Source organism: Amblyomma maculatum, chromosome 7 (assembly GCF_055883805.1).
Source record: "Amblyomma maculatum isolate TAMU_Amacu chromosome 7, ASM5588380v1, whole genome shotgun sequence".
Taxonomy (NCBI): domain Eukaryota; kingdom Metazoa; phylum Arthropoda; class Arachnida; order Ixodida; family Ixodidae; genus Amblyomma; species Amblyomma maculatum.
The window spans coordinates 33362836-33507014 of record NC_139350.1 but is presented as its reverse complement, the minus strand read 5'-3'; the positions used below and the strand labels follow the sequence as shown (position 1 = coordinate 33507014).

General features: G+C 46.8%; 1 protein-coding gene across 1 annotated transcript; it reads right to left on the bottom strand.

Moving 5' to 3' along the window:
• Positions 1–52535: 52535 nt before the first annotated feature.
• LOC146182940 (uncharacterized) lies at positions 52536–135198 on the bottom strand. The gene is made up of 4 exons (XM_084608302.1): positions 135151–135198; positions 130546–130659; positions 100397–101252; positions 52536–52735 (listed from the first exon to the last, which is right to left on the bottom strand). Exons 1-4 carry the CDS (start codon positions 135196–135198, stop codon positions 52536–52538), a joined length of 1218 nt encoding a protein of 405 aa, XP_084464428.1.
• Positions 135199–144179: the final 8981 nt, after the last annotated feature.

The window sequence follows — 144179 nt, the reverse complement described above, 5'->3', positions numbered from 1 at the left end:
TCTACGTGACGCTGGCGGTAACATAAGGACGTCCCACGTCCGCCGCTATGGTTGAGGGTGGCGCTGGTGAACAGTCTCAAGGTTCGTATACAGACAACATAAATACCCAAGCAAGTAGCAGGGGGGACAGCGGCCGATGTAGCTCGGTTGGAAGAGCACCGGACGCGATATTCGGAGGTCGTGGGTTCGGTTCCCACCATCGGTACGTTGTTTTTACTTCTGCTTTGTGTTTAATTATCTTTCCCCTCTACAGATTACATTACTAATTTCTGTGATTATTCAAGTAAACATTAAAAAAAGACAAAGTGCCATCCCCAATGCTTTCCTTGGCCTCGCCGACTGTTGGCTTCTTTCCGTCATGTATTATAACGAGCACCTTCATTTCCCCTTAATTGATCTGCTTATATATATATATATATATATATATATATATACCGGGTGTCCCAGCTTCCTTGAACCAAGGGTTACAAAATAATATAATTGAGGTAGGTTCATGAAACCAGTTGCATACAACTGCCAGTCTCCTCGTGCACCACAGGTAATTTTTTTGCAATTACTTCATTAGCTTAATATGTTAATTTTTCTAACTTCCTAAATATTCAACTTAGGCCAAAAATGTAAATTTGAAAGTTGTAGAGAACCTTCAGAAACCCCATTTCCATGAATTGCGATAAAGAAAGTCTGACGTGTATATTTTTTTTCGAGGCTCAAAAGAAATCCCGCGAAATACAAATAATACCACGGAACCAGAGCATTTGAGCGCCACGATTGTGGTGCTCTCAGTCGTGGTTTGAGCGAACGAAATCAGCTGGGGCCGTTACCCGATGAACCCGTTGCAGCGGCAGGCTGAAATGTTAGCGATGGTTGGAGCTAGCTCGACCTCGCCCGTCGCAACCGATATCTTGTCAAGGCCTGCGCACCCCAGCAGCCTACGGTACGACAGGCAGATGGCGATAAATTACCAGCAAATGAAGGTGCGAGCGCGAATCTGAGTCGGGTCACATGATGCCATTTCGCCCCTTTACCCAAGCCTGTACGCGCAGATTCAGTGGCTGATACCTTATGGCTCATCCGCTTGTCGTGACGTTCGCTGATGGGAGAAAAGGTGATGCTAAGGCCTTGCCGCGCTCGCTGCTACTTGCACCATGACGTGGGTCGTCTTGACGCGGGCGAAGAAGCCATCGCAGGCATATCGGCCTGCCGCTTTAACAGGGCCGAGGAGGCACAGCCGAAGCTGATTTGTTCGCTTAAACCACGCCTGAGAGCACTTCAATCGTGGCGCGCGAATTGGCTAGTCACGTGGTTTTATTTGTATTTCGTGGACTTTCTTTTGAGCACGGGAAAAAGAGATATGCGTGATGCTTTCGTTATCGCAATTACAGGAATGGAGGTTTCTGAAGGCGCTCTCCAACTTTCCCATTCACATTTGTGGTCTAAAGTCGATATTTATTAAATTGGGAAAATTACCATAATTAGCTAATTGAGTAATTGCAAAACAAAAATGCCTGTAGTGCGCAAGGAGACTGGCACTTGTATGCAACTGGTTTCACTAACCTACTTCAAATATATTATTTTGTATTCCTTGGTTCAAGTTAAAAAAAAGAAGAACCGAACAAGGGTAAATAGGGTACGCCTCAGGTCGCAGATGAGCCAACGTTTCGACAAGTGGACTTGTCTTCGTCATGCCCAGACGAAGACAAGTCCACTTGTAGAAACGTTGGCTCATCTGCGACCTGAGGCATACCCTATTTACCCTTGTTCGGATCTTCTTCTTTTTACTGTGCAAACCATCTTCTCCTTTCGTTCTACTTGATTAAAGTTAGCTATATATATATATATATATATATATATATATATATATATATATATATATATATATATTGAGATTAACAGGGGTATGATGCTCATCTTCCTATAGACATTTTGCGCAACGTAACGCGCCTTTGTAAAAGCCCCGCAACGTATACAAGTCCTCAAGTCCTCCAATCTCAACTGTGCTGACGGACTTTAAATATATTATTTTGTAACCCTTGGTACAAGCTAAATATATATATATATATATATATATATATATATATATATATATATATATATATATATATATATTGTAACGTAACGTTACGCAGAAGGCGCTCTGGCACCGAATAACACCAACAACCAGTCAGGTCAGCACGAAAGCGGAGCCCCGTCTTTGATTCGTCGTCTTCTCCGAATCGCCCGTTCAAATCTTCGTCGTCTATGAATGGCATGTGTCATTGCCCCCCTTCTTAGCAGCATAGCCTCGATGCTACAAGTGCTGCTTGATGCGATGAGCTGACAGATAGTATGCTAGGTTGGTATGGTATACCACAACACAAAACGGGGCACCATCAGTCTCAAGAATAGTCAGCAGGGCGATCGCGGTAGGGTTTCACCTGGACGACGTGTACAATATCAGTGAACTTGCGTCATCTGCGGCTTGAGGAATCTTGGGTCGCGGATTCAACTTCGTAAGTAACGTCGCTGAGGCGGCGGAAGACACGATATGGGCCGAAGTACCAGCGCAGCAATTTTTCAGAGAGCCCACGATGACGAACGGGCATCCAAATCCAGACATACTATCCAGGCTCGTAGGCAGCGAAGCGCCGTCCCTTGTTGTAACGGTCAGCGTCTAGTTGCTGTTGTAGGTATATGCGCTGCCTTGCCAGCTGCCGCGCTTCTTCCGCACGCTGGGCAAAACTAGTGATGTCCAGGTCAAGCTCATCTTCGTCGTCGGTGTATACGGGCAGCATTGTATCCAGTGGAGCGGTCACTCGACGGCCGAAGACAAGCTTGAAGGGTGTGAGCCGCGTCGTCTCCTGAAGTGCCGTATTATATGCGAACGTGGCATATGGGAGGATTTCAACCCAGGTCTTATGCTCTACATATATCCACGTACATAGACACCATGTCGGCCAGAGTTCTGTTTAGCCGTTCCACCAAGCCATTAGTTTGCGGGTGGTATGCCGTGGCCCGTCTATGGCTAGTGTGTGTAAGGTTCAGTACAGCCTTAGTCAGGCGGGCCGTAAAAGCTGCCCCGCGATCGGTAATGATAACAGCCGGAGCGCCATTACGCAATGAGATGTGGACAAAAAACTCTGCGACTTCGGTGGCAGTTCCATTTGTGAGCGACGCGGTCTGAGCATATCGGGTCAAGTAGTCTGTCTCGACAACAAACCAACGCTTTCCATAAATTGACTTCGGGAAAGGACCAAGAAAATCTATTCCCACTTGTTGGAAAGGAGTTTTCGGTGGAGCGATCGGCTGAAGAAATCCAGCTGGTTTCACGGGTGGAGTCTTTCGGCGTTGACAATCACGGCAGGTTTTAACGTAAGATCGCACTGAAGGTAATAATTTCGGCCAATAGTATTTCTCCCGAATTCTTGCAAGCGTACGACTAACTCCTAAGTGGCCGGAGGACGGTTCGTTGTGACAAGCGCTTAAGATGTCAGGCCGTAGGTGCGTAGGTACTACGAGTAGAAATGTCTCTTTTGATCTTTCAAAATTGCGCTTGTAGCGAACTCCACTTCGTAAAGCGTATGACTGCAAGCCACGACGAAAAACAAGCGGTACTCTACCACCGCGTCCTTCCAGATAATCGATGAGCGGCGCCAGCTCCGGGTCCTTGCATTGAAGGTCAGTCATATGGGATTGGGTAATGGCCCCAATAAAGGGAAACTCGTCGGCGTTTTCCACGACAGTGGAGTCCAATGGCGCGCGTGACAAGCAATCCGCATCTTGGTGTTTATGTCCCGACTTATAGACAACAGTGACGTCATACTCTTGAAGACGGAGGCTCCAACGAGCTAAGCGTCCAGACGGGTCTTTAAGGCTTGCCGCCAGCACAAGGAATGATGGTCGCTGACAATACGGAAGGGTCGTCCGTACAAATATGGTCGAAACTTGCTGATGGCCCAGATTACCGCAAGACACTCCTTCTCCGTTGTCGAATAGTTCGCCTCCGATCGTAAGAGTGTTCGGCTCGCGTAGGCGATAACCCGTTCTACTCCGCCTTGCCACTGAATGAGTACCGCGCTGAGGCCAACGTTGCTGGCATCAGTATGTACCTCGGTTGCGGCGTCTTCATCGAAATGGGCGAGTATTGGGGGTCTGTGTAGGCGGCTTCTAAGCTCCTGGAAGGCTTGTTTTTGATCGTCTCCCAACAGGAAGGGTATGTCTTCTCTGGTTAGTGCTGTCAGTGGTTCAGCTATCTTAGAGAAATCCTGAACGAAGCGTCGGTAGTATGAACAAAGACCTAAAAATCGTCGAAGTGCCTTTTTGTCGGTGGGGCGTGGAAAATTTGACACTGCGGTAGTCTTCTCGGGATCAGGGAGGACGCCCTGTGCACTGACAACATGGCCGAGAAAGCGTAGTTCCTTGAAAGCAAAGTGGCATTTCTCAGGCTTGATCGTTAGTTGCGCGCCTTTGAGTGCTTGAAGCACGATGCGCAACCGGTCCAAGTGTTGCTCTAAAGTAGGCGAGAAAGTAACGACATAATCTAACTACACCAAGCACGACTGCCACTTCAGACCTGATAAAACAGTGTCCATCATACGTTGAAACGTGACCGGTGCAGAGGAAACACCAAACGGAAGCACCTTAAACTCGTATAGGCCGTCGGGCGTCACAAATGCAGTCTTCTCTCGGTCTTTCTGATCCACCTCGATTTGCCAGTATCCGATTTTGAGGTCTAATGAGGAGAAGTACCTGGCGTCGCGTAGTCGGTCGAGGGCATCATCAATCCTGGGCAGCGGATAGACGTCCTTTTTAGTCACGTTATTTAACTTTCGGTAATCGACACAGAATCTCAAGGTGCCATCTTTCTTTTTGACAAGGACCGCTGGCGACGCCCATGAGCTCGTCGAAGGCTGGATCACGTCGTCCGTAAGCATTTCATCAACTTGCGTTTTAATGTCGTCACGTTCCTTAGGAGAAACCCGGTACGGGCGCTGGCATACCGGTAACGTGGTCTCATCGGTGATGATGCGGTGCACGGCGACAGGAGTACGACTGACCTTAGAGCCTGTGGCGAAGCAGTCTGGAAATCGCTCAGAGGAGCCGAGAGAAGAATTCTCTGATCGAGCCTCAAATTGGGGTTAATTTTAACAATTTGCAGAGCATGACAAGGTGCGGCCTCTTCTTTAGGGTTCGCTCCGGCGGTGCATAAATGAGGCAAGGCAGTAACATCGTGAAGGACGGCAACAGCCGTGTCCTTGGCGAGATGCCGCATCTCCTTAGCAAAATTTGTCAGGAGGACAGTAGCACAACTGTTCTGGAGTTTTACGAGTCCTCGAGCAACGGCTAATTCCTTCTCAAGTAGTAGCGGAAGATGCCCATCCGCGATGCCCTCGTAATCGTGGAATAAGTCATGCTTTACAAGAACCAACACACTAGAACGTGCCGGAACCCTCACGTCATCGTCGACTATGCGCAAAACATTCAGACCCGGATCTTCGTTTTCAATGCGCGCCACGGCTCGTTTCGTCGAAAAGGAAACACGCGCTTCTTTCAGGTCAATGACAATGCCGTTGGTCTGCAGGAAGTCTAGACCAAGGATCAAGTCTTTCGAACACTCAGGAAGCACTATAAATTCTCCGACATACACAAAACCACGGATGCCGACCCGCGCTGTGCACTTGTCTGCAGGTTCGATCAAGTGACTTCCCGCCGTGCGAATTTTCGGGCCGGACCAATGTGTCAACTTTCTTCAATTCTCGGGCGAGACCACGGCTCATTACTAATAATCGGCACCAGTGTCGAGTAACGCGGTGACATCTACTTCATCAATCGTTACACATAAATCGGAGGTAGTATGCCGGATGCTGTCGCTACCTGACACAAGCGAAATCTCGTCGGGTCGGCCTTACCATTACGAAGGATCTTCACATTTCCCGACATCAGCGACCCTGCCTCCGAAGGCCGCTGGTATTAGTTTTCCCGGCTAGGGCTGGGAGAGGAGCGGCGTCGGGAAGAGTGGGGACTTGTCGAACGGTGGCTCGTCGGGGACGTAGACCGACGCTCTTGGTAACCGGACGTGACGGGATACTGTCGCGCTGCAAGGTCGCTCGCAATCTTAGTAGGCCGTTCGTCATTCCGAGGGTAGAAGTCCTGCGAGGCGAAACCCCGCATGTTGACGCGGCGGTACGGGCACGCCCGGTAAAGGTTACTGGCTTCCCCGCAATGATAGCACAGGGGCCGACGGTCCCGGGGCCGCCATACTTGACTTTTACGGGGTCGCTGGTAGATTGGCGGAGGGGAGTAGTGAGGCTCCATGCGGCTCCATGCTAGGCCCTCCATGCGAGGACTCTGCGGCTCCATTGCTGGAGCTGCGGCGTTGATACTATGGTCCGGCGGGGGAGCCTTACGTAAGACGGACGCGTAGGTGGGCCTCGCGTCGAACGTCTGGTGGGGAACGCGCTGCTGTGGAACGTCAGCAACTTGCTGAGCTGCCATACGCACCTCGTCCCGGACGACTTCAGCCAGTGAAGGAAAAGATGTATTGCAAGGCATCCGGAGCGCTTGCAGTTCCTCCCGCACGACAGAACGGATGAGATTGCGTAGTGCGTCCATGTCGCTGCCTACGTGCACAGGGGGTGCGTCGGACCCAATGATGTTCACGTCACGATTGTACCGACGGGCTCGGTGTTGCAGCGTTGTCTCCATGGTCGCTGCCTCGCTGAGAAACTCCGCCACAGTGCGCGGTGGACTGCGCACCAGTCCCGCGAAAAGTTCTTGTTTAACTCCCCGCATCAGGGACGCAGCTTCTTATCCTCTGGCATTTGTGGGTCTGCACGCTTGAAAAGGCGTGTCATGTCCTCAAAGAACATACGCACGCTCTCGTTCTGGCGCTGATTGCGCAAGTGTAGCGCAGCCTCTGCTCGCTCCCGGCGGTCGGCGCTAGGAGAAGTGACTTTCAAATCACGACAGAAGGCTGCCCAGGATGGAAAGGAAGCCTCATGATTTTCAAATCTTGTCCGTGCAGACTGTTCGAGAGCGAAGTGCACGTTGTGGAGCATGCGCTCATCAGTCCACCCGTTGTAACGAGCGACTCGCTCGTAGGTCTCAAGCCAGTCCTCGGCGTCCTCGAACACGTCTCCATGAAAAGAGGGGGGTGTTCGCGGCTGATGACACAGGATGTGGGTGGGAAGCCTGCTTTCAGATGTCATTGCAGCAGGTTCTACAGCCGCCTAAGGATGTGTCGTCCTGCTAGCAGCCGCAAGGGGTCCGATTTTAGGAGGCTCTCCACGTAGGCGGCGGCCGAGGCGTTGATGTACGGGGGAAGCTCCGTAGTGACAGGTTGATTAAGCAGGACTGGATCGATACCCGCCAATTCCTCCACCAGATTTGTAACGTAACGTTACATAGAAGGCGCTCTGGCACCAAATAACACCAACAACCAGTCAGGTCAGCGCGAAAGCGGAGCACCGTTTTTGCTTCGTCGTCATCTCCGAATCGCCGGTTCAAATCTTCGTCTTCTATGAATGGCATGTGTCAATATTGAGAATAACAGGGGTATGATGCCATTTTCCTGTAGACGTTTTGCGCAATGTAACAATACAAGTCCCCCAATCTCAACTGTACAGCAACTGGGCAGGTGTCACTAGATTGTAGTCCGTGGCACACCCGCCGTTAGCTTGCCACATGTAATCCACACGCAAGTTGATGACAGACGCGCGTGCCATGTCTGGTGGGAACACTAGCTCTCTGCGTGAGGGCTGCCACTGGGAAGCAGGTAACATACGGCAGTAGCCAGTTTGAAGGCCTTATATATAGCTGCCTCTAACGCCGAAGTGACCGGACACTTACTGCGCGCATATGGCGCATCCACGTTGAGCGAAGCTCCCAATGCGCTACATGTATACATGTCCTTACGTGTGACGCATCGCTATCTTCTCGTGGAACACTAATGTTACGGCGCTCAACTACTGTTCCCAAGGACGCGGGATCGAATCTCGGCCTCGGCGGCAGCTTTTCCATGGCGGCGAAAAGCAAGGCGCCCGTGTGCTGCGCGATGTCAGTGCACGTTAAAGAACTCCAGGTGGTCGAAATTTCTTGAGTCCTCCACTACGGCGTTTCTCATAGCCTGAGTTGCTTTGGGACGTTAAACCCCACAAACCAAACCAAACTAATGTTAACACAGTATGAGGGTGGCATTCCTAGGCATTTTTTATTTGCATGTAGTTGTGAATAACGTAATTAGTGTCTATTGTTTTCCTTTGCCCTTCATCTCTGTTTTTCTTTGCAATATATTTCAGTTTCTTTTTGAATTCGTCCTTATGTGCAATAAATAGATAACTACCTCAAATATGCACATGCTCTCTTGGAGGCTTTCATTGCTGTGAGTCAATGAGTGCATGGTGGTGGTGGTAGCGGTTTATATAAATAATCAAAAAGGAAGGAAAAAATTGTTGTGGGCTGTGGCAGCTGTTATTTAAAATCTGAACCACCCGAGCTGAGGCCAGCGGAAAAGAAAAGGGGATAGGGAGAGGGTAGCGGGGGAAGCACAGGGGGAGCGATATCAAGAAAGGACAAGGAAGGGAAGGAGCTTTGTACATGAGGGTGCATGACTGCTAGTCTCACAATTAAGCTCGCATTCAAAACAAAGCTTTACTGGAACGTGTTTTCTGAAAACATCCTCTGTGCTTACCGCTCTCGGGCCGCTCCCTTCACTCCTCAGGAGTGTTGCGACAGCTACTGTAGGAACTAACAGATTCTTGCCGCCCTCTCTAAACCATCTTTGCCCTATTCTGTCACTTCTGCTTGACTAGGGTTTCACTCAAACAACCGCTCGTTGGTTTTGTGGGATCGCAGCCGCTCGCTCTGTGTGAATAGAGGAAGGGGTGGGGGAAGGTGGCAAGAAAAAAAAAGAATAGGGAAACTTTTCTCTGCGTGCATTTTGTTTGTGCGCTCATTTGCCTTTGTGGGGCCTCACTTTCGCCACTCTCCCCTTCCCGCCTAATGCCTGTGAGATTGTTCGCACCCCGCACGCTCTCAGCTGCCCTTGATCTTATCTCGCTTTCTATGCTCTTCTCTCCTTTGGCGCCTCATTTCTTCTGTTCCCCCCTCTGGCCGTTGTTTTGTGTAACAGCCTTGTTCGGGGCCTGGAGCTGATAGTGAAGCTGAAAGTAGGAAGGTTGCAGTTATTCATTCTATAAACGTAGGAAATAAGATGTACTTAAAACACTGATCTCCCTTTCAAATGACCTGCAATCGTCCTCAAAACGTGTCAAGTGGTGCCTTCCACAGCATCAGACACCTCGGTACCGCGCTCTGCTAATAAAGCGGTCAAAATAGGGCTTCCTGTTTCGCTTATTGTTCTTGCCATGCACGTATACCCAAATCTTTTCTGTCTCATTCTTTCGCCCGCTGTTACACCTCCGCGAATTTAAAAAAAAGAGAAAATAATATTATTTTGCTACTATTATTATTTATAATAATATTATTTTGGGGATACGCCAAAGCCTCAAATGGTATTCTAGGCGGTGCAACAAAAGCCTATTACTACTAAACGTAGATTTTTATTCGTGTTGTTCGTGTACAGCATGAATTCCCAATTTTTCAAGCTTACCTGTGTCACCATATATATATGTGACCTGGAGTGCTTATGTTAAATTCATCGCCGGGCGGATCATTAAATCTATATGACATGTATAGTAGGGCTTTTTGAATTCACTAAAATGGGTTCGCACTCCTGAGACAGCGTTGCAAGAACTTTTTCATAATTAACAAATTTTTTCCCAAGTATAGTCACATTTAGGAGGTGACGTAGCACATTAATTGTTTGAATATGATGTCAATTAAAGAAGGCAAACATGACGAGAGGAACACTGTCGTGCTCGCTGTACTGGCGAAACGAACGGTTGGCTATTTGTGCGTGTGTCTAGCCAAATACATCCTCAGAGCAACGGAAGCGGAGCGACGGAGTGGTCCAGAAGACCGCCGCATGGAAAGCGGCAAGGAGAGACGCCGGCTCGAGAGCACGGGGCCGAGAAGAGGGGGAAGAAGGAGGGGGGGGGGGCACTATACTTGTTGCAGCCGCCGCTTCGGGGCGCCTGCGCAAGCCTGCAACAAAAGCCCCTTCCTGCAATGGCCGCTGGGTTCCACGAACGCGCCGCGATTCTTGCCTTCGGAAATTTGGATAAAGAAAACGACAGAACAGGGATCAGCCAAATGCCTTGGGAGGAGGACCTTGGAGAAGAGGACGTCTTCGAATGGAGCTCATCGATGCAAGAAGAGACTGAACTTTGACACAGAGATGAGAAGCCGCACTCTGAGTGAAAATAGGTGTTCGCAATTACGGAAATAAATTCTTGTAAGCTGGAATTGTCAACTGTGTCTGGTCGGTCTTCGTCGGATAATGGTACAGGGGCCGAGCAAGGGATATGCCTAACACACTTTGTGGATTATTGGGTGCGGAATTAATAAAACATTGAGCCATTTTCTTAAAAGTATGGTTTATCCTGCTTTTCCACACAGCAGAACATTTAAAGAAATGACGTGTGACAGGATATTTTATTCTAGCATTCTAGTATATTCTAAAGACTGGGCAATTAAACAATGAGTGGTAAACGGAAGGTATGCGATTTCGGAGCATACAACAAGCATTCGACGCATTTAAGTTTATTGTTCAGGTAAACATGTGTGTATTCCACGATAGTTCGCCGTCCGTATGTATTCCGACAATTAATGGGTAACATGGTCGTGAGGGGCGTTTGGCGGTGTGAAAAATAATGACAGCAAACAAACAAAAAACAGGTTCACTATACGCGACCAGTTTGTGTGAACTTCTAAAGCATACAAGCTGCGCTTCCAATGAGTTAACGACGACGAAGATAGATTTAAACTAGTGCTTAGTAGCAACCTTTTGCACCTCTCTAGGCACGCGCAAAAAATAATCTGTATTAGTTGAGATGAGCAAAGTGAAATCTAAATATTCATGAATCTCTTATGATCTTATCACTTGGAAGGTAAAAAACATAAATATTGAATGAGAACACCACGATGTAAACGTCTAAATCTGCTTTGCAGAAATCCGATTCCCCCATTTTGAGATCGCGCAAACAAATGGTTTAACACAAGAAAAGGACCACGAAAGAAATGATGAGACAGTTTTCCACATGGAATATTGTTATGCATTGTTATAAACGCCTTTTTAATACCAAACATAAGACTAAATGATGCTTCATTTGTATGCAAACTCAAATGTAGGCAATCCATGATCTTTTCTAATCATATTTCTGTACCCGAACCAGCATAAGATCCATAATCTTGCACGTGAAGAAGAGGCAACCTAATACAGACATTACAGATAAAATATGGGATCCAAATATGTAACCTCTGCGTCTTTTTTGTTCTTTTAATTTGCGAGTCAGCTTAGCGCTTGTGCTGTAGAAAGACTGCGATGCGATACATAGATGGCGAAAACGGCCGTCTGTGCCAGCTGATTCGGATGCATGGCAGTGGTCATAAGAAGTCAAAAAAGAACTAAGAACTACCCAGCGCCGTCGTTGCGGCCGCTGTGCACAAAAAACATTACAAAAAAAAACAAGAACAAAAAACACGCTTGCTGATAAGCCACAGAGCAGAGTGCAGCGTCCGAGCAGAGACTCCTCACCCCCTCCCCCACATAGGCTACCACCCGAACATGCCGTGCTGTCCGTGCCCCGGTTGCCCCACGGGCCAGCGCTCGCACGCTGAAGCGCCAAGCTGGGCCGCAAAGCAACTCCTCCCTTCAACTCGCGCCCCCCATCGCGCTGTGCCTCGGCCGTGTGGGAGGATGAAGCTCCGCCCCTAGAGGAGAGAAGTAAGAGAGCGAGGAGGGCTTCAAGGTGGTCAGCCACGTGGTGTTCGTTTCGAGAACTAAAGAGCCATGATCGGGAATCCTGGCCTCGATGTATAGTCCCAATGCATTACCAACCTGTACAACAAATGTATTACATTGGCAATCAAGGATGGCCCTTCATTTCATATTGGGCAGAATGTATGTTGTGCAGTAAATTTCTAGAGATAGCTCTTGAATCCATGTAACAGCAGTGACAAATGCAACATGCATTCTTCACATCACAGCAGAGGCATATTGAACAAAATTCTAAATAGTAATGTTGATGAAGCAAATTTTATAGGCCTCTCTAGAGTGCGAGCAGGCGCCGGGAGCAAAGCTTCTGTCAAAGATGAAAAGGCTGCTGAATTTCTGCTAGTTTGTTCACGAGAACATTGTTACATGTTGTATATGCTTCCAATGTGCAATATGACCAAAGTGGACATCTGTTTTCCTTGCATAGCAACCTTAAATCTACACCTCAAGTAAATATTACCTGGCCGAGCATGGCACGGTCCATGACATGCAGAACATGTTATATAATATGTTCCGAGTAATCAATTTTTTGCATATAATTTTGGTGGCAGCCCCAAGGTTTGGCTCTAGGGGGAGAAAAAAGGCTTCCTTTTAACCAAAAAACAATAGAAATGATTTCCTTGTTTACTTTTTATTTGTCAAATAATACCATGTGCTTTGTTTTTGAGCAATAAATGGCAAACAATCTAAATGTTTTAACTTATCTTGTGCTTTGCATACAACCGTTCTGTGAGAAATATTCATATATAATCATTTTATATTTAGCTCACAATAATAAAGCTTGAATAAGAGTGTTCTGCTTCCAAGGCCTTTATATCTCAATTTGAAAAACGACCAGTGGAAAATTTTACTAGCTAGAAGGCTTCAGGGGGGGAGCGGCAGCTCATTCAGCTTCCATCATATCAGTTAAGACCCCAGCTGCGTCACGACCATTTCACTTGAAGCTGACTCCAAGAGGAAAGCTTACCGTCTTTATGCCAGCAAACCGTGCATACCAAGTATCCCGGCTGAATTTAATCAAACTTTAAATTAGGTACAGTGATCTGGGCTAGTGAAACCAACAGAGAACTATTCAGAGATGATTTCCCTAGTCTCCAGTCACTTTTCATTTGCCCTGGTTTTTCTGCAGTTAGCAAAAACTAATTAGTGACTTCTTTATTTGTTGGCCCCAGAACAAAGCATCAGTTCTAAAGTTGTAGATAGTGTTGAAAAACAGCTATGTTTGCATCACGGTATGATTTCCATAGATTTATTCACTGGCTTCCAAATCGAACTATCATATGACTAGCTGCTCACACACATCTCTCACCCCACATCATGTAAAGCCACTCCATGGAGACCACTTGTGACAAAAGCCAATTTTGTTCTCTGGACCACGCTTTGGGACATTGAAGTGGAAATGTTGTCATGCAGACACTTTCTTTATTGGGCTTGTTGCTTTTAAGGTCGTCAAAAACAATTATGCAAAATTGAAGGCACCTTGGAGCAAACATTTCTGTCAGCTATTTTGGAAGACAGTTTACCATTTCCTTATTGATACTTATTGTTCTTGAAGCCAATAATTGAAGTGTTAGCTATATAGTCTTAATCATTTCAAGGCTCAATAATGAAAGCCAGACTAGGCCCGGTAACTCTCAGCAACCTGCAGCTGGATTAATCCACCGGGCTAGGGCCCATTGACTTTTTGAAAGCTAGGACGCCTGGTATATAACACACTCCATTGTCTTTCTCTCTTTCTTTTTAGTTGTTTTATTGTCAGAGCTATCCTCTTTTTAAGGTCATCACAGAATATTGTCACGTCTCGATAGAACGCCAAGGAGGGCCGAAAGTAAGGCGGCTTTAATAGTCGACTGGAACGAGTCGCGCTCAAGCTTCCTCTTTCTTCTTCCAGGCTCGCGCTTGTGGGGCCAGTCATCATCTTTGGCGTCGTCTTCTATGCGACATTTGCCCCCCTCCTCAGAAAGCATCGTTCCGATGTGAACAGGACGTAGGAGGTTAAGGTCAGCCCGAGTGGTACAGCTTCATACGTACAACGTGGACGACGTCGGCTTGCTGCTGGCGTCGCTTTGAGGTCGACACCCCGTCTGGCACCACCTCATAAGTGACGTCGGTTAAACGTCGCTGAACAACATAGGGCCCGAAGTATCGCCGCCATAGTTTCTCGGAGAATCCCTGGCGGCGAATAGGCATCCAGACCCACACTTTGTCGCCAGGTTCGTACATGATATGTCAGTGTCTATGATTGTAGTGTCGTGCGTCATGCTCTTGCTGATTTTTGATCTGCACACGTGCTAGTTGGCGAGCTTCCTCTGCACGCTGAGCGAATTCCTCGGCGTCCTGATCGAGATCATCGGTGTCGGCATTCGGGAGCAACATTGCATCCAGCATAGTTGTGTCTGGTTGCCCGTGAAGGAGGCTGATTGGTGTCATACGAGTGGTGTCTTGGCGTGCTGTATTGTAGGCGAACGTGACGTAGCGAAGACTTTCATCCCAATTTTTGTGGTTCACGTCGACGTACATGCAAAGCATGTCTGCGATGGTTGTATTGAGGCGTTCCGTCAACCCATTGGTTTGGGGATGATAGGCCGTAGTTTTACGGTGATTGGTACCACTGAGGCGGAGAACGGTCTCCAAAAGTTTGGCCGTAAATGCAGTTCCTCGGTCAGTTATAATGAGTGCCGGAGCGCCATGCCTCAGGACCATGTTCTCAATGAAGAACCGGGCTGCTTCGGCGGCTTACCCCTTGGCAGAGCCTTGGTCTCCGCGTAGCGGGTTAGATAATCGTTGGCGACAATTATCCATTTATTCCCGACTGTGGACGTCGGAAATTGTCCCAGGAGGTCCATGCCGATTTGCTTAAAAGGTGTCGTTGGCACTTGAAGAGGGTGGAGTAGGCCAGCTGATTTTACAGGGGGTGATTTACGGCGCTGGCAGTCTATGCACGTACGTACCCTAGTAGCACAATATGTTTCTGTAACATTGTAGCAACATTGTCAATGTTGTACAATGTTGCGATAACATTGGACTACATTTATCCAACATAATGCGAAAACTTTCAACATTCGATAACGTTGCTGCAATGTTAACAAGTAACATGCTGGCAATGTTGCTCTAAAGTGGTCTTCCCACATTGCAGCAATATTGTCAAATGATGTATAAATGTTGAACCACATATGATGACATTGCTATAACATTTACTTTATTGGCTAACTGTCGTTCTTTCAGACTATTTCTGCAGCCCAAACAGAAAAGCCGGTATTAGGTCACTCAATTGACCTTGTCACTTCCCCGCATGACAATGTTTATTTATTTTTTACTTTGAGTGCAACCTTGCATGTCATGTGCATGCGATGAACAGTACAAGTGTACTGAACTTTGTTACACTGAGATAGAAATATATATATATTGCCTCGAAACCTACAAAACAGTATTTGTTGTTTTTTAACAGCCGCCGGCATACAGGCTTATCACTCTGATTCTGGACCGCGTATCAGTTCCGTAATCTTTGTTTGTTACTGCTCGATGTCGCGAGTCACACCTTTATCAGTTTTGTTGTAGCGCAAGACGCACCGAGATCTGTCTCGAAGGTTCCGGCCACTCGGGTGTCTTTCCACAATGTTCCAGCCCGTGCTACGTTTGCGACGTTATCTAGATTGTTCTGTGCAGCCTTTAAATTGAGCGTCGCCGAGTGTGACGGGCATTCTTTGTTCGACGATCGACGAGCACGTTTGTTTTCTATCGCCGCCGCCGAGTTGCCTAGTTCTTTTGCGGGCGCAAGTCAGCCCAAATAAAGAGTTTCTTTAGTGCAATCATCGACCTTTCATTTGTGTCGTCGACCTCGTCACCACTACGTGACAATATATTTATATGCAATATATTTGACTGCTGAGATGCATTACATTTCAATTAAACATGCGGACTAAAATTATAACTGCTGAAGAAATTTAGTTTTTTTTCACTAATGCCCCGCAGCCTAATGGTCATGAAGATCGTCGCGAATCCAAATCAAGTCGAAATCGCGGCCGCGCCGAGAGCCATTCCTGCCAAACCGCGTGTAAGCGGCGATCGCGGCAAATTCTTCACGTGCATTGAGCATTTTCCTTCCACCATGGCTCACGTGTGTTTCCCTTATTCTAGCATAGTTTTCTTGTGGTCGCCGTGTTCTTGCTGCTGTGTTGCATTGCGGGTTCATAAGAATTCAGCTGAAATGACGGAGGCCTGCACAGAGAACATCAGTGGTGATTGATTTCTAACCTACGCTGTTGAGCTGTGACACGTGTTGCCTGGCACCAAGCCAATAGTACATAATAGTACATATATGCATGTGTTACCCATGCCCTTCGTGATAGTTTGGTAAAGTGTTACATTCATTGTATCATGAAGAGAGTGAAGTGTTCGCTAAGCGAAGTGTCGATCCGGCAACGACGAAGAATAGCAGAGGCTGTTAACGACGAACTAGAAAATTGTTCGGCAGATGTCAATCCTGATAATGGTCGTGACAGCAGATAATGGTCGTGACAGCTGTCCATGTCTGTGTTCATAGAGCAGCGTAAAAATTGTGTAATTAAAGATGTGCCCACCAAGATGCTTAGCTTAGCAATTCGATTTTTTTTTTCAGGGATGCCGCTTCACTTGTGACAACATCATGATTTGGAAGAGACCCTCATCGTCACCAGCTGGAGGCTACCAGGGCACAAGCATTTTTAGACATGCTAAATTGTTCAGTCAAATGCTGACAATACTTGTTTGTAGTTTTCCAGTGCAATGGCGCATGTCCAAAGAAGGAAGGATTAAACTAGTCGTAATGACTCTACTGTTCATAATCCGTCTGCTTGTTTCTGAATACCGAATTAGGTTGTACTCCTACTTTGTATATTTGTGTCAAGTTTCTGCACAAAATAGTGCTACACTGTGCTATAGTGTTTGCGTAAATAGTTTACTGAAGTGTTTTATATTTGTAAATGCAAGTTGAGGGGTGGTGGGTGCATTTTCATGCTATGCTATTGTGCCCAGTAACTGTTCAAAACATTATCTCTGGTTCTTGTTCCTGAGTAGCCTGTGTGTTGTTTTGTAGCTTTGTTGCAAGTTACTTTATAAAGTAATTAAATAAAACAAATCTTGTCTGTGAAATGTAGGCCCATGTGGCACATTTTTCAATCTATGCCAATGTGCCTGTGTAAATGTGCAGCATTTTAGGTATTCGTACTCCTCTGCACCGCACTGCCGTGTGGCAACGAGTAATGTTCAGTTGCTCATTCTTGCGACCTTAAGCTACCATAACCATTGTGGTACGACGATACCATTGCACATGGTTTAGCCTTTCACAAGATAAATTTATTGAACAGCAAGCATCGATAGCTAGTGGCCATCAATGCGGCAGAATATTTCAGTAGCTTGGAATGCTGCCTGAATGTTTCTGAAACATTACAATAGCTTTGCAGCAATATTGCACTAATGTTGTCATGGGAATGTTGCATGTACGCAAATAAAAAGTTGTACCAATATTAAGAAAATGTTGCATTAATATCGTCTTCAGAAGTGGCTTAAACATTGACTAAAGGTTATTGTAACATTGGTGCAATGTTGCTTCAATGTTGTCTTATGTATGTTGCATCAACGTGGCAAAAAGAGGACACTAGCCACGTTAAGGCAATGTTGAAAGCAAACATTGCGGCCACATTGAGGCAACAAAGTGTGCTACTTGGGTACATATATTGTTTCAATGTGGGACAGGCTTTTCCGCCTGCTTCTGCTCGCCACCGCTTCGACGCTGACACTGCCCAAACCGAGGACGGCCTTCTGGTCAGCAGAGAAACCGAATCCCCGGGCTTCCGCCGCCGCTCCTTCCCATCGCCACAGCGTTATTCTTCGCTGATGCGTCGTGGCATTGCTGACGTTAGCGGACGGCAGTCCCCTAGCCCTCGCCGGGGAAACTAACAGTCGCAACCAGTCGAAAAGTGTCAATACCCTCACCACCTCCGCAACCGTCGACAACCCGTGTTTCTGACGCTACCGTTAGTAACATTGCCGCACTACCGCCGAAAATGCCGCCTTCATTACCGCCGAAAATGCCGCACCAGATGAGCAGCCCTGACGACGAAGCTGACACCGCCTACCTTGCCTCACTTCCGCCGCAAATGCCGAAAGAGACAACCAACCCAGATAACATTGTCAGCGCTGACCTCGCCGTTTCCACTGATGGGCTGGAGGTACATGCTTTTGTGGATACCGGGGCGGATGTTTCAATTATTAGCCAGAAACTGGCTGACACGCTGCGCAAAGTAAAGCCCGAATGGACCGGGCCAGTAATAAGAAGGTGCTGGGGGTCAGCTACTGGCACCGACAGGGAAGTGCACTGCCCGGATAGGAATAGGAAACGCGATGTTTGTTGGCAGATTCGTTATTCTCCCTGACTGTTGCAAAGACCTCATCCTGGGCATGGACTTTCTGCGTCTTCATGGGGCTGTAATCAGCATTCGTGACAGCGTCGTTGCCTTCACCAAAAATCATGAAGACCTTGCTTATGCGGAAGTGCCACTGATGCCCTTATGCGTCGGCAGAGACGGTGACGTTCCCAGCACACCATATCATATTCAATGGACATTCAATGAACATCCACCAATAGATATCTGATGTCCATATGATGTTTACAAAAGTTGATATGTTGACATAACATCCATGGAATGTCCATTTTGACACTTGTGGACCCCCATATAATGCCCACAGCATGTCCACACACAATATTGATGAGACATTAAATGATGTTGAGTGGATATTAACAAATATATTTTTCGGTGGTGTGAGTTGTGCATTAGGAGTACCCTACTTTATAATAAGCGAGTAATTGTTCAATAATGTCCTACCAAGCACCATATGGCTCCACATGGGTGGATATTATTGAGCAATCACTCGCTTAATAGAAAGTAGGGTGGGTGGACGTTACTGTGAAGCTACTACCATCCTGTAAATATACTTCTCCTTGGGGAATATGCCCTAAATACATTTAGAGTGCACTAAGCCTAATTAATTTCATACTTTGCAGCGACTGCTGAAAATCGCAAAGAAAAATTATTGTTGTTGTACAGTCATGTTTATTTGGTCATTTATGTTTTATTTTGCCTCTGTGATATCAGGTCCGGGGGGCCCATTGATGACCTGTAAATATACAGATGCACATATATAAATACATGCTCAATAGTAACGGCAACAGATTAACACAAACATGAAAAAAGTAGAATGGTGGGTATGATGCGAATGAAGCACGTTTATTGATGCAATCTGAGTTTGGAAAAATGAACTCGGCAGCAGTCGTAATGCACTGGCAGTATATCCTAAACAAGCACACCTGTGGAGACAGCACTCCATTCTTCACAAAATATCTTGTAAACACACTGCAAGAAGTTGTAACGACAGTCCTTTTAATATAAACCGGAAACAAAAGTGAAATGGTGGGTATCCTGGAAGGAAACTGTTCATTTGTGTAATTACACCAACAATATACACATACATACAACATAAACATAAGGATTTTAGTTGCAATCTTCCATTGTTCCCAGGGAAACATTCAGCTTAAATTAAAAAGCAACATGTGTAAGAAAAACATACAAGACCACTAGGATCTCAATAAGTGTGACACGACTTACATGAAAGGAAATTTCAAGGAATGAACACCAGAAAAATTTAGACGACGTTAAAATCCCAAGCAAGAGTAAAAGCATAGCAAATTTAAACATAACTTTAACAGTTATCAAAACCCAAGCCCTTGAATGCCTGCCATATTCGAGAGTAGCAATGAATGAGCGGCTCTTGGCAGTTTTTCACCATCACAAGACAAGGCCGGAACTACATCTAGAGCTGCGCTTGGAAGCTGTCCACTTTACTAATAAGAGGTAATGTATATGGTAGGCGGAGGGACTTCCCTACGAAGCATTTTATTCGAGTTCAGGCTGTTCTAGACACCCAAAATCGCATCTGATTGCCGCTAGCTTGGCTGCCCTCCCTATTGAACAACAAGTCCCACACGCATGTTGCTTTCTAGAGGCAAAGAAGCGTCACTGAGTATTTTGCCCACATGGACGGTTCAATCATCCTAGCTTGAACTAAACGTCGTGTATTTTTAGCGATGTATGCCCCTAACCGAAATGATAACCGAATGGTAAAATCACCGCCACTAAAATTGCACAATACCAGAAGCGAACCCTAACACTTTGTTTCCCAAACAGTAACATCAACACTCACCATTTTAGCTGTTCTCCCGCACAGTCGCCTGGTGCTTGGCCGAATTTGGGCGCGGGACTACGTCAAGCACACAACAAAAAGGCCGCCGTTTCGAAGAAAACACAAACACGCGGAGGAAAAAAAACACAAGCGAACGAACCACCAAAACAACGCAGCAAGCTGACGCGGCTGCCACGGCAGTGCTGGAGGCGGCGCTAGCGGCGCGGTCGGTGGCGATGACCGTGTCTACTAGGCTGCCAGCTGATAGAGTTTTGTTGTTGGTTCTCGTTTCGCAACTCTGGCGTTCGTGACAGTGACCACAACGTGAGGAGTCTCTACAAAGTTTAGTCTTCCACACAGGTTGGCATGCATGAAAAAAAAAATAAATGTACCAGTCAATAGCTTAAATAATTCCTTCAGAAACAAAAACAGGACAAAAAATTAAGTAAACATATCTCCCCTGTATGAGACGACACATGCGCAATATGTTTGCATTTATAACTTTTATAAGTTAAATATACATTTGCTAAAACATTTAGGCAGTTTACCCAGATCTCTATACACTGAAAAAACATCCACGAAATAATATCTTCAGAATATCCACTAAATGATTATCTTCATCGAATAATCCTCTGAATATCCACACATTATCCACACAATATCGACAAATGGCATTGGACATAAGGACCATTTGTGGACATCCTCTGAATATTCATGGTTTTCTGGGTTACCTTCGCGGTCATGCTCTCTTGTTGAAGTGAAGTGCGACATGGGCGCATACCGGAGATGATATCGCCGAAAGGGTAGTCACCCTGGTACTAAGTCGAGGTGTTTCTATAGCTCGAGGGCTAGTGAACTTGACCAATGGACAGACTAAAGTGCTGCTGACAAACTTCAGCGAGAGCGTTAGCAAATTCCGAAAGGCACAACCGTGGCCTTTTCGACAGCCTCCTAAATGAGCAGCAATATTTCTCACTGCAACAGGAAGGATCAATGTGCAATACGCCCGTAACCACCGTTGATGTGAGTTCAAATTTGTCTTCTTCAGAACGGGACCACCTTTTGAATCTCATAGATAAATTTCGAGACTGCTTTGCTTCCGAATCGCGGATCGGCCAAACGCCTTTGACAAAGCATCGAATCATCACAGATGACTCCATTAGCCCGATTCGACAAAATCCTTACCATGTAGCTCCAAAAGAATGTGAAGCCATTCAGCGCCAGGTGGCCGAAATGCTTAGAGACGATGTTATCCAGCCCTCACAGAGCCCCTGGGCTTCCCCTGTGGTACTTGTTAAAAAGAAGGCTGTGGCTAAAGGTACGTCGGACGGACCCGATCAATGGTCTTAAAGGTACGTCCGACGGACCCGGTGCGCTTTTCTTCGGGATACGTCGCACGGATCCGGGAAATATTTTTAAGAGCTACGGCGGACGGACCCGATCAGATGTTTACGTCGTCAGGAAAGCCGGACGGATCCGAGAGGGGTACGGCGGACGGACCCGATCGATGGGGTTCGTCCGACGGACCCAACGCACTTTTCTGCGATAAGGGCCTCGGGATCCGTCGGGAAAGCCGGGCGGACGGACGGATCCGAGATACCCAGATTATGGTGCGGTTGTAGCAACAACTTGGTAGCCATATGTAGCCAAATCGAAGTTGGTACGAGGTGTGCGAGACGCAAGTAGTAACGTTAGCAAGAAGTATGTACTACATACTGCATGCGTGAAATGTGAAATTACAAAGAATAGTACAGTGGCAAGAATAGTGCCTAGAATGGGTGATAGACTATGTGATGGCATGATGATAGCTAGGTTTACTTGAGTTGGACCGCGGCAGGGTGGCAAGCACGACCTGAGCGCAAGCGTATGTAATCGCGGTGTTGACGGCCAGCCCGCAGCCCGCACGCCTGCTCATTTAATTGGTCCTCGTTATCATGTGGATTAACATCTACAACGGTTCTTATGTAGTTATGATTCTTCTAAGTTTCCTCACTTCCATCTTTGATGAGATGCGTCAAGTAACGCATCGCTTTCTGCTCGCATTGAGGTTTAGTGCTGCAAGTTCATGCATATACAAGCGGCGCTGAAAAAGTTGGGTACCGCCGGCTTGTCTCTATAGCCCAATCATCGCGTCATTGGTGTTTGTTGTACAACTGGAGGTGTTGTTTGTGCTTACCATGAGATGCTGTGATGTCCGGGTTACGTTCCACGAGAGTGCTGTATGAGACTACGAGAGTGCTGTGATGAGTGCGTCGATGTCCGGACGGACATCAGTGTGTCATCCGTTTATGATCGACGATGTTCTATGTGCATTTCAGTGTTTATTAGGTGCAGTAGTAAGTCCAAAAACATCGCATAAAGAGACCGTCGTGGACATTTATTCACACGCGTTGTGCAACAGTCAAACGAAAATAAGTCATCAACAATTTGTTATCAGACTGCACTACAGAGCCCAAAACTCGGAAAATGGGAATGCACGTGATACAGTTTTTGCATGTTGGAATGGACAGAAAAATAAGTGCCCAGCCTACACCGTCAAGATGCGCATTATGCAGGCGAAATGGTTCAGGTTTCTGTAAAATAGCTGGCTGGCACAGCACCTCCCTAAATGTTCAGGCTTTGTGCTATTGTTGAAGGCCACTTTATCATTAATAAAGGAACGAATATGCTTTATGTGTTAATAACTAGTGCTTTTTCAATATAATGTTTTTTTTTTCGTTTTTCCTTAGTTTTCTTTGTTTTTCGTGCTAGACAAACACAAATGGTACACTTTTAAACTTGACAGTTCAAAGTTGAATATGAATATCTGCCATGCATGTGACAGCTTTAATGCTAGAAAGGTTGACGTGTATAGGTGGGTTGCAAAAACCTAGAAGTCAGCTTCTCTGCAGAGCAAAAACCCCTTCACCATGGCGGCCAAACCTGTTTTGGGGGCAGAAGTTAGGTGCAGTGAAGGAGACATCTATTGTGGCAATAATGGCCACGACCATTTCCTGCACCCCTCTTCTTGTTGTCGCAATTATGGGATTAAGAACACCTCCGTTTGTGAGTGCCATTCATAACGACTCCCCCGCCCCTACCTCCTCCAGGCTCTCAATAGTGAAGGAATTCTGCTCAACAGGTTTGCGCATGACATCAGGCTGGAGATAGAAGTATTCTGCGCTGCACCCAACTTCTACCCACAAAACAGGTTTGGCGGCCATGGTGAAGGGGATTTTGCTCTGCAGAGAAGCTGACTTCTAGATTTCTGCAACCCACCTATAGCATGTACGTACACGCTGCGACATCTCAACGCCAAGTTCGGCACTTGCCCCAAGGTCGTGATGTTTAATGCTAGTGATGGCAGTCGCACTTTGGTGCAGGTGAAATGCAAGTGCATCTGTTTCCTGCAAGATGTCAACACAAAGTACAACGTCCGGGCAGTCAAATTAGTCTGGAGCTCTCCACTACAGTATTCTTCATAGCTACATATGTCACTTCAGGATGTGAAACCCAACATGCCACAGGTAGGATGGGTTGTTTTTTAGATTTTATGACCTCTCATCTATGTTTTGCTAAATTTGGCTAATTTTAGTTCTCAAACCGTTGTTAAAGATGAAACCGAAGCAGTTTTTGGCATGGTTTCCTACTTGGCAAAGGTGTTCTCTGGCCGCGACCTCAGTGCACAATAGATCTGCAACCGGACACCAAGGCCAGTGCACAATGCAAGAACAGGCACAAGGGACTTTGAAGTAGCAGTCAACGGTTATTGCCTTGTTACTGCGCTAGTAGATACGGAAGCAGGCCCAAGGGCCGCGTACCTCGACGAATTAGTAGATATCCGTGATGTGTTCACCCTCCCCGACAAACCGGCAGAAGACAAATGTTATCAAGGCCACCTGCCCGAGTTCGATACTAATCGAGCACTACCCCGAAGCAGACAAGATCATCTGCTGGATATTCTTCAAAGCTACAGAGAGCGTTTTTTGTCAGCATCGAAAGTGCGACAAGCTTCTTTGGCCATGCACCGCATTATCAAAGCCAAAGACCCCCGCCCTCTGCGCCAATGTCCCGACCGCGCATTACCGCGAAAACATCAAGCCATTCCGGATAAAGTGGAAAAAATGCTTCGTGATCCCATCATTCAGCAATTCCACAGCCCCAGGGTGGTGCCAGTCATCCTAGTGACGAAGAACGATGGCACATGTCACTTCTGCGTCGATTACTGCATCTTGAACTATGTAACGAAGAAGGATCTCTACCGCTCACTCGCATTGACGAAACTCTAGATTGACTTTGCAGTACTAAGTACTTCTCGTCCATGGGCCTGAATAGCGAGTGCTGGCAAAAGAGACCGTGAGAAGACTACGTTCAACACAGCAGACAGCCTCTTCGAGTTAATGATACCTAGCTCCATTCGATCTCTGCTCCTCACCAGCAGCGTTCCAGGGAGCGGGTATTTATATCATACTTGCTTGCCTGAAGTTGCAAATTGATATACCTAGGCTATGTGGCTGTCGTCTCTTCGAACTTTGAAAACAAACTTTAAAGGCTCTATACAGTGGTCAGCATAATCAAGCGTTGAAAGTGGAGAAGTGCCACTTCGCCCACGAGGAAGTGTCTTTCTGGGTCGTATAATGCCCTAGGCAGTTCTCACATATCCTATCACACAGGTTCCACAGACTGGTGACAAAAAAGCTGCGCGACGATTCCTTGTACTGTGCGCGTATTACAGACGATTTATCCAGTTCGCGCATCACTAAAACGTTTCCGCCGCTTACAAATGCAGGTATGGTATTTGAATGAGAGCACCGCAGGGTAGCCTTCGAGGAAATTAAGCGAATATGTCTGCTTAGGACAGGTAGTAACCGCAGATCCGGACCATGAAAAGAAAATAACAAGAATAAGATTTTGATAGAGCGCATTTGGCAAGCACTCGCAGATTATGACTAGCAGCTTACCGGTATCGCTCAAGAGAAAAGTATGCAACAGTTGTATCTTACCTGTTCTCACCTATGGGGCTGAAACGTGGAGGCTAATCAAGAGGGTTCTACTTAAGTCGAGAACAACTCAGAAGGCTATGGAACAAAAAATGGTAGGGGTAACATTAAGAGATAGGAAGCGTGCAGAGTGGGTCAGAGAAATAACTCAAGTTACCGAGATTCAAGCGGAAATTAAAAATAAATGGACATGGGCAGGACATGTAGTGCGAAGAGAGCATAACGGATGGTCGCTTAGGGTAACAAACTGGATTCCAAGGAAAGGAAAGCGTAGCAGGGGGCGGCAGAAAGTTAGGTGGGTGGATGAGGTCAAGTTCGCAGGGATCACGAGGATGCAGCTAGCACAAAACCGGGTTAAGTGGAGAAATATGGGAGAGGCCTTTGCCCTGCAGTGGGTATGGTCAGGCTGATGATGATGATTATGATGATACCCTCCTCAACGCCTTTATCTTTCCTATCTTCTGTCTCCCACCAACCCTTTCATCTCGCCTCTTCCACGGCGACTTCAACGGCGGAACCGTTACGCAGGGCTTTGGCTTTGGCGTAACAGGTCATGTAATCAGTAGCCACGATAATACACTTGTTTCCCGTCGATGAAGTTGGGAAGAGTCCGAGGAGGTCCATTCCTATTTGTTGAAAAGGCTTAGTTGGGGGCGGTGTCGGGTTCAGTAGACCAGCAGGTCTCGTCTGAGGTGTCTTGCGTCGCTGACACTCACGGCTCGTTTTGACGTAATGGGTGACATCGGCAGCTAATTGCGGCCAATAATACTTCTCTAGGCTTGGCGGGCGGGAGCCAAGGGGCGACTTTCAGGAATAGGACGGTAGCGGCGAGGGCTTGGAACGTCATCACGTCGGAGCGCAGGGCGCCGTAATGCAGCTGCGTAGTTCACTGCTGCTGCCTCTTGTGTTGGAACTGTCCCAGCCGTCGCTTGAGGAATGCCCAGCGCCTGCTGGACTTCTTCACGGACGACGTCCGCGAGCGTCGCAACCTGGGGTAGTTGGAATGGTGGCAGTTAGCGACGAAGTTCCTCTGGGACGATCTCACGGATGAGGTCGCGAAGGCTTTCTCCGCTTGCAGATACGCTGGGGTAGTGGCTTGAGTAGTCCGGTTGAACTGGTCGCTCGTAGGGGCGCATCCGGGTGTCCAACGTCTTCTCGATGGTCGATGCTTCACTTTCAAATTCGTCCACAGTTTTCGGTGGGTTCCGAACAAGTCCTGTAAAAAGCGACTTTTTAACGCCTCGTAAAAAAAATTTCACTCTCTCACCTTCGGCCATGTCAGGGTCGGCGCGGCGAAAGAGGCGCTTTATCTCCTCTATGTAGACCCGGACGGGTTCGTTTGGGAGTTGAAGTCTTGAAGTCTTGAAGTCGTTTGGGAGTTGAAGTTCGTTTGGGAGTTGAAGGATGACTTTGGCTCTTTCCTTCAGAACGAAAGTTGCAAAGGCGGTCAAAAACGCTTTCTTGAACATCTTCCAATCCATCAAAGCTGCCTCGTGATTTTCGAACCATATACGGGCAGATCCTTGAAGAGAAAAATAGACTTGCCTGAGTTTCGCAGCATCTTCCAGACGTTGAATTCTGCCACACGGTCGAAAAAGTCCATCCAGTCTTCCGTATCCTCACTGGGCAGTCCATGAAAGATTGGGGGCTCCCGAGTCTGCCCGAAGACGACTGGGGCTGTTGGCTAGGCCATTTCCAAAGTTAATGCCTTCCGGAGTTGAACGGGGTCAGGCAGCAGACCGTGTTCGGGTTGTAGGCCTTGGAGTCGGCGCTGGCTCGGGGACCTGTAGGCTGGTCCTCCAGGGCGACAGGAACAAGGCTGAGGTCGTCGCTTGAAGGATAGAAGGCAGCACCTCCACCAGATGTCACGTGGTGGTGACAATGTCGATGACACAAATGAAGAGTCGGTGATTGCACTGAAAAAACTCTTTATTGGGCTGACATGCGCCCTCAAAAGAACTAAGCAACTTGGCAGCGGCGACAGTAACAAGCGTGCTCGTCGATCGTCGAACAAAGAACGCCCATCGCACTCGTCAACGCTCAATTTAAAGGCTGCTAAGAACAATCTAGATAACGTCGCAAACTGCTACTAGCACAACCTGGAGCATTCTAGAAACATGCGCGAGTGATCGGAATCTTCGCGACAGATCTCGGCGCATCTTGCGCGACAGCGAAACTGATAAAGGCACATCTCGTAACATCTAGCGTTAAGAAACTAAGAATACAGAACTGATACGCGATCCAGAATTACAGTGATAAGGCCGCATGCCGGAGGCTGCCAAAACACAACAAATACAGTTTTGTAGTTTTCGCGGCAATATACACTGCAGAAATGGAAAAGCCTGAGCGTTGCTGGTACCCACGATTCATTATGTTTGTTTCATTACCATTATCAACTAAATGCATCGTCATTATCATTTCTAATGTCATCATTGTCATTATCACTAATTGAAGCGTCATTGCCATCGCTAGCATAATCCTCACTACAGACACGGCAGAGTATGATACATTTTTCACGACCCCGGCCATGGCGCCGTTGGTTAAAGCGCTCGCCTAGAGATATGCGAGGGATAGAGGTTGGATTCCCAGTGGAGACAGGATGTGTTTATTTTTAACTATCTTCCTCACGGTAGACAAGAAGAATTATGACGTACCGTCTTTGCCAAAAGTAACCAGGCTGCATGTTTTGCTTCTCGCTTGTATTCTAAAGCAAACATGGATTCCCAGAGGATTACAACTTGTTGATAAGTGAGGACAAGTCTCGCCTTCACTTACAGGAATTTAGAGCTTCAGAAGTGGTACGAATTCTCTGCTACCCGACTCAGAAGTGGAACACACAGCCTGGTTACTTTTGGCAAAGACGGTACTTTTCGCTATACCAGGCTTGGCGCAGATGGTTAAAGGGACAGAACACTGCAGTTAAGGTCTCAATTTATTTTTGGCTGAATGGAAAGATGTATTTCTAAAATGTTCGATTCCATAACGGATTTGGTGGAAATGCTGTACAACTTTTTACCGACAATTTTTCAATAAGTGCAAGAGCCCGTTTTTATAGTCTCATACTGGAAGCCCTGAGAAGCGACAATGACGACTGATGGTCGACAAAAAAAGATGATAATAAAATTATTTTCACTCGCCAAGCACTAATTAGACATATTTTGCTTAGAGTAATAGCCCGTTTTTGTGTAGTTCTATGCTGGAAGTCATGAGCAGCGACCGCGATGACGACAGGTTGCCGACAAAAAACGATGAAAACAAAATTATTTTCACTCGGCAAGCGCTAATTAGACATATTTTGTTTAGAGTAATAGCCTGTTTTTATTTAGTCCTATGCTGGAAGCCATGAGCAGTGACCGCGATGACGTCTGGTTGCCGACAAAAAACATGAAAACATTATTATTTTCATTCGGAAAGCGGTCATTCGACATATTTTGCTTAGAGTAATAGCTCGTGTTTATGTAGTCCTATGCTGGAAGCCATTAGCATCGACCGCGATGACGACTGGTTGCCAACAAAGAAGATTAAAACAAAATTTGTTTTCACTCGCCAAGCAGTTTTAGACATTGTTACATACTCAGTACGTAACGGGGGTGTTTATTGGTAGTCTAAAACGCTGCGAGTCACGCAAGGAACACCAGCACACACCACTGTGTCTTCCATTTCTTCGTCTTCTCTCTAGCCTCTTCTTCCTTTCCTGACGCCCCGAAGCACGTGACACTTCCCCCCTCGCAGACGAGGCCCCAGAACAAGCAGTTTAAGAAAGGTGCCGGGGATGGAACCTTTTTAGTCGAGTGACATGCACCACCTGGGTCCGGCGTGAGCATCGGCCACTTTCGGTGCGGCGTGAAATTACATAATTCACGTCACTCAGGCGCTCCAAAACGACACAAGGGCCGCTATAACGAAACAGCAGCTTCTGGGCTAAACCACGCTTGCGCAGCGGCGTCCACAGCAATGCTAAATCACCGGGCACATAAGAGACATGTGGGCGTCGGTTGTCATAACGCTCCTTCGAACGTTCCTGTGAGTCCAGGATGCGGAGGCGGGCAACGCGGCGAGCTTCTTCGGCTCGACATAAAGTAGTGGCGATAGAAGGCTCGTTGTGGAGGGAGAAAGGAAGGATGGTATCAAGACAACTGCGGGGAACTCGAGCATACAGGAGGTAAAACGGACTGTAGCCAGTCGTCTCATGCTGTGCAGTGTTATAAGCGAATGTAATAAAAGGGAGGGTTTCATCCCAGTTCTTGTGCTCAGAGTCCACGTACATCGCCAACATAGTGGTCAGAGTGCGGTTGGTCCGTTCAACAAGTCCATTCGACTGCGGGTGATACGGCGTTGTATGACGGTAATCGCAGGTGCATAGACGAAGGAGTTCTTCAATAACTTCAGCAGTAAATTGGCGCCCACGGTCACTGATCAGAACTCGAGGAGGGCCATGGCGCAGGACGAGAAATCGCAGAAGAAATAGGGATACTTCGTAAGCAGTGGCTGAGGGTATTGCGGCTGTTTCTGAATATCGAGTGAGATGGTCAACACATACCACTATCCACCGGTTACCGTTAGAATATCGCGGAAAAGGACCCAAGAGGTCGATGCCCACCTGCTCAAAGGGTGTGGTCGGAGGCGCAATAGGGTGCAGCGGTCCAGGTGGACGGGAAGTTGGGAGCTTGTACTGCTGGCACTTGGCACAACTGGCTGCATAGCGCTGAATGACTTGACGCATTTTCGGCCAGTAAAAGCGTTCCTGTGTGCGATGAAGGGTCCGGGCGACACCCAAGTGGCCCGACGCGGTATCGTCGTGCATCATTTCAAGAACGAGAATGCGGAGGTTTTCCGGCACGACGAGGAGAAAACGTGCACCTCCGGGGTTGAAATTCTTCTTGTAAAGTAGGCCGGCACGAACGCAGAAACGCGCATCTCTTGAATCATGAGCGGCAGAGAAGAGCGGTGCCAAAGTCTGATCGTTGCGTTGTTCTGTCTGGAACAGTTGAGGGTCAGGAAACGGTGCCGAGATAGGCGCCAGGTAGTCATAAAAGTTGTCATCATCACTACCAGTTGATGGAAGCGGCAAGCGTGACAGACAGTCAGCGTAAGCATGTTGGCGGCCGCTTTTGTATGCCACAGTTAAACTCTTGCAACCGCAATGCCCATCGAGCGAGCCGGCCGCAAGGGTCACAAAGATTTACGAGCCAACAGAGCGAATGGTGGTCAGTGACGATGGTAAAAACATTGCCATATAGGTAGGAACGGAATCGTTGCACCGCAAAAACCACTGCGAGGCACTCTTGTTCAGTAACGGTGTAGTTGCGCTCCGCCTTGCTCAACGAACGACTAGCATAAGCTATCACGTGCTGATCGGTGCCATGACGCTGGATGAGCACAGCACCAACGCCTACGCCACTAGCGTCGGCGTGAATCTCGATGGGGGCAGAAGGACAGAAGTGACGTAGGATAGGTCCTGATGTCAGAAGGAATTTGAGGTGGCGGAAGGCAGAGTCGCAGTCAGCAGTCCAATTGAACGGTGCATCTTTGTGCAAAAGGCACGTGAGCGGGTATGCGATGTCAGCGAATCTGGGCACAAAACGACGAAAATAGGAACACAGTCCTAAAAAGCTGCGAAGCTGCTTCACTGATTTCGGTGCTGTAAAGCTGGTTACAGCCGCAATCGTCTGAGGATCCGGCCGAACACCATCCTTATCGACCAAGTAACCAAGAACAATTGTTTGGCGTTCGCCAAAGTGGCACTTCTTAGAGTTGAGGACGAGGCCTGCTCTCTCAATGCAATCGAGGACGATGGCGAGGCGGCTATTGTGTTCCTGAAAGGTCTTGCCGAAGATCACAACATCGTCAAAATAGCACAAACAAATTTTCCACTTGAGTCCGCGCAGAATGGTGTCCATGAATCGTTCGAACGTGGCAGGCACATTGCACAATACAAAGGGCATTACGTTGAACTCATACAGACCATTGGGGGTCACAAATGCCGTCTTTTCTTTGTCACTTGGGTTCATCGGTATCTGCCAGTACCCCGATCTCAAGTCTACCGAGGAGAAGTATATGACGCCGAATGAAGACAGTCGATTGCATCGTCAATACGTGGAAGTGGAGATACATCTTTTTTGGTGACGGCGTTAAGGCGACGATAGTCCACACAGAAACGCCATGTGTTGTCTTTCTTTTTAACGAGAATAACTGGAGCCGCCCAAGGACTTGAAGATTCCTGGATAACGCCACGTTGGAGCATGTCATGAACTTGATCGTCAATAAGCTGACGTTCGGCCGGAGACACACGATAGGGCTTCTGTCTGATCGGGCGAAAAATTCCAGTATCAATCGAATGATGGATGCGAGAATTTGGAATCGGTGGCTGATGATCTCTGGTGAAGTCGAAAACCGAAACATGCTTGGAGAGCAGGTCTGTAAAAATTCGGCGCTCCTGTGCTCCCAACGCTGTGTTTATCATTGCCTGGATTCGAGACTCTGCAAAATGAGATGTTTTCTCTTCAGGAGCATGGTTACTTAGTACCGCCACGTAATTCGACACACCTTCCTCGTAATGAGCGAGCCTCATGCCACGAGGCAAGACGGCTGGCTCGTCTGAACAGTTTACAGTCCACAGCAAGGTGTGGCCTCTGGTGACTGAAACTATGCAACGAGGCACCAAGACACTCTTCTTTGCGCAGGCCAGCGTTGTAGGTTCCACTACGGCGTCGAAATTCTCGCTCAAATTCGTAGATGAAATAACTTGAATGAATTCTCCGGACATCGCAGGTACAACTGTATCTTCAGACACAGAAAACGCTCCTAAATCGAGCGACCAGGTTTCTACAAGGGCCGACATCAACGCATCATTAAGCAAGATCTGTTCACTACGGCAGTCTAACGTTGCACCACACTGTTGCAAAAAGTCTATACCTAGAATTACTTCATGCGTGGAACGAGGCAGCACTGTGAATTCGGTTCGAAACGCTTGGCCACCAATCACAACTTTCGCATAGCACACACCCAAAGGCACCAATGATTCACCGCCAACACCACGGAATACCACAGCTTGATTCACGCTAAACATCACTTTATGTCCTAATCGATTCTTGAATCCTAAACTCATAACAGAGACTGTTGCGCCAGTGTCAATTAGTGCCATGGTGGGGATGCCGTCAATGGATACTTCGAGTTTGTTCTTTAACATAAACACAGGCAGAGGTATTGGGAACGTTGATTTTCTGGCGACCTCACCCCCATCGGCCGCGTCTTCTAGTTTCCCGAAGGGGAAGAACGGCGCCGAGGAGACGGAGATTGACGCTGTCTTTGGGTTGGCGGCGTCAAGCTGCGGTTCGAAGCAGGCGATCCGTTCCGCATCTGTGCCGTGCGGTATGTATCCAGAGTCTGTGTCGGATGAAATTCAGTGTCGTAATGATTAGAAACGTTGGGCAGCGGTCGATGATCTTGTGGTAGTAGGCCCCGCCGACGGCAATGCCGGGAGATGTGTCCGGTCATGCCACACCTATAACACACGGGTTGCTGGCGCCACCGGTCCGAGTAAATGCGGGCGGAAACTGGTTCTGGTTGGCGGTAGTAATCGGGACGGTATTGCTGACGAACCACCTGGCGTGTGTAGGTGGTTCTTCGGCCCATCTGTGGCTGAGAAGTGCTTAAATCGTTCTGTTGTCTGCCCCCGCCAAAGAGTGATTCATTTAAAGCCGGAATCCAGGAAGTTGATGGGGTCGCGGGTTCTGCTTGCAGCGCGCAACCGTCATACTGGTGTTCGTCCCGGCACGCAGAGTCTGTCACGCAACAATTCTTCCCGCACAATCCGGCGTATCAGATCAGCCATGGACTCCGGAGCACTGACATCAACGCTCGCAACAGATGTGACGTTGGCCAGTTGCCCAAATTTAGGAGTGATACAAAGTTTCGAAAGTGCTGCAGTGCCTGATGAAGTCAGCTGTACAGTTCAAATTGTCTTTGCTGATAAGAAAATTATAGACATCTACAGCGATACCTTTAAGCAAGTGCCCCACTTTATCTTCCTCGGACATCCGAGGGTTTACCACCTTGCACAATTTCACAATATCCTCGATATATGCGGTGCATGTCTCGCCAGGCACCTGGGCCCGCTGCATCAACGTTTGTTCTGCGCGTTTCTTCTTCGCGGATCCGTCGCCAAAGCAGTCTTTTATCTCTTCTGTGAAACAATCCCAGCTGATAAGCGAGTCTTCATGATTATCAAACCAAACTAGGGCAGTGCCTTCCAAGAAGAACACTACGTTCGCTAGTTTAACGGTCGCGTCGCAACGATTGTACCGGCTCACCCGCTCGTAGTTGGTTAGCCACTCGTCGACGTCCTCGTCAGGTTTTCCACCAAATGTGCGCGGCTCGCGGTAGTGCTGCCAGATGCTCACCGCAGGTGTTGTTCGGTCAGCGTCGCCGTCTTGAGCCATGTTAGATGGTAGGGGTGGCAAACCAGCGAGCCGGCGGCTTCGTCGAAGACAACGGGGATCCGTGTTGATCTACACCGCAAACTCCACCACAACTGTTACGTACTCAGTACGTAACGGGGGTGTTTATTGGTAGTCTAAAACGCTGCGAGTCACGCAAGGAACACCAGCACACACCACTGTGTCTTCCGTTTCTTGGTCTTCTCTCTAGCCTCTTCTTCCTTTCCTGACGCCCCGAAGCACGTGACAATATTTTGCTTAGAGTAATAGCCCGTTTTTATGTAGTCCTTTGCTGGAAGCCATGAGCCGCGACCGTGATGACGACTGGTTGCCGACAAAAAAGAAAACAAAATTATTTTCACTCGCCAAGGACTAATTAGACATATGTTGCTTAGAGTAATAGTCCGCTTTTATGTTGTTCTATGCTGGAAGCCATGAGCAGTGATCGCGATAACGACTGGTTGCCGACAAAAGAGAGGAAAACAAAATTATTTTCACTCGCCAAGCACTAATTAGACATATTCTGCCCAGAGTAATAGCCCGTTTTTATGTAGTCCTATGCTGGCAGCCATGAGAAGCGATCGCGATGACGACCGGTTGCCTACAAAAGAAGTGAAAACCAAATTATTTTCACTCGCCAAGCACTATTTAGACATATTTTGCTTAGACTAATAGCCCGTTTATATGTAGTCCTATGGTGGAAGCCATGAGCAGCGACCGGTATGACGGCTGGCTGGCGACAAAAAAGATGAAAACAAAATTATGTTCACTTGCCAAGCGGTAATAAGACATATTATACTTAAAGTATAGCCCGTTTTTATGTAGTCCTATGCTGGAAGCCACGAGCAGCGACCGCGATGACGCTGGTAGCCGACAAAAAAGATGAAAACACTTTTTTTTTTCACCCGCCAAGCACTAATTAGACATATTTTGCTAAGAGTAATAGCCCGTTATTAAGTAGTCTTATGCTGGAAGCCATGAGCAGCGACCGCGATGACGACTGGTTGCCGGCAAAAAAGATAAAAACAAAATTATTTTCACTCGCCAAGGACTAATTAGACATATGTTGCTTAGAGTAATAGTCCGCTTTTATGTAGTTCTATGCTGGAAGCCATGAGCAGCGACCGCGATAACGACTGGTTGCCGACAAAAAAGCGGAAAACAAAATTATTTTCACTCGCCAAGCACTAATTAGACATATTTTGCTCAGAGTAATAGCCCGTTTTTATGTAGTCCTATGCTGGAAGCCATGAGCATTGATCGCGATGACGATTGGTTGCCTACAAAAAAAGTGAAAACAAAATTATTTTCACTCGCCAAGCACAATTTAGACTTATTTTGCTTAGAGTAACAGCCCGTTTTTATGTAGTCCTATGCTGGAAGCCATTAACAGTGACCACGATGACGACTGGTGTGCTGCAGACTTAAGGACGCAGCGAAGAGAACGCAAAATGTAATGCATTATGACAAACACTCCCGCGAGAAAAAGAAGATTGCGCAATTATGAAAATCAGCGATACTTTGCTGACATGTCACGTCGGGTATTACAGTGAAATTGATAGGGTTTCTACGCTTATAGCGCCTCAGCTGTTTTTATGCAACGTAAAAAATTAAAATTGTAGAACCCCTTTTCTTTGACATTGTATGCTCGATCTGTACCATAGGAGGCAAGGTCTTTTTATCTCCATCGTAATCTCGTGGCACATTCTGTCCAGAGTTCTGGCCCTTTAAAGCGCTCGGCTGGGTATCGAAGGGATGGAAGTTCGCTTCCCGGTAGAGGCAGGATTTCTTTCTAATGAGATCATCGGATGTCGTTCGATTGACAGCTATAGTATGGCCAGACGAACGAACGCCGACAGTATCAGCGATTAAAGGCTTTCGCCTTAACATGCGAGTAGAAACTGCTGCGAAGCACAGACGCATGTTGAAGAATTTGCGGAGAAAGGAGTCATAGCAGCCCGCAAGATCGAGATAAAGAAGAACAATGCTGTAATTAGGATTAGCCACAATGTCCTGACGTTTAAAAACACCGAAACCCATCGATGCAGCATACATGCACTGCAATGTGCTCCCGCGGGGCTTCAAATGCCAGAGTTTTCAGCAAGGATTGCTGGCATGCCGCGGTAAACCTACATGCGCCATTTGCGGTGAAGAACAACACACAGAAGGTTCGACTTCACACAGAAATGTATTAAAGAGACAGAACACTGGAATTTAGGCACCGAATGTGTTGCGGCGAATGCAAAGATTGTTGTTTAAAATTTTCATTTCCATTGTGCTATTGGAAGATACGCTGTAGAAACATTTTACCGAGCATTTTTCGGTCTGTGCATGCCTCCGTTTTTATGTAGTCCAAATCTGGAAACCTGTGAGCAGTGACCGCGATGACGACTTAGTTCAGTTCAGTCGTTCAGTCGTGTCCGACTCTTCGTGACCCTATGGACCATGTCACGCTAGGGTTTCCGGTCTCTCACTATCTTCCTAACATCACATAACTTCACCTGCAGTGCCTCGAGGATATAATCTAACCATCGCGTTCGCTGCCTACCCCTTCTCCGGCGACCCTCAACCTTTCTCAACATCAAATCTTTCTCCAGCGACTCCTCTCTTCTGATCAGATGACCAAAGTAGATGAGCTTCAACTTTAGAATTTGACCCTCCAATGAGCAGTCAGGGTTTATGGTCGACAATATCGACTGATTTGCTCTTCTGGCAGTCCAAGGAACTCTCAAGAGTCTTCGCCAGCACCACAATTCAAATGTGTCAATTCCTCGGTGGTCAGCCTTTTTCACAGTCCAACTCTTGCATCCATACATCACAACTGGAAAGACCATAGCACGAGTTATACGGATCTTGGTTGGCGGACTAATGTCTCTGCTCTTTACTAGGCGGTCAAGGCTAACCATTGCTCTCTTTCCCAGAAGCAGGCGTCTCCTAATTTCATGGCTGCAGTCTCCTTCCGAGGTAATCTTGGAGCCCAAGAACAGAAAATCTGTCACGGCTTTCACTTCTTGTCCATTGATACTCCATGACTTGATAGGGCAAGACGCCATGATCTTTGTCTTTTTAATGCTCAGTTTAAGCCCAAACTTCTCACTCTTTTCTTGTACGCGCATCAGAAGTCTCTTGAGTTCCACTTCACATTCTGCCATTAAAGTGGTATCATCCGCATATCTAAGGTTGTTGATCCGTTTTACAGCAATCTTCACTCCAGCTGAAGACTCATCCAGACTGGCCTTCCTCATGATGCACTCTGCATATAGGTTAAATAGGCATGGCGACAGTAGGCAGCCTTGCCTCACTCCTTTCTCAATCGGAAACCAATCAGTAAGACCATGCCCAGTTCTGACTGTGGCCTCTTGTCCTTCGTACAGGTTCCTGAGGAGACAGATGAGGTGAATTGGAAATCAAATCTATTGGAGAGCTTGCCACAATCTGCTGTGATCTACGCAGTCAAACGCTTTCGCATAATCAATGAAGCAGAAGTAGTTGGGTTTCTGGAACTCTCTTGCTTTTTGCATGATCCAGCGAAGGTTGGCAATTTTGGTCTCTAGTTCCTCTGCCCTTGCGAAACCAAGCTTGCACGTCCGGAAGCTCCCGATCCACATACTGCTGCAGCCTTCCTTGGAGGATTTTAAACATCACCTTGCTAGCATGCGAAATAAGCGCGATCGTGCGGTAGTTGGAACAATCTTTGGCACTGCCTTTCTTTGGAATGGGGATGTAAACTGACCTCCTCCAATCCTGTGGCCACTGCAGGGTTGTCCAAATCTTCTGACATAATGTATGGGGAATGTTAACAGCGTTGAGGTTTTGAAGCAACTCAGCTGGAATGCCATCAATTCCGCTAGCTTTCTTCTTAGCAAGGCTGGCCCATTCAACTTCACTCTTCAGGATGCCCGGCTCGATATCAGTAATCACAACCGTCGTATGTTGGGTTTGCACATTCGGGTCCTTCTTGTACAGTGATTCTGTGTATTCCTGCCACCTCGTCTTTATCTCTGAGGCTTCAGTGAGGTCCTTGCCTCGTTTGTCCTTTATCACGCCCAGCTTAGCACAGAAGCTTCCTTTGATATCTTTGATTGTCTTATACAGAGCTCTTGTGTTCCTTAATTGGCTGTTGTCCTCAACTGCTTGGCACTGTATGTTCAGGAAGGCATTCTTATCTCTCCTTGCTATTTTTTGAAAATCCGCATTGGGAACCTTGTATCTTTATCTTTCCCCCATAACTTTTGGCATCCTCCTTTCCTCAGCTGTTTGCAAAGCCTCTTCAGATAACTAGTTTGCTTTCTTGCATTTCTTTTGCCTTGGAACTACCTTAGTAGCAACTTCTTGTATTATATCACGAACATCAGTCCACATCTCTTCGGGCTCTCTGTTTTCTAGATCTAATTCTTGAAATCGATTCCTCCCTTCCACAGCATATTCTAATGGAATTTTATCCAGATCATACCTGAAAGGCCTTCTAGTTTTCTGCGTTTTCCTCAATCGAAGCTTAGTTTGGCAACAAGAAGCTGATGATCGGTGCAACAATCGACCCCAGGCCTTGTTTTTCTGCTTGTATAGCGCTTCTCCATCTCTGCCTGGAAAGAATATATTCGATCTGATTCCTGTACAGACCGTCCGGTGAAGTCCATGTGTACAGGCGCCTCTTGTGCTGTTGAAAATGAGTATTCGCTATGGTCAGGTTGTTTTCTTGACAAAACTCTACTAGCCTCTGCCCAGCTTCATTTGGCTCGCCAAGACCGAACTTGCCTTTAATTCCAGATATTTCTTCACTCCCGACCTTAGCATTCCAGTCTCCTATGAGAAACACGACGTCTGATGATGGGGTGCGGTCTAAAAGGCATTGTAGGTCCGCATAAAATCTCTCAACGTCCGCTTCTTCAGCAGTAGTGGTCGGTGCATAGACTTGTATAACTGTTATGCTGAAAGGGTGACCTTGGATCCGAAGTGAAATCATTCGGTCGTTTTCGGGGGTTGTACCCGAGCACTGCTTTGCCCAATCTTCTGTTTACTATGAGAGCGACCCCATTGCTTCTCTTGAATTCGTGCCCCCAATAAAAGACATAATGGTCGCCGGAGTTAAATTCTCCCTTTCCGGTCCACTTGAGCTCGCTGATACCCAAGATATCATTGTTCAATCTGTCCATTTCTCGCTTGACGACATCCAGTTTACCTTGCGTCATAGATCTTACATTCCGTGTTGCTATGTGATATATCTCCTTGCAACATCGGACTTTCCGGTCGCTTCCCGACACATCCACAACTGAGCGTCCTTTTGGCTTTAGCCCAGCCGCTTCATTCGTCCTGGAGCTACTAGGAATCGCCGTTTGTTCATCCCCAGTAACATGTGGGACGCCTTCCAACCTGGGGGGCTCATCTTCCGGCGCCATATCATTAATGGTATTGTGACTGGCCATAGGGTTTTCTTGGCAGGAAATACTGGAGTGGGTTGCCATTGCCTTCTCCAGTGAATCACATTTTGTCAGAACTCTCTGCCGTGACCTGTCTATCTTGGGTGGCCCTACACAGCAGAGCTCACGACTTCATCGAGTTTCGCAAGCCCCTCCGCCACGACAAGGCAGTGATCCATGAAGGGGGCGATGACGACTAGTGGCCATCAAAAAAGACACACGAAAAATATAAATTTCACTCGCCAGACAGTAATTAGACATTTTTTAGTATAGAGTAGCGTCCTCCTCATTTTCCATACTCAAGGTGTTATGGCACAATAACGTACGCCTCATCGACGAAAGATAGTTCAGGAGAATGGAAAGTTGGGCTAGTTGAATGCTGTTCATAATGGGTAAGAGGGCGCAGACAGATCGTGGACACGGAGAAGAATACAACAAGAGAAGCGCCAAGACGGCGCTAGTCTTGTATTCTTCTCCGTGTCCACGTTCCGTCTGCGCCCTCTTATCATCGACGAAAGTTTTAGTGGGCACTCTCATCGCTTTATCCACGGAATTCAAAACGCTAAGGTGCGTATCTTGTGGCAGAAGCTGAAAGCATGCCTCTCATCATGCGAAAGGAGGGGTGATTTTCATTTAAGGACGCACTGGAGAGAGCGCAAAATATATGCACTTATGAAAATCAGCGATATTTTGCTAAGGCGTCACGTATATAGTTGTCGAGCCAACTATACGGGCAAAGCCAATTATGGCTTGACTACAAGATCATTTGGGTAGCCAATTCAATTTAAAGGTAAATTCAGTCCCCCTTTCGTCACGCGTTTATCGATCGCAGTTTTCAACATAAAAACGCGAAACAAAAATTAGGGATTGTACTTGTAGTGCTCTATATGCCCTCGGAGACACAGGATGGCACCGCGAAAATTGTTCGTAAAAGTGAAATGTGCACTGCATTAAACTTCGTTAAAGTAAAGGACTTTCGTTTTGCGTTCACGTTGCTTCAAGGGGGGAGGAGGGGATTTGAAAAATTTGTACAAATTCATAATTCATTTGACTTTCGTTCAAGTGGTATTCTCTAACTTCGTGTACCTTCGTTTTGCTCCGTGGGTACCGCCTTTCTCTTCGCGAAAATATCTGCTCGCTCAATTTGTTAGGTGCACGTGCACAGGATGCAATTGGAGCGCCTGCTCCGGCGCCGCTCCATCGTTTTACGGTTCACCGCCACTCGACCATTACAATGCTGCCATCTTGCGAGCAAACTTGAGCCCGTATTCCCCGCACCACGGAGCGAGCAACCATAATGTGTTTACTAAAACTAGCTGGTCATGTTGGCGACTTACATATGTAAACGGGCAATAACAGTAAGCTTTATCTCGTTCTCATGTTATGTTCACTGCTAAATAAAGTTCACTTGTCCATGTACGTTGTGGGTGAAGCTTCATAACACCGTTTAGCCTTACAGACGCTCTACAGCAGCGTTTTTGTGAATAAGGCGTAGAAATAATGAAAACTCCGGGTTATTGTTACGCGACAAGCCAGTGATAAAGCTTGCTTTTGGTTGTTGACCTCCAGATTTTGATCCAATGCAGCTCTTCTCAAAACTTGTCGTTTTGCTGATCGTTTAGACATTTTAGGAGAACAATGTATGCTAATTTTTGCCTTCTAAAAGTGCTAAGTCTGTCTAGTTTCTTTTTGTTGCAATGTGCGATGGTTATGGTTAAGGGTTACTGTTGTTCTAGCTATCTAATTTCGGCTGTCAAAGTGCAATAGGCCTATTTTAAAAATGGCTTCCGACACTGTATGTGAAGTCAGAAGACAGTGAGCACCACTGAACTCTATTATGTCTGGTCCCTGAGTTTGAGTAGCCCAGCAATCACAGATAAAATGCCGCCACTCTCGACACTCAAGTGGTAAGAAGCGACTAAAGGGGTGGCGTCCTTTGACCGTTTCGTGCTTTGGAACCTCCAACTCAACACTGAACCGTGGAAACAGCTCGTGCTTCCAATCGGGAGTTGCATTGATCTGCGCATTAGGTTAACTTCTTTTTATAGTCTCCTTTATTCCGTGTTTTTATGCCTATAATCACACACAAAAAAATTATCAGTCAGCTTCCTGGCCGTAAACTAGGTATGGCCTTGCATACAATGCATAATTTCTGATACTTTCAAACGCACTTCGCTGACAAAGACAGCTAGGCGAGTTAGTTTACGACGTAGGATACATTTTGTAAGCGATAAACAAACGAAAACGGAAGGTATTCATTGCATGCCTCTTTATTTTTGCTTCATGAATTAGGCTCTCGAAGAATATCTGTCCAGGTAGAATAACGATCACCAACCTCCTTTCTTATATCAACATATGAAAGACGAGGAGGTAAAATAACAACTGCTTGGAGCGTTAGGGCCCCACTTGGCCACTTAATAAAGACACGTAAGTTTGCTCAGGCCTGCGGTGAGCTTTGTCACCAATACTTGTTTCCCGGTTGCACTGGCCCACTTCCTTCAAAGCCAAACCCATCATACGCCAACAGAACGGCATCAAAACTTGAGGCTTTAGAGCAGAGTCGACTGCAGCCACATTGCAGCTGGAATATGAAGGCTTTGGCGATAGCAAAGGGCTTTTATGCGTAACAATCTACTAATTTTCGCCTAAATTATAACAAATGACAATAATCCCCGTACAGCCATTGACAGTGCTTTGACATCACAATTGACTGCGCAGTTTTCTTTAACAGTACTAGTAACATAAGGAACAGTTGGTTTCAAGATGGCCTTTTTATAAAATGAAAATTTCCATACTCCCGGGTAGTGCACTCAAGAAAGCCTAGGGATATTTAAATTAATTGATCGCAGCAAGAAATCAAAGCATAAAACGTTTTACTTGGCCATGTTTCGACTCCAAAGGGGAATCTGAAACAGTTCTCCTGTAATGTCATGTGACTTTTGTCACTTTGTGTAGCCTTTCCTTGGTTGAACCGACCTTAACTTTCATTATGGCCAGTATGTTCATCCTGTGGAGGAATGGAAAACGCGGTGACGCCCACATTACCTAAAATTATACGAAGCAGCCCACAGCATGATGCATATTCAATCAATATACAAATGTTTACCAAGGGAGGGAATTTTATTACTCATTCACCCTGTGCTGCGTTTTCCCTGGGTTTTATCAGGACGTTTCACTTCAGGCTTTTCTCGAAACAGTGCTTAGGGCTCGATAAAATGGTTTAGTACGGAATTTTGGTCGGCAATATTTTTTTTTCTGATGCAAAAATTATTTCGGAGTCAACTAGTTTTGAATTAGCAATACCAGCTGTCGTAACTGTGTCGAACTAGCCGTATGTGCCATTTCCTCTCTCTCTCTATTTTTTTTTAAAGATTGTTAACGTAGTAAGTCTCTTGTTTCATTGGTTTGATGAACACTAAACTCAACTCCATTGATATGAAAAATTACAATTTTGTTTTATCTTTATTCACTTGTCGTTCTTTATTGTACTGCTGGGACTTGGATTCAATAGTTCTTTTATGCATTTGACGACTGGAACCAACGTGGATCACAGTGCTGGGCTCTCAGGATATGCATGCACAGGTGATGTGTTAGCGTTGCGTGTAAGAGAAAAATCGAGATATATATTGGGCGCGTTGTTCCCAAGCATTGCAGGGGGTACAAATTCAACTGCCTTAGTTTTCCTCCCTACATGTTTGTTTGGCGTAATGAAGGAAGGAAAGATGGAAGTTAACAGTCTGCCACCCATGCATTAGACCGCCTTCGCAATTTTCGCCCTGGTTAATCTTATGCTAACACTAATGTATTATACAAGTCTAACCAGTCTCCCCAGAAACGCGCTCTCGAGTTGCCCTTTCGTGAAACCATGGCATTGGTGAAGACGTGTGAAGCCATATTTACTGCTCATTTCGAGTCAGGCTTGCGGTCTCTTTCCGGCTAGGTTCTTTCGGTCTGCACACCATAGGTGGGCTCTTTGTGGTCAGACACAGTTCAAGCTGCAGCTGTTTTCATTTTTTCACGGCAGTAAAGGTTTGCGATATCACGAGGGTTAGTTATGAGAAGTAAAAGAAGAAATTCACCAAGAAATATCTCGGATAAATGTCATGAATAATATCCAAACAAAACAAAATATTGACTCGACCACAACCTTGCGATTGAGATTAACGCTAGGGCTCGTTTTCGTGCCCGGTTCAGGCAGCTGATACTGAACTACTTACGCAAAATACGGCGTGAAGTTTTTTTGCCATTTGCATGGTTGTATTTGAATATTTACCATAGAAACATGGATTACCTGCGTGCAGGTCAATTGCGCAGCAAGGCGGACATTATATCTGTTAAAAATCGCAACGATCAGAAAATTATTTTAGGCTAAATGAACTAAGCAACCTTTTCATCTGTAGATTTAGGTGAAATGTTGAGAACTTGAAGATCCTCAAAAGCGATGGTGAAACAAGTTGTTGGATATTCTTTATTGCTATTGAGGTCAAAACATCGAACATCATACAAGATGGGATCCAAGGGTTATTGAGGTTGATTTCCGCGTTGCGTATCCATAAAATGCAGTTGCTGCTTTGCGTGTCGTAGCCAAAATCATGTTAACATATTTAATGTTATCAAATATACCCATGATGTCTCTCTCTGATGAATGATAAATGCGATGGACATAGTTAGGTATAAGCAATGCAGGAAAAAATACTGAACGGGCTTTCAAATGGGCATATTTACGTCCGATATTTCGAACCATTTTGCGGACAATAAGAAAATGAGAATCTGGGCTCACCGCTAGTAAAACTGCCGGGCTGCTGCCGCAGAGAATACGCCCCCCGAAGTACTCGGCTTGCTGTCACATGTTTGTAAATTTTAATTTTTTGGAACAGCTTTTCGAGCGAATGCCGTCTAGGCATCTGTCAAAAGTGCGTGTTATAGAAAAACGCAGGGAACGACGTTTTGTCAGATAACATAGGCCAGAGGCTTTGTAAGGTCACGTTCGGGCTGCAAAGCGGATATATCATAGACACTTGAAAGGAAAAGCCCGCGCGGCCTGCTAAATGCTGCGTGAAGACCTTCTATATACCAAACAGCTCTCGTCTGCCCACAATGCTCTCCATAAAGCCTCCGTCCAACGGCCCCGCCTGCGCACCTAATAAGTAACTTCATGACATAGGTATATTCTTCCACCTCCAGTATTCCATCACCCTCTACTGGGAACGACACATGTGCCCGCTTTTCCGGTAGCTGCCAATGACGTTTACTACTGCGGCAGACCGGCATCCCGTCCATCTGTTAGCCCCTCACATATTTCCTCCCCTGCTACCTTCCTGCCTGAGAATCGCGCATAGTCCATGCAAAATACAGCTTGGTCTTCGTGATGGTCGCCGAAATGGTTGATTTACCAGGCTTACGTCTCAAATCGACTCAGACAATGAGAAGCGCCGAAGTGAAGGGCTCCGGAATTTTTGACAACCTGTCGTTCTTACACGTGTACTGACATCGCACAGCACACGGACACCTTGCTTTCTGCCTCCATCAAAAAGCGACCGTCGCGGCCAAGATTGGATCCCCCATCTTTGGGAGCGTCAGCAAAGCGCCCTAACCACTGCGCAAATGCGGTGGGACCGCTCGGTGAAATGACCAGGCTACTCGCTGCAACCCACAGTTTTTTATTCAAGCCATCGCATTTCCCGATGCCTATTCTCTGAAGAACTCAGGCGCCGAAAAGTGCTTTGTATACTCTCCACACTCGTCCGATCCCGTAAACAAGACGTATGGTTCTTTCACAACCGTCCTAAACTCATCTGTCTCAAAATTTCCCCCATCGTCTACGCCGTATAGGCATTTATACCACCCAGACCTAGCCAAGGCTGTACAATTTACAGGGATTAAAATTCAGACATCAATTTCAAATCGCACTATCACACTCGGCCTTCGAGATGACTTGGACGATGCACTTTTAACGATACACTCCTCCATGTTCACTCCCTGCGGTTTTTAACCGGCCAATCAGGGACCGCTGGTAATGAACTGGCTCATCAAGGTTTCCGTGATTTCCACAACCGACGGCCGGCGATAGCCTGGCTACGCTCACCGACGACTGACGGGGCATATGAATGCTAACATGACTGGAAGGGCTGTAAGAGGCAACTTCAGGATGACCTTCCCCGTCTTCCAGCGAAGCTTACCTCCTTCGTGGTCATCGAAGTCCACATCCTCCGCTAAGTATAACAATTGCCTTCATCACTCCGCCGCGTCTATGCCTCTGCCAGATTAGTCAAGATCAGGCTTGTTGCTACTGTAGTTCCTTTTAAGCTAACTTCTAGCTTTGCCCTTTCCTTCATCCTATCTCTATTCAATCTCCTTAATAGGATGGCCCTACCTTTTCATTTTGGTGTTCTAACAAGTTGATAAAAACTACACAATCGTGTCAAAAACACGACAAAATATTCTGTATTTTGCAGGAACGTCAGAATTTTTTATACTTCTGTAGTACCTATTTTTCCTTGTGCAGTTTCTTTCAACGGCATGTTTCTGTAGCCTGTAGTATTTTTCTGCTCTGACTATAGAAAACTGTGATGTTACTACAGAAATCCCAGTCGTCACAAGAGGTTAACTGAGGTTACAAGACAAAAGTTTACATACTTTTTTTTTTTTCAATTTGTCCACCACACGGGAGGATCAACTCGCCCTGATTCGCCATGCCACCGGCTTCTTTGATTCCAAATTTTGATCTGAAAAAATATTTTTTTCACTATTGAAAGGTGCATTTTCGACAGTAATGTAAAGACACTGCCGACAGCGAAGAGCCCCAGGAAGAACTCTCTCCTCGAAAAAAACCTGCGCTTCATCTTCCGTGAGGCATTGCTCGGGCTTATTCAGTTTTCTGACACTGTTTAGTCGTCGGTCGAACAATTTCCAAGAAAGCTGCGGAACGTTGATTGTCACTGTTAAGGTCACTGGCGCAGGAATCGAAGAGAGCATTGGCGAAAGGCCGGGCTACTCGAATGCGCTTATTTATTTTTTATAGTAAAGAGATTGCGAGGCGAAAACCCCAGCGTCGTTGCCACCGTCGCTGCAGTCGGCACAGGCTAAGGCTGTAACGGTTGTGTCGTCTTGTTAGGGGTGTCACGATGCGGTGTGGGCACGTGATAAAAGGCACTCAGCAGTTGTGCCGCTGCGATCAGCCGAGAGCAGATTGACGAACTCTCCATTTACATGCAGCAGCAGCAGCAGAGCCCTCACGTGCTCAAGAAAAGACAATCCACACACAGAAGCAAGTCGTGACCTCAGACAATCGCATGAAAAGCAGGTGGCAGCGAAGAACGACGACGAAAGTTCAGTGACGCTGTCCGTACCGCTTCCATGTTTCGCTCTTAAGTCAAGGCTTAAGAGTCGTCAATTTCTTTTTCTCTGACGATTTGGATTTGTTTTCAACTTCATTGTATGCTTGAGTTAGCTTGAGTGGCGAGATTTTGACAAAAGTAATTTCTTCTGTAATTAGAAAATAGACTAAAATTATATGGTTTCCCTAAATGTGGAATAAAATTGGAGGAATTTCGTTTCCACCAATCAAGTACAAGACGGAGAGTGGGTTCCAGGCACCCATGCGAAGCGTTGCTGCCCGCCAGGGAAAATGAGCAAAGCTATTTATTTGCTGTTTTCGCTCAGCAAAGTAGTGCTTAATGCGTTGAGAATTACAAAGCTTTGAATGCTTGCAACTAATTTCAATCGAGTAAGTTGAGGGTGATTTTTGTCGCTTGTAAACAGCGCGCGCAAACCAAGTACGAAGTATTCCGCTCGAAACTTCATTGCACCTTCAGATGATTATTCACAGCGACCGACAAATGAGCGCTGTTGGTAAGCACGAAGCCCCCTCGCTAGTATGTATAAAGAATTTTAAGTAAGCATGACAACAGTAGCAAGGGCATTGCGTCTTTGCAGCACAATTATTTGCTTATCCGTGCGTCATTCACTGAAATCGGCACGCTGCGCCCCTGTTGTATCTGCTCTGTCCGTGCGCGGATGTCCGCGTTACAGTTTTATAACTGGTATTTACGCTTTTTGCTTGCATTAAAGTTACAAGCTACAGCGGCCGCGGTGGTTCCATACTGTTAGGGCGACCCAGTTCAGTCCTGGCCATCGTGCCGTGTTTAAATTCAGGATAAATTCGGAATGCGGCAGTGTGCCATGTAGCACGTATAGTTGATTTAAAGATCCTCAGAGATTCGGAATCACGAGCTTATCTGTCGCTTGGCTATGCTCAAACCCACAACTCGCATTCACACTTAGCCATTGTGAATACAACTAAAACCACTCGGTATAAAAACAATGCAGGTCCAATCGAGGAAGTCAGCGGCTGTCATCGTGCAGTGGCAATAGTCATCACGAAATAGATTAAGATAATTTACTGTTAACAAGGCGAACGTTAGCCATGCAACGTAACCACGAAGGAGTTCAACGCAGACCATTCGTGCAGCAGCTTACTACGGATACGAACAATTACGGAAATGAAACAAAAATCATTTTTGAGGAGTTGTTTACATAAGTAAACACATCTGCGCATGCTCCAGCAAAGAAACATATACTGACTGCATCGTTTACATATATGTGACGTGCGCAGTCGAACCCGCACCAAAACAGTACCAGGATGCCTTTACGTGGCGTAAAGAAGACCAAGCTCGAGTTATTCGCGACCTTTGAGCAGGTAGACCGCTCTGGCGCAAAGGTGATTAAGCTCCAGCTACCCATGACAAAGTGTTTGCCGTATATTTGATGAGCCGGCGTCAGTGTCGAGCCTTCGCGCTTCACTACGGTGGCCCGCTGTTTACGGCGACCTTCGTCGGCAAGAAATCTTTGCAAGCTTACTGAACTTCCCTTCCTGTGTGTTTTAGCACATGCCACGGCGACGCAACTAGAAGTCATGATGCTATGTTTTATTCCGCCAGCAGGGACCCACCCTGCAATCACGGTAGGCAAAAGCGACTGAAATTTTGTTTTGCCTATCTTGCGACTGCCAATGCCGACGACAGCGCCATTGCACCTTCGGGACGTAGCCTGAGTGAAAGGGCTACTTAATTTGTTTAGGGCTATTTTATTTTATTTTTAAGGGCTATTTTAATTTGTTTCTTTTCCTTCTCTATTGTTTCGTCAACGGCGACATCAGCATCTCGAGGATTCCTCTCCTCGACATGTGAGACATAACTGACTGACACGTGGCGCTACTTGGCTTTCTAATAGGGACCAGGCCTGACTAGCCGAAAGGGGAATTATGCCGACATGAGAACCTATTGCGGTGTCCTGACCGGGCAAATTATCAGGACGTCAAAACCTAATGCCACAACTGACAGACTCTTCTCTCGCAATCTAGCGGAATCTCGTGAACACATATCGAGGAATCTCACGGACGCGACGTTCTCACCACGAGCCTATAAAGACTTTTGCCTTTAAAATGAAACGTTTCTATGTGGCAAGAATATCAGTAGACTGAGAAGTCTGATAGTGTTTGCGTCGTCCCGCTGGGATGGCGCAGTGGTTAAGGCGCTTGAATACTGTGCGCAAGGATGCAGAACCAAATCCCGGCTTCGGCGGTCGCTTTTCGATAGAGGCGAAAAGCTAGCCGCCCGTGTGCTGCGCGATGTCAGTGCACGCTTAAGAACCACAGGTTGCCGAAGTTTGCGGAGTCCTCCACTACGGTGTCTCCAATTGTCTGAGTCGGTGTGGGACGTTTAACACCAGAAACTATACCAAAAGATTGTTTGCGTCGTGCGTACTCTGCCCACTGGGACTAACTAACACCGAGGCACATGGAATTCTTTGTCACCAAAACCAAGAAATTTGCTCACCTCATTTATTTTAGCTCCTATGCAATCCTTGCCCTTCACTCCCCCATTAATACTAAACTTTAACTAATAAAATATGCACCTTGGGGCGAATGCGTCTGACGTAGGGCCACAGGCATAGGTCGTTGTGCCACATGTTTTGGTAGTTGATCAACTTGCCGAAATAAGGGAGCTTTTCAGGAATACCTGTTTTCCAATTAAACGGCCTCCTTCCTCGACCATTTCTCGATGCTTGTTGAAATGAAGAAACAGCTGGCGCACATTCACAAGTCGCGGACGTTGCACGTAGGATTTAGGTGGATCTGGTTGGTTCAAGTTCGCTAAATAATCCAGACAGATAACGTAGCGAATCCCCCGTTACCAGTAGCATCTGATGAGTTAGACGCAAAGTAACTCTCCGTCCCTTTCATTTCGTATTCGTGATAATAAAGTGGTGTACCCTTTCTACACCACTCTCCAAACCAGCATGGCTAACTGACAACATTTTTTCGTGTTCGGAAGGTAGAAACTTGCTGTCTTTGTTTACACAAAGAGTGAGAGTTGCGTGAGAACAAGACCTTTCGGTTGAAAAACAAGCCTTGAATAGAGGCTGGCAGAGGATTCCTCATCATTCAGTGTATTGTGCGCTGTTTGGCAGCCCATGCCACAATAATGCAGTGAAACTTCTCTTGAAAAACTTTCCAGAGGGACCTCAGAGAAAATTTGGAACCTTCCAGTGGGACCATAAAGAAAATTGTTTGAAGTCAAAGTTCACTGAACTGAAATGGGTCGTCGACGTTTCTGAAATACCCTGTGCACAGTCTTTTTCAGGCGGGGCGGAGCTGCGCTCTTTCTGATGTGGTCGAAATTGCTTGGCGGCGGCTTTTAATCGCCGAAAGTGATAGCGCTGGGATTCCAAATACCTTTGCAATGTCGACTTCGCGCTACCCGGAATCCAGGTTACCTAAAATATCACAGTTTAATTCAAAAGTACGACTCTTTCGCTTGGCGTTCATGATTAACCACAACGCGTACGAACGCCTATCTTGGGGCTAGAACGAAGGGCTAGTAGGGCTAGAGCTCTGGCTATGGCTTGCTATGCCTGTGGAGCCAACTAAACGCGTAAAACAAGCTATAGGTTCGGTTTGCTACGAGCTCATTCAATTGAAAACCAATTCAATTTAAAGCTAAATTGAGGCCACCTTTCGTGACTCGGTAATCGAGCGCTGTTGTCAAAGTAAAGGTATGCAACAAAAAATGCAGGTTGTAGACGAAGTGCTCAAGGTTCCCTGGGAGACACAGGATGACACCGCGGAAATTGTTTGTAGAAGTGAAATTCTCCCTGCACTAAATTTCGTTAAACTGATGAACGTTTGCATGCGTTCTGTGTTGATTCGGTGGATGAATTAAAAACAAAATCACACAACCTCGCTTAAAATCATTTAAATCACGTTCGTTTAATTGGTATTCTACTACTTCGTGGCTCCGTTTTGCTTCGCCCGTACCGCCTCTGCATTGGCCAAAATACCTCTCCGCTCAGCTTGTTCGGTGCACGTGCACAAGATGCAAGTGAGCGACTGCTCCGGCGCCGCTCCAGCGTTCCACGGTTCACCACCACGCGAGAGATGCTGCGCTGCCATCTTGCGACCAAACTCGAGCATGTTTTCCCCATACCACGGAGCGAACATCCATAATGGGTTCACTAAAATTAGTCGCTCATGTCGGCGACTAACATACGCAAGTGGACGTTAACGGTAAGCTCCTTGCCACTTTTGTTCATTTGCGAAAAAAATTTCACTTGTCCATGTACGTTGTAGATGAAGTTGCGTAGAATCATTTAGCCTTTAAGACGTGCTACAGAAGCGCCCTTGGTGAGTTTGAGTAGCCAGGCACTTTCAGGTAAAACGCCAATACTCTCGACACTCAAGTGGTGAGACGTGGAAAAAATTGGCAGCGTTCTTCGACGATTTCTTGCTTTGGAATCTCCAACTCGACACTGAACCATGGAAACAGCTCGTGCTCCCAAATTGGGATTGCATCTGCGCATTAGGTGGGTTTCCTTTCAATCGTCCCCTTTATTTCTTTATTTCCATGCCTGTTATCACGCGCAGAAAAATTGTCAATCAGCTTCCTGACTGTGAACTAGGCATGGCCTTTATATATTGCATACTTTCTGATCCTTTCAAGCACACCTATGTGACAAAGATAGCTAGACAAATAGTTGACGATGTCAGGAACATTTTGTAAGCCGTAAACCGATGAGAATAGACGGCATTCATTACAAGTTTCTCTATTTTTGTTTCATGAATTAAGCTTTCGAAGAATATCTCTCTAGGTAGGGTAACGGTGACCAACCACCCTTCTTATACAACATCTGAAAGACGAAGAGGTAAATTATTAACATGTTGGAGTGTTCTGGCACCACTTGGCCACTTAATAAAGAAACGTAGGTTCGCTCAGGCCTACGGTGAGCTTTGTCAACGATGCTTGTTTCTAGGTTGCACTGGCCCAATTCCTTCAAAGGTAAACTCATTATGCGCTTATATATAAGTTTTTACCCATGGAGAGCCTTTTATTAGACATTCACCCTGTACTGTGTTTTACCAGGGTTTTATTAGGATGTTTCACTTCAAGCTTTTCTTGAATCATGCTTAATGCTCGATAAAATGATTTAGTGCAGAATTTTCGTCTCATATTTTTTTCTAAGAAGCGTTCCTGAGTCAACCAGTTTTGAATTAGCAATTGCAGGTGTCGTGACTGTGTCGAACTAGCCCGGTGTGCAATTTCCTCTCTCTTTCTCTTTCTTTTTTTTTCATGAGAGATTGTCAACGTAGTAGGTAGCCTGTTTCATTGGTTTGAGGAACACCAAACCCAACTATACAGTGAAATTAAAAAGGGTAATTTTGTTTTTCTCTTTATTAACTTTTTGTTCTTTATTCCGCTGCTGGAATTTCGTCGGGATTCAACAGTGCTGTTATGCGTTTGACGACTAGAAAGTACGTGGATCACAGTGCTGGGCTGTAATGATGTCCACGCACTGGTGACGTGTTAGCGTTGCTTGCAAGTGTAAACTCGAGATAGATATTGTGCGCAATGTTCAGAGGCATTACAGGAGGGGTAGAAATGTAACTGCGCAAGTTTTCGTTCTTACATTTTTCTGGCATAAAGAAGGAAGGACATTTGCGAAGCGAACAGTCTGCCGCCTGTGCATAAGAGCGCCTTCGCAAGTTTCGTACTGGTTAATCTTACGCTAACACTAATGTATTTAATCTTACGCTAACGCTAATGTATTATACAAGTCTAACCCGCCTTCACCGGAAACCGCATTTGAGTTTCCCTTTCGTAAAAGCACGGTATTAGTGAAAAAGTCTGAAGCAATATTTATTGCTCATTTCGAGTCAGGCTTTCCGGTATCTTTCTGGATACGTTGTTTCTGTCTGCACACCATAGGTGGGCGCGCAGTGGTAAGCCACAAACCCAGCTGCTGCTATTTTCGTTTTTGCACGGCAGTAGATGTTTCCGATATCATGAGGGTGAGTTATAAAAAGTAAAAGGCTAAATTCACCAAGAAATATCTCAGCTCAATGTCAGGAAGAATACCTAAACAAAACAAAAAATTGGCTTTACCACAACCTCATAATTGACATTCACGCTAGGGTTCGTTTTGGTGCCCGTTTGTAACGCCCATACCACTCGGTTAATTTCGGGAAAAATAAAAACTGAGTAAAAAAATGTTTTTTACTTGAAAACTTGTAAAACTTGTAAAGGATGTTTGTGATACACCACATTTTTGACTTCCCTTATTCAAGAGGACACTTCTCAAGAGTGACGCAGTTCCCCTCCCCGTTGCAGTAGAAGTCATCACCACAGAAGCAGTCGATGGCGCAGTCAAGGGTGCTGATGGGCCCAATGACGCGCTTCCAGCATTCCTTCTCGGCACAAGAGGACGACACGCACTTCTTCCACACCACGTTCGGGCCGCAGTTTCCGGTCTGCTCCGCTAAGGGGATTAAAATAACATTATGGCGAGTGAAACGAGACGTTGACTACCTTACTTTCACAACTTACTCTAATGTATTGCTTTTATCTCATTATACTAATGATAAGAGTTCGTAGTTTTGTCGCCATTGAACAAAATAACGTTTTTTAGCGATTGTCTCCTCCTTCCATAGTTACAGACCATTTTTCAAAACTTCTTACCACTGCTGTGCCAACCCTGCATTGTTCTTGTCAGTTGAGCAGCATCTGTGTGTTCACAGGTAGAGTGAAAACTGTTAAAGGCACGACAAGACTTCCACAAAGCCGGTGTGTGAAGCTTCCTCTCTAAATCTACTGTAAATTATTATTCTGCCAATCAGTGCTCAGCATTTGACTACCACTCCGTGTTCATACCCCAATTGGTCAAGTGAGATTTCTTGGCTCCAAAGCATTCATGCGCAGTAGAAAAGAAAGGTAGCGTCTAAGCATTGTGGTAAATGGTTTTGCTAAAATTCGTTTGATTAAATTCTACTACAATCTTTCTGGTTTGACATATTTGGTCTTGCCTGGCTGATAATTTTAATTGAATAGTTTTGTATTGATCGCCAACGTTTCCCGCAGCGGTGGTTGAGTGGTAACAGCGTTCGGCTGCTGGACGAAGGAGGTGAGTTAGAGCTGTGGCGACCGCTTTTCGATGGGACGAAAAGCAAGACGCCGTGTGCGGTGGGATGCTATTGTTCTTAAATGAACAAATGTTGACGGAATGTCTGCTGCCTTCCATTTCGCTTCAAACATCGGCATCTGAATGAATGAATGAATGAATGAATGAATGAAATGGAATCTCCTGCTATGGCAGCTCCTGGTTCAGACAAGCAGACAGACGCCGTTCAAATTGGCGAATGGGGCATTAGCTCTTCTGATTTTTAAAACATGCACTAGCTATTTTTTGTGCTAGTGCATCCATCCACATGGCACGTGTACTGTTGGTGACTAGTTCAGCATAGGCTTTTCAGCAGCCGGAGCACGATTAGTTAGTGTCATACTCACCGTTAAGAATTCTGCGGAAAATAAGTCACACTGCGGTGTGAGTGAATGCAAGGTCTGACAGCGGCGCACATCATTGAATGCAGTGTGATACGATGATTCAATATAGGCAAGTCTTTCCCAGGCACGTGAAAGCAGAACATTTTTTAACTTCACATCTATGGTATTTAGACAGGACCGAAGTAGGACCAGAAACGCCACTCGGACAGTGCAACGCCGTGTATTACAGGATTGCATGTGTAGTCGGCAACGTTATTAACCGCTGAATAAAAGTGCCTCACTTGTAAAGCCATGTCTAAGACTAAATATTTCAGACTCTCAAACACCTCCTTATTCGCTTAAATCTAAATAGAGTTGCACAAGAAGGAAGGCACACCAGCCGATTTAGGCTAATCTTTACTGACGTCCCAACATGGCGCTCATGGCCCCGCTTTCAGCCCCTGAGTCCGTATAAGACCACAGTCGTAATGTCATACTAATTAAACGCTGCAAGACAGTAACCTGTGCGGGTAGTGCGTAATGACTAAAGTGAAGTGCTACACCCTCATTGAAATGGCATTCATAATCGTCCTAAATTATCTGCGAGCCCTGAGCGCTCTAGAATTGAGGTGTTCATTATTTAGCGCAGGACTTCAGAAAAAGCCCGCACCTGTGCGTAATTAGAAAGGGATGTGATCCGCGCGCTGTATCCACTTGTGTAATTAAGAGTTACAGAGGACTATTTTTAAGAGACCAGAAATACAAAACAGACTAAGCTGACTGCCAATTGGCTGGCGCAAAATACGGAATACTTTACCAGGAAGCTGGGTGCATGCAACCATGCCACAATTGGGTAATTTTGTGTAAGAACAAATGGTACAAAAGGAAATGTAAAAATGAGCGTCATTAATAATTCATAACCGCTCCAAGTTCTGTATTGGGCATCCATGAATGGGCTTTCCACGAAGTACAACCTACCCATTTTACGCACTGTGAATATGTCCGGTATTTAGCGCAAGGACATTGGCGCCACCTCTGGATAGCTCCCGCATGACGAAGTAAGTCGGATTGCACACGTTGAACTGCCGGTGTGGGATGATTTCTTGTGCAGTTTAGTTGCACGTTAACATTATGTTCATCCATTTATTTAGTATACACTTTCTTCTGCGCCTGTATAAGCTTATTTTTGAGGCATGAGACCCACTCATTGGGCAAAAATCACCTCACCGAATCAGAGATATAGTAGTTAACGAGCGTTACTGCTATGAAGACGCGCACAGGCTTCAGCATTTCTGCTGTAATAAAAAAAAAAAAGAAAGGAGGCAACAACTGAAACTACCACACAACCAGTCAGATGTAAGCAGTCAGTGCACTAGTAAAGGGATTTCTCTCCAAATTCAGAGCTCTGTCAGGAGCCTGACAGATGCTGAGTGCCTTCGCATAGCACTGGGGGAAGCGGCGCCTGCTCCCTTGAACGTAGTAGAGAAAACAAGTTTACTGTAGGGATGACATGAAATAATTTTTAGAAAGTGTGAGGACGTGCGTTCTACGCACCGAATTCTCGCGCACTGACCACCGCCATCGGCACTCTAGGTTAAAGTGCATATTTGTTTTCCCCGCGCACAGTAGGTTTTTTTAGGCGTATCTCGATCAGCACATTGTAACGTACATGCAATGATCTTTCCTTCGATCTTTCGTTTATTCACGGAATCTGTCGTTTGAAATTACTACAGTACTGGAGACGCTGCCTGAGACAACTCACCATGCATACCACTGCCCGAAGCGGCAGAACAGTCTAGTTAACATTAGTGAAACTTCCGTGTCAATGCGTTCGTTTAGAACAATTTGAAACCTTCTGGCCTTCGCACGATCCCTCCTTTGTTTGGGAGGGTACTGCTCCATGAAGAAGCCAGCATCTTTTCCATCCTTCCATCAATTGAATCGTTAGCGTCACAAGTGATAAGCGCCAAATAAAACATGCGCGCCGTTTCTTCTGCCACTCACCAAAATCTTGGCGCCAACTGTGTGGACTAAATCTCGCTCGCTGAGGTGTCTGCTGCGTACATCATGAGAATGATCACTCGCTCATTTGACAATTCAAATTTTGATTAAAGAAGGTTCTGTGAGCTTATGTTTCGGGAAGCAATGGAAGCTTCGCCGGGTTCTCTCGCTTACGTCCGGGTACAGAGGAGTAACGGACAGTAGCAACAGCTTAAATAAGCTTCAGGATCCTTGGTCACGATGCAAGATCCAAAAGTGCAAGGCTGGCCCTCTATATCAACCCATACTACAGAAATAAACGCGCCTATTAGTATTTAAAACGCACACATTCAATCGAGCGTCTGCTTCAGCAGCAGTAATAGGAGACATCTAATTCTACTTGCTCCCCTAGGTGGACGCTAACGCCGTTCGCTTCAGTGGTGGCGCTTGTACCCAATGACAAAGTTAGACCGGCAGACGCCTGAAAACTACTTTTGCTGCGTTATTTAACAACCTGCAATGCTAGAAATATTTTTCAAGTTATTCGTTCCGCCCTTTTTATTCTTCACAAATGATTGCTGCACTCGGTGATATTTGCTCAGTTTTCACCAACAAACGCTTAACTAGGTTTTAAGTAATCTTAAACTGGTTAAGACGTTCAAAAACATGGTTTGGCACGGCTTCGTATGGGGGGGCGGCAAAGCACTGAGAGACTGAAACAGAGTTCACCAAAGTGCACCTTCTCTCAATAGAAAATTGGACGGTTTTCAAGAAAGGAAAGGCGAATTGTTTTTGTCAGTTCTCGGTGGGCCCCTATACTTACTATATATGGCACGCAACTGGAGATACATTATACGCCGCCGGTTAGAATACTTACACAAATTGTCCTACATATTGACTATAGCATAGAAATGCTGAATGGAAAGGAAAATGGTAGGACATTACCTTCAACGCTGCCAAAGAGCAGCTGCGTCACAGTTTTGTCATGAGGTCACCTGCATACATATTTTTTCCTATCTATACATTGCCGCGCGGGCTGTGTGGACGCACTCATGAGCCACATAATGATTGGGCCTTAAAAGTAAAAACTTAAATTCATGAAACGCTTGTCTCTTTTTGAGCTTGCAATGAATAAATTGGTTCTACTTGTCTGCATTACCCTGGGGATAAAGTTTTAAAGTTTACCGGTGCCTAATAGAGTTTGTTTGGACTTGTGTGAACCAAAATGTCAAGCCCACAAAACGAGCTATAACGTAAATCGCGCTACTTCATGACCTTGGACGTGTGCTGCTGCTTATACGGTCATGGCGCATGATTATGAAACCTTTCTAAGCACAGACGGCTTGAAATGTAACTGTCTTCGAGAAGTACTTGGACTAGCAACTACAGGGGATGCTTCACCGCCCATCCTTTAAAGCAATGTTTAGTGGCTACGGGTACGAGGAGAATGCACACGAGTGAATACAGATAACTGAAACAAATTCTATCACCACTGGCAACGACGGCTAGTGCAAGGACGGCTATCAAGAATCCCAGACTGTAAAGCTTCATAGTGGCACGTTTGTGTGAGAACTCCAGCTGAGCGCCAGTTATTTATGCACTTGCTTTAGCAGACGCCTAGCGCTGCAGGACGATAAATTGACGTTTCGCCTGAACAGCTAGTTTTTATCAAGACCTGCTGCGCGCGGCGGCTCGCTCCACAAAGCGCGACGTGCTTGACCGATGCCACTCGTCGCGAAAATTGCTCGTTGCTATATATCCTTACCTCATGAAGTGCAAAGTATTAGAGCAAGAAGAAAAACTTCATTTGAAGCAGCAGACGAAAGTGGAAAAATGCCAAACGGAAATATCCGTGAAAAATGAACAGATGCATATATCGTAATGCAACTAATTTTCCGTCCGTCAATCATCAATCATATATTATATTCATAGGCAGGGAAGATGACACCTGGACACTCTGGGTTTATTTAGACGGGACTAATCTAAGGCACAAGTGATTTGCTTTCGCTGAAGATTTTTGGGCATGTTTTTAGAGTAGCCACACGCACTGGCAAAATGTTTTTTCTTGCGCCTTCGTTCACGCTCTGCACTGACTGAATAGTTCATGTTATGCGAGTCATTCTACACAGAAACGAGAGAGTTAATATCAGCACAAAATGCGGTTCACGTCGTCTAGTTTTACTATCAAAAACGCTTCCAATGATAAAGCAAGAAGGCGCTTCAGGAAATCTACATAATTTACTGAAACAGATCAAACAAGTTCGCTCCACTTAACCATTCCATCGTAGAAGCAAACAGGGACAGAGTGCGCGCTCAGAAACCTCTTTCGTCTTTAATCAGAAAATGGCTTCGGGTATGTGACCTTCAGCTTGGGTTTGCGACCCAATATGACAAGATCGTTTTTGTTTAACATGTAAGGAGACCCGTCTATTTTGTGCACTTTTTGCAGTGCGTACATTTGGAATGCGTACATTCGGGAGGCCAGTTAGAGAGGATACCGGTAAGCTGTCTAAAAAGACGAAAGATTTGATTAAGAACCGCCAGAGAATGAAAACTTCCAATCCAACAGACCGGATCTAATTGGCCGAGATATCAAAGCTAATCAACAAGCGCAAGGTGGCCGATATAAGGAAGTATAACATGGAGAAATTGTGCACGCTGTAAAGAACGGGGGAAGCCTTAAAGCGGTAAAGAAATAATTGGTCATAGGCAAAAACCAGATGTATGCGATAGGGGACAAGGCGGGCAACGTCATGAGGAATATGGATAAGATAGTCAAAGTAGCCGAGGAGTTCTATACAAATCTCTACAGTAGCCAAAGTAGTCAGGACCGTAATGAGATTGGCGGTAGGGACAAACATTCAGACGCTCCACCAGTGACGAAGGACGAGGTCAAGAAAGCATTAGAAACTATGAAAAGGGGGAATCAGCTGGAGAGGATCAGATAACTACGGATTTGCTGAAGGACGGGGGGGGGGGGGGGATATCGTGTTAGAAAAACTGGCCACCTTTTATACGCAGTGCCTGGTGTCATCGACGGACCCGGAACCATGGAAGAATGCAAACATTATCCTCATTCACAAGAAAGGGGACTCTAAGGACCTTAAAAATTACACACCAATCAGCTTACTGTCTGTTACGCATCAGGTATTCACTAAGGTAATCGCTAATAGAATCAGGACAACCTTAGACTTCAATCAAGCAAAGGATCAAGCAGGGATTCGGAAACGGTACTCTACTATCGATCATATCCATACCATCAATCAGGTGATAGAAAAATGCTCGGAATTTAACCAGTCCTTATACATAGCATTCATTGATTACTAAAAAGCATTTGACTCCGTTGAAACCTCGGCGGTGATGCAGGCATTGCGAAATCAGGGGGTAGACGAGCCGTCCGTGAAAGTGCTGGAAGATATAGGTATATAGTGGCTGCACAGCAACCATAGTTCTGCATAAAGAAAGTTACAAAATTCCCATAAAGAAAGGTGTTAGGCAAGGAGACACAATCTCCCCAGTACTACTCACAGCTTGCTTAGAGGAAGTATTCAGAGACTTGGAATGGGAGCAGTTAGGGATAAGGGTAGATGGAGAATACCTCAATAATCTGCCATTTGCTGATGACATTGCCTTGCTAAGCAACTCGGGAGATGAACTACAAATATTGATTGATGACCTAGAGAGAAAAAGTAGAAAGGTAGGCTCGAAAATCAATATGCAGAAGACTAAGGTAATGTTGAACAGCCTCGGGAAGGAACAGCAGTTTACATTAGGTAGCGAAGTACTGGAAGTAGTAGGCGAATATGTCTACTTAGGACAAGTAGTAACCGCAGATCCGGACCATGAAAAGGAAATAATAAGGAGAATAAGATTGGGATGGAGCGCATTTGGCAAGCACTCGCAGATTATGTCTAGCAGCTTACCGGTATCGCTAAAGGGGAAAGTATATAACAGTTGCATCTTACCTGTACTCACCGATGGCGCTGAAACGTGGAGGCTAACCAAGAGAGTTCTACTTAAGTTGAGGAAAACCTAGAGGGCTATGGAACGAAAAATGGTAGGGGTAACATTAAGAGATAGGAAACGTGCATAGTGGGTCAGAGAAATAACTCAAGTTATCGACATTCTAGTGGAAATTAAGAAGAAGAAATGGGCATGGGCAGGACATGTAGTGCGAAGAGAGGATAACCGATGGTCGCTTAGGGTAACAAACTCGATTCCAAGGGAAGGAAAGCGTAGCAGGGGGCGGCAGAAAGTTAGGTGTACGGATGAGATTAAGAAGTTCGCAGGGGTCAAGTGGATGCAGCTAGCACAGAACCGGGTTAAGTGGAGAAATATGGGAGAGGCCTTCGCCCTGCAGTGGGTATAGTCAGGCTGATGATGATGATGACATTTGGAATGCCCACTTCTCCGAAATACGGCTGCTGGCTCGTCCTCGAAGAAGCAATTGTTTTCACTCTTTCAGAAAGACAAACTTAACTCTGTGTCTTCCAGTGTGTGTGTTCCTGTATACCTGTGCACTTATGAGTTTCTTCCATTGCCTGATTTCGTTTTAGTGCGCAGTTGTTCTATGCGCCCCTTCCGCAGTGGAAATATGTCGCTCTTAGTGCCATTGCTGGTGTAACCGAGCGAAATAGAGTCGCGATCCGCGATAGAGTCACGAGTCGAAGAGGATATTTCAGCAAAAGAGAAAGAAAAGCCACGAGTTCTGCGCTGCGAGGTTGTGGCTCCTCTTTCTGTTCTGAGAAATTCTCCCTGCTTCGTCAGACGAATTAGAAATGTCTTGTAACTGCACATGAAACGTACAAGCATCTCTCAAATTCTTAGCCTCAATATATCGCAAAAATACTGAAATATATGCGGTGAAATTTCGCATTAGTGGGTAGTGTAATCGTCCTTAGGATATTTTTATGTGAATTTTAAACCATTGTTTCCTTAAAATTGTTATGTATATTGGTCACGGTGGCATACAAGTCCCGGAATAATTAGATAACTAGTTAAAATGTTTTATTTCAGTATTAGTCAATAGGCCTGCTGGTTAGCACATACTATCTGTCCACTGATTCACAACAGTGCAAATTACGTCACCTAAAAAACCACTCTTAAAATTCCTAGCCTCAAAAATTCCCTCCAATCTATGGCAAAACACCGCCTGTTGTTACACTCACAGTTAACAATTGGCGCCGAGTAGAACCTGCTGCATTTTCAAACGTTATGGGAACCTTGGTCACATTAGAAGAGCTTGTGCATCCAGGATGAGCAGTGAGACGTCCCCTCTGAGTAACGCTCAGTTTACTACCAGGCACGCATATTTTCTATCGGCCAACAGAAAACCACATGAGGATGCGCTAAAGTTTTTATACTCAATAAAGTGTTTTTCAAAGCATATTATTGCTCAGACGCACCTTACTATAAAACCGAATGGGTGGCAGAAACTCCTAGGAGAATTATTAAATGACTTGCGTTCCGGTAATTCTTTTTTGAAGGCAAGAAGCAGAAGTAAAATGACACTAATTTTAATTTTTGCTGTATAGTGGCGACTTTTGCTGAGACGCATCTCAGAATACAACTTGAAACGTAACACATTGCTTTGTGTAGGAGAAACTAGAAAAGAAAGCATTTCAACTACCCTAAGGATGAGAGTCGAGCAGCAGTCCTCCTCGTCCAAAAAGAGAATGCTAATGTGCGACTGTGCCAGACAAGCATTTCTTTTTCTGAAACATAATGTTTCTTACGCTGAAACAAAATTCTAGGTATATGAACGATGAGCAGTTTATTAAGTAAACACGATCAAATCAACACGATGCGCAATAGGACACAAAGAAACAAAGCTCTATAGACAAGAGGTGATGCAGAGCCCATCAGTAAGAGTAAGTGCTATTACGGTTACATTTCTTATACTATTACAGTTCTCTTTTATGCGCATCCTTCCTAAATGGCGCATCGGTGAAGATACCCTGGTAAATGTTTTATGAGTATTATTTGGTACTATGTGGCGTGCCTTATGTTCTGCACTGTAGTTTTATTGGTCCCTATAAACGTGTTAGGCCCAGCCGAACATGTGTCCAGGCCGGAAGGGAAGACGAAGTGTCGAAGATTTCAGTGGTGTCGAAGGGCTGCATGGGTGGTTCATCTGGTAGTGGCATTTTTTATTATTAAACAAATTAATTTATTGATTTCAAAATACTGCAAGCCTTATGGCCCAAGAAGGAGGGGCTTACCAGGACAATCACACGCAAAAAAGATACCATACACACCAAAATTCGGCGAGAAGAAAGGATTCATAATAGTAATAGTAGTTATATAAAATTTTACAGCCTAACAAACCAAAGAATAGAGAATTAATACAAAACACAGCACAATTCGGCATGAACAAAGGAAACAAATGTATAATAATAATAATAAAAGTTGAACAGCCTAACCAAGAAAATATGGTGTCAATATGCTGCACAACTTTCGATTCGCTTGCGTAGGGCAAGCGAACATTCACAACCTTTGGTGTGAACATGTTCTAGATTACAAAGGCATAAGCCTCACCACTACTGTCAATATAGCGACCGAGCGGGATGCATTTCCTTCCAGGTTTGCAAAAAAAAATCAAAATGAGTTTATTGTAACAATCAACGTTTCGCGGAGAACGTTACAGAAATAGGCACAAAAATGCACGATACAATACCACTGCACGCCTTAAAACGCAAGTTTCAAGCCTTTCTCGATTGCTACCACATTGCTCTCAAAGAAATTCATCTATGAAAATCTGTGACTTGTAGTCTTTTTATAGTGGGAATATATCTGATATTTGAGGAAACGAAACTAAAGGCGGCATAGTAGTAAGGCACTCATGCCTTGATTACGATAGCACATATTGCGGAAAATGTTATGTAATATGAATCGCTTTGCAACTACAAAACTCTAGCACGGAACCGGTGCCACCGACCTTTGACAAATATATGCGTGAAACTGAGGAAAAAGAATAAGACAGCGAAACCATGTAAGGAAAGCCTGAAGCAAGCAAATCTGGCGTTTTCTTGATGGTCTCTGATTGCGATATGAAATGCTTCTGTAGCATTCAGACCGCTGGCGTAGAACTACATACACAAAATACGCCGTAATTTTTTTTTTTGCCGTCTGCATGTTTGTATTTCAACATCTACCAGAGAAACATTCATTCACTGCGTGAAGGACAATTGGGCCGCTGGCGGACATTATATGTGTGATGAATGATAGCTACTAGACAATTTTCAGTTTAAATGAATTAAGCAACCTTCTCATGTTTAGATTTAGGGAAAATGTTGAATACTTAAAGGTCCTCGAAAGCAAAGGTGAACCAAGTTTTTTTTAATTTTCTTTATTGGCACTGAGGTTAAAATGACGAACATCAAACAATATGCTCCTAAGGGGTTGTTGAGGCACATTTCTAAATTCCGTATCTATAAAATGCAATTGCTATGGCTGGTGCCGTAACCATAAATCACGTTGACATCTTTGAAATTATCAAATATACCCATCGCGTCTCACACTGATGAAGGATCAGTCCTTAGTTATAATTAATGTAGGGAAGACAACTCAACGGCTTTCAAATTTTCACATGTTACTGTTATGACCGTGCATCATCCGCACTTGCGCGCTCTATTGTTCGCCTGTGGGCATGGATAAGTGCTGTGGATATGTGCTGTTGGTACAATGGCTCTAAGTGAGCCTGTTTCCATGAATCCTTTTGTGTAAGCCTGTTTTGCTATGTTGAGACCCTGCAAATGCCAAATTGGCCCTGTCAAGGGAACGTCTAGAAAAATACAAAAAAATGTCCCCCTGCGGGAAATAGCCGGAAGTGCTTTCGTTCAATTGTTCACCCTTCCCGTCGAGAAGCGCTATCGTCCAGTGAGGAATGCCTACTGTCCAAAGGAGACGACAGAGTGACAGGTCCGCTGACGTGCAGGACAAGAAAGTAGCATGACCCATACGGCCATTAGATGATTTCCCGGGAATGCAGGAAAGATTTGAAATTGCTGGAAAGGGACAATGCTGGGAGCAGTATGCGGCGCGCACGTGCACTTGGGTTTCTGAGAAGGAAATCCACTTACCGGAACCAGCATATCGAATCTTTGCTGAAGAATAGAAATGTACCTCCTCGCCGTTCCCAAGCTCTTCCCGCCAACAAGTGACCACGCCCAACGAAACAATGCCGGACCAGTCAGTGCATCAGGCCATCAGTGCAGTGATGTGTTCGATTGGATGCCGATATCTGAGGGGCGTGCCCTGGAACTGGTTGGTCAGCATCTTCAGAGAGGGGCTGGACATAGGGGGTTTTAAGGACATTGCAGAACACGAAAAGACGCTCTGAGCCCTTGGTAAATGGCTCATTCAGTCGCTTCTCGCTATGAATTCTTAACGCTTGCCATTTTGCTGATGTACCCTTCTTTTTCATGTAAATAATCATGTAAATAAGTTTTCTCAAAGTGCCATTAAACCAGCTTGTATATATTTTACCAACTTCGAAGATTCAATCCTTCATCAACCCCGAGTCTCTGCACGCTACCAAGTGAAGGCCGGGTCAACTTAGTCCCAGCGTCACGACAACTGGTGACCAGCGTTGGGATCTGAATCTACAAGCCACAACATCTGGTGATTGGAGGTGGATCTGAATCTACAAGCTACAACATCTGATGATTGGAGGTGGATCAGAATCTACAAGCCACAACATCTGGTGATCGGAGGTGGCATCTCAAGCAACAAGCAGGAGCAACAATCGGCCAACAAGAGAGCAGCTCGGAACATCGATCGCATGTGTGGGTGAGTGCTTGGCTTTTCTTCTGATGTGGACCAGGTTCTAGAACAGGGTTAGATTTTAGAACTGGTAAAAAGTGTTGAAACGCCTTTAGCTTTGGTAGTTTGCACAGTTGTTTTGGAAGTAGCCGACACTCGGATCGATCATGGACCTACAAAAGCTGCAGAAACCGGAACTGTTGCAATTGTGTGAGGAATTGGGAATTGATACAAGTGGTTTGGCTCGAAAACCCTTGATTATAAAGGTAATCACTGATTTGGGAACCGATGATGGGGAGCTCAGTGAAGCATGGAACCTCATCGGACAAAAAGTAGGAGGAGCAGCTCAGACAGCAGAAAGAGCAGGAAAAAGAGGAAAAGAGGCGTGAGCGTGAACTTGAGAGGGAAAAAGAGGAAAAGAAGCGTGAAATTGAAAGAGAAGCAAAAAGGCTGGAGCTAGAAATTGAGCTCCGGAAATTAGAACTAGAGTTGAGCAAGAGGTCGGGCAATTGTCCCCAGCTAGCGGTACCTCTTCTCAACAAGGAGGCAGATTTCAAGATGTCAAAGTACATGCAGCCATATGTGATATCAGGGGATATCGGTATGTATCTGGCTAACTTTGAGCGAACCTGCGAAAAACTGTCCTTCCAGCGAGACACTTGGTCTCAGAGATTATTGACGGTTCTGCCCTGCGAGGCAGCGGAGGTTGTCGCGCGGCTAAGAAAGGAGGACGCGGACAACTACGAGAAGGTCAAGGCTTGCCTTCTGAGAAAGTATAGGCTTAGCGCCGAGGCGTTCAGACAACGTTTTCGGAACGCTACTAAGTCCAGGGACGAGAGTTACCCTGAATTCCTGTACAATTTAAGAGTCAATTTGGGCGAGTAGCTAAAGAGCACAGATTCCTACAGTGATAGGGACGCTGTAGTCGAGCGAATTCTTTTGGAGCAGTTTTATAACTGTCTCCCTGAAAAAGAAAGAAATTGGTTACAGGACCGAGGCGACATTAAGTCGGCAACTGAAGCTGCCGAACTCATTGAGGAGTACGCTTCGCGTCGACAATTCAGCAAACCAGCAGTGGATAGGCCCCGCAATCCCAAGTTGAGTGTTAATAACCGTCAGGAAAGGCACTTTGCTAGAGTTGGAAACGAAGAAAGGAAAGTTTCTTCAGGCAAACTCCCTAGAAAGGACGGCAGTGAGAAAAGTGGGGAAAAGTGACCAACGCGCAGAACACAAAGAATAAGCTTGAGGCTAGGAAGCCGCTCACATGCTTTAGGTGTAATGAGCAGGGTCACATTGCCGTCAACTGCCGGAAAAAAAAGATTGCTTTCTCGTATGTCAGTGACTGCGATGAAAATATGCAGCTTTTGGAACCCTACCTGCATGACCTAGTAGTCAACGGGAAGCCTTGCAAGGTACTGCGCGATTCGGCCGCAACGATGGATGTTGTCCATCCGGCGTATGTGTCGCCTTCCGACTATACAGGACAGCGTGCATGGATCCGCCAGGTAGTGGAAGAACAGAGTGTGTGCTTGCCAATCGCGAACGTGGTCATCGAGGGCCCTTTCGGCGAGTTAACAACCGAGGCTGCCGTTTCAGGAAAGCTTCCTAAGTGCTATCCGTATTTGTTTTCCAACAAATCGGACATGCTACTGCGAAAGAGGGGCATCCTTTTCGGAGACAGAGTTGTGCAAGCCTTAACACGTTCAAAGGCGCGAGAACTAGCTACACTGCTCATTCCAGAAAAATCCACAGCGGAGGAAACGGCAGTTAAAACAGTGGTCGATGCGGTCGAGAAAACTTTGAGAGCGAGGCATCTCAGATAAGTCCACTTGAAAGTGAGCTTGATGAGACGCGGAATGAGGACGTTCTTGAGAGTAACCTCTTGTCGCCAGTGTCTAGTAATCTCACGAGACTTTTAAGTGGAACCCGAGAGGACTTAGCTATGGAGCAAGCCAACGATCCCAAGACACAGGAGATAAGGGAGCGCCACCGCGCCACTAAGACAGCAAACAATATTTCTTTCGAGATGAGAAAGGGAGTGCTGTATCGCTTATTCAAGGATAAGCGCGGAGTAGAGCGGGATCAATTAGTCGTTCCCCAAAAGTACCGCGAAGACTTACTGCGACTTTCCCATGGCAGCTCGTGGTCATGTCACCTTGGAATAAGGAAAACAAAGCAGAGACTGTTGCAAGAATACTATTGACCTGGATGTTTTAAGGACACGGAAAATTTTGTACGGTCATGCGACACGTGCCAGCGGGTTGGAAAGGCGCAAGATAAGTGGAAAGCTCCGATGGTGTTAGTACCAATCATTACCGAGCCGTTTCACCGGTTAGTAATAGATGCAGTTGGGCCACTTCCTGTGACAGAGTCAGGGTACCGTTATATCCTCACTATGTTATGCCCAGCCACAAAGTTTCCAGAAGCTGTTCCGCTGCGCGAGGTGACGTCCGAGAGTGTAGTGGATTCGCTGCTGTCAGTGTTTGCACGAGTTGGATTCCCTTCCGAGGTCCAAAGTGATCAGTGTAGCGTTTTCACAAGTGTCCTCACCACCTCCTTTCTCGAGCGATGCGGCATTAAGGTAGTGCATAGCTCGATCCACCATCCGCAGAGCAACAGCGTAGAAAGATGGCATTCTGTTCTCAAACGAGTCCTGAGGGGACTGTGCTATGAAAACAAGCGCGAATGGGATACCTGCCTGCCTGCAGCACTTTTCGCTTTGCGGTCAGTGCCGCACGAATCCGCTGGATTTAGCCCAGCCGAGTTGGTGTACGGAAGGTCACTGCGCTCACCTTTGCGAATGGTGCGCGAAGCCTGGGAGGGGCGCGGAGAAGACCCAAAAGTAGTAGAATTCATTCTGAACCTCTTGAATCGCTTACATAACACTAAGGAACTCGTTGAGGCCAGCATGAAGTCAGCCCAGGCTCGTTCCAAAGTGTACTATGATAAGTCAGCCCGTCAAAGGACGTTTAGTATCGGGGACCAGGTGATGTTGCTGAGAGGTTCAAGGCAGAATAAGCTCGAAGTACAGTGGTAAGGACCTGCTGAAGTCGTTGCAAAGCTTTCTAACACTAACTACGCAGTGAAAATCCCCGGTAGGCGTAAAGAAGTGCGCATTTATCATTGCAATCTTATGAAGCCTTATGTGCAGAGGGAAGCCGTGGTAAATCTAACGTTAAACCTTCCCGAGGAGATGGGGGACAATTTGATTTGCCTCAGCGGAAAAGGAAGCAACGCTCAGGAGCTTCTCAAAAAGACGGAGCAGAGAGGAGAACTAAAGAAATCCCAGCTGTCCGGTCTGGGCGAAATAATAACAGAGTTTGAGGCCTGCTTCGTGGACAGGCCAGGCAGGACTGATTTGACTGAGCACGATATTGAGCTGACTTCAGACGTGCCAGTGCGATCAAGGTGCTACCGATTCTCTCCAAGGCAAAGAGAAATTCTGGATAGGGAATTAACTCGCATGCTGGAATTGGGAGTAATAAAACCCTCGGAAAGCGATTATGCTTCGCCTATGATCTTAGTAGAAGCTCCAGGTAAAGACCCTAGGCCTGTGGTAGACTACCGAAAGCTAAATTCTCTCACCAGGGATCAAGTACATCCTATTCCGAATATTGAGGAGAGAGTAGAACAGGTCAGTAGAGCGGCATATGTGACTACGCTGGACCTTACTCGAGAATACTGGCAAGTACCGCTCACTGAACGCGCCAGCAGATACGCGGCTTTCGTCACTCCGACGGGCAGCTACCAGCCAACAATGATGAGTTTCGGGCTCAAAAATGCTCCATTTTGTTTTTCCCGACTCATGGATAGGGTTTTAAAGGGGTGTGAAACATTCGCGGTGCCTTATTTAGATGACATTGCGGTTTTTTCCGACTCATGGGCGGACCACATGGTACATCTAAGAGCTGTACTGAGCCTTTTGCGTCAAGCTGGACTAACCGTAAAGGCCTATAAATGTTGCCTGGCAAGGGCGACCGTGGACTACTTGGGTCACAATGTAGGTAAAGGTTTCAGGAAACCCAGCGAGATTAAGATTTCTGCGGTAGCAGACTATCCGCGGCCGAGCACGAAGACGGAAATTCGGGCATTCCTGGGGCTGACGGGATACTACAATCACTACATCCCTAACTATTCAGCTTTGGCTAGCCCTCTGACCGACGCTCTCCGCAAGACAGAACCGACAAATGTAGTCTGGGACGAACAAAAGGAAGCCTCCTTCGTAAACCTGAAGGCCGTGCTGATTAGCCGTCCGGTATTGCGAGCTCCATACTATGACAGAGAATTCACGGTCCAGTGTGATGCAAGTGATCGAGGGCTAGGTGCTGTTCTCTGCCAGAGAGATGGGGACGGTTATGAGCACCCCGTGCTCTACCTGAGCAGAAAACTGAGTTCTAGAGAGAGAGCTTATTGCGCGTCAGAGAAAGAGTACGCTTGCATTGTATGGGCCATTCAAAAATTGCAGTGCTATCTTGGAGGGGCCAAATTCACCGTAGAGACGGACCATTGTCCCCTGGCTTGGCTGCAAACTGCGACATCGAACAGTCGCCTTCTTAGGTGGAGCTTGATTTTACAGCAGTACAATTTTGAAATAAGATACAAAAAGAGGAAGTTAAATGGGAATGCGGACGCGCTTAGCCGCTGTTTCTAAGCGGTCCGAGGTGTTCCTCACCATGTATCCAAATTGATAATCATGTTTTTTTTTCGTGCACTTGTATATGTGTGACTATGTAAAGCAGCACGTTTGGTTTTCTAGGAATACGTGGGTCCTGAACGTCTTGAGTGTGGGCTTTTCTCGAACAACGATGGCAGTTTTCTTTTAACCTGGTCTCTTCAGACGGGAGCCGAGTGCTTGCTTGGACATGTGGTTGAGTTTCAGACAGCTCAAGCAATTTGGCCTACGACAATCAAGACAACGCGACAAGCAGCATCGAGCTTCAAGCATTCATGTGCAGGCCATTAAGTCGTCTCTTCATGCAGCAGCTGCGACTGCTGCCCTCCGTGACTCTTCTGGCGGGGGAGGAGGCTGTAATGACCGTGCATCATCCGCACTTGCGCGCTCTATCGTTCGCCTGTGGGCATGGTTAAGTGCTGTGGATATGTGCTGTTGGTACAATGGCTCTAAGTGAGCCTGTTTCCATGAATCCTTTTGTGTAAGCCTGTTTTGCTATGTTGAGACCCTGCAAATGCCAAATTGGCCCTGTCAAGGGAACATCTAGAAAAATACAAAGAAATGTCCCCCTGCGGGAAATAGCCGGAAGTGCTTTCGTTCAATTGTTCACCCTTCCCGTCGAGAAGCGCTATCGTCCAGTGAGGAATGTCTACTGTCCAAAGGAGACGACAGAGTGACACGTCCGCTGACGTGCAGGACAAGAAAGGAGCATGACCCATACGGCCATTAGATGATTTCCCGGGAATGCAGGAAAGATTTGCAATTGCTGGAAAGGGACAATGCTGGGAGCAGTATGCGGCGCGCACATGCACTTGGGTTTCTGAGAAAGAAATCCACTTACCGGAACCAGCATATCGAATCTTTGCTGAAGAATAGAAATGTACCTCCTCGCCGTTCCCAAGCTCTTCCCGCCAACAAGTGACCACGCCCAACGAAAAAATGCCGGACCAGTCAGTGCATCAGACCATCAGTGCAGTGATGTGTTCGATTGGATGCCGATATCTGAGGGGCGTGCCCTGGAACTGGTTGGTCAGCATCTTCAGAGAGGGGCTGGACATAGGGGGTTTTAAGGACATTGCAGAACACGAAAAGACGCTCTGAGCCCTGGGTAAACGGCTCATCCAGTCGCTTCTCGCTATGAATTCTTAACGCTTGCCATTTTGCTGATGTACCCTTCTTTTTCATGTAAATAATCATGTAAATAAGTTTTCTCAAAGTGCCATTAAACCTGCTTGTATATATTTTACCAACTTCGAAGATTCAATCCTTCATCAACCCCGAGTCTCTGCACGCTACCAAGTGAAGGCCGGGTCAACTTAGACTCAGCGTCACGAAATTACGTTCGATATTTCCAACCATTTTACGATTAATAATAAGAAAATTAGAATCTGGGCTCTACGCTAGTAAAACTGCCTGGCTGCTGCGGAAAAGAAGAAGCCCCCCGAAGTCATCGACTTGCGGTGCAAATTTTTCTATTTTTAATTTTTTGGAAATGCTTTTCGAGCCCATGCCGTCTAGGCACTTGCCAAATGTGGGTGTTCCCGAACAGCACAGGGAACGACGATTTGGCTGCTATCAAAGGGCAGAGGTTTTGCAACGCCACCTTCGAGCCGCAGAGTAGCTTTAGCACGGATATTTTGAATGAAGAACCCTGCGTTGCCTGCTAAATGCTGCGCGAAGACTTCCTGTCTACGAAACACGTCTTGTCTGCCCTCAATGCTGTCTACAGGTTGTCCAAGCAAACTTTAGCCAATGTGTAAAAATAAAACTTTTGAGTTAGGCCAGAGAAATTACTGTATACAGCTGATAGCCATCAGGCGCACTACAGGCAATTTTCTATTTTGCAATTCTCTAATTAGTAATAAGATAGTTTTTGTAGTTCACTAACTATTTCATATTAACAAAAATGTTTTGCTAACCGTCATTCCATTCCGTTCTGATAAAGAAAGCGTCGCGTGTACCTTTTTTCCAAGCTGTAAAGAAATCCCGCGAAATACAAAAAATAATACGTGACTGGCGCACTCGCGCGCCACCATTGTGGTGCTCTCAACCGTGGTTTGAATAAGCTTAATCAGCTGTGGCCGTGGCTCCAAGGGTGCCGTTGCAGCGGTAAGCCAGTATGTCTGCTATGGTTTCTTCGTTCGCTTCAGGCAGCAGGCGCACGTGACGGTGCAAGTTACACCGAGCTCACCCGCCACCACCGTGATCTTGACAAGGCCAGCACATCTTAGCAGCCTGCCTCAGGACAGCAGATGGGTGACAAAGTGGCAGCAAATGGAGGTGCGAGCGTGTATCTGAGTCGAGTCACGTGGCGTTCTCTCATTACTTTACCCAAACCCGTAAGCGCAGATTCATTGGCAGATCCTTTATCACTCATCCGCTTGTCATGACGTTCATTGATAGGAGGGAAGTTCAGAAGTTCATCTTGGTGGCGACTGCTCACCGCGCTCGCCGCAACCATCGACACCATATCCGCCTACCGCTAGAAATGGGCTTTTAAGTCGCGGCTGATTTCATTCACTCAAAGCATGGTTGAGAGCGGCACAAAGGTGGCGCGCGAATGCGCCAGTAACGTGATGTTCTTGTATTTCGCTGGCTTTCTTTACAACTTGGAAAAAGATACATGTGGGGACTTCTTTATCCGAAATAAAGGAATTAGGGCTTCAGAAGGTGCTCCCCCACTGCAATGACGTATCCTGGGCGTCGGCGCTGTTGGAACCGGTTTGCGCATGCGCAAGGTACGAGACGCCAGCAAGCTCGAGCGGAGCGCCGAGATATGTCCCTGCTAGATTTCGACGTCAGCGTTCACGCAGGCACCGGAAGCTGCTCACCCACGTAGGTCTCTCATTGGCGGACGTCTAGGCGCTGTACACCAATGAGAGGACAGGGTGGCCGCGATATCCAGATTGAGAATTCTTGCTGGCACGGAGCCTTCGCGTGCTTTTCTTTTTACTTTTGATTCATCGCTTCCCATCTTCGCACATGGAAATGACAATGAAAATAAGTAACAGAGCGCTGATCGGCGCTGTAGAGAGGCGGCCATCGCTGTGGCTTGCCGGCCATAAGTCGCATAAAAACAAATTGATGAAAGAAGCGCTCTGGAGGGAAGTCGCAGCGGAATTATTGCCAGGAGTGCCAAGCGAAGGTAAGTTGATAAATAAGCATGACTAACTGCAGTGAATAATTTAAATGTGCTCACAAACTGCCGCTTTTGAATCATGCAGAGGGCATGATAATTGTTCCAAAGAGGTGGAAATCTATTCGGGACATGTTCGGCCGACTCTACAATGACTCACAGCAAAGGAAAAAACTATATGGCCGATTTTGATAGTTAATCACACACGAAGTAGGTGCGTAGCACCGCCTATCCCCGCTATATCTTTCATGCATACACTTCAGCGATTTACACTCTCTCCAAAATCTTCCCTCAGCTCACGCAAGAGGTGGCCAGCAGTCACAAAGGCAAACAGCGCCGGCGGTTGCGCGGTTGTCAAGAAAATCGCGTTCAAATATTCTTGCGCAGCTTGATTTTTCGCGAGCCTCTCAGTGGCGTGTACCTTTCTGGCAGCATCCTTCGCTTGCAGTCGAGCATCCCGTTGCCCTGGAGTTTCTACCGCACGTTTCTTCCTCTTCGCTTCGGCATCCATTTCACGCCGACGCTCAGTGTCTTGAGTCGTTTCGTGAGCACGCTCGGCACGTTTCCTCGTTCTTTGTGCTGCTTAATTCTTGCACCGTTTAGCTGCAACACCAGATTCAGTAGACTCACGTTCCCGCTGCCTTCGTAATCGTTGTGCTTCAGCACGTCGAGCCCGGCGAACCTGCGCCGCAGTGCCAGATGGACCGGCTTCGTCCACTGCGACGCGAAGCAAACGCACACACGCTTGTGCAACGCTGCCCTGGGACGGCCGCCACGTCCGCAACTGACACGCCCCTCTCTCATTGTCTTACTCTCTAACTGGGTGCATCATGCTGTCGCTCCGCCCCCTCAGTGTTAGATCGCGGGATGTAGGCGTCGCCACTTTCCCTTCCTCCTTTCAAGTTCACGGAGGGATGGACAGAGAAAGAGAGAAGCTTCTACTACAGCTCCGCGGCTGCTCCACCTCCTCAATGCTGAGACGCGCGCGTAGCCACCTTCTCTTTCTCCGCTTGAAGATCACGAAGAGAGAGAGAGAGAGAGTGAGCGGCTTCGGATAGACCCCGGCGAAATCCGTGATTGCGGCTAATGGTGCTACGCACTAACAAGCGGCGCCGGCGCCGAAGAAGTGGCCGACAACGACATTTCTTGGCTATACTATAATTTGCTGCTATTCCTGAAGGACACCATAGACAGAAGACCGTAAGTTTACTGATAATTATTGATTGCCATATCGAGCTGTTCGCAAAAATGGTTAATTCTGCCTTGCCAACGCAATTTACACCTGCGTAGTGAAGCAAGCATAATCTGGCAAAATGCACGACTTTGCATACAAACGTGAGCACAAACATGTACAGTCATGTTTAGAGCGCTGAGCTATTGTATGCTGAGTAAAATGTAAAAATATTTAATAGCAGGTTCTGCTTTTCGTGGAGAGTTCGCGCGCGCCGACTGAATATATCGCGGCGATATCAGCTACACCGCGCACCGGCCACTCGCGCGGTGTATTTTTAGATTTTTATTTTTCTCAAGACTGTGCCATCAGGCATAACGAAAAAAAAATCTACATCGCGCGAGCGGCCGGTGCGCAGAACCTGTAGCTCATATGGCCGCAATAGCAGATCTGTGTGGCCTCAGTCGGCGCGCGAAAACAACGAGCAATGGTATGATGGCACCGATCGCTTAAGGCAGAAAAATGAATTGCAGGCAGAATCATACATTTATTTATGGCTTTTTATTTTTGGTTAATGTTTTCTAACAGGTTTTCCAATCAAATAAATTATGCAGTTTTTCAGGCTGGTTGCCTGTAATGAAAATGGTTCTTCTGTTATACATATCGCTTTGGTCGCATACATTCCTACTGATAACTAAGATTGGTAATTGTGCATATTTTACCTTGCTCAAGGTATATTAGGCAAGCTTCACCATCACACTTTTTAGCTGGTAGAAACCAACTCTTTATTTGTGATCGCGTTATATTCGTGCAAAATGCGGTACTTCTTTCAAAATATTTCAACCTTTTTTTCTTACTTTTTTTCAGCTCATGAACATGTTTTCGTCTTTCTTGTCACCATTTATATTTATGGAAAAATACGTTATGCAGGACCACAAGCATCAGTGTGATCAGCATTATAATAAAACACGAAATGTATCCACAGCTTTAATGATGTTCAAGTAATGTGGAGGAATCCTCGTGGAAGACCTATATGTGTTTTGGTTTGCAAACTTGACCAGTTAAACTTGTCAGATTGAATTGTGCTCCTGGTTTATGTTTATTTATGGAAATTGCAGTTTCAGAAAAATTTTCTTCACTGCTCTCTGCTATTTGTGCCTAATTACTCAAGCTGGCCTTCAAAACAACAATGAAACATGGAATAATTTATAATACCTGGGGTTGTTCAACATCGCCAGATATTGCGCAGCACACACATGAGCATTCCATGCACTTTTTCTTCCCGTAAACATTGATTCTAGGACTCTTTCTGGATGCAGTGACGCTTGTCTAGCAGCAAAAATGCATTATTGCAGAGTTTACATTGAAAGAGTTTTCAACCACTTGTATTAGTCTCATGGTATTTAAACTAAAAATTGACTGTGTGGTGATAGTAAGGACCTGTATAGTTGTGCAGACTTGCATGTCGATCCAAATTTTCAAAAAGCTGTCATAAGACATAAAAGTATACTTATATTTTCAGTGAAAGTAGCATTGTTGTTTGAATGAGGCAGTCAATCAGAAGTTTAATACTGCAAATGTAAAGAAATGATAGCATGACACTGAAATAAGTGCCTTCACTGATATGTTGCACATCATAGGCCTTGCAGATCTGTCAAGCTAAACACAAAGGCTGGAAATTGGCTCTACGACAGCATATAAGCTCCGCTAGTAACCAGAAGAGAGGAGTGGCAACAGTGGCAACAGCCACTGCCAGGAGACTTCGCCAACAGCGCAAGTAGGCAGCAAACAAATCTCTAGCTGCAGCGGCATCAAAACGGTGGTTTCTGGCGTGTGTTGGAGCAAGTGAGAAGTACCGGGGCTGCGAACTATCCCCCAATGCCCCTTGGATGCCTTGCCGCCAATGTCCTCCCACAACGTTCCCAAATGCGTACCCACTGTCTGTGAACGTGTCCGCCTGAGGCTTTCTCACAGTTAGGAAGTTGGCAAGACACAAGCGGCTTTGACAACATAGTCAACATTCTCGGGGCGCAGTTGGATAGTCCGCAATAGTACTCGCCACCTTGCCCCAGTTATACCGAAAGCATTTTCAGCGCACCTTCTAAAAAAAGAGACCATTTCAGCCCATAGTAAAGTGAAAAGCTTGCCATGTTCTGCAAACATACATTTAAATACATGTAGACAGGGGTATACGGATACAGTCAAGGGAATATGATACTGTAAAAATGCATTTATTCGAACTTCTGGCTTCAAACACTATAGCAAGAGCCAGCACCACTGGTGCCAGCATCCTGGTGCTATGCCATAAAGAAAGGCTGTTTTTTTCCTACTTTTAGTTCTGCTGTTTCAACTTGGCCAGTGCAAGGGACTGCTCACTAATGTGAAGGTCTTGTTTGAAGCCTGTGGTTTCTTATGGAAGTCCAACTCTCCCAACTAAACTCACGAAAGAAGAAGCTGTCTTCATTCTCTATCCAGGTGGGCAATGAGTTCAAACAATGCTTACCGAGACCAAATTTTTCATTTTACATATGTCTAGGCTTCCAGTTTCCTACCTTCTGACCATTTTCAAAATGATACTAAGACAAATGTGGCTCCAGCACGTGCACGCCGCTTTGCCAACATTTTCTATTACCGTCAGATTTCCAGCGTCACCAGCCAAAAGCAGTGTGAAAAACATACTGGCTTCATACTGGAAGATGCTGGAGGACATTGGTGTTTACAATAATGAACCCAATTACATTTGCACAGATGCTTCGGAACTAACCATGGAGACATTGAAAAATATCTAATTTCAATTTGGGATAAAGTAAGAAATTTGCAAATTACGCCTCTTTCTATACCTTTATCACAATTACGCTTTATAAAGTCAGATCAAACAATGCTAATATAAACCGTGCTCTGCTGAATCTGTAATTGAAGATCCGCTTCTGGTCACTTAGGCACATTGACGGGTATGCCCGCATGAAGTCCGTGCGCAGCTGGAAAGCCTCGTCACCGACGAAAGCATGCGGTGCAACTGTTCGTGACTTGGGAAGTTTTCCAAGCCTAGGGATGTCGAGAATGCCATCATTCAGGTCGCGACTAAAGTCACATTTATTTAAAGTTCCACCATCACTAAGCCGGCCTTCTGCGCCCACATTGATGAGGATGTACTTGCAATGACTGTCCACAACTGCCATGAGCAGCACTGAGTATGTGCCCTAAATGAAAAGCATAGCACATATTGAACTGAAAGACTGTGTAAGTGACAGCACACAATACAATATAAATGTAATTACGCAAAGGCCAAATTCCATTGCAATAAATAATATAGCAGTCCGTGCATCTACTAAAGCTCTGTAGTGATGAACAAAACTTTTGTGCCAATCGTGTGAAATGCACTGTCGAAGCAACTTTAGCTTTCGAGGTGAGGCATAATTCACAATCAGGTATAAGCTACCTTGATAAAAACCTGCAGTAATAATTTACATTCTGGCATGAGAACATAAGCAGACTGGCTACGACTCGATGTGAAGAATTTTGCACATGTCAAAATGCATCTTACCAAGCACATGTCACAAACTTTAACCTACTGCCCATTGATTAAGCTAACTGCTTTACTCAACTATGATTTGCCCAACTATATCTTGTTCCAAATGTGTAATCATGATTCACTTGGTTGATGCCAGTTCATGGACACATGACTGCCTTATGACAATAGTGTAATATGTGCAATTTTACCTTGTAGTTGTAGTATCGGCTTCCAGAATTTGGAGGCCAAACAACGGCAACAGTTTCACATCGACTGCTCCCAAGCAGTTCGGGAACTGCCACCGAATGGAAAAAACATTGGCAATTTTTTGCCACTGCTCCTTTGTTGGAGTCTAAAAGCAAACAGCAGCGCTATTTTAAGACGGAAAGCAGGAATCTAGCAAAATATGTCATCTTAAAGAAAGTCAAATACAAACAACAGATGTGCATAACACAGTTTTCTCAATTTTCACAGCCAAGAACCTTCTCAAAAGTACAGCTTGACAGACATGATAACAAATATGTTTAGAGCTTCTTAAGTCGCCCTCCTTTAATCAAGTTCCTCTAATGCATAAACTTATAGCTGCACTCTGTGGCATAGATGTCCATTACATCTGCTCGTATTTAATTGTAGTTTTAAAAGTATTATAGGATAATACTGTCATGTACAGTCTTTGTCAATAATATGCGGCCCAACCTGTTCACTTCTAAAACCTGGAACAAGGCTCCTGTAAACAATACTGGAATATAATAGACAAGCTATAGAGGAGGTTGGACGAGATTTGTCATCTTCGAGGTTTGGAACGCTGGAGATGTAGAACGAGCCCAGATACGGTGCTTAGAATCAAAAGCTATTGGCCGTATACTTTTGACAGACTGTACATAATGTGCATACCAAGTCGTAGCACTGCAGTCAATAGACTGGAATGTAATCAATAAGAATGGTATATTGGGACACAAAAACAGTTTTGGATTTGCTGGCTGTAAGCTAGCAAAGAATAGACCAGAAACTAGCAAAATGTTAAGAGTGCTGAGAACTCTCACAAGGCCTCTGTGAAGCTTAAAACGAAGCACTTTAAAATGAAGGATGCATACCTAACAGTCTACTTCTAATGACATTCATAGCAGTGTGGGTGAGCATTAATGAATTGTGCAGTAATACTTGTCTCACCATGCAGTAGTTTCCATGAAATGCAACGGGTGACAAAGTTTTCAGCAACAGCTCACTTGCATGAAGATTTATTTCAGTAGTTCCCAGATGGCCTAGCATGTTGTATTAATTCAGCTCCTCGCAGCCTAGATCCCCACACGGAACGCAAGTGCAACATTGCAGTTGTCCTGCTCTGAAGCCAGGCAGCTACAAGACAAACAGAATCAATACATGCAGAAACGTCATCTTAATCGTCTGTTTTTGTTTGACGTTTGACGTTTTTGAAGCATCTTTTGCACAGATAAGGCAGGAAAGAGAATTTCATTGTATGAACTTCTAGGTTTTAACAATGAAATGTTACATGTTTAGCACATAATTGCGCTAATTACGCAAGCATGATACAATTGTGTAAGACCATTTATTACATCTACCCAAAACGAAGTATTACTATGACAAGTAGGTAACAGGGATCACATAGACTTGTAACAAACCTGAATGGAAAGGATTCCGAAAGAAAGATGAGCACTTATTTATTGGGTGTTATGAAAGAATAATATTTCAAGAAAACGAACATGGTATCAGCAGTCAATGAATCATCTGTATTTTTTAACCTGCTTTGCGCCATAGTAAAATTTGCCACAAAGAAGCATGTGCATCTGCCTATACTGCCTGCCTGGAAATACACTTGCACTCTAGAAAAACAATAGTGCTTCTAATTGATAAACAAAGTTGCTAAAAAAGGAGAGCGTATTTCTCCTGTTCTCACGTACTGGGTGGCCCATGCTCGGTGGATGTCACTGCAGTGTAATCCCAACAAAATTCTTGTATACACTGTGCAAAACACTACTTTATATCTGTTTTGTCCCTTGTTATAGGCGCTTAGTTCTCCTTTTTATACATTACCCTTAATAATCGCAAATTTGCTGGTCTCGGCTGTCTTTCTCAATTTTTTTTTTCCATTCATGTTCTCCATATTAAGAGCAGCACGCTAATAAATGTCCTAATGCTAATTTTTGCAGAGCAGTACACTTTGTCTTTGACACCTTAGCTGACAGAACTCGAGCTCTACAAAACTTAGTGCTATTGCCAGCCTCTCTGCTGGCTCCAGGGGCTGTCTCATAACGTGCTGCCATGTGAGGTCCGTAGCCACATAGCCTAGAAGCTCGTCGAACAGCTGTGGGGTCAAGGGAAAAATTTGTAGAAAAGACCGAGGTCTCCTTCACGCATTCGACGCATCTGTTGAGAAAATTATGTGGTTTGTTGGTCCAAGAAACAAATGCACATCAAGGCTGCGATAATATGTAATATTGTCAGGCATGCGCACAGAAGAGGACAAGGAAGTGCGAAACAGAGGCTCTCTAGAATAGAGGTTGAAGAAGAGGAAGCTCATCTGTTGGTTAGCGCACCAGGCTAAGGTGCAGAATTACCTTGTAAAGAAAGCTTAACAATGTGGTGGAAGGGGCTGCAACGATCACCACGGATTCCTCTCTACCTCGTTCGGGCCGACGACTCGCTGGGCTCCCCCTTTGACCGCTACAATGATCCAAGACGGCGACGCACGGCAGCCAGGTCCAGCGGCACCCGCATGGCAGCATTAGCGTGAGCCGCGGACCTTTTCTGGCAAGGCTGGCGAAGACGGACGAGTTGCTCACCAATTGCCAGCGGGTGAACAAGTAAAATCGCTAGGATGCCATATAATGCTGGCAAATGTTTTTTTCTTGGATTCCACAGCCCTGATATGGTTTGAGAGCCATGAAGCGTCCCTAACGAGCTGGGATCGTTTTGAAGAGGAGAATCGATATTGTTTCGGGGATACTACGGCAAAACGGGGATACCACGGGAATATCACGGCCTTCCAGCGAGCCCAAGTGCCTGGTGAAACATGCACAATGTACATAGAAGAGGTCCTAAAACTCTGCAAAGCGGTGAATCCGAGCATGTCTGACGAAAACAGAGTTGGCTACCTCTTAGAGGGCATCGCGGTGGACGTATATAAAATTTTAATTACAAAATAAAACTTGGTTTCTCCCACGGTCGTGATCAAGCGCTGTCGTACGTTCGAAACTTTAAAGCTGCATCGTATAACCCCGAAATTCGGCCGTCTACCTAACGTGACCGCAGTTGCAAACGTGGATTCTCACGAGCATTCACATGAGCCTCCGCAATTGGCTGACATGATTCGCCAAATAGTCCGCGATGAGCTCTCCCGCCATCAAGATGTGAACCGCAGTGCAATCCCCTGTGAATAGCTGCTCCCTGCAGGCAGCTCCCATCCAGCGCTTTTCTTGGGGTTCTACCGCTCCTCCTCCCGTCCGTGACCACCCAAACGACTCATATGGCCCTGCTCCTCTAGCTCGTTCCCACTACAGAGCGCCACCTCCTCTGCAACACCACAGCGGCTGGACTTTGCTGATCGCTTCGATCCTGTTACCGAGTACTAATATTTGGACCGTGCTCGTGAACCACCCGTCTGTTATCGCTGTGGTATGCTTGGCCACATATCCAGATTCTGCCGCCGCCGGAACCCGGCACCACTCTACCAGCGTCAATGGTCAAATCGCCGTTCTACCGTGAGTCCAGAAGTCCGTGACCCGACCTATCCCCCTCCTTCGGGCTCCTACCGCTACGCACCACCACGCAGCGACTCACCAGTTTCTGATCGCAGCCTGACTCCTCCTTCCCGCCGCTCCCGACGTTCGCCTTCTCCCCGCCGTTCTTCTCCGCCACCGGGAAACTAGCGTGCGCGGCCGATGGAGGTGCGGTCGCCAGGTCATCGATATTTCCAATTCCTCTACTGGTCGGTATGCTGAAGAACCGCTTGGAAGTGTTAGTAAATGGTGTTTGTGTTATGGCCTTAGTGGATACGGGTGCTACAGTTTCCGTGATGAGCTCAGATTTTAAGAACCGTCTCGGCCGCAAAATTATGTATGGTTGGGATAGAACTGTGATATTTCGAGGTGTAGGGGGAGAATCGTTGGTTCCGCTTGGTATTTGTTGTGTAAATGTAGCGATCGCTGGACACGAGTTTAGAACTGAATTTACGGAGCTCCCTCGCTCTACGCACAACGTTGTTTAAGGAGCTGACGTTTTACAGCAGTGTGGCGAAACTCTCGACTTCAACAGTGACGAGATATCAATAAGCCCCAGCCTTCGATCGGCCCTCATAGAAGAATCCCCGCGGGCTGTCCAAGTGTTTTCTGTCTTCGAGGATACCGTCGTTCCGGCGATGTCCGCCATCTTCGTCCCAGTTGTGTCCTCGGGCGCGGATCCCAATGTCTTCGATGCTCTGGTAGAACCCGTTTCCCTTTCCGATGGCAAAAAGATTGTGTTGGTGCCCTGCAGCGTTGTTCGAGGGAACGAGGACCATGCCACGCTTTGGACTGTTCACCATCCCAACGAACCTGCCGTATTGCCGCGTGGTTTGAAACTCGTCGACTTTGAAGAAGAACGCCTTTTTATGCACATCGCCGCCTTCAGTGACGGCGTTGCTCGTTCAACTAGATGTCCTGATGATGCTGACTCCCAAGTTAAGTCCATGATAAATGAATCGTTACCCACCAACGACCGCCGAATGTTGATGGAGGTTCTTATGAAACATGCGGACGTGTTCGACTTTGCTCGAGATCAGCCACCACCGGTTTTTCCTTCCCGCACCCTTCACATGATCGACACTGGATCTGCACACCCGATTAGACAGACACCATACCGTGTTTCACCTTCAGAACGTTGTCGACTATCGCCGCCTCAATACTGTCACCAAGAAGGATATTTACCCGCTCCCGCGTGTTGATGATGCCATTGCCATGCAACGCTCCGGCTACCTTTGAAAGATTTATGGACATTCTTTTGCGTTGGACTGAAGTGGCAAATTTGCATGCATTACCTTGACGACGTAGTTATTTTCGGGAGGACCTTCGCCGAGCATAACAGCCGTTTAGCTCTGGTCCTTAACTGCATGGAGAAAGCGGGTCTCATGCTGAACTCAAAGAAGTGCCCCTTCGGTGAACGTCAGATCGTTGTGCTTGGGCATATGGTTGACAAAGACGGTGTTAGGCCTGACACACAGAAACTTGAAGCTGTCAGCAGTGTCAAAGAGCCCAAGTCTGTAAAAGAACTCAGGAGCATCCTGGGACTTTGCTCTTACTTTCAACGCTTCATCCCTAAGTTTGCTGACGTAGCCTACCCCCTCACAAGCCTCTTGCAGAAAGATATTCCCTTCAAATGGACTCCTGAATGTGATTCTGCGTTTCGCCAGCTAAAGTTTCTTCTTACCTCGTGGCCCATACTGCGTAATTTCAGCCCGACAGCTCCCACTGAATTTCACGCTGATGCAAGTGGCATTGGCGAGGGAGCTGTGCTCATACAACGGCATGACGGAAACCAACACGTTGTCGCTTACGCAAGTCGCACCCTTAGCAGATAGATAGATGGATTTATTGATAGGAAAAGGCAGAGAGGTTGGCCCGAATAATTCAAATCTGGCCTGCTACTCTGCACTGGGGAAGGGGAAGGAGAGAAGAAAGAAGGTCATGATGGGTGACGATGTGGGAGAAGGCATATGAAATATATATACAGACACAGCAGCTTGCTTTACAAACGTGAATCAAGTCCACTGGCGCTCAAATAACGGCAAAGAGCGCGCACTGCCTGGATGCCCTTCCCCTTGTCCTGCCAAGCGCCCAGCAGCAGTTCCTCCGACAGAGGCCTCTTGTCTAAATGCTTCAAGGAAGCAGCTAGCACATTTCTTTCGTTCGCATACTCTGGGCACACCAATAATACATGGTCCACAGTCTCTGGGATGCCACAAGTTAAACATTCCGGTGAGTCCATCTGTCCAATTAAATGTAAGTACTTGCGCGTGAAAGCCACGTTTAAACGAAGTCGATGTATCAAGCATGCCTGATGACGCGGAATATCACGCGGAACAGTAAATTTAAATGTTCGATCAAGCTTTCTTAGACGCATGTGTCGGGCGTCTGGTTGAGCCCAGTAAGTCGCTGTAGCAATATTCATACAACTCTTTAGAAGACACGTCGTATCCGCTCTTGAAAAAGGCACAGCTGTTTGGAAGCCATTGATGAGAGCGCTTTTCGCTTCAACATCGGCCTGCTCATTCCCATGGAGGCCGCAGTGGGCAGGAATCCATTGAAACATTATCATGTGGCCTTGCAGCTGGGCAGATGTGATGAGCTCCGTAATGTTTAGTGCCAGGGACTGATAGGCAGTGTGGCGTAAGAAGTTTTCCAAAATTTGTAATGCAGTCTTCGAGTCCGTGAATATACACCATTTTTGAGGTGGTTCACCCTTAGCAAGTCTGAACGCAACTATACCGTGACGGAGCAAGAGTGCCTTGCCGTCGTTTTTGGCGTACAGCGGTTTCGCTCGTACCTTTATGGACGTTTCTTTACGGTCATCAACGATCATCATTCGCTTTGCTGGCTGGTGAATCTATGCGACCCCTGCGGTCGGTTGGCCTGCTGGGCATTACGCCTTCAGGAGTTCAACTTTACAGGGTCGTACAAAAGTGGCCGCCAACACGCTGACGCTGACTGCCTCTCGCAACTACCCTCTGCGATGACAACTTTGACGACTATCTTGCCGCGTTTCCGTACAATTTCCGGATCTTGCCACTTTCCAGCGAGACCAACGAAAAGATCAAGACTTGGTATCACTTTCTGTAAAAGCTCGTCATCCGGCATCTGCGAACCCTTTCTGCATTCGCGATGGTTTGCTGTATCGAAAAAATGACTCGTCTGGCGGTGCACGCTTTCTGCTAGTCGTTCCGGCTAGCCTCTACTCATCTGTTCTACACTCTATGCACGATGACGTTACAACTGGGCACTTGGGGTTTGCCAGAACTCTTACCCGGATTAAGGAAAGTTTCTACTGGCCATATATGCGTCGAACGACTCAGCATTACGTGAATTCCTGCGTGCAGTGCCAGCGGTTCAAGCTCACCACGACTTATAGTCCATTTTTACTTCTCTATGGCCGTCCGCCTCGACGTTCTCTCGACACCATTTTGCCGTTTTCTCTCAACACCGAGCCTTCTGTTTCGAGCACCCTCTGCCGCGCTGAAGACGCTCGTCGGGTCGTCCGATTACGCGCTCGTGCCTTGCAGGACCGCTCTAAGCAGCAGTACGAACGTCGGCATCAGGATGTCTGCTACCTTCCCGGCGACTTAGTGTGGCTCTCGACACCTCTCCGCAAGCGTGGTTTGTCCCAGAAGCTGTTGTCGCACTACACAGGCCCATTTATTGTGCTCAAACGCATCAATGAGTTGAATTACGTCGTGTCTCGCTAATGTTCCCAAGGTCGCCCCACTCGGAAAACACAAGTAGTTCATGTCGCAAAAATGAAGCGCTGCCACTCTCGGGACTCTGACTAACAGCCCAGGGGCTTCGTCGGCGAAGGGGGAAATGTCAGGCATGCCAAAAAGAAGAGGACAAGGAAGTGTGAAAAAGAGGCTCTTCAGAATAGAGGTTGAAGAGGAAGCCCACCGTCTGTTGGTTAGCGCACCAGGCTAAGGTGCAGAATCACTCTGTAAATAAAGCTTAACACTATGTTATGGCAGGCCTGAATGTTACGGATTATATCTGCAATGAAATGAAGAACTTTTTAACACAATAAATAGTTCACATGGCAATATTCTATTAAGGTGAGCACTGCACTTCTACTATGGCCCTTTAATTGTCATTGTCTTAGGCATCACAAAAATAACAATGTTCAGTAAAAGCAATAAAGAGCTGAACCTGCTAGGATCAGCACCTCAGCACTTGTTCCTGAACAATTCGTATGATGACAGTCCTTCACATAGGATGCAGAAAACTTTGACGCTACTACTAATCGGTGGCTGCATACAGCCAACAGTGCCACCAATGCAGCAATCTTGCTCACCAAGTGCAACACAAAGCTTTCCTGTTGCTGAGTGTCCAGCGTCCTATCGAAATGGAATGACAGCTTCTACAAATATGTATATGCAAACACAGCATTTCATGTTGCTGCATTAATAGAGCCCACATTTATTTTGCAAGTAATATGCAAGAATAAATTTACCCTTCAGATATCAATTTCTCAATAATATATGCACTATTACATGTCATTACAAAATCTGCAATAGTAAATTGCTGCTTGATTTTGTTTGCATAACCCTCAGTTGCACTGGCACAGAACTCGTTGCAATTTGCTGAACATAGTGGCCCATTTTTCATATGTGCGTGTGTGTCTGCATGTGTCCAGCATACCATCTAAACAAAACAACATAGCAACTGCAGTTTGGTCAACAGGCACCAGTGCAGGGCATCACAATATATATACTGCTGCATAGTTTAGCTTAATTAAATACATCACTCACATTTACATTCCTTGGCTGAAGATGCTTGTAAGTTATACGATTTACCACATCGAAACAACTCGCACTATGCGCTCAGCTAAACTCACTTTCTCATCCAGAACTGTTGTCCTCATGTCACGTCTATGAGGATAAGGAGGAGAAAAAAAGGGGGCGGAGTCGACATCTGATTTCGCATAAAAACCTGACACAAGGACAAGAGAGAATAGAAAAAAAGCAAAAACTGAGGAGGAGAATATGCGACACCTGACCTGGTGTTTGAGAAAAAAAGGGAGGGCGACAACTGATTTCACGCAGACACCTGACATGAGAACAAGAGAACATACACAAAAAAAGAATTGGGGAGACATATAATGTATATATAGAAACATGGCATGCGGACACGTCAGCAAAAAAAATGGGGAGGGAAGCGTTCGATAGCTCACATAAATCTGACATGTGGAAAAAAAATGGGGATGAGAAACAACTTATAACGTGAGTTGTTTCAAGATGGTAAACCCTACGCGAACGTTCCCATGAGAAATGAGGGTCGTCGAGCTATGTGGGAGCTCACACAATTATTTTTTTTACTAGACGATCGCAAATTACTGAAGCTCGAGTGGACTAAATCAATCTAGTAACAGTCCTCAAGCAGCATGAGCTCCGAAGTTGTCTGTAGCCTGCATACGTTCGTTAATGATACGAATAGCCACAAGTACTTACAGCTGTGTGGTAAAGTCTTTCTTGCTTGCGCGCCATAAAGACTGGCCGAAGCCACCACCGTGGCTCTTTCCGTTTGCGTCTATCTCTCTCCTCCTCCGTATGAGAAGTGCTACCCTTATCGCGAGCAGTACAACACGCCTTCTTGCGCTCACTGCTGGCATGATTTGAAATAAATGTGTACGCACGCGGAGTCGAGCCTTCACAGCGAATTGGTTGACCTCAGTCGTGGAGGAACAAAACCAAAAGACTTGTCTCAGCTGCGGTAGCGAAAAACGGGACGGATTGATGTTGCGTCGATGGCGTTGCAGATTGTATTGAAAAGCCGAAAAAAATGTTAAAGATGCACGTTTATTTGTACAGAAGTAGAATGTGTAATCTGTAATTAAGTTTCATATATAAATTACGTCTCTTAACACTTTAAAAGCAGAAATCTTTGAGTGAATGTTAAAATTGTTTTGGCAAATGTCTGCTTGTCAAGTCTAGCAACAACGCACACCAGCGTGAGTGCAAGCGTCAGCAGTGAGCGCCAACAGCTCAGCGCCCAGTGCCATGGAGATGCGCACCGCTTGTGACGCCAACAGTGGCACGGCGCTGACAGCGCCGACGGAGCGCCCACGCCTAGGATATGTCGTTTGAGTTGGGCCTTTAGCAGCCTGCCTCAGGACAGCGGATGGGCGACAAAGTGGCAACAAATGGAGGTGCGAGCGTGTATCTCAGTCGAGTCACGTGGCGTCCTCTCGTTCAGTTCAGTTCAGTCGTGTCCGACTCTTCGTGACCCTATGGGCCATGTCACGCCACTCTTTCCGGTCTCTCACTATCTTCCTAACATCACATAACGTCATCTGCAGTGCCTCGAGGATGCCATCTAACCATCGCGTTCGCTGCCTACCCCTTCTCCGGCGACCCTCAACCTTTCCCAACATCAAATCTTTCTCCAGCGACTCCTCTCTTCTCATCAGATGACCAAAGAAGCTGAGCTTTAACTTCAGAATTTGACCCTCCAATGAGCAGTCAGGGTTTATGGTCGACAATATCGACTGATTTGATCTTCTGGCAGTCCAAGGAACTCTCAAGAGTCTTCGCCAGAACCACAATTCAAACTCGTCAATTCTTCGGCGGTCAGCCTTTTTCACAGTCCAACTCTCGCATCCATACATCACAACTGGAAAGTGACTGGCCATAGGGTTTTCTTGGCAGGAAATACTGGAGTGGGTTGCCATTACCTTCTCCAGTGAATCACATTTTGTCAGAACTCTCTGCCGTGACCTGTCTATCTTGGGTGGCCCTACACAGCAGAGCTCACGACTTCATCGAGTTTCGCAAGCCCCTCCGCCACGACAAGGCATGGATACTTTACCCAAACACGTAAGCGCAGATTCATTGGCTGATCCTTAATCGCTCATCCGCTTGTCATGACGTTCATTGATAGGAGGGAAGTTCAGAAGTTCATCTCGGTGGCGGCTGCTCACCGCGCTCGCCGCAACCATCGCCGCCATATCCGCCTACCGCTAGAAATGGGCTTTTGAGTCGCGGCTGATTTCATTCGCTCAAAGCATGGTTGAGAGCAGCACAAAAGTGGCGCGCGAATGCGCCAGTAACGTGATGCTCTTGTATTTCGCTGGTTTTCTTTACAACTTTGAAAAAGATACATGTGGGGACTTCTATCCGAAATAAAGGAAGTGGGGCTTCAGAAGGTGCTCCCCAACTTTGAATATCACATTTATTCTCTAAATAAAATACATAATAAATTAGAAAAATATATATTAATCACTAATTCGTTAACTGCAAAACAGAAACGTGCCTGTGGTGCGCCAGATGGCTGGCCGCTGTATACAAATCGTTTCTCTGGCGTACCTCACTTTTTTGTAACCCTTGGCTAAAGTTAGCTCAGACACCTGGTATAAAGCCTCCGCCGAACTACCCTGTCTGCTCATCTAATGAACGACCTCATGACATAGGTATATTCTTCCGCCTCCAGTATCCCATCACCCTATACAGGGAACGACAGGTTCCCGCTTTTCCGACACCTGCCAATTTCGTTGACTACTGGGCAGGCCGGCCTCCCGACCGTCAGTCGCCCATTCACATATCTAGTCTACTTCTACCTTCCCACCTGAGAATCACGCCCAGACCACGCAAATTAACTGCAGTCTGTTCTTCCTGATGGTCACCGAAATGGCTAGGCTACGAGAGACGCCCTAGTGAAGGGCTCCGGAAATTTCGACCACCTGGTGTTCTTTAAGGCACTGACATCGCACAGCAAACGGGCACTGTTCTTTCCGCCTCCATAGAAAAGCGACCGCCGCGGCAAGGGTTGGATCCCGCATCCTCGGGTACAGCACAAAGCGCCCTAATTACTGCGCAACTGCGATGGGAGCGGTCGGTGAAATGCCGAGGCTACTCGCCGCATCCTACCGTTTTCTGTTCAACTATCGCATTTACCGATGCCTGTTCTCTGAAGAACTCAGGCACCGGAAAATGCATTGTGTACTTCCCAGCTCACCCGATCCCGTGAACAAGACGTATGGGCCTTTTCACAACGCTCCTAACATCACCTACCTCGAAACTTCAACCATCGTCTATGCCGTATAGACCTTTATACAGCTCAAACCAAGCCAAAGTTGTACAATTTACACAAATTCTCATTCAGACCTCATTTTGAAGTAGACACTGTCCCCCTACGCCTTCGATATGACTTGGACAATGCCCGTTTAAAGATACACTAATCCATGGTCACTCCCTCCGGCTGTTAACTGGCCATTCAGGGACCGCTGGTAATGAACTGGCTCATCAAGGTTTGCGTGATTTCCACAACCGACGGCCGGCGATATCTTGGCTAAGCTCACCGACGACTGACGGGGCATATGTATGCTAACATGACTGGAAGGGCGGTAAGAGGCCACTTCAGGATGACCTTCCCCGTCTTCCAGTGAAGCTTTCCTCCTTCGTGGTCATCGAAGTCCACATCCTCCGCAAAGTATAAACAATTATCTTCATCACTCGACCGCATCTATGCATCTGCCAGATTAGTCAAGATCAGGCTTGTTGCTACTGTAGTTCCTTTTAAGCTAATTTCGAGCTTTTGTTTTTTCCTTCATCCTATCGCGATTCGATCTCCTTGATATGATGCACCTTCCCTTGCATTTTGGCGTGTTAACCAAGTTTAAAAAATTACAGCATCTACCAAAAATACGACAAAATGTTCGGTAAGTTTGCAGTACCGTGAGAATTTTCTGTACTTCTGTAGTACCTTTCTTTTGTTGTGCAGTTTCTTTCTGCGGTACTTTTCTGTAGCCTGTATTGCTTTTCTGTTTCGACTACAGAAAATTGGGATGTTACCGCTGTCGTGACCCAGGTTACGTGTTCTGGGCTCGGTTGGTAGTCGTAGGTGCTGGAAACCGGACTTTGATGTGAGATGGGATAGATTTTATGTACACAATTTACATGTCAGCGTTTTTTTGTGGGAGACTGACTATCGGAACAGTCTCCGTTTTTCCGATCCACGACACACACTTGTCATCCATTTTATAGGGCTGATCCCCTATATCCCCCAGATAAAAATGAAGGGCAGTTTCTGAGGGAGTGTCTGTCACCTCACTCTCCTGCACTCTCACAGACACGCACCAACACTGTTCCCACTCGCTGACACGCCCTGCTGTCCGGTTCTGGCTTGATGGTGAGGAGGTGGTCGTATAGACAGCGTAGATGGCGCCAGCCGCTTGATTCCATGTGTGCTTGCACCTGGGCTGACATATGGGTCCCGGCGTCGCCAGGCTGCATTCCGCGAAGTCTCTTAGCCGAAAGCTGTCCACCTGGCTCACCACGGGAAGAAAGGAAAGAATGCGTGCTCGCTCTCCGTCGCGAGGCTCGACAATTGAACGGACCGGAATTTGGTCGCTTCCACTCCACTCTCCGTTCGTCGACTTGCTGGCGGACCAGTAATTACCGCTGCATGACGAAATGTTCCCTCCGGCTGGAGGCCCCAGGTGCAATAGCGTCTCACTGGAGCCGAGGTTGGGGGCTCATCGCCAGACGGTCCTACCCCGCCCTGGCTTGGGACGGCAGCTCGTCGGATCGCTATAGAGGAGTGAGTGGCGCCTGCTTCCCGTCTAGATCTTTTGTCGCCGCTCGTCCGATCACAACACCACAGAAAAGCCAGATGTCACAAGAGGCTAACTGGTGTTAAAAGAAAATAGTTTAGTTTCTTTTTTTCCAATATATTCACCGCACGGAAGGATCAACTGGCTCTGATTCGCCATGCCGCCGCTTTCTTTACTCCAAATTTTGACCTGAATAAAGTTTTCGTTTTACTACAGGAAGGTTCCTTTTCAGCAGTAATATAGACACTGCCGACAGCGACGGGCTCCGGGCAGGATGCTCTCCCCGGGAAAAACCTGCGCGTCATCCTCTGTAAGGCAGTTTTTGGGCTTATTCAGTTTTCTGACCCTGTTGAGCCGTCGTATCGAACAATTTCCATGAAAGCTATCGAACTGATGGTCACTGTTGAGGTCACTGTCGGAGGACTCGCCGAGAGCATGGATGAACGGCTATGCTACTCGAATGCGCTTAATTGCTTTTAGAGTAAAGAGATTGTCAGAAGAAACAGCCGGCGTCGTTGTCCCCGTCGTCGCAGTCGGCACTGGTCTTGTTAGGGGCGTGAGGATGTGATAGGCCACAGTCGGCAGTTGCTCCGCTGCACTTAGCCGTGAGCGGATTAACGAGCTCTCTTGTTACATAGAACAGAAGCAGAGTGATGTTTCACCCTTGAGGCGAGACTTAAGAGTCGTCAGTTACTTTTTCTAGGATGCTTTGGATTTGTTTTCAACTTCATTGTATGCTTGAGTTATTTGAGTTGCTCAGTTTGGACAGAAGTAACTTCTGTAATTAGGAAACCTACTTGCATCATCTGCTTTCCCTAAACGTGGAATAAAATGAGAGAAATTTCGTTTTCACCAATCAACGTAGTATCTCCACTGTTCGCCCACATTTAATTTCCCGAACTTTCTTTAGGGATGGGCCATGTCGATTCTGAACTCGAATCACCGCAAATTCGAATTTGGGCAAAGACAATTTCGGGTGCACGCCACCGAAATTATAGCGATGGCAAGTCAATTTCTGGAGTAGGCAAAAGTTAAGGAGTGTACCGAAGTCTCACGTTCCGATCAAAACCGGTGCGGCCTGTTGCGCGGCTTTTCAATGCGGTCGTGCGGTGGTGGACAGGTAATCGGTAATAATTATTGGTAATAGGGGATTAGGGATCCGGGATCGATGAATGTGGAGATAATGGATTAATGGATTGGTACTTGATACAAATAAATACCTTTATAATTTTAATTGATATAATTCGCATTGTGTAAACCCGAAAGGTGTGAAATTTAATCAACAACTCCGTGTTCAGAGACAGCCGACTTCTGGCAGTGGCCGTCACAGAGCCCCCCCCCCCCCCCCCCAAACCAATATGGTTCCGTAAACCAGAGGCACCTCACAATTAACGCTCACTCATCTAGTTGACATGATGGAAAAGCGCTGTTTAAAATGCGAAAATAAGGAGTGAGATGAGTGAGAAAATGTTGAAACTTTGAGGTCTCTATCCGACCCTTTCTATCTTCTGCGCGGGTGTTCATGCACGCCAACGTTTTTGTCTTTCATGTCACTCTACCATTGTTCAAAAGATTTTCGTTTATAACCAGATATGCTATGATTAACTGTAATTACACGTGTTTATTGTAAACAAGGAGACACTGGGGTGGAAAAGAACCGCTCAGGTGAGCTATTCCCAGCAGCATACTCTAAGCTCTCATAACAAGTGAAGTGAAAGAAGAAGATGCTGACAGGCGATGTTTCACCGGAATCAAGGCGAACCGGAGAAGCCAATCAGGTAAGCTAAATTAGCTTTAGTGGTCACTGTTGCTATGAAGATGGCAGAATTTATGTGAAACACGACAGCTTAACCGGTAGCCATTACACTAGACGCATTCCGTATTAAGGGCGCTTAAAGGAGAGCCCAAAAGGAAGTTTTGTATATCAGTGTTCGGAGGTTCTTATCTACTGAAAAAAGACGTATGTATTCACCAATTTTTTTTTATAAGCGGAAATAAATATCCAATGCACTTTACGTTCTATAAGATCGCCTTGCCTATCGCAGCGTTATGTTGTACGTGTGTTTGAGGGATGACTGTATTTGACATTTAAAATCGCCATTTCTTAACTTAAATATTAAGTAATTCTTCGCACTACACAGCTTCGTGGTGCCGAATATACGAAAATAAGTGAAATAAGTTACCTACGTGTCATATAATTGCTGATTTCCAGTAAATAGTAGGTGTATATGTGACTGAAGGCCATTAGAGATTTGTAGCTGTGCGTTAGTAATAAACGTGAGAATGCTTATAAAAGAATTGTTCCGAGCTAGGAATTTGGGCCGTCCTGGCACACTAAGCCTGGTAGTCGAAAATTCCCACGCAGCCATTCTCACAACACCATTTAACGGGGCTCGGTGGTTACGATGTCAGGCGTTTGAGCCAGTAAACGCGAGATTGAGTCGCGGCCAAGGCCATATTTTTCTCGCCAGATGAATGCAAAAATACCGATCTCTGTGAGACGTAATTGCATACTGTAGAACTTCTCGTGGTATAAATTAATAGTAATTCCTCCCTAATGACATCCCAGGAGCATGTAGCTTTGTTGAATTAAATCTGATATTGCATGCCACTCACAAGTAGCCGTCGCTGGGCGGCGTCAGTGTACCGTGCGTTTTTTTGCAACACCAGAGAGCCTTTTTGGTTCATCCATCGGTCAAGATATTGTCTCCTGTATGAGCAATTTCACAGAATTTGTCCACTTTTACCTCACAGAATCACACAAAGCGCAGAGGTGGATCGACAGGCGTCGCATTTCCTGTGGTCGCAACTGGGCCGGACAGGCGTAGACATGTGGTGGAGAAGACTGGCATCGACAACGTCTTAGTCTGTTTTCGCGATTAGCCGAATTTAGTAACGCGGAGGCTTGGTTCATTTCCTCATTGAGGTTATACACAAGCCAAGTGATGTTATGCACAGGCCAATTAAAAAGACAGGTGTGACGGCCACCGGCGCTGTCAGGGTAGGAATGGAAGAGAATTGTCTCACCAAAATTCGCTACCGTCGAGAACTCCAGAAGCTTAACAGAGTATTGTAGGCGATATTTGCAGCCGTACCTGCATCCATCTAGAAACTAGCTTGTTCTATTTAATGCCAGCCGGAAAACGCGACGCAGGCCGGCCGGCTACCGAGTAAAATAGAAGGTGAGCGGACAGGAAGAAAAACTAGAACGTTCAGGCAGCGCTGCGAGGATCAGGAACAACAGAGTGTGTCTATCGCACTTGGCAATAACTTTGGACGCCCAATGCAGGTGACGGTCTGGCAGCATTCGTAGTAAAGTCTGGCAACAGGGGTAATTACGCCATCAGGATTGGTTCCTGTCTCCCAACAAAGAGATCAGTGATGTTGACCACGCCGAAGGGGCTATCAACTCTCAGAACCGTTCTCCCATAAGAAGTTCTTACTAAGAGGGTCGCGCTGGAGCGAAAAAGTGCGAAATGTAGTAAGTGTAGTGAGTGTCAGCACGAAGCAATCATCGCCACTTAGCCGCCATCTTAAGCCTGTGTTTAATCACGCCCTAACCTGGCTTAGACAACTTTTTTTCGTTTTTGTAGCGGTCAGGTCAACAACGCAAAATAAAAATATTATTCGCAATTTTCAATATTCGGAGAAAATAGAACTAAAACAGATACCAAAAACATGCAAATAAGCGGTGTACTTTAGTTGCACACCAAAATACTATGCTGCTGCAAGAAAGCCTCAAGTGCACATCACCGCGTAATCATGAACCAAACGTCCCAGGCTGGTCTTGTATGTGTGGGCCCGAGCTCACGCCGGTCCCACCAGTTCAATCCCGAGCCCGGATCAGACCCGCCAAGGCAGCAAATTTTCAGGACCGCCTTGCCTAGGCTTACGGGCCACACCGACCCCGTGCAGCAGCATGAAAAGCACGCACCCTGCTGCGCAGCGCGCTATTCACCTTCGGCCTCGAACGCGTTCACACTCCTTCTGATTCTTCCAAGTTGGGCGCCGAAAACAAGGTGTTTTAAAGCGACAGTTGTAAACGCTGCTTTCTTCGATCTAGCGTTACGGCGGTTGCACGCCCAAATAGAAGTTAATAAAAGGAAACACGTAAAACGATGCGAGGGAGGGCAGGGCTACCACTATCATGACCTGTGCGCATGTACCGCGTACACCATGGCGTACTACGGTGGTGTGTGCAAATTGTTTGGTGATATGGGCCCTGCCCTCCATGGAGAGATGGTGGCATTGCGATCGCAGGAATAAGCGGCGCGTGGTAAGCATGCAATTTCTTTGGTGGCATGACTTCGAAAAATCCCATGCCACTACCCTGATAGTCGCTACACCACTCTAATTGAGCATGTAAATCAAGGTACACAAAGTAAGAATACTAATTTGTTATTTCCGTATATTCGTGAATCTCGTGTCTTCACTTTCTAGTTTAGATATGAGAGATGCAAGAATAAAGAGGAGTGCCGAAGTTTTTGTCTTCGAGCTGAAGAGCTACTATAGATCACTCTATAACCCCAGCTCTACATCCCCATCAGTTCGACCAGCGGTCATGTCGCTGAAAACCCTCTCTCTTAAACACCTCCTTCTAGTTATGACTCAAGCGCGTCAACACCAATATTCGATAGCAAGTACACGTCGCAGTTGCCTTTAAAACCTTCTACGGTGACAATGATGGACACGTTGTCTATATTAAACTAGCGTTACTTTTATGAATGTTAGTGCGAAATGCGGGGCACAATATTCACCGAATGCCGTTCCATTCATGCTTGCACGTCTGGCCACCGCAGCAAGCTGCCCGATCAGGTGAGCCAGAAAACAGAACCCTGACAGTTATGCTTTTTCACGAAATTTCCAGGCGTGGAACGAAGGAACGTCGAAAGGGGGCGGCGAGAGTGAGCGAAAAAGCATAATCTTCGCCCTGTCATGGCTAGGAGGTCTCGCCTTCGGGGGCGGGCTCGGCATCGTACTCATCACTTTGGTTTACCAGGCACCGATCAAGGCAGTTTCGTCGCCACGTCCCGGCAAGGGAAACGACAGCCCAGGGGTCACCGAGGTGCGCACTGTGTTAACCTTCTCATTCTTCTGAGCATGATGTCCTCTCACATATGCACGTTACAACTACAATGCCTGACCGTTCTCAGACTGTCGCATACAAAGGCACTAAACTCGCGAGAATACAGGCCATTAATTTGTGTCACTCCCTACACAGCATGCATCAGCAGACAGGTCTTTGGCAACATACCGGGAAGCACAGGTGGTTAGATCCCACAGTGCTGAAAATCTAAGGCAATCATAACACAAACTGTCTCCTTTCTTGAGGGCGCGCAACCCAACGAGTGTACCAATAGCCATGCATATCGTCTTAAAGATCAGGCATTAAAGCTGTTTAAACAGATCCTCGTTACTCAACCGACCACATTGCATTTGCAGCACTGCTATCCCACCATAAATTCGTGAGAAGCTCTTGAGTAATTCTTCCCCTCCCCACACAATCTAATATATTTGCACAGCGGCCAGAAAGTGGACACTTCTGAACTGGTCACTTTCTTCAACATCACTCGCTGTCTCTGTTACATCAATGGGTCTTTATATACGTGGTAGCTGTCGTGGAGTCAACTGCGGTCGCGACTCTATCCGTGCTGGCGACACTTGCTCGTACTTCAGTGCGTGGCCGGCGTTCTTCACGCGGGTCACTTCAGGTGCTCTAAGGCCACCGCTTCAGGCTACTTCCCTTTTTGGTCCCAATCAGGATGTTCAGCTTTTCTCGATTAGTTTCTGGCAATCGTTTCGACGTCTGTATTGCCATTTTGTGCTAACACATGCCATAGTGCTACCTCCCGTCAGCGCCCGCTAACGCACTAATTGGGATAACGCGCATTGAAGTGCTCTTGTGTGGCGCTTATCTAGTCAGTTGAGTTGCGCGTTATCATTGCAACTGTTAAGCGGGGATCCAGGCACTGGTAGCGAGCAGGACCGTAGCGGGGGTGGCCTAACTTGCAGTCAGCTGGTCTGCAAAATCACTTCCTCTTCCTCTCTCTCGGCAATCTGCCCACTTAATCTGTACTTCCTTTTTACAATCTGGCCCCCGCAGAAAAGAGGAGCCATCCTGGCGACTCAAGGAGACGAAAGGAATGCGGGATCGTAGTAAGGCTTCAAACGGTCGACGTGAGCAATCTCACGCCCACGGCGGCGAAGGTCGGTGGAAGCGGCTAGCGGTTCAACTAGGTAATTTACGGAAGAAGTCTGTTGGAGCACAAGATAGGGTCCGTGGTAGTTTTTTTTTTCGAAGAGTTTGCCACAAGGCATAAGTTGAGAAAGGGGGAATGGGATGCAGGAGATAGAAAGTTAAAAGAAGGAGTGCAGTCCAGTTGTGCTTATGAATTCGAGAAGGTTGGCAGTATAGCGATTGTCCATTGCTGGTCAGACCGGGTGGTGTCGATGGGACCCAGAGCCACACGTGAGCACCGGGAGAAAATTGGTGGCAGAGTGGATGCTGTCGCTGTGCGCTTGTTCCTGGGCTTGCTCGTCCGATGTGAGTGAGCGAGCCAGTTTGCGACATTCTTCAGCGTGCCTGGCAGCTGCTGAAAGCGATGTATACTCTGAGATATCAGGACGGTAGGGAAGGATGGTGTCGAGTGGAGACGAATGTTCACGCCCGTACAGCAGAAAAAATGGCGAGAATCCGGTAGTTGCTTGAACAGCGGTATTGTAGGCATAGGTTATAAATGGGAGAATATTGTCCCAATTGGAGTGATCGGAGGCGATTTACTTGGACATCATGTCACCTAGTTTGCGATTGAAGCGCTCTGTCAGTCCGTTGGTTTGAGGGTGGTACGCGCTGGCTGTCCGGTGGATGGTTTGACATTCGCGTAGGAGCGCTCCGACAACCTCGGATAGGAAAGATTTGCCTAGATCACTTCGAAGTTCACGGGGGGCCCCGTGTCGCAGAATGAAATTATGAAGAAGAAATGACGCGATAGTGGGTCCGGTGGCATCCTGAAGTGCTGCTGTCTCAGCATAGCGAGTGAGGTGATCGTCGGCCACGATTATCCAACGATTTCCTGCAGGTGTGTATGGCAGAGGTCTATACAAATCGATGCCAACACGATCGAATGGTCGGTATGGGCACAGAAGGTGCTGTTGTGGAGCTGGCTGATGGAGAGGAGGCGGCTTTCGACGTTGGCAATCGATGCACGAACGCACATACTGACGAAGGTATACATACCGCGCCAGTAAAAGCGCTGTCGCAACCGTTCATAAGTCTTAAATACACCCACATGGCCACATTGCGGATCGTTATGGTAAGGTGCGCAGATATCACTTCGGAGGTGACGAGGTACGACGAGCAGCTACTTACGACCATCTGGCATATAGTTGCGTCGATAGAGAAGACTCACGAAGGGCGAAATGCTGCGCTTGACGACGAAGGGCGCGAGGAGCCGGTGAAAGTGACGAGTCCGTAAGAAGATCGATTAGTGATGTAAGCCACGGATATTTGCGTTGTTCTGATGGCATGTCGTCGATGGACAAGGAAGACAAGACGGAGCTGGAGGTAGGGGACAACGGAGCGTCAGGCGACATTGGCGAGCGAGATAAAGTTCTGCATCGGAGTGCTTTCGCCCTGTACGATAGATGACTCGGATATCGTACTCTTGTAGTCAGAGCGACCAGCGGGCGAGACGGCCGGTGGGGTCTTTTAGTGAAGACAAGCAACATAAAGGGAGGTGGTCCGTAACAACATAAAATGCGCGCCCATACAAGTATGGCGGAAATTTCTGAAGCGCCCAAACAATTGCCAAGCATTCATTTTCTGTCACCGAATAGTTGATCTCGGCCTTGGTCAGGGTTCGACTTGCGTACGCCACAACGTATTCATCAACGCTGGGTTTTTGTTGGGCAAGAACAGCGCCGAGGCCGGCGTCGCTGGCATCGGTGTGCACTCCGGTAGGAGCAGCCGGATCAAAATGGCGCAATGGGGGTGAGGTAAGTATCGTGCGCAATTTCGTAAAAGCAGTATCGCAAGCCGGCGACCAGACAGAAAGATCTTTGTGGCGCTGAGAAGTCGCGTCAGAGGAGCAATGATGGTTGCAAAGTTCTGAACGAAACGCCTAAAATATGAGCATAAGCCTATGAAGCTGCGTAGTTGCTTGATAGATGTTGGCTTCGGGAACTCAGCGACAGCGCGGAGTTGAGATGGATCAGGAAGGATGCATCCTTGGGCACTGAATGCCCCAAAATAGTAAGTTGGCGAGCGGTGAAATGGCACTTTTTCAGATTGAGCTGCAGAGCAGCGTCGCTAAAGCATTGCAAGACAGTTTCAAGACGAGTTAGGTGGGTCGCGAAGTCGGGTGAAAATACGACGTTGTCATCCAAGTAGCAGAGACATGTGTGCCACTTCAAACCGCGGAGAATATTGTCCATCATGCGTTCAACGGTGGCGGGCGCTTTACACAGGCCAAACGGCATGACGTTGAACTCATAGAGCCCGTCGGGAGTGACAAAAGCTGTCTTGGGGCGATCGTCTTCAGCCATTGGAACTTTCCAGTAGACAGATCGTAAAACGATTGAAGAGAAAAATTCCGCTCCATGCAAAGTGTCCAGCGCGTCGTCTATGCATGGTAGCGGACTGACGTCCTTTCGTGTGATCGCATTAAGGTGGCGGTAGTCCACACAGAATCGAATAGACCCGTCTTTCGTCTTGACTAAAACGACCGGGGACGCCCAAGGGCTACTGGAAGGCTGAATAACACCTCTACTGAGCATCTCATCGAGTTGCTCATCAATAATGCGGCGCTCTGAGGCCGATACACGATAAGGACGTTGGCGTAACCGGGCGTGCGTACCAGTATAGATGTGGTGGGCAACAGTTGATGTCCGAACCAAGGATGACTGCTGGATGTCAAAGGAATTTCGGAATCTGTTCAGCAAGTCGAAGAGCTTGGCGCGTTGATCTGCAGCGAGAGCACTGTCGATGGCTTTGTCAAAGGCAGCAAGAGGCGATGAAGGAGACGAGGAACGAGGTGAGCTAAGGGCAGTTATGGTGTCGGAGATTGTGTCGGCACAAGCGGAGAGAAGCGGCGGGACGGTAGCAAAATTTTCTGATGGAACAGGGTCAGCAGGCCCAACGCACTCGCCACATTGCAACGTCTGTGGATAGAACTAATCATTAGTAATGGCTAGTTCGGTGAGGCCGCTTCGTATACTAAGTACGGCGAAGGGTAGGGGAAGACAGCGTCGTGCGACGAAAAGGGAAGATGGGGTTAAGAGCACTGTACAGTCATGAAGAGAGGCACAGTTTATAGGCACAACAGCGGCAGATAAAGGCGGGATATCAGTAGCATCCGCAACGTGCCATTTGGCTTCCCCAAGAACGTTAACGGCGGTCGGTTAGGTGCACAGCGGAGAAAGTTCTACTTCGGCACGAGCGCAATAAATTACGGCGCGATTGCGACACAAGAAGTCCCACCCTAAAATAATGTCATGAGTGCAGTCACGAAGAACGATAAAACTGATGACGTAGAGAATGTCCTGAATGGTGACTCGAGCCGTGCAGGTACCGAGCGGTTTGATGTGCTCAGCAGTGGTGGTGCGCAAAGAAACCCCAGAATACGGCAGAACAACTTTTCGTAACAAGCGGCACAGTCTAACGTCCATAACCTACACAGCAGCACCAGTATCTACAAGCGCAAGAGCACAAACATTTTCGATGGTAACTTCGATTAAATTGTTCGGTGGCGAAGCAGGACTTTCACGGTTCGACGAAAGCGCAGTTCTTGCCTGCGGAACTGCGTCTAGTGGTTTTCCGGCATTGGCGAGGTACAACGGCGACGCATCGGCGACGGAGAGCAACGCGCGGAGAGATTGAGCGGTTCTCATGCGAGAAGTGGTCAAAGTGGGACGAGGGCTGAGGGGGCGCACGGAGAGGGGACGGCGACTGCGCGTAGTTGACCGGACTTTGATCGGAAGCGTACGGTGACGGGTGACGGCGGCACAAGCGTGCAACATCGCCAGGGAGACCACATGCAAAGCAAATCGGTCGATTGTCAGATGTGCGCCAAGGGTGTAGAATAGGTGGCGCACAACACTCAGTGAAAAATGCCCACTGAGGCGAACCATACGATGCAAAAGGCGTAGGAGGTGGTGGTCTTGCGGCGACCTTAGCATACGACAGTGAAGTGTGTGCGGGCGTCGGTACAGCGTCGGCATGAATGAGCGGAGCCGTCAGTGGAGGGGCATGAAGAGTTGGTTGTCGAGTGGGCGGAAGTGCTTCGGCAACTTGTTCCTGAATAACCTGGCGTATGTTCGAAGCGAGGTGTGAGCTGGATTGCGGAACGTTTGAAATTAATGATAATTGCCGGGCAACTTCTTCCCGTACGAAGTCTTTAATTTCTTGAATAAGTGCGGAGCTGACAGTGCCATCGGACATAGCCGCGATCGTGCCTTCAGGTTGTCGAGGGACGATGCGTTGGCGACGAAGGTCGTCGTAGCTTTGACACATTGTGACAACGTCACTTACCGTGCGGGGCTCTTTGGCCATGAGAATGTTGAATACGCCTTCATGTATGCCCATCATGATGTGGCGAATCTTCTGAGCTTCAGTCATCGAGGCATTTACACGATGGCACAAAACTAAAACGCCTTCGATGTAGCTAGTGAAGGTTTCTCCTTTCTGCTGTACCCGCTCGCGCAGACGGTGTTCGGCGCGAAGCTTGCGGACCGCAGGGCGACCGAAGACGTCCACAAAGCGAGATCTGAACGAGGCCCAAGTTGTAATGTCTGCCTCGTGATTTGTGAACCACAACTTTGCGACTTGTGTGAGGTAGAATATTACGTTGTTAAGCTTCGAGATGTCATCCCACTTATTGTGGGTGCTCACACGTTCATACGACGAAAGCCAGTCCTCCACGTCCTGATCGTCGGTACCGCTGAAGACCGGCGGGTCCTTCTGGCGAAGCAGGACCCGCCGGTCCTGCACCCCGGAGCATGGAATAGAAGGGGCCGAGGTAGCGGGGCCGGTGGTGTTAGTGCTGGAGTCAGTCATTGAGGTAGGAATTCGGTTGCTGCGGAGCTCCAGGGCGAGGAAATAGAAGAGAATTCCCGCGACCTCCACCAAGTGTTAAGCGGGGATCCAGGCGCTGGTAGCGGGCACTGGTAGCGAGCAGGACCGAGCGGGGGTGGCCTAACTTGCAGTCAGCTGGTCTGCAAAATCACTTCCTTTTCCTCTCTCTCGGCAATCTGCCCACTTAATCTGAACTTCCTCTTTACACAACTATTAATTTATTTCGTGTGCACTTCGGTCTACGCCTGTTTAAAAATAATGATAGATATTAGACCCAGTCATTCCGCAAAAGAAAAAATAACACTCCACTCACTCAGAGAGCTGCGGCAGAGCATAGCGCGAAGCTCGGTTGTGACAAACGGGGCTACCATCGACTCCTCCGTGGCGCGGTGACTCAGAGGTGCTGCCGCCTACGCGTTCGCCGCGCCGCGGATTCGCAGTGACGTCATTGTTCTTCCGATACGTCGGAGCCACTTCGCATGCGCGAGGCGTATATATGTGGCACCGCGCCGGTACCGGCGCAGTCAGCTATGGAGAAGTTGAGCTGAGAAGAGGCTGATCGCCTTAGGCGAGCAAATCTGCATAATTCGCTGCTTCCTCAATTCACTCGGGATGGCCATTAGACAAACCACACCTAACTTGTTTTATTACGACGGTGAGGACTCAGGCAAGGTTGCTCTTCCTATTATCCTAGAAAAAAATTAATGTTTTGTTGTCTCTAATTTGAAATCCCTATTCTATCCTTAGCATAGTTTATGTTTTATTTACACCCACATAAAAATATTTACCCAGAAATCGGAATTTTTTGAAACTGTAACGGTACCCAGCCACGCTCCGCTTTGACACCAATTCAGGCTCTGTGCTTTTCCTAACCTGAAAAAAAAGCAACTTTTTCATCGCCTGTTCGCGTTTAGCAGGATGGCCATCATTCATCTCAAAACAGTGAAAAGTAGCTAGCTTATCTTTAGGCGCAGCCGCATTACTCGCGAAGCGCGGTATGTTGCTCGTGCTTCCACGTGTTTTTGCGGGCAATGCACAATGTTTTTATTTTCACGCTGGATATGTAACGATCATCCAACCACGAAGAAAAAGAAATGGTTCAGAAAACGACGCTTCCACGGGAACCGGCATCCTTCGATCAGTAACGACGTTGAATCTCCGCAACGGAATCCAACGGTGGACTCCGTGGTCATCGCGCGCGTCTGGATCGAAGCTTTCACTCTCGGCAGAACACTTGCAGACTGTAAAAGCAGTTGTTAGCTTCCCTTGCGGTGGCCTCACTGATATTTTCTCGTCCACTATAGCCGAAAGCTGTGAGTGCAATGCATGCGGTGGGGAGTTGCAGTTGGTTGGAGACGCTGCACGACAAGTATCTTGATTGCACTTTCTTTCTGCAGTGTGTGAAATCCTTCTCAGAGCACCGGTGTGAGACATTCAAACAGGCTGCATCGAGCAACATGACTCGAGCTGACATTTGAGATTGTTAGGAGTTTTTGCACAATGGCTCACAGTCAATTGGTTATACGAAGCTGGCCTGCGGCGACGATACTTTTCGGTGAAGGCTGCACAACTGGTCACTGAGGTGGCTCGGAGAGCAAGGAATCTAGCACAGAAAAGAAGTATTGATAATGGCGGTGGCTTCCTGCCTGGTGAAAATTGAAAGAATGAGTCGTCATGTATTTCTAAAGTTCAATATTGTAATAAATCTCTTTCTTCCACTTCAAAGGCAATTATCTCAAAAGATAAAATTTTGCTGCATTTCACCCTTCTGTGGTGGTGTTGTGGTGTTGTGGTGTTGTGAAGAAGCAAAAGGCCGTGAACAGCGGCACGACAACGAGCGTTTGGGGAGGCCGCGCGCATAGCTGACTGAAGATATTTTCCTCGTAAATGCAAATGCGAAAGAAGATTGGTGTGTGAACCTAAAAGAGATTTCCTGGGAACTTGGCATTCCGAATGAGAGTGTTTAGGACGCAGATCACGGTTCCTTAAGGTCCCGGAAGGTATGTCGGTAGGTGCCTGAATACTTGGATGACATAACGAAGGGCAAGCGAATGAGTCTTTCACTTAATCATCTGCAAATTAAGCCGATGAGGGTGAACATTTTCTGGACCGCATTGTTACAGACAATCAAAAATGGATACCGCATTTGACGACAAAATCGACTCATCAGCAGAACATGGTGGGGAAGCATCCGGTTTCGCCTAGGACCGTTCAATGCCATCTGTTGGAAGGGCTGCTAACGCGGTCTTATGGGATCGCACAGACCATTCCTTCTGAATTTCATGCCACAAGTGCAACCATCAATGCAATTATAGTGATTGTTCCACACTGTCACGTCTGCGGCTTGCTTCAGGCGTCAACGCCGAGGATTCGCGGTATGAACAACGCGGCAATCTTTCACGACAATGCTAGTTCACATGTAGCAGTCAGAACCGCCAACAAGCTCCGGTTGTTTTACTGGGTGATCCTGGACCAACGTCAGCGTCAGAACACCCTCTAAGTTTTTGGAGTGCTCTATTCCCCTCACTCTACCTCCTCTCTTAAGACCAAATTCCGACTATTTATTTTTTCTTGCGCCGACGTATACCTGCCTCCAAAAAATATTTCTTATTAGTCCACTGTCGGCCCGGACCCTATGCTACAGACCCGAGTCCCGCCCAGCCCTGCCCGACAGTAAAATTGCCTAAGCCCGGCCCTGCCCGGCGCTCTAACTGAAAGCCTGGTACCGGCCCTGTGTGACATGCAACTGCAGTTGAAGTGATGATACAGAAAAATTATTTTAGGAGGGTGAGTTCACCTTGAAAGAGTTCTCACGTTTAAGACGAAAATTTTATAGAATGTATATAGGCACAGCACATACATGGAATTATCCTAACTTTTTATGCAAAAGCAACGCGTTATGTACTAATGAAGGCTTGACCATTGCGGCGCTGCTTGATGAGGAATCCGGTATCGTTGAAGTTTCTTTCGGGGCTCTAAGTTGTGGTTGGAATGACTGACACGTTCTTAGCAAGCAAATCAAGTTGTAGGTACGTGACTTGTTTGCTCCTTCAAAAGTGCGTTAGCTCTAAACCTAAACATGAGTTTGATCTCTGGCCAAGTACTCGGTGAGCCCGTCTGGCTCACTGTGTGCCTTCCACGTGTGCTTTTCACTGATCCAGCGAGGCGCCGCCGCTGCATTTCCTTCACCAAGAAATGAAAGGAAACTTAAGCACCACGGATGCTTTGAGCTATGTCCCGCTTCAACCAAGGCCATGTCGAGGCAGGAGCGAGCCACAACACAGACGCTTGATAGGCGACAAGCGTTGCGCAGATTTCGAAACAGATATCCAAACATCTTCGCCAGTATTACTGAAGTGGAGATGTGAAACTCGAAACTCGATAGCCCACAAGCATGCTGGCAAAGAATCGTTCACGCCGAGGAGGCATGGAGGAAAGGCGGGTCGACACTAGGAATGAACGTGAAAGCTGTCGCTAGGAAAAAGGCTTTGCATTCGAGCGCCATAGCCATATTCGCACCTTCGCAAAAATTTCATGTGCTCGGGATGAGGGTTTTTGACGCGGCGCTGCCTGCCCGAGACGTGTATACCTAGGCCTTAGTCCGGCCCAACGCGGTAGGTTTCTGAGCAGCTTGATCCTCATCCGCGGGCCAGGCCGAGCTTTCGGGGCGGCCCGAGCCCATGCACCAGCTCTAGGATTCACTACAATCTTGCATAGGGCTTGTTTTCTGGTTGCCGTTAGGCCAAGGGTAACTGAAATTAGACGAAAATAGCCTGCTCCTTTTAGTTGCGTCAGCAACTACATTATCTCACACTGGTATAAACCATACAGTTATTGTTCTCGCACGTGCAAAATCCTTCCCAGTCCTAAACATTATATAGGCAGATTGCGCCTCAGAACACATAGAAAAACGATAAAATTCACAGCCACTTGAAACGAAGTAACTTTTATGTGCTTTGAACCAGCAAAAAAAGCAAACAAGAAAAGGTGTATGTATACAGTCGATCCTAAGCTAACAGCTAACGGCGATAGCTTTTAGTTCAGCGTCATTATATGACTGTTCGTCGGTATTCAATCATTTAGTCCGTGCATTTTAAAGTACTAAATGTCATAAACAAACTGTCTCAAGTAGCCAGCTTTCTACGCTTATCTTATATGCACGTGAAAAATGTAGGATGAAAACAACCTGTGTGATATGCGATGGCCCTTGAACGCTAGAATGGAGCTCATGGGTAGGCATTTTTGTCGGTGCTCGGTACCGTGTGTCTATGGCGTTCGCAGTCGCCACTCTGGCGCACCAGCCTCACTCTGCAGCAACGCCGTATCATCCCTCACAGTTGCCGCTGCCGTTGCCGCCGTCTTCGGGGCCTTGGCCTAACGCCGTGTGCTACGCTTTCCCCTGCGTGCAAGCTGCGAGGACACTTCACAAACTACTCAATCCTCTCGTGGAACCATGCGAAAACTTCGAAGAGCACGTCTGCGGGCGGCTCACTGGCTCGAGCAGCAGCATTCTCGAAAGCTTGAACTCGGGTGTCGCCAAGGTGTGTTTCCTGGGCATACCGCTGAGCTCGTTTTAGGAACGCCCTTTGAATATTGAAGATCGTGTGCTGCGATGGGATTGACCTTTGCTCAGTCGCCTGCTTTGATGAGAAACGCGGGCTTAAGCAGTTCATTCGGCTTCGAGAAAAAAAAATATTTATTGCTTCTTTTGCCATTATCGCTTACCAGCTTGTTGATGGCTAAATTCAATGATCTAAATAAGAAACGCATACCTATTTTGTACGGAAGCTACAAATTATTTTATTGCCCTGAATCGCAAAATAAAAAGGATTTCTAGGGTGTTTTATTCAACCTTTACCGCTTTCATCCTCACCTGCTTCACGCCAGCAGCCATCTTCTGCTGATGTTGTGAAAACTGCCTTTGTGTCTTTGGCTGAACGTAGCATTCACGCAGCCTGCTTCGGTGCTGACGATGTACTAGAAAAAGATAATAGTTCCTTTCTATGCCGGCAATACGTGGTCGCACAAACCAGACCCAGTATTAAAGGCGAAACTTAATTTCTACCAGCAGAGACTTTGAGGCCGTGCTTACAATGTTGACTTACCACTTTGTGCTTACGGAACGCTTCCATTAAAATTAACGTAAAATTATTGAATCTTTAAACACTTACGCTGCCATTACTACCCAATTCAATTTTCAGTCTAAAGTTTCAACCTGCTTTCTATGCCCCTAATAATTTGTTTATTCACACGCGTAGGTAGTGTTGGTGGAGTCCCTGAATATCCGGAAGAACCCACTGCCCCCAGAAGACGCTCGGAAAAAGGCCAGCGCGCTGCTCTTTGCCTGCCTCCAGCGCTGGTCTTCTGAAGCCAGCACGCACGACGACCTGAGGAATTTCATGGTACGCGAGCATCTTAGCGTGAGCGGGCCACCCGCCGACACAGCTACGGGGCCCGCGGACATGTTGACCTTGCATGTACGGTTGGCTTTCGTCTACATGTTGGGAGGACTAATCAGCGTCGTGCCAAGTGAGTGTCCATGCTACGGTTGTTCTTCAGGTAAAGTTGCAGGTACCAGGTAGGGCTCCTGGTGCGCGGGAGCTGTACTGACTTTGTGTGAGAGTAGAGCAGAGAGAGCACTGAAACTTAATTAGCGCCGTTAATTGAGCCGTAGCTAAATCAACACTTCCTTCCTCTTCCTTTTACCGACTGCAACTTATAGGCCTTGATTACAGCTCATCAAGGCAAGAATCCCGGGAGAGGGGGGGGGGACATTATCGCAATCTTTGGCGCTTAGCAGCGACTCTCTACGCTATTTGCGGGTATACATTTGTATACACGTTCCGGGTGGTACTGCTTGTATGCTGAGAGGGAGAGGAAAGCTTTTAAATTCATCATCCTCGTCACCCTAACGGCAAGCACAAAAATGCCTCTCCTTTATTTTCTAATTAGTGCTGTACTGCGACAACAGATCTCTTATTTCTAAATTTTCATATCCCGTCCGCCTACTTGACTTGAAGGACAAATGTTGGGTGCACACCGGCGCAGTCAATGTTGAAAAATGAAACATCACACGTCAAAAGATTCAGAAAGGAGCATTAGGGAAGAGTGCAGCGGTGGCGCAGCGGTGGCGCAGCGGTAGAACATCCGCCTGGCATGCAAGAGGACCGGGGCTCAAATTCCGGTGCCGCGCGATACTCCACCGGATTAAAAAAAATCCGCATGTCGATAGAATTGCATAAAAAGGCTTAAGGTGGGACCTGATGCCGATGAACACCTCCGGCAAAGCACTCCCTCCCCACCCACACTGGTGCAGTTATTGGCCGTAACCTCTCATGATTAGTTCAATAAAACACCGACCCTCAGTCATCAGCGGCTGCGAAGCAACTGACCACGGCGGCGGTCAGACCTGTGCCGCAGCAGGGAGTGCTAAGAATGCTTGGCTCCCCTGGACAGGCCGCCATTGGAAACTGACCCCGGCAACATTTAACGCTAGAACCCTAGCTAGTGACTCTAGTTTAGCAGTGCTTTTAGAGGAACTAATGGGATATCATAGGGCTCAGTGAGGTTAGGATGCCGAATGAGGCATATACTGTACTGAAGGATGGACATGTACTGTGCTATCGAAGTTTACCGGAGAGGCAAGAAATAGGAGTAGGTTTCCTTGTGAATAAGTATATAGCGGATAATATGGATGAATTCTACAGTATTAATGAGAGGGGGCAGGCATCGTAATTAAGCTTAATGAGCGGTATAAACTTAAGGGTGTACAAGCCTATGCGCCTACATGTAGTTATGATGACCAGGCAGTTGAAAGCTTTACAAAAATGTAGAATCGGCAATGCGAAAAGCAAAGACTCAGTATATCTACTAATGGGCGACCTCAATGCCAACGTAGAGAAAAAGCAGACAGGAGGCCAGGCAGTAGGTGACTATGTCATTGGCTCTAGCAAGAGCAGGGGGGAGTTGCTAGTTGAGTTTGCAGAGCGTATTAAGTTAAGAATCATGAATACCTTCTTCAGCAAACGGAAGAACCGGAAATAGACATAGAAAAGTTCTAACGGGGAGGCTAAAAATTAGACCTCATACTGTGTTCAACCCCCGCCATTATGTAAGATGTAGAGGTAATCTGGAAATGGCGATGCAGTGACCACAGGATGGTGAGGTCCCGTATTAGCCTAAATCTCAAGAAGGAACGAAACAGATTAGTAAGAAAAAAACCAATCAACGAATTAGCGGTGAGGGGGAGGGCAGAAGAGATCAGGATCTCGCTACAGAATAAATATTCAGCTCTAACCGAGGATGGCGACTTTACCCTAGAAGCAATGAACAATAATTTCAGAGATATCATTACTGAGTGCGCTGCAGGAGTAGGTGGTAGGATAGTTAGAGAGGATACCGATAAGCTGTCTAAGGAAACGAAAGGTTTGATTCAGAAACGCCAGTGTATGAAAGCTTCTAATCCAATAGACCGGATAGAATTGGCCGAGATATCAAAGCTAATCAATACGTGCCAGGTGGCAGATATAAGGAACTATAAGATGGCTGGACAGGCCGCCATTGGAAACTGACCCTGGCAACGTTTAATGCTAGAACCCTAGCTAGTGAAGCTAGTTTAGCAGTGCTGTTAGAGGAACTAGAGGGCATGAAATGGGATGTCATAGGGCTTAGTGAGGTTAGGAGGCCGAATGAGGCATATACTGTACTGAAGGATGGGCATGTACTGTGTTATCGAGGTTTACCAGAGAGGCGACAACTAGGAGTAGGTTTCCTTGTCAATAAGTATATAGCGGGTAATATAGATGACTTCTATAATATTAATGAGAGGGTTGCAGGCATCGTAATTAGGCTTAATAAGCGGTATAAACTGAAGGTTTGTACAGGCCTATGCACCTATATGTAGTTATGATGACCAGGCAGTTGAAAGCTTCTATGAAGATGTAGAATCGGCAATGCGAAAAGTAAAGACGCAGTATACTGTACTAATGAGCGACTTCAATGAATGGGCGACTTCAATGCCAAGGTAGGGAAAAAGCATGCAGGAGACAAGGCAGTAGGTGACTATGGCATTCGTTCGAGGAATAGTAGGGGGGAGCTACTAATTGAGTTTCCAGAGCGCAATAACTTACGAATCATGAATACCTTCTTCAGCAAACGGAAGAACCGGAAATGGACATGGAAAAGTCCTAACGGAGAGACTAAAAATGAAATCGACTTCATAATGTGTTCCACCCCCGCCATTATGCAAGATGTAGAGGTAATCGGGAAAGTGCGATGCAGTGACCACAAGATGGTCAGGTCCCGAATTAGCCTAAATCTGAAGAAGGAACGCAACAGATTAGTAAGAAAGAAACCCATCAACGAATAAGCGGTGAGCGGGAGGGCAGAAGAGTTCAGGATCTCGCCACAGAATAGGTATTCAGCTCTAACTGAGGATGGCGACATTACCCTAGAGGCAAGGAACAAAAATTTCAGAGATATCATTACTGAGTGCTCGGTAGAAGTAGGCGGTAGGATAGTTAGAGAGGATACCGGTCAGCTGTCTAAGTAGACGAACGATTTGATTAAGAAACGCAAGAGTATGGAAGCTTCCAACACAACAGACCAGATCGAATTGGCCGAGATATCAAAGCTAATCAATAAGTGCAAAGGTGGCCGATTTAAGGAAGTATAACATGGAGAAAATTGAGCATGCTGTAAAGAATGGCGGAAGCCTTAAAGCGGTAAAGAAGAAATTGGGCATAGGCAAAAACCAGACGTATGCGATAAGGGACAAGGCCGGCAACGTCGTCACTTAATATGGACAAGATAGTCAAAATAGCCGAGGAGTTCTATACAGATCTCTACAGTAGCCAAAGTAGTCAGGACCGTAATGAGATTGGCGGTACGGAAAAACAGTCAGACGTTCCACCAGTGACGAAGGACGAGGTCAAGAAGGCACTGGAAACTATGAAATGGAGGAAATCAGCCGGAGAGGACCAGATAACTACAGATTCGCTGAAGGACGGGGGGGGGGGGGGGGGATGTCGTGCTAGAAAAACTGGCCACCCTGTATACGCAGTGCCTGCTGTCATCGACGGTACCGAAAATATGGAAGAATGCAAACATTATCCTCATTCACAAGAAAGGGGACTCTAAGGACCTTAAAAATTACAGACCAGTCAGCTTACTCTCTGTTACTTATAAGGTATTTACTAAGGTAATCGCTAATAGAATCAGGAAAATCTTAGAAAGCAATCAAGCAAGGATCAAGCAGGGTTTCGGAAACGGTACTCTGCTATCGATCATATCCATACCATCAATCAGGTGATAGAAAAATGCTCGGAATATAACCAGCCCTTATACATAGCATTCATTGACTACGAAAAAGCATTTGACTCAGTTGAAACCTCGGCGGTGATGCAGGCATTGCGAAATCGGGGGGTAGACGAGCCGTACGTGAAAGTGCTGGAAGATATATATAGTGGCTGCACAGCAACCATAGTTCTGCATAAAGAAAGTAACAAAATTTCCATAAAGAAAGGTGTTAGGCAAGGAGACACAATCTCCCCAGTACTATTCACAGCTTGTTTATAAGAAGTATTCAGAGACTTGGAATGGTAGCAGTTAGGGATAAGGGTAGATGGAGAATACCTCAGTAATCTGCGATTTGCTGATGACATTGCCTTGCTAAGCAACCCGGGGGATGAACTGCAAATAATGATTCATTACCTAGACAGGAAAAGTAGAAGGGTAGGCTTGAAAATCAATATGCAGAAGACTAAGGTAATGTTCAACAGCCTCGGGAAGGAACAGCAGTTTACATTTGGTAGGGAAATACTGGACGTAGTAGGAGAATATGTCTACTTAGGACAGGTAGTAACCACAGATCCCGACCATGAAAAGGAAATAACAAGAAGGATAAGATTGGGATGGAGCGCATTTTGCAAGCAGTCGCAGATTTTGACTAGCAGCTTTCCGGTATCACTCAAGAAGAAAGTATACAACAGTTGCATCTCGCCTGTACTCCAATATGGGGTTGAAACATGGAGGCTAACCAAGAGAGTTCTACGTCAGTTGAGGACAACCCAGAGGGCTATGGAACGAAAAATGGTAGGGGTAACATGAAGAGATAGAAAGCGTGCAGAGTGGGGTCAGAGAAATAACTGAAGTTACCGACATTCTAGTGGAAATTAAGAAGAAGAAATGGACATGGGCAGGACATGTAGTGCGAAGAGAGGATAACCGATGGTCAGTGAGGGTAACAAACTGGATTCCAAGGGAAGGAAAGCGTAGCAGGGGGCGGCAGAAAGTTAGGTGGGCGGATGAGATTAAGAAGTTCGCAGGGGTCAAGTGGATGCAGCTAGCACAGAACCGGGTTAATTGGTGAAATATGGGAGATGCCTTCGCCCTGCAGTGGGTATAGTCAGGCTGATTATGATGACAGCCTGGCGGAACACGCGAGTTCAAGAGAGCGAAACTTACTTCGGTTGCTATGTGAATAGAGATGGCAAGCAAGTGATTTGTACGCCCGGGCGACCAACTTTGACGGCTGCCCTTTGCGCGCAACTGCTCGCGATCAGCCGCCTGTGTAGGAATATAGCTAAGTAAGAACTCGATAACATTATTGTGTATCTTAATCCCATGTTCCTGGATGCTTACGTTGTGAATACCGCTGCTTCAGATCACTCATAGGATTAGAGGGGTTACCTTACGAGTGAAACCTCGCACCCGACAACAAGGTTGCGAGTGTAGCACCGCCATAAGAAAGGCTGTTACTTTAGACAAGGCAGCAAAGCGCAAACAAGGCGCGGCTTATCTGTGCCAGGGAGTGCAGGCGCTGCTGCGAAAAGCAGCGATAGGAAGAAGCTTTGTGACGTTCGAAGAGTCGGCTTGTCAGCCAAGCTGAATGCAATGCACGATAAATCTGATGACTGCCAAAGTTGGTTGGGTATGCAGATGACATCTGAATAGAGACCAAACACAGGTCTGTGAGGCGCGCCATGGTACATGGGCCCATGAAAGCAGTATATTGTGTTTTACCGAAAGAAGAATTTTAGAGTGAGTAGGTTAATTGCGAATTCGTGCGCTAGAACTTCGGTTTTGGTTCGAGACCCTATATTCAAGGTCCAGAAGGCGTCAAAAGATCGTATGGGAAACAGGAAAGTGGGAGCATTAGACAGTGATAGCATCCTATAATATATCGACATCCCTTAGCACACCTTAAGAGGCCAATGAGGAAACGGTCGGTTCTGTATTCGTAGCGCACGAATTGAAGCTAATGAAGAACACGTGTAAATCACAGTTGGATAACCGGTAGTAAACAACGCACGAATGTTGGGCTGCGGCGATGAGTAGGGGCCTTATGCAGTGGCCATTGAAGCTGATCAGCTCGCGCCGCCGCGAGTTAGACATGAACTCGAGTCGGAAAGGTGTTTTATTTGTTTTAATGAGGAAGTCTTACTTGCCACATTTACAGAAAATTCGGCATTCTTGGCCTTGAAATCGCCAGCGTTCATCTGGCTGATGGTAGTAGAGTTGCACGTGACAAGGCGGAACACCGATTGGTCGGCAGGTTGTATGATGTCACGACACCAGATGGCGGGGTCTAGTTTGGAGGAACTGCAAACACGAAGCTCTGCTTCCGTATGAAAGGTGGGATCAAAGCCAAACATACTGGAATCTTTGTATCTCCGTTTGTGGCCACGCAGCCTGAAACAATCATGAGTTGCCTCTGAAAGGAGGTGGTTGGCAAGCGAAATAGCCGGGCACCGAGTGGTTCGTTGTAGCGTGACCTGCCTGTTCACGAACTAAAAAACACGTGTACCTTATTGTAATTTGTTGTAATTTTTACTGTTGTAATTTGTAATTTATACTGCGCGTTTACGTGCTTATCAGCGCGCTAGCACATCTTCGAAGCTGGCAGGGTCTGTCATGTTTGAGCTTCACAACGGTCTGGTCCGTCCGATTTGAGTTCCGAACCACGCACCGTTTGTCCGGCTTCAGTTCTATACCGTAGCAGTCAGTCTAATTTGACTTCCATGCCGGATTGGTCTATCCCGTTTTAACACTATGTAGGGAAGGTTTAAACTTTACACACGACTGAACACGCCGATATAAGGTCCATACTGGACCTATACGTTTCAGTAAAACCATTTCGTGGCGTTACCAGATTTTTCAATCTGGTCCTCTCGAGCATGCCCCTGATAAGTGGCAGATTGCACGTGAGATGATCATCTCCATGCCTTGATTCAAGTTTCTGCCCAAACGCTAACTTGTAGAGCGCTGCGCGTAATTTCCGCTACGTGGGCACCACCACCATCGGCTCTAATGCTAGTGTGACATATAATGCTTTAGCATTGTACACGTACGGTATGTAGAAAGAGAAAAGTATGGTATAAAACGTTTCTTGTTTTTCGCGACGGAGAGAATAAACCTATTTGGCTTTACCGCTGTAATCAGTTGCATTGGCTATCCAAATAAACCAGCCACATGGATTGTTACTTTATATGCATGTTTCCTTGCTTCCTTCCCCTCTACATAGCTTCCTCTCCTCCTCAAATCTCTTTCGCAAGTCGAGTCGCTTCCCTAGATCATTTGCTGGTTCTGGTGAGGAAGGCCCCGACAGCCTACATAAAGTGAATGTACCTGTCGTTTAGGAGTCGCAATCGTTAAAGTTTTGTTCACTCAGCACGATGCAAGCATGCCTTACAGATTAAGACCAGTCTCTCTATATGCGCTTATTTGGATACTATATGAAGAGTTTTATGCTCCCTCGAGAAGTATCCAACGGTCGCCGTTAATCGATGAGGTTTTGGCAAAACATAGAAATGCGTCTGCTGCTCGGGCCTCCTTCGTGTCAGGGGAAGCAATAAAATTTTGGTTGGACCTAGTTGGTTAAAGATTTTCCTAAGGTAACTTATAAGCGCAAATACGATTCACGAATATTCTGTCCTTTTTTCTGCTACGCGGATTGCCTAGTGGTAGTACTCATCAGTGAACTGATCTGAGGAGAGGTTATGGCTTTGTGCGTAGGGAAATCTCACATTTAGTTTTAAGGCGACCGCCTTTAATGGCTCATGCTCGTGGATTGTGTTCGTCCGTCCGTAAAGCTTTCGTTACGTTAGAACCGGTAGCTGGCAGCTGCCATGGCCGAGCACTAACTGGACGTAGGGCTTCCTGACATTACGTTTGGCACGAGCTACCAACTCGGGCCTCTCCTTTCATATGGGAAGGTGATGTTAGAAGCAGCCTGCCAAGACCCTTGAAATCACGTTATCCCTGTCGTTAGACCACGGAAACACGCTCATACGGCTCGGTTATAGCCGGGCTTTATATGTTAGCTGGCAGCTCACGCTATCGCGTCATCACGAAGGTGGGAGTAAAAACAGAGAAAAAGGGGCCGTAGTGGAGCGCTTCGGACCACTGCGTGATAGAGGCTTTCGCCTCATGCAGTTTAGTGATCAAACTTCCCCTAGAATATTTTCTTTCGTTAGCAAACCTGTGCTGCCCAGGGGGCGCGCTTAAAAGTCAGACGCCCAGCGCCACCTGGTTTCAAAATGAGCAAACGTATAGTAGGACGGAGCACGCCGCTCGTCGTACGGTGGCTGCGCCCATGGGCTGATTTTTAGCTTTCTATATCGTGCGTAGTGCTTTTATCGCAGATTTAATGTTGTGAAGAACTTGGAGTTTCCTTTTTAATTGCTTGAACGCGCCACCTGACCTCCTCAGCTGCATGCCATCTTGGCTACGAGCCGTGCCGCTGCTGCATCATGGAAGCTATAAAGTCACTACGCGTAGGTTTGAAACGGTTTTGAGTTAGTCTTTTTATTTTTCTTGCTATTGCGCGCTTGCAAAGTACAGCGTCTCTGCACGGTGAATTACGGGCACACTTTCTGGCAAATAATATTCTCCTGCTATGAAGCATCGCTTGTGGAGGGTAAAGATATCGCAGCAAAATGAAACGACCTCACTGGTATAATAACATTCAGTAGGATTTGGCAATACTGCGCGCGTTAGGAGCATTGAACGCATGCAGTACTCACCTACGGTCCATTTGAGGAACACTAATGATTCAGCTAGCTTCGTGATGAGAAAAATTGTCGATTAAATTGGTGCCTCGTGTGTCGCGAAATATAATGCACTGTTGTTAGGATGATGCCGCTGAACGCATCTGTAGAGAAACAAAGGCCTGCAGTCACGTTTAGGCACTTGCCTATTTACGTAAACAAACGAAAAGCAACTGATGGGTTTATTTGTCCTTTGTTTATTCTTCGAAGTGCATAACACCGAGATCCGCTGCGAAGCATGCATCTAAAAGGCTGGCACTGCTAGCAATGTAAAAAGTTAAGTGGCCGCAGTTGTCCTGTGCATAAAAGTTAGGCGAAAATTTTCAGTTCCCTACAATGTGAGAGCGTAGGGGAGAGTTGTCATACTTTAAATCTGCTTATTCTAAACCCGCGCTCTCTATCTTACGAGTCAAGAATGAAATACATCGAAGGATGGGTTATTATCGGGGATGGTTAATGAAAAAATATCAGTGCGTACTTTAAACAACAAAGTTGCTATGCTTTGTTTCTTGCACAGAATGTAAATTGCCGCAGGCACCATCTAACGGGGGGATGTGTGTGGTTATACACTGACGTATCCCCCTTCCCCTTTCCGCCCGACCCGTGCGCCGACTGCTACTGGAGATCGGCTTATCTATACTATTTCGTGCCCAAATAAACGACTCGAGCAATCATGGTCAGTTATCAGCATGCGTGCCTTATAACGATCATTGATGGTGAGGCAGCTCGATCGTACAGCGCGATATTTATAATAGGCAAGCTGTCAATTGAATATGAAGAATATCTACCTATTAATTCGTGGGGGTCGTAAAACGAATATTGCATGAATACTTTCAGCTGTACTTCAGCCAGCAAACTAAATCATCCAACGTAAAAACAAAAAGCGCTTTCTCCGAAGCAATGCGTAATTTATTCGAAGAAAACAATGAATGAATGAATTATTTAATTGCGGAGCTTTATTCCATCACAGCTCACTTACTGACCTATTGAAAAATTGTTGAACGGTCACTAGGCGAGTTGCGATAGTTTAATGCAGGACTGAAAGCATGCCGGTTAAGGCAGTGCGCGACTCTGCAATTTCGACAAAATACTGCGTGTTCGGATAGGTTGCAAACTCTCTCGGTTTCTGATCTAGATGATCGCAATATGCATATCGGGATGCCACTTACGTTCGCCCTTTATTGACTTTAAGTGCCACCCGTCTTGCAATGGCCCCACTTATGCCAAGTTCTAAAAGGCGCCCTTCGCAAAACGCTCTCACCAGGTTGCGCAATTGATAAACGCGAATAAACAGAACTTTATATGTATAGGTGCGGACATAAGTAAACGGAGCATGCTTTTCTGTTCAAATTAAAATCATGCCTTCTACACAGGATATAAGAAAACAATATTTGTCATAGTGAAAAGGCACTGGCGTAGCTTGTACCGGATCGCACATACCACGACTGCAAATTTCAGTCATCGAACGCATGAAAAATAATAGAAAAAAAAGCGCGCTTCGTTTACTTTTGTCCGCAGGGGTACGGTACGGCACGACAGAAGCCACGTTATGAAGTGCAATGAGCAGCGCTCAAACGAGAAGCTCAACAATCCCCCGTACTCATCCAGTCTCCTGAATTGAGCTGAGTTCTAACGCCGCTGTTTTGTACAGCTGCGGTGAAATAGAGTACAGAGCAACCTTTTTATCGTAACAAGGCACTTCTAAACACAGCAGCATGGCTTTGGTTTCGCGATAAATAAGATGCTCTTCAGCGCCTCCAGCCGTGGCAGTCTTAGCCGTCCTACCAAGGTAGTGGCGCGGCGGCCACTAGGCGGCGCTGGCGGTAAGCGGAAAACTCCAGCGCAGGTTCCCTTTAGGCCACCTTATGTTATGTGGGTAGAAAAAGGAGTGCCAATACTGTGACTCCGCAGGTCAGGGCACTATGCAGGGCTCTCCGAGCTATGGGACACTCGGGATCTCCCCGAGCTTTGGTGACGCTTTCAAATATTGAACACGTGGTGGGAGGACTTGAAATTTAGCCCTCGGCATGCCTTGAAAGATCACTGTATTACTGAGAGTCACTCTGCAGTTTTTGTCCCTTAATGTGGTGTCACTGCATGGGCTTTGTGGGCAGTCTATATAGTTCAACTCACATGGTTCTACCTTTGTTGCTCTATTTCACTTGTTTATCATTTCACCGCTCGCATTACTTGTGGAAATAAGTTGTAAAAGCAATTATTTTGGAACATTTTGATTAGGCCCCTTGTGATATTCTAAAAGCATGTTGTAGTGTGTTAGGAAGGCCCTGAATACGCTTTAGAACAGCCTGTTATTTATGAAATTTTGCTTTTTGCCGCAAGTGTTCGCCAAGGTTGCCTAATGAGCTGACGCGATTTTATGGTATAGGAGCCTGCCTCCGCTAGCACGTGCACTGGCAGACTACTCGTGTGATGTCAACGGAGCGTTTATTCTAAAAATTAGCTTTGCAAAGTCATGTGTGACCAACTATGCCCCACAGTCTACGGCACTAGCGGAGAGGCAGTCAATACTATTCGTCTTTCGCACATCCGGAGCAATGCTAGGAAACAAGTGCCTTAAACAATCCAGTCTTTATTAAATGCAACCTAGCGTTCAAGCGTTTTTGTGTTTACGGTGAGCTGTCTCAAGCACAAGTTAGCGGTAAATAAATAGGAGACTGGAGTGCTAAGGTGGGGAGTGAGTAATTATCCGGAATTACAGGCAAGTTCGGTTTTGGGGAGCCAAATGAAGCTGGGCAGAGGCTAGTAGAGGTTTGTCAAGAAAACAACCTGACCATAGCGAATACTCATTTTCAACAGCGCAAGAGGCGCCTGTACACATGGACTTCAGCGGACGGTCAGTACAGGAATCAGATTGATTATATTTTTTGCCGGCAGAGATGGAGAAGCGCTATACAAGCAGTAAAGATAAGGCCTGGGGCCGATTGTGGCCCCGATTATCAGCTTTTTGTTGCCAAAGTTAGGCTTCGATTGAGGGAAACGCAGATAACTAGAAGGCCTTTCAGGTATGATCTGGTTCAAATTCCATCAGAATATGCTGTGGAAGTGAGGAATCGATTTCAAGAATTAGATCTAGAAGACAGAGAGCCTGAAGAGATGTGGACTGATGTTCGTGATATAATACAAGAAGTTGCTACTAAGGTAGTTCCAAAGCAAAAGAAATGCAAGAAAGCAAACTGGTGATCTGAAGAGGCTTTGCAAATAGCTGAGGAAAGGAGGATGGCAAAAGTTACGAGGGAAAGAGAAAGATACAAGGTTCTAGATGCGGATTTTTAGAAACTCGCAAGGAGAGATAAGAATGCCTTCCTGAACATAAATCCTCCAAGGTAGGCTGCTGCAGTATGTGGATCGGGAGCTTCCAGACGTGCAAGCTGGGTTTCGCAAGGGCAGAGGAACTAGAGACCAGATTGCCCACCTTAGCTGGATCATGGAAAAGGAAAAGAGTTCCAGAAACCCATCTATTTCTGCTTTATTGATTATCTGAAAGCGTTTGACTGCGTCGATAACAGCAGATTGTGGCAAGCTCTCTAAGATATGGGAGTTCCAATTCACCTCATCTGTCTCCTCAGGAACCTGTATGAAGGTCAAGAGGCCACAACAGTCAGAACTGGGCATGGTCTTACGTATTGGTTTCCGATTCAGAGCAAGGCTGCAGACTGTCGCCCTACCGATTTAACCTATTTGCTGAGTGCATCATGAGGAAGGCTGGTTTGGACGAGTCTTCAGCTGGAATGAAGATTGCTGGAAAACGTATCAAGAACCTTAGATATGCGGATGATACCACTTTAATGGCAGAAAGTGAAGTGGAACTCAAGAGACGTCTGATGCGCGTACAAGAACAAAGTGAGAAGTTTGGGCTTTAACTGAACATTAAAAAGACAAAGATTATAGCGTCTTGCCCTATCAAGTCCTGGAGAATCAAGGGACAAGAAGTGGAAGCTGTGACAGATTTTCTCACCTTGGGCTTCAAGATTACCCCGGAAGGAGACAGCAGCCATGATATTAGGAGATGCCTGCCTCTGGGGAAGAGAGCCATGACTAGCCTTGACCGGCTAGTAAAGAGCAGAAACATTAGACTGCCAACCAAGATCCGTATAACTCGTGCTATGGTCTTTCCAGTTGTGATGTATGGATGCGAGAATTGGACTGTGAAGAAGGCTTACAGCCGAAGAATTGACGCGTTTGAATTGTGGTGCTGGCGGAGGCTCTTGAGAGTTCCTTGGACTGCCAGAAGATCAAATCAGTCGATATTGTCGATCATAAATTCTGAATGCTCATTGGCGGGTCAAATTCTAAAGTTAAAGCTCAGCTACTTTGGTGATCTGATGAGAATAGAGGAGTCGCTGGAGAAAGCTTTGATGTTTAGAAATGTTGAGGGTCACCGGAAAAGGGGTAGGCAGCGAACGCGATGGTTAGATGGCATCCTCGAGGCGCTGCCGATGAAGTTATGTGATGTTAGAAAGATAGTGAGAGACCGGAAAGCGTGGCGTGATATGGTCCATAGGGTCACGAAGAGTCGGGCACGACTGAACGACTGAAGTGAACTGAAACAATGTTTGGTTTCGCGATTGCCCACGCTTATGCCCTCCCTGCCATGACAGTCTAGGGTTAAACTCGTGATCTTTGCCATTGAGGAGCTTCGCCCGAATTCACTAGAACTCAAGCTTTGATCGCGGCGTGTAAACTTTGGGCGCGGGTATGCTACGGTCCGACGAAGAGTCGGACACGACTGAACGACTGAACTGAACTGATGCTACGATCAAGGCACACCCAATGCACTTACCAGCTTCAGGAAAGCCGTTCTAAAGGAAAGAAAATATTTTGAACGCCAAAACTTAACAGTCACAACAATCATACTCAAATGTATGTGAGCATCATTATCGATAACACAATAAAGGTATACAGACGCTGGTTTGCTGTCGAGCACTGCCATGCAATAATAGCGCTATAACCTGGATTGTAACCTTGTAGCACACAGCTAAAAGTGGTGTACCTTTCACTGCAGTGGTTTAGAAGACTGTAGGCACAGAGGATGCTAGTCACACAGCGGTGTTATAGAGCACAAACAATTCTTTAACAGAATCATGTCAGAGCTGTCAGGGTGTAGGTGGCCCGCACAACTGGGACAGATTTGAACTCTGCGAGTCATTGTTTTTGCCGCCTGGTGCATGCCTCTACACAGCAACTTGGATGGGTGCTTATACCTTTCTATTACTAAGGTTAGTTGGTTTATGGTGTTTGATTTCCCAAGTTTAATCAGGCTATGACAGACGCCGTAGTGGAGGGCCCTGGAATATTCGACCCCCTGGGGTTCTTTAACGTACACTGACATTACACAGCACACGAGTGCCTTGTTTTTCGCTTTCATGTAAAAGCCGACCTATTGCTAAGAGAATTTAAAGCATGTGCTCGGTGTCCTCACTGACGCGAGAAAATCACCTTTATTGTGAAAACATCTAACGAGTACGTACCTACTACATGCAATTTCGCCCATAAGTAAGTCTGAAGACTGTTCGAAATCTGCCTTTGTGCTGATACGTCATGCTCTTCCTTGAGGAAGTTTCCAGACTTGGTCGTAGAAGAGATGATTCGAGGCCTCTTCTCAGTACACCGACAAAGAGCGGGTTTTAATCTACAAATTTGTAGACAGAGAACGAGCGCAGAGCCGTGCATCTTTACCACACAGTGAAAGTAGAGAGCGCTCACGACACATTAGGCGCCGCCTTATTTAGCTTTTCCTAATACGTAGGAGTTCTGAACAGTTTCTTGGTTGATGCCAGGGCTCGTACATGAATAGTGGAATTTTCCATTCTTTCAAGGCGCGTTCGTTCCAGTTTTGTTGAGCGGGACACCATCGCTCCTTCAGCGTGGCATTTCTTCATTTTACGGCCACCCTATGCGTCTTCCGTGAAGTCTTAGCTTAAGCGGAACATGTTGTTTAGCTTGTAAAAGATTTAGAGCGTAAGTTCTGCTAGCCTGGCTGCAACGTCGAATTTTTTCTAGCTGAATGCGAATGATTTTGACCTAATTCACTGTATGTACCCACCGGAACGTGAGACATACTGCGCCTTCCTTTCCCCCAGAACCACCGCGAACAAACATGTAGAACGATTCCGGAAATTAAAGACAGTCTTAACTGCGCTGTCGCGTTTACCACTAGACCGAATTTCCCCGCCGGGGTGGCGCAGTGGTTAGTGCACTTGACTACTCTGCCCAAGGAGGGGGGGGGGGGATCAAATCCCGCTCTCGCCGGACGCTTTTCGATAGAGGCGCAAAGCAAGCCGACCGTGTGCTGTCCGATGTGCGTCCCTGCACGTTAAAGAACCCAAGGTGGTTGAAATTTCTGAAGCTTTCAACTACGGCGTCTTTCATAGCCTGAGTCGCTTTGAGGCGTTGACCCCATAAACCACAAACCATTAAGGCGAAATTGAGCGTCCCCTAATTGAAATAGTCAAACCGTGTACAGGCTTGCTAAGACATACAAAATCATTCTTAAAAGAGCATTTGCTTGTTTAACTAGGTCGAAGTCGGCCTTAAACTCCCCCCCCCCCCCCCCCCGCGTTTTTTCGATCATACGTGCCGGCCGAAGCGCCGTGTGTTGCCGTCCGTAGAGTTTCGCTGGCACGGCTCGCACATTGAAGCACTCTACCGTCGCATCTACGCATCCTGTCTCCCGGATATAAAAAGACGGCTAGACAAGCAGCCTAAACAAGACAGAGAAAAAAAGCAGCCTGCGACATCGTACCTTGATTGTTTGGGTATAGCAGCCGGGCCAATGCGCTGCTTCACCAGCCACTATCTTCTTGGCTTTTGTAACATGTTTGTTTTTATATTCTTTGTAAGCTTTTCCTTCTCTTATATTTCAGTGGCGCTGTATATATGGCTTCATTTTAACGTTTTTCGTGTGAACTACCGCAGCAGCAATGTGAAACGCAGTGAACATCCATAAAAAGGCAGGTCATCGGTGCATATTTACTCGCATTCGGATGATGTGAATGCTTCCGCTTCGCACCCGACTCGAGAAGAGTGAATCTAAGGAGTCTACACGGTGTCTGCATTACAATGAGTGAGCCACTGAATCATTTCAGGATAGAAACACTTTCATTCACTTCACCTGAGAAGCCAACGGTCTGCGTTCAGTGTCGGCAGCTTTTTCAAACGACGCCTCTGAAATTTTATTATGCTCACCGGAAACGTGAGGGTTCATGCCATACAAAGCGCATCTTTTTACGATGTTTGCAAAAATGTGCTCGCAACAGAACGAGGCCGGCCTGGTGCTTTCGGCCATTGTAGAGGGCGGGGCTACGAGCACCAGTTCTGCGTACAGATCGGCGTACGTTCACCGGACGCGGCGAAGCGGCGGCCGCAGGGTGAAAATATCTGACCAGGCTAGATCAGCCGCGAATAGAACTATTTCGCGCCGGAGACGTCGCCGGACGAAGTTCTCGAGTTATTCGAAAGTTTTTGCTTCATAGAGGTCGGCTTCAATGTATCAAATGGCATTCGTTTTTAGAATTGCTTTTACCAGTATTTCACAGCATACGAAGAAGGGTGTTGTACACAGCATTACTTGCATTGAGAACCTCGGGTGGCCGGAATTTCCGGAGTCCTCCACTACGGCGTCTATCATAGCCTGAGTCGCTTTGGGACGTTGAACCCCATAACCAAACCAAACCAAACTTACATTAAGAAAAGGACGCGATCAGGCTCAGTCAATAGCAGTATCCTAGACATCCCGAGCAAAGGCAGCGAAAGGAAATGGCACAAAAGGAACTGCCGTGATCTCTTATCGTGCACCTTTCCTTGTGTGTTCTGCATGATGAGCAGCCGTTTTAGTCTACTCTGCATTTTTCTGCGTTTGCTACCTGCGAGGCGGCGCTCACAGCCACCATTCGCGGTCCTCTTCCCCTTCGCTCTTCAAACAAATCTCTAAAACACGTAACGGCCTTAACAATATCGATGATGATGATGCTGAAAACGTTTAATGAAAGCCGCATTGACTTAAATTAAGGGATGGCTGATCGGGTCCCTAGTCCGGGACACCGTTGGCAAAAGCCGCTGCCCGTGCTCTTTCAACGAGGGCTCGTTATTCCCTTTTCCCACGTTGGCTTATTTATTATGTAAATACTGGAATTTTATTGACAAGCCCTTACCACATGGTATAAGTTTGCCGTCTGGCCACAAAATTTGCACTGCGCCGAAAAGGACTCGGGCTCAATGGCGTGAAGTGTTGCTGGATAATAAATGACACAGTTACCCGCACTCGTTAGAAGCCGCTTGCAACGTCTGTTTTGGGCAAATAAAGGCTTGTCACCTCTTTCGCGTAATATCTGTCGAACCTCTCTCGAAGACGAACAGTGCACACGAGGTGCATTTTTGCTTTAACCTTATCCGTTCTCTTGAACGTGTTAAAACATAGATGACTTTTTTGATTTAACAATTTTGGAAATATTATGTTCAAGGTTAAAGCAAAAATGCACCTCGTGTGCACTGTTCGCCTTCGAGAGAGGTTCGACAGATATTACCCGAAAGAGGTGACAAGCCTTGATTTGCCCAAAACAGACGTTAAAAACGGCTTCTAGCGAGTGCGGGCAAGTAGGTAATTATAACACCGCGATTTTCGATGCTCGTTTGTCAACAATTAGCGGCCTGACGCGTTCCTTTGCTGACTTCGCTATGTTTGAAACGAGAAACCTGCATGCGTACTGTGCGCTAGTGTGTGCATACGTGGCTTTATTTCACCATTTTAATATTCTGTTCTTACTCTCCGAGCTATACATATATTGAGCGACTGTCGTCTCTAAACTTCGGGTAAAGCTTTGACAAGTGCAACACGGAGAGCACTCTGCCGAGCGCCTTACAGTGGTACTACACCAGCATATTCGTGCGGCACTAAGGCTTGCGTTTACGTCCAAATGGATGACAATGCGACATTCGTAGCCAAGAAGTGTGCGCTCATTGTACAGGTGTGGCTACAGTTTTATGAAGCCCGCTTTGGAGTTTGAATGTTTCTCACGAGTTCCATTAGAGAATACATAGATAGATAGATGGATTTATTGAAAGGAAAAGGCAGAGAGGTTGGCCCGAATAATTCAAATCTGGCCTGCTACTCTGCACTGGGAAAGGGGAAGGAGAGAAGAAAGAAGGTCATGATGGGTGGCGATGTGGGAGAAGGCATATGAAATATATATACAGACACAGCAGCTTGCTTTACAAACGTGAATCAAGTCCGCTGGCGCTCAAATAACGGCAAAGAGCGCGCACTGCCTGGACGCCCTTCCCCTTGTCCTGCCAAGCGCCCAGCAGCAGTTCCTCCGACAGAGGCCTCTTGTCTAAACGCTTCAAGGAAGCAGCTAGCACATTTCTTTCGTTCGCATACTCTGGGCACACCAATAATACATGGTCCACAGTCTCTGGGATGCCACAAGTTAAACATTCCGGTGAGTCCAGCTGTCCAATTAAGTGTAAGTATTTGCGCGTGAAAGCCACGTTTAAACGAAGTCGATGTATCAAGCATGTCTGATGACGCGGAATATCACGCGGAACATAAAATTTAAATGTTCGATCAAGCCTTCTTAGACGGATGTGTCGGGCGTCTGGTTGAGCCCAGTAAGCTGCTGTAGCAATATTCATATAACTCTTTAGAAGACACGTCGTATCCGCTCTTGAAAAAGGCACAGCTGTTTGGAAGCCATTGATGAGTGCGCTTTTCGCTTCAACATCGGCCTGCTCATTCCCATGGAGGCCGCAGTGGGCAGGAATCCATTGAAACATTATCGTGTGGCCTTGCAGCTGGGCAGATGTGATGAGATCCATAATGTTTAGTGCCAGGGACTGATAGGCAGTGTGGCGTAAGAAGTTTTCCAAAATTTGTAATGCAGTCTTCGAGTCCGTGAATATACACCATTTTTGAGGTGGTTCCCCACATATATAGCGAATAGATTCTCGAATGGCTACAAGTTCGGCAGCGGTTGATGTAGAGGTATGTCCCAAAAGGAAATGCAGAGTCGTTTTCCGAGCTGGTATGACCACAGCTGCAGCGGATGCCTGTGCTGACACAGATCCATCAGTGTATATGTGAATATAACTGGGATATTCTGACCAGATGTGTGCCAGAGTAAGTTGTTTGAGTCCACTAATTGGTACCATTGATTTCTTTAGTATTCCGGGAACACGAAGGTGCACAAAAGGTTTATCCATCGTCCATGGTGGTTGGGTGGGATGATATGGGAGGGTATATCCTGTCGGTACTTGCGACTGATGGCAGCGGAGTGCAGTTGTAAAACTGCAGTCCGGCCTCTCATCCAGAATCTTGCTGAGTGGGTGAAAACGGTGTCTTGTAAGTGCTCGTAAATATACACGAAGTGGTTCGTGTGACAAGTATATGGACATTGGGCGAGCGTGTGCCTCTTCAATTGTGCCTTTGTTAGAGGTGCATCTGGGCAGTCCAAGGCATATTTTCAGTGCCTGCGCTTGCACGCTCTCTAAAGTCCGCAAGCAGGAAATGCTCATACTAGAGAGTACTGGGAGACTGTACCGGATGTAGCCAACAAACAGAGCCTCGTAAAGGCGTATTAAGGAGCGCTCAGTTGGACCCCATTTGATGCCAGCTATGTAACGAAGTACATGGCAAAAATTAATTAGCCTCTTCTTCACCATAGCAATATGTTTCGACCAGGATAGTCGGTGGTCAATAATTACTCCCAAGAATCTGTGCCTGGAGACGTATGGTATTACGACTCCATGAAGGGTAATCGGGTAGCGGCTGACACATTTTCCCGTAAACGCGATCACTGCACACTTTTCTGCCGCTAAAAATAAACCTTGACGCCGTAAGTACATCGATGTTAATGACACAGCTCGTTGCAGTCTCGCACGTAGTTGTGGGCGCGTCGAACCAGAGGCCCAGATGCAGATGTCGTCAGCATATGCACTTATGTGGATGTTAGTTGGCAGTTCACTCACCAGGCCAATTAGCGCAACGTTAAATAAAGTTGGGCTGAGAACTCCTCCCTGTGGAACTCCACGACCGACCTGAAAGTGGGTAGTATCTCCTTCAGGCGTAGTCATGTAAACAGAACGGCCGCTGAGATAGCTTACAATCCACAAGTACAGCCGGCCACCAACTCCCATGTCGTCAAGTCCATCAAGAATAGCTTCATGGAGGACGTTGTCGTAAGCTCCCTTTATATCTAAAAATGCAGCAGCTACTAGTCGACGGTGACGCTTTTCGTGTTCTACTGTCGCCACAAGGTCGATGACGCTGTCAATGGAAGAGCGTCCGCGGCGAAATCCAGTCATCATATTAGGATAAAGATCATTACTCTCCAGATACCACTCAAGTCTTGCCAGCACCATGCGCTCCATAACTTTTCCAACACAGCTTGCTAGGGCAACTGGCCGGTATGAGGTAAGTTCGAGAGGAGGCTTTCCAGGCTTCAAAAGAGCAACCAGGCGGCTAATTTTCCAGTGTTCAGGAACAGTACTAGAAGCCCATATATCATTGAAATAATTAAGTAGTGCAGTTCTACCATCCTTGCCTAGGTTCGATAAGGTTGAATAAGTAATCCCGTCAGGACCAGGTGCAGATGAATGCCGACAAGAAGCAAGAGCGGCGTCTAATTCAGCTATTGTAAAGGGCACGTCGTATTGATCATTCGGCGAAGGTGGTGCAAAAACCTCTGAAATTGGTAACTGTGCCTGGTTTGTGCCCACAACCATTTTACAAAAATCTTCAGCTACGTCAACTTCATTGCGGCGTTGGTAAAGGGCCAGGGCACGAAAAGGGTGCCTTTCTCGCGGAGGTGTGCGCAAGCTTCTCGCAACATGCCAGATACGCGACAGGGGCTTACGGGGATCCAGTGATGAGCAGAACTGTCTCCAACGTTGTCGTCCTAACCTCTCCAGGTGACGCAAAACTTGACGTTTAGCTCGGCGAGAAAGTGCGAGATCTTGCGCGGATTTCGTTCTTCTGTACTTCCTTTCAGCCCGCCGACGGATCGCGCGAAGCCGCTCGAATTCCACGTCGATGCTGGACACTGACACCGGCACACTAACATAGCGAGTGTTCTCACTGAGAGAGGAAGTAATGAGTCCCTCTATTTGAGATGGTGACTGGAGGTCCACGCTGGAAGTCTCCACCGCTGCCCTAAAGGCGGCCCAGTCTGTGTATTGCACACGAGGTGAAGTGGCAGGTGCAAACCACTTGATGCATATGTACGTTGGTATATGATCACTCCCATGTGTTTCCACATCACTACACCAAGAAACGGAGGGATGGAGGTTTCTGGAAACAAACGCCACATCCAAGCAGCTGCTGTAGGTTGTTCCGCGTAGAAACGTCGGTGAGCCGTCGTTTATATTGACGAGATCTTGCGTATGCATAAAGTCTGCCAGGTCTCTTCCTCTATTGCTCATTATTGCACTACCCCACTGAGGGTGGTGAGCATTAAAGTCCCCCACAATAATACGAGGAGCTGCACAACACTGGATTGTTGAAAATAGATATGATTTGTCCAAGCCATCCCTCGGTGGAATATAAGCGCCAATTACAGAACATACTCGTCCTTTCAGGGTTAACGTCAAACAAATGTAGTGGTTCGTGTTGTGGGGCTGCAGAGCATGGCGGACGTGCGCAATGTCTTGGCGTACACATACCAGCACTTTGCTTGTTTCGTTTGCTTCTCTAGACCATAGCAGAACATATCCAGAAAGGCGGAAAGCAGCCGGCATGTTGGGCTCACAGATCACAATCACAGGAAAGCGGTACTTCTGTACCCGCTGTCGGAAGTCACTCAGCCGACCACGCAGGCCTCGGGCATTCCATTGCATCACAACACTGCGGCGCAAGTGCATCGTCACAGAGGTGGGGTTAGTTTGTTGCGCCATTGTGAATTATTGCAATGCCGCCAAGAGCGGCTCAAATGCGTCCAAAAACTGAACAGCAAACTTTGCTGTTTGCGTGTTGATGCTGGAGAGCAGCACCCGCATTGAACGAACCAGCTGTTTCAGCATTTCTTTTACCTGCTGGCAGTCGGGGTTGTCGGAATTTTCAGTACGTGTGGCAACCAAACTGGGATTAGGCCTGGCGTTGGCCTTTGATGGTAGAGCTGGCCACTCAGCATCAGAGGCGGTAGGTAATACAACAGCCTCTGTCTGATCCTTGGCATGTGACACTGTCTGCGACATTACAGCAAGAGTACTCTTAGCGGGATTAGACTCAATCTGTAGTGGCACCTGAGCTGACGTTAACTCTGAAGTTGACTTATCCAGGCTAGGCTTGCCTTCCGATTCCTTGTGCCGGCGTCGGGAACGGTGCTTGCGACGACGAATAGACGCGGCCGCTTCTTGATGAGTCGAGTTATCTCTCACCATCTTTTTTAGTATACGTTTTTCATCCCGAATTTTAGGACAGTCCTTAGCCGTCGATTCATGGGCACCCGAGCAGTTAGAACACCTGACAGTCTCCGTCTCGCATGCGTCATGAGGATGCGTACCGCCGCATCGACGGCAGGATACCTCGTTTCGACAAACGGCGCTCACATGTCCGATCTTGTGGCATTTGTGGCACTGAACAGGTCTTGGAACATACATCCGAACTGGGTGCCTCACATAGCCCACTTTAACGTGGGATGGGAGGGATTCAGTTTCAAAGACTAATTTAACGCACTTTGAGCGGCCGAATCGATGAACATCCACAATGCGCGCCGTAGATTTGATCAGCGTGCAGAGATCGCTTTCACTTATCTCGGGGTCAACGTCGCTGATTACACCTGCAGTAGTCTTTTTCCCATGTGCAAGGAAGGAACGGACCGGCATGTTGCCTAGCGCACCAATTCCTTTCAGCTTGTCCACTGTTGCCTGGGATTTGACATCCACGGTCAGGACATTCTTCCAGGGATTAATTCTGACTTCGTCAACTTCACCGGGAACCAGCTGGTCGAAAAACTGCGTCAGGTGCTGTCTGTTTATCACATTCAGATTCGCCGTTGCCGTTGTTGGTACGAAGGCCACGGAGAAGATCCCTTGCTTTTCAGCGTTCTTCTTTGGTGTCTCACTCATTACTGATGTTCGGCGCAGCTTTCTTTTCAGGCGGCGCGACTGGACAGGCGTGTAGCTGTTGTCAGAATCCATCTCTGTCACGGTGGAGTCATCTGCCGAGTCTGGAAGCTCCACGTCCGCGACGTCAAGGTGACCCGTCGAGTACGCTGTAGCCTGTTCGATGGTGGCGGGTGGGCGCAGGGGTCGTGCGCCCGCCATCCCGAAGGATGTCGAGATCACAAATAGCTCACAGCGATATAAAATCCAGAAAAGTGGAAGAGCGCTAGCTTCAGACGTTCGGAAACCTCCTAGAGAATACATGATGGTTACTTGGGTCAACACGTGAATATACCAGTGATATGTGCTAGCTTATGTATACAGTATTTCCCATATCCGCTAGGCTGTGCGTGACAAATGTGTTTAACGCCGAAACTTTCGCCGTATTATTATGGGCGCGATTGCACAGAGTTTTGAGTGTTTTGTAGAAGTGACATTCGAAGCAGTTTCTGTGTACATTATCCGAACAAGGGTGCGTGGCTGCTGATTTGCCTTAAATTACTCCAGAATGTAAACGTAAAAGGTTCAAAAAGTCGTTCGTTTTACACCTGCGAGTTCTTCTCTTGCATTGTTGTGCTGCTGTGCGTCTCCCGCTACTAACTTAACAGGTACCTGGTGTTTCCTTCACTCAAGAGCCTCACGTGTTGCTGCTAATGATACCGGAAGTCATATAAGCTTCGCCATTACAGTTGAGCCGGTTCTTGACTCCACATATGAATTGCAGATGCGTTTGAGTAGGCTGGGCATGATTCCTCTTTCACGGAACGTTTTACGGTGAGCATCTTGAAAAGGCCCACAGTTAGGGTGGCTTTGGTAAAATATAGAAGAAACCTAAAATCGGAGAGCTGTAGCGACACCTTAGGCGTAGAGTCACAGTGCGAAAACGAATTTGGATCCCTACACTTTCAACATGAGTTCCTGCACGCAATCACGCAGGCACTCCGGGCACCCTTTCATTGAGCCTGGATGCATCGGCACTAGTTACGCGTGCACGCATTCACCGCCAGGTATTTCAAAGACTGTCCGCCTACTTTACTTACCTTGCCACCATCGCTGGAGTTCAGGCGGACAGAGCGCTCCTGCTGGAAGCAGTAGATCTGCACGCCAACCTGAAGGAGGCACTGGCCGGCACAGTCTATGGCACACAGAGCGACCTGGACACGGTACGGCCCAGAACACGGCCTTGGCGGAACACGCTACGAGGATACGTGAACGCTTATTACCCGCAGTGCAGTAAGAGAACAAGGAATTGTCTTTTCTGCTAGCAGAATGGGTGCGAAACAATTTTATACTTTGTAGGCAAGTCGAAAACGGTGTTATCTTTCCTTCTACGGTGTTTCTCACAAACAAAAATAGCAATACAGCATTTGCATAATGTTTTTAGAGAGATCCTTGCTTTCGCAATGCAGTAAATCCATCTTATAAACTTGAGTTTTGATTACAAGAATAAGGCTTTTAATTGGTCGTGATGCCGCTTTTGCACCGCTTCCCGCATGTCTCTTCAACACGTAACCTACGATTTATGCGTGAGCAGACGGTCGTCATACTGCCGTTAAGGCAAGAATGCGTCGAAACATGGCACGCCTGTGGTCGCATGTGCGCAATCTAACCTCGCACGCTTCATTTGATTTGCAACTATATTCGTCAAAGCATATATCTTTCGGCAGCACTTTTCACCAAGAATTAAAACCAGCAGTAATCCATTTTTACTGCTAGGAAGATGTGAAAGGGTGGGAATCTGTCACTGACTGTTTTTTTTTTTTTTTTTTTCAAATCACCATAGACTCCAGGCTATCCTCCGTCCAACTTTTGTTTCAATCGTTCAAGGACAGTTTTTTGATGTCGTCAATTTTTCGCAAATCTAAGTGTTCAGATGCCAATCCAGAATTGATTTCATGCCCAACCGAAAACCTTCTTGCAAGAAATGCGAAAGTTGGTGGCTAGATGGACCAAGCGCAATGCGTGAAGGAGACTCTTTGCCTACCGTTGAGTAAATAAATTCATGGTTAGAAAGGCACGTAGATTTGACTTGTGCTGCTGCGTGCTTTATTCTTCTGCATGTTGGCGCTAATGCGAATGACATGGCGCAAAAATATTTCTTTACGTTTGTTTTTCATTGGTGCAGAGTTCGTTTTCGACCTTCACTTCAGCTTCTACCTTCGTTTCATTGCTTACAAATAAATTTATCGATTTCTTGCCCCACATGACGCTACAGCCTGTTGCATGAGATAACCCATAAAAATTATCTTCCATCGTCTGTTGTTCTTTCGTGCGCAGCGAGTTTCGGCATATGCAACACAGGCACGGAAAGTTTTGTCTTTCTCTCCAACCACTCTGTCCCGCTTACCCCAGTGCAAAAGAATAAAGCGACACCGCTGCTAAATATGTTCCGGATGTGTAGTGAAAAGCAATAATTCCAAAGGAGCAGCGTCGTTCAGTTGACACACTCTTGACTAAGAAGTAGAACTCCCTTCTAAAGCCCCTAAATATCTGCGAAGGTTCTGTGGAGTACTGCAAAAGGCATATCGATGTGCAGACCCTGCTAGAGAGAGCCCGAATAGATATTGAGACATGCAAGCCACACAGTGAGCAGGTACCGAAGCTCTACAATTTAGTGAGTCTATTGATGCGCGAAAAAAGAGCTTGCAGTCTCCTCAAGGGCATCGCGAATGATGTGGACAGCTTCCTAATCAGCAAACCAACTTGTACACAGTTCCTAATACAACCAAACATGGCACATTCCAAGCTCCCAAGCTGACCGCATTGCCTCGAAGCCCGGCCGACTACATAATGTCGCTACTGTACCTAGCACAGATTTTAATCAGCATCAGAACATTTCTGAAGCCATACGCCAAATCGTTCATGATCAAATCCTCCGGCATTTAGACTTTGTGCCGCAGTGAAGCCTTGTATGACAGCATATCCGTGCAACCAGCTCCGGCGCAGCGGTCATAACCTTGATTTTTTTCCTTTCCCCAAATGTTCCGCCCAAACTCATCACGACAACTAGGAAGATGCTGGGATCGATCTCTCCTTCTCCCGTTCGTCGGCTAGTTCAGGAAGCCACCAGTTGAGCACTGAGTACTAGGACTGTTACACCTAGCCTGCCTGCTGTGACCAAGTTTTGAGTTACCGCTTTGGTCACTGGCCTTACAATTCAATTGTGCCGCCGGCAGGGCCGGACGTCACACTCCCAGTGCCCATGGGCTGACTGTTGGCAAAATTTCAGGCGGATGTTGATGAATGACCTGGCCTCTGCATCTTCTCGGTCTCCAAAAGGCTACTCACCTACCACCTACCGTAGACGGGTTCCTCCGACTCAAAGACCTCACCACTATCTCCGCGGCCTCGTTCACAACCACGGGGAAACCTGGTGGGGTGACCGATAGAGATGCGATTGCAAGGTTACTGATGTGGCCAATTTATTTGCCTGTCGTTATGATAAAGCGTCGCCTTAAAAATATTTGCTTTACAAGCTTACTGGGAACTCGGGCCACCGTCAGTGAGGATTTCAGATTCTAGAACCGACTAGGTCACACAATAATTTTCAATTAGAATATTCAGTTGCATTCGTGGCGCAGTGCGGCAATCATTGGTGCCGGTTTTAATGCACTTTGCAAATTTCTGACCGCTGGCCAAGTACTCATAAACTAAATTCATGGTGATCACTCGCTCCAAGTACCGCATTAACCTGCGTTTCGGCTTTTTCTGTTGTAGTGTGATGTAAAACTGTGCTTCTGCAGCGGAGATGTTTTATAAAGTCTTAGTCTTGTATTAACTGTTACTGAAAACTCGCCACTTCACTAAGAGTTTTCTGTCTCTAAAGGCTCTTTGTCTCAAGCCATGTTTGTCCTGAAAACAGTATCTAAATTTCTTGAGCGAAAAGAAGTGCTGGCGCAGCGCTGCGTCCGCCGTGTGACCAGTGGCGATCAAATCCTTTGACTTTCGACCTCTGAAAATAACCAGCCGGGTTGTCGCGCGGTTTGAAGCTCCCCGAATTTGATAAGAACCGCTCTCGGCCAGTCGGTACGGTCACTGACAACGCTTTCTGTGCAAATAGATGCCGCGACCGAGACAGAATCTCCATTCCCTTCTATAGTCAACTACTATCTACCTACCCAAACCGCCAGATTTTATTGTAGGTTCTTCGAAGTAAACCGACGTGTTTGATATTGCCCTAGATCAACTACCAGTGATTCCAGTTTCGTATACAAATCCCGTGATAAATACTGTACTTTCCAAGCGTTTGGCAGAGGATATGCAACGTCTCGTCGTCAGAACGTCGCATATTCGATGACGTGCCTTATATGTTAAACCGAAGTATTTTTCGAGAACCGTGAAGACCGTGGACCAACCCAAATGTTTTTGTGAAATGAAAGATCGCGTGCAGGAATTTCGTGTCGATTACCACTGCCTGATTACTGTCACAAAGATGGATGTCTATCTGGTTCCGCACATTAGTGGTGTCATTGACTGCCTTCATTCAGCTTTCTACTTTTTCTGCGAACATTTGTGGTAACTATACTGCCAGATCCCCATGCGCCCTCAAAACAGAGAGAACACGCTGTTCTTAATGCCTGGAGAGCAGCGTGAATGTGACGCCACTGAGCCTTTGCAATGCTCTTGCCACTTAAAAGATTTATAGATGTGGTTGCGTGTGCACTCAAATGACATGTTTTCGTGCATTATGTCTAGGATGCTTTGATATTTGGAGGATATTCGACCACTGCAACTCCCGTTTGGAGTTTGTCTTTGACTAAATCGAGCGAGCAGTTCTCGTCCTGAACTCCAAGAGCTGCGGCTTTAGAGGACTCCAAAGATTTTCCTCGACATTGAGTGGACAAGAATAACTTAAGGCCAGGCTTTCAGGAGCTAAAAGCTGTTAACTCTTTTAAATGACTAAGCAGCTGAAATAACTCAGCAGCGTCTTGGATCTTTCAGTGCTTCTCTCTGAAGTTGTTCACTTGACCTGTCCGTGTACGTGTCTCTTAAGGCCGATTCACACGACGGACGAACCGTCCGCGGACGAAGCAACACGTCATTCGACGTCACTGGCTCCGCCTCTTTCACTGGTGGCGGACGACGCGCGGAACGATGCCGTAGATTAAATCTGCCGGAGTCCGCAGCCGCACCGCTCCTTGCGGCGCCACCACCACCACCGAGGAAAACGACAGGCGAGAACATTCCAAGCCAACTACGGCGCATTGTTGACTACGGTGCCTCAATGGCCGGGGATGCGAGAGCATCGACGTACCCTATTGTTGACACAACAAAAGCGCCCCCATTACATTAAAATAGAAACGAAAATATCATTGTTGCCCCGCTTAAAGATGTAGCTCTGTGAGAAGCTTAGCAGAAAACCACCATATTTTGACAGGGGATACACGCTCGCCAGATTTTGGCTTGTGTAGGCTGCGCCTACGCGGACGAGGCGGGGCCAGTGACGTCGGATCACGTGTGCTCGTCCGCTTGGGGACTAAAGCAATTCCATCTGTCGTGTGAACCGACCTTTACAGAAAGGCATCTATTTCAAATGACTTCTGAATATGCCTGTGTGTTTCTCTATCTGTTATTTTTTTCTTACGTCTGGCCCAGCACTGCATCATTTCTGCCCACAGCGCCCATTGAACTGTATGGGTACTGACCTCACTGGCATCGTTGTGCTCGTCCACCGCTATGATGGTAGTAAACATGACCTTGCTTATGAAAGCCGTACACTGAGCAAGTCTGAAGATCATCAAACAGTGACAGAAAAAGAGCATCATCATCGTTTTCGGCGTGCAAATTTGCGCTTGTACCCGTATGGACATATTTTTTCAGTTGTCACGCAGTCACTCTCGCTGGCTCGTGAAAACCCGTGATCACTGCTGTCGGTTGAGCCGCTTTGTACTTGTGCTTGAGGAGCTGAACTGCTCTGTGTGCTGTAAAATTAATCATCATGCCAAATCTCATTGTGTCCACGGCTTTTTCTAGCAACTACTCAGATTATAAACATTTTGACGACTATTCGCTACCGTTTCGAAACAGTTTATGAATCATACCACTTTTAAGATGAATACAGCTCAGATATCAGCCTTCTGAACCACTATTTGTGCAGTAACATTGGAGAACCATTTCCGCATTCCTGATAGCATGCTCGACAAAAATCACTCGCATGGAGGTGCGCCCCCTGTTCTGTTCTTTTCAGTCTCCATTCCTCTGCTCTGCGCATAACACATGAAGACGTCACAGCTGGACTGGTGTTTTCTAGGGCCAGTGGCAACCTTAAAAAAACGCTTGGCTAGCAAATAAGACGTCACACAATTCAGAGCCAAGTAAGCGTGCTGTATCAATGGTTCAATCTTCTGAAAACCTCTTCACCAGACCACTCGCAACCTATGACAGTTTCAGTCACAACATAGTGTTACTGAGCGGTATTCGGTGGTCGTGCTGACGATAAAGAAGTGCGACAGACTCCCAGAAGAAGACGACGCAGACGAGTGCTGTGCCATGCGAGTGCTGTGCTGTGATTATCCTCAGTGGTGTGAACAGCTGCCGTACTGTGAATATTTCCCGTAACATATCATGGTGGAGGTAAATATTTCGATCCCCGTCACAAGATGGATCTCCGCAGCGGCCGACACATCGGTACCACCACAATGACTACTGACGCCACTACATTTACTGCTGCCGCACCTGCTGTCGTCATGGCATATCCCCGTGACCCCGGAACCTTCTGTCTGACCGACGACGTTGATGTCGACGATTGGCTGGCCCTATACGAACGAGTCAGCAAGCACAACAGGTGGGATCCCACACTTATGCTCTCTATATCATCTTTTACTTGACTGGGACAGCGCGGGTGTGGTTTGAGACCCATGAAGAGGGCCTCACATCTTGGGATATCTGTAAGCAGAAGCTCGACGACGTCTTTGGAAAGCCCATTGGCCGTCACCTTGCCGCCAAAAAAAAGGCGCTCGCTTCTCGCGCGCAAACGTCTACAGTCTTACATCACTTATATACAGGACGTCCTATCCCTGTGCCGCAAAGTTGACCACGCCATGCCTGAGGAGGATAAAGTCGGCCACATAGTAAAAGGCATTGCTGACGATGCTTTCAACCTCCTTTTACGCAGGGATTGTTCTACCGTGGACTCTGTGCTACAAGTGTGCCGACGTTTCGAATAAGCGAAACAGAGGCGCATATCTCATCGTTTCGACCGGCTACCGAACACGGCTGCCAGCTATCTTCCGACTCCTCGAGCGCCAACTAATGACACTACATTGACCCGCATCGTCCGCCAAGGGCTCGAGGCGATGACTCCTTCAGCTTCACTCTCGCACACCCCCGACAGCAACCTTGGCTACAATATGACTCATTCAGGCTGTTGTTCGCCAAGAGGTAGCGAATATGGGTCTCCCTTCTACCTGCCGCACCGACATCAGGATTCAGGATATAAACGAGTGAGTGTTGACCTCCTGAGCTTTTTGCCGCCACAGTCTTAGGGTATCTGATGGGTCGTCTGCGTCTGCCCATTCATGCATTATTGTGGCACTGCAAACTACCTTATACCTACGCTGCTGGCGCCTCTACCTTCGTTCCTCGTGCTGTCGAACTCTTTCACGGGCCTCACTGAGCTATAATTAGGGAGCATGTGCGCCAGTTTACAACAGGTATTGTGGGAGAACTACTACTTCGGCGCTATTGTCGTTTCTTCACACGATGCCGTGCTACATCCAGACAGATGTCCTTGTTGAATACACACACCAGAATCTCGCCAATATGCTGGGCATATACGTCTATTCTCATTATAAGGACCTGGACGAAGTGCTTCCCTACATAATCTCCGGTTGCCAAAGGCGAGACATGAAACTGTTGGTAGCTGCTGGTTATAGCCTGTCTTTCATTTTTTATGCTCGCCTATCTCTAATCTGATTCGATCAGTTTCTAACTTTATTCACACTGAGCATTTCATCGCAGGCACTCCTGTCTTGCTGGACAAGCCCGTAGGCTCTCCTGACTTCGCACTCTGGCCCCCACTCTGTTACAAGCATCACAGCGACCAACGGAACAAAGATGTCTGCTACGAGCTCAGCTACTCTCTATAACTTTGATCCGCAACTTCCGCCTGTCTCTGAACTACTACCCCAACATGCAATCCCATTATGTTTGTTCCGTTTAATGAACTCAACTCTACGCCCAATATCATCATTTAAAGCAAGGTCCCCGCTGAAAGAAACTACAAACCATGCATATGTGATTCGGTCGAAGCTTCTTGACTCTCGCGGCCTCTGTTGAGTCGGCCTGAAGGCTGCGCCCATAGTGGATGAACTGTCACATGCTACTGACTAAAGTTGTAGGAAGCAAGAAGAGATGGCGACAGTGGAAGACGAAGGGGGTATTTTAAGACTAGGCTTCAAGATAAACCTCGTAATACCATGAAATTTGGAATCGCTCATACCAACAAAGACAACCAATGTCCTAACGCTTATCCTTTGTTAAAAAAGAACTGCGAACTAAAGGAGCCGTGTAAAACATAGCCGAGAGCGGCAGGGAATGTAGCGGAGACAACACCTTATTCGGTGCGATAGAATAGAATCGGCAGCCGTAAGACACGGGTGAAGAGGTATTCATTGAAAAGTGCGAAAGCTTTCGTGAAGTTTGTAGACATATTTCATAAGGAAATGGCGCTGTCGAAAATGAGAAGGAAGTTAGAGTGCCGTCTTTATGTTCATGTCGTTTCAAGCGGCGCTATCTATTTTTGAGGTACCTATTATCCAGAAAATGGTTGCCAACTGAAGTTATCGTGAATGATGACAATGTCGAGATAGTGATGAAACTTCCGAGCGTCGCTCACGCGTCATACACAGCTCAGTTCTTTTTCCTGGTCGCAGCCCATCGTGTTGGATACGACGGCGGATCGACTGACCATAACAGGGCTGCCAGAAGGGGCGTTCGCCAACGCTGTGGCGCTTGTCACTCCGTATCCGCGCTCAGCTGCCATCGATGTGCACCCGCTAGTGCCACCGGCTCTGGCAGCTATATGGAAGGCCCTTAGTCCCGGCGATAACCTCTACCTGTGGACCAGCTGGAGCGTGCTTGAAGATCTAGCGCGTTACGTCGACAGGAATGTGGCTCGTATAATGAAAGAAGACATTTTCATCGCGGGATGCACCATCCGGGTGAAGCACGTCATGGCTGTACCACTCGCCGCCCCCTTGCTGATGCCCCTGTAAGTGGCTCCCGCCGACTATCACCGCCCAGTGCGTGCGTACTTCCTTGGTAGTGGTAACGCCGATTCGCAAAATCAGGGGCCCCTCGATGGGAGCGATACGTTGGCTGTTTCTAGTGTCCGGATGTAGCGTGCATGGGAAATGCTAGGTGCTGTTTTGGCATCGAGAGCTAGATATGTGAGAATGAAGGCTAGGAGGAATCCCGCCTTTGTCATTGCGCAATTGGCATATTGAATTCTGGTTGAGGGGGAATTGCTGCAGAGTTGCTTTTCTAAGCCAGCTCGATTCTTTAGTTCAGATTGAGCATAACCAGAAATGCGAGCAATTAAAGAAGATATTGAAAAAAACGCACAAAAGTTGAATGTGTAAAAGAAACAATAGACGCAAAGAAAAAAACTAACAAATTCGTTCAAAACATGGCTAAGTATCTACTGCGAATCTGTAAAACAACTTACTTTATTTACAAGGAAGAACAACTAATCACTGGTAATTCACCGACGTTAATACGCTCAATTTTGAAAACTGCTCTTATTTAAGAGGCGAACAATTGTTTTCACAAAACTAAATTAGTATTTATGTGAGTTTACTACCTGGGCACTATTTCGTTTCCTAAGTACCATGGCTTTTTGCACATCTTCTTTTAAGATGTCGTATATCGCGCCGCATGCGAGCAAAACCTTACATGCCACACACAGGGAATCACTTAGTAGGGCGTTGCATGATCCAATGTGTTTTATTTATGGTCTTAAATCTCCTACCTGTATAAATATATCAGTACCTACGCATCAGACGTGCCGGTAAAATGGGTGCGTGTCAGCCGCATCTACGAAGAGTTCTTTTTCTTGAAATATCACTTATTGTCTAGTTAGATGTCATATCACCCGAGATTTTAGGTTCATCATAGGGTCAGTTACACCCCTACAGACAGAGCTCCTGTCATGAGCGGCCACAAGTCATTTGCGGCACGTTAACAAAGTTCATCGAAGGCATCCAGAAGCCGCACGGCCACTTAACAGACTCAGTCCGAATTGCTACCGCGTTTCGCTTCAACTGCTTCAATCTATCTGCTTCAATGTATTTGTGTTTAAGGTATGAAACGTTATACGACAGCTACCTCGACTCGCGTTCAGCAAGATGACATAACCGACGTCACAGTGTGACGTATTCCAACGTACGGTGCTATTCCTTTGGCGAAGCGCGCATCGAATGGCAAGTGATAATTTTACCATGAATAACTCCATCTCAATTTGATCAATCAAGGGGAAATGAGGGTGCTCGTTATAATACATGAAGGAAAGAAGCCAACAGTCGGCGAGGCCAAGGAAAGCGTTGGGGATGGTACTTTATGTATTTTTTTTAATGTTTACTTGGATAATCGCAGAAATTAGTAATGTAATCTGTTTAGGGGAAAGATATTTAGACACAAAGTCTCTATATATCTTTCCCCTAAACAGATTACATTACTAATTTCTGCGATTACCCAAGTAAACATTAAAAAAAATACATAAAGTACCATCCCCAACGCTTTCCTTGGCCTCGCCGACTGCTGGCTTCTTTCCTTCATCCATCTCAATTTGCAATTGAAATGCCCTTTTCAACAAAGAGCACACAGCGTATATCGAATACTCGAAATTTATCACAATAAATGCCGAAAAAGGGCTGTGTTCAAAGAAAATCATGCACAGGTGCGGACAAAATTAAACGGGACATCCTACAATCCAGTAATGCTTGAATTTGTCAGCTCTCATATGCGCGTGTTGGCAATAGGCGCTAGTTCGCTTTCCTGTTTATAAACCATGTTCTTTCAGCAACAGTTACACGGCTATTTGGTCTTTTCTGAAGCACAAATCGGACATATCGCTGCAGAACATGCAATTATTCTGCAATGCTACAGTCGGCCACGTTTCCATCAGATAAAGCTTCTTGGCAGGGGAAGCAATGACGTAGCACGCGGGGTCGTTGAATCATTCTTTATAAAAAACAGGTGCTCACTTGATTTATTAGCTTTCAGCGACGTTGTCTTGAAGCAGACTTCCAGAATTCTGTTGTGTAAGGGTGCTAATAATGGCCCGTATTTTTTCAGACGTTTTGAGAAGCTATCTTACTCACATGCAGCTTTTCTCCATATTTTCCGACAACGTCTGTACAAATCACTCAGGTGTCTTTCGTCCCTTCTTTGTGTACTTCTCCGCGCCATTCATCTCGCGCAGTTTGCTGCAACTTTACGAAGTGTTTCTTCATTTCAGACTAGAAAGGCGTTATTGTATTCAAAACTGATCAACGTGCTTCGTTCACTATACCTACACCACTGTCGCGTGCTCCTGCCTTTGTGTTAATTATGCGTTTGGTTTTAGGCTCTTGGGGTCATTATCTCAATAAGCCTTTGTTGCTAATAAATAAATGTTACACCACCTCTAATATATGTCGTCCGCAGTGGAGTTGAAACTGCAAGGAAAAGGTGGCTGCTTCTGAACCTGTGCGACTGGCTTACTGTATAATAGCGCAACTGTGGTCATACCGAACACGGAGTTCCAAGTTCAAGGAAGGCGCGTTCCGATGAAGGCTGTAAATCAAGTTTATAAATATTTAGGGGAAACCCACAAGGTGGAGTAGATTTGTCATCCACCCAAGCGCAGCCATACAGCTACAAAGAAAAACGATACAGCTTTCTCAGAAACTTCGTAGTTAAAAAAAAAATTCGTCCTGATCCGGGGACCAGGCACCACCGCCTTTCCGGGGCAGTCGCTTTACCGACTGAGCTAACCAGGACGGCTAGCAGGTCAGATGGCAGGCGAGAGCGAAATGATCTATAGCTCGAAGTGGGAATAGTGTAGGTAAATATTTAGGGGAAACCCCCAAGGAGGAGTAGATTTATAACAAGGGAGTAATTACTCCCTTATTAGAAATCTACTCCACCTTGGGGCAGTATATTTGTGCTAGCCGTCCTGGTTAGCTCAGTTGGTAGAGCGACGGCCCCGGAAAGGCGGTGGTGCCGGGTTAGCTCTCCGGATAGGACGAATTTTTCTTTAACTACGAAGTTTCTGAGAAAGCTGTGTAGCTTTCCTTTCTAGCCGTATGGCTGTGCTTGGGTGGATGACAACGAGTAATTACTCCCTTATTATAAATAAAGTTTATATTCGCGTACAATGTGAAAGGTTGAATGCACTGCGCTCTCTACCTCTCCCCATCCGGAGCTTCAGATTATTACCACAGTGATTGTGCAACGCGTGAAACCAGTCGACAAACATTTGCAGGCAGCCTACCGACGCGCATGACAAACACTATCCAGTTATCTAGAGCAACCTCTTATAAACCTATAAAGCACATCATAAAGTACATCACACGCTTCGTCTCGCTCAGCTACCTACGGAGAACTCAAACATTCTCTGCATTTTATCGCTTACCTTCACTGCTGTATCGAATTTCTACAAGCTTCTCCCTTTGTTTTCGTCTCCTTTATTCCTATCACTTTACAGCCAAGGGCATCACGAAGCACAGGACAAAGTGGAGGCGTTGGTACGTAACGTACGCGCCTGCCTAGCGAGGAACGCCTCGCGATGGCTGCGTACGGCTTCTGCCGCAGCCTCTGACGTCATCGTCGGCTTTCCGCCCGCAGTGAACAGCGTAGAGAAGCTGAATTCACGCTACAGTCATTATCCGCCGGTGCAAGGTGCATACACGCTGTCTCCTGTTTTATTTGGCGCCTGCAGCATGGTGCATCCGCTTTTGTTCTGCTTTCGGCATTGCTTGCCTACCAGCATGCTCAGTGTGGCACGAGAGTCGCGCCGCGCAGTAGCCGGCAAGTCAAACGAAAACCCCTACGTTGATTTATCCTTTTCTACACATGCCCTTTTATGGCGTGCCCTTTCTTCCTGTACAAGAAACGGTAGTGGTTGCACTTTTTTCTCGGATGTTTAGTTATTCTTCAATGTTTAGTTAGAGTAAAATGTCTTATTTGTCAGTGCGCGTTAAAGAACCCCAGGTGGTCGAAATTTCCCGAGCCCTCCACTACAGGGTCTCTCAAAGCCTGAGTCATTTTGAGTAGTTAAACTCCATAAGCCAAACCGAACAAGTCTTATTTGGAATTATGTTTACCTGGAAGCAAACATACAAGCACAAAAAAAGGTATGCAACCACATTAAGCCTTCGCACGTTGAAAAACGTTATTCGCTGCCCAAACATCAACAACACCGCGAATCAATTATCTTGTACGTATACTAACTTTTCTTTACACAAAGAATTTCCTTGCGATGAAATCCGTTGCATTGCTCAGGTTTCAACACTACACTTCGGACGACGGTTTTTCGGTTAACGCGCACTGTCGAGTATGAAACTAGATGACATCTCTGTCGTTGCGACGACGTCCCCCGCCTTCTTATTTCCCACTCTTCGTGCTCAGGTGTGTTCCTGAGCGACTGGTTGCAGGCGGCGGCAGCGAGGAGCAGAACCGCCAGTGCGTCCGACCTGCACTTCGATCCGGCCGACGTGGATGTGGTGGTGTCGCGGAACGGGTTGGTGGTCGTGCCGGCGGCTGTGCTGGTAACTATACTCTACGGGTCAGACAGCGTTCCTGCCATCAATCTGGGTGGCCTCGGTCATTTGGTCGCCAGGCGCCTTGCCCAGAGGTATGCACCCGTTTTCACCTAGAGCAGACCTCAACGATATCCTGCCACACAGCAGCAGAAAAGTCGGCACCTGAGACATTCTCAGCGTACGTTTACAGCAACGAGAGATACGCATGCAATATGATCCACCCCCCCCCCCCCCCCCCGCCCTCCATATTCAGGTTCTAGAGCTGTATGGCCCAGACACGTATTCGGCTCAGTAAGATTTATTCAATGATGACGCAAGGCATGATATTGCTATGCAATCTTTAACAAGCCTCGAATGACCAGACTCGTGGCTCAGAAGGGGTTTCTGCGATCGTGGTGCATATCTCCAAAACACGGGATGTTCAGTAAAGAACAGATTAATGTCCAGAAACTGCACATAGCGACTATCTGGCAACACAAAAGTAGATTTCAAGCCTTGCCCCTTTTCCTTAAAAAGATTCAACAGGTCTTGGAAGGTTCTCATGTCACTTCATTCTCTAGTGAACACCAAGTAGTCGTCGACATACCGGAACACTTTGGCTGTAAGTAGCTTATATATGCCGATGATACAACTTTAATGGCAGAAAGTGAAGTGGAACTCAAGAGACTTCTGATGCGCGTACAAGAAGAGAGTGAGAAGTTTGGGCTAAAACTGAACATTAAAAAGACAAAGATCATGGCGTCTTGCCCTATCAAGTCCTGGAGCATCAAGAAACAAGAAGTGGAAGCTGTGACAGATATTCTCTTTGGCTCCAAGATTACCCCGGAAGGAGACTGCAGCCATGAAATTAGGAGACGCCTGCTTCTGGCAGAGAGAGCCATGGCTAGCCTCGACAACCTAGTAAAGAGCAGAGACATTAGTCTGCCAAC

What these genes read in the sequence shown, in the direction of transcription:
- LOC146182940 (XM_084608302.1), bottom strand. Translation starts at nt 135,198, where the DNA reads ATGTTTACTACCATCATAGCGGTGGACGAGCACAACGATGCCAGTGAG. An exon ending in AGCACAACGATGCCAGTGAG is followed by an intron (nt 130,660 to 135,150) that starts GTCAGTACCCAT and finishes TACCGTGTCCAG; the next exon opens with GTCGCTCTGTGTGCCATAGA. An exon ending in ACTCCAGCGATGGTGGCAAG is followed by an intron (nt 101,253 to 130,545) that starts GTAAGTAAAGTA and finishes TCCGGGGTGCAG; the next exon opens with GACCGGCGGGTCCTGCTTCG.